The sequence below is a fragment of the Panthera pardus genome, unplaced genomic scaffold (assembly GCF_024362965.1).
Source record: "Panthera pardus isolate Hobbes unplaced genomic scaffold, ASM2436296v1 HiC_scaffold_12, whole genome shotgun sequence".
Classification (NCBI taxonomy): domain Eukaryota; kingdom Metazoa; phylum Chordata; class Mammalia; order Carnivora; family Felidae; genus Panthera; species Panthera pardus.
In genome coordinates, this window is record NW_026526677.1 from 59,822,968 (window position 1) to 59,964,834 (window position 141,867).

Below are 141,867 nucleotides of genomic sequence, written 5' to 3' on the forward strand. Positions count from 1 at the left end.
GGGGGGAGGGGGAGGGTAATGCCAGATGCCCAGCGCATGGGCACCATAAGCAGCCACAGGCAGAGGAGCAGGGCCACTGGAAATCGGGTCCTACTCCTACCTGCACAGGCCTGAAGTCAGGGTCCAGACCCCTTCAGTGACCTTCTCAAGGTCACCGGCACCTGGGCAATAGACCAAAAACCCTGAGTTTGAATCCAGGCTCTGTTCCCAGGAATAAGTTGTTTCCCCTTTGCCGAGTCTTTCTCTGGAGCCAGACTGCTTGGGTTCCAGGCCCAGCTTCATTCACCTCTTCCTGAGCCTCTCAGTGTCTTTTCCTGTAAGTCAGAAGTAATAGTAGCCACATCAGCCGAAAAGGCTGATGGGAGGGTTTATGAGTTAATATGCATAAAGTATTCACGCAGGGCTTGGTCAGAATGACAATTCAATCAAATGATAAATAAACAGTACAAAATAATAATAATTAATAATTATTATTAATCTTCCTAAGGCACAGCTCAGCCCAAACCACTGCCGCTCAGAAACTTGCTACACCCCCCAGTGTCTATGGAATAAAGTCCAAGAGAGCTACAGCCATCAATCTGCCCTCATCTTGCTCACCTTAGCAGTTGCTGCCACTTAGATATGGAGGCCCTTTGTTCATGTTTACTCTCCCTCCGTGCTGGGGACTCCTGACCGTCACTGATCACCCCTTTCGTGTAGCCAGGACCCGGGGTTCTTTCCACACACCCCACACCCTTGGCCATCTCAGGCTGCAGCGGCTCTCAGGGTCGTCAGAGAGCAAAGATACCAACACCCTGATCTGCAGACTGGCCCTTCGCCCTTCGCCCTGGCTCCTCAGCCATTCCAAACCAGTGTCTCATTGACCTTCACACTTGACTTGTCTAAACCACAACTTATGATTTTCTCTCCCGACCCTTCTTCCGCTCTGTCCCTCCACCTTCCCATTGCCCAGGCAGGCCAGGAGCCTCACGGTCATTCCTGAGTCCCTCTCACACCTCACATCCCACATGTCAGCAGGTCCCTCTGCTCAGCCTTCAGAAATACACCCCGAAGGCACCCGAGCCACCACCCCACTCTGGGCTATTTCCAATGCTCTCCCCGGTCCCACTGAGGCTTGACCTCAGGCTTGACCCTCCCGGCTTGTCTCCACTCAGCAGCTTGTGTGACCCCTTTCAAAAGCAAAACGTGAGGTTTATATGACCGCACACATTTGTCAAAACTCACGGAGCTCTACACTACAAAGGAGATAGTTTACTGCATGTAAATTACATGTTAATTTAAAAAATGGAACAAAAAGGAAAACAGACCACAGCCCTCTTCTGCACAAACCTGTCCACTGGCTTCCAGCTCACTCTTTACAATGGTCTACAAGCCTCTATGCCAGTGTTTTTCAAACCGTGAGCCATGACCCTTTGATCAATCGAAGGATTGTAACCAGCATTATTTTTAAGCTTAGATAAGATGATATATAATATAATATAAAATACATAATATAAAATAAAATATATACAAGTGCATACATATAGTAGAGGTACGATTTGTGAAATGTTTTCTTCGGTGTTATTTTTGCATATGCATGTTTTTACTGGATTGTACTGTAAAATTTATATCTTCCTGTAATATAAAACTTATATACTCAACAAAAACGAAAAGATGCCGTTCAGCTTAGTCTGCGTCGCAGCCTCCGTTCTCCCTGTACTTCTAAAGTGTTTCCAAATTGTTTTTAATTTAATTTATTTATTTTGAGAGAGAGAGAGAGACAGAGCGCGAGTGCAAGTGAGGGAGGGGCAGAGAGAGAGGGAGAGAGAGAGGCCGTGGGGCCCGTGGGGCTTGATCTCATGAAACTGTGAGATCAGGACGGGAGCCAAAATCAAGAGTCAGACGCTTAACCGACTTAGACACCCAGGCACCCCCACCCCTACCGCGTACTTCTTTTCTTCCCTTTCTCCCTCGCCCACTCTGCTACCGCCTCACTTTCAGGTCCTGCCCCCACTTGTGGCACACTCCCGCCTCAGGACCTTTGCACTGGCTGTTTTGCCTGGAACGTGCCTCCTGTAGATATCCCCACAGCTCCTTCTCTCACTTCTTCCAGGTCTTGACCCAAATGTCAACCTCTAGAGGGAAACTGTCAGCTTTCCAGTCTGGCTTGTTTAAAATAGGCCCTCTTCCTGGCCTGCCTGTAGTCCTCTTGCCTTACTTTATTTTCCTTCAGGCACTTATGTCTCCCTGGGATATTATATATTTATTTGTCCACCTCCCTTCCTAGAATGTCAGTTCCAGGAGGGCAAGGCCTATGACAATTTCCCCCCGCCCTCCCCCCCCCCCCCCCCCCCGTATCCCAGTGCCTAGAATGGTGCCTCTTGTAGGGTGGACAGTTATTGAATAAATTGCCATGGAATAATTACCATCCTTGCCCTAATGGAACATGTCTGGTTTAGATGGTAAAGTTCCCGGAAGCTCCCTCCAACCCGTCCTGAAAGGAGAAAGGGCACACCTGAGAATCCAGTGGGTTTCGTCAACCTGGAGACACTTGACCATCCTCTGGAAGCTTCATTGCCTCCCTGGAATGCGGCGAGAGCTGGCTCGCTCTCCAAGTTCCAGAGCACCTCTGCTGGGATTTCTCATCATCCTGCTGAGATCCCGGTGATGTGTGCCGAACCCCTGGGCCTGTGCCCTGTCGCAGTAAACAGCGTGGAAATACCGCGGTTGAGATCTCATTCCAGTTGACAAGACTTGTCGGCTGAGTGCCTCAGCTGAGACAGAGCAGAGAAACCTGAACCAGATGGCTGGTGAGGGGGAGGCCTTGCATGGGAGGCTGCCTCACTGGTTTGGAAGCCAGCCTCACCACAGCGCCCCATCCTACTGGCAGCAGCCAGAGAACCCCCCCTCAGGAGCCCGCACCTGCCTCAGGGCCAACTGGCTTTGTGGGGTGAGGTGGGGAAAGGAGGAGGGGACCACACCTCCAGGAGCCGGAGGGTCTGAGTGAGTTCTGTCTGCCAAAATGACCTTATTTCCCCAGATGGTGATGAATCGCAGGTTTAGACCACTGGGCGGGCCCATGGAAGTCATGTAATACAGCTTCTCTGTTCCATGGGGGGAGAAACTGAGGGCCAGACAGGGAGGGGGACAACCTCCCCCCCCCCCCCCAGAGTCTCCAACCATCCTCCACCCATCAGTCTGGGCATTTCGAACCAAGCAGAAGTTCTAGGGGGCGCAGGCCTGGGGGACCAGGGACTGAAGGCACTGAAGCATAGCTGATTCCCTTGAGCCCGTGGTATAAGAGAGCCTCGGTGGGTCAGATAGGATTGGAACTGATTCTTTACAGACTGGCCAGGTTTCAACAGAGAACAAAGACATTCCTGGGGTGCGGGTAAGGGGCTGGGTTAAGTTTGGCAGATGGGTATTTCTTTGGGGCCCTTCGTAGAACAGTGTGGCTAGTGTGGGGTCGGTACGGTGGGGAGGCGGTGGAAAGTGAGGTGCAAGGCCTTATTCTGGCAGTGAGGAGTCAGCCTCGTGCACAGCAGAAGCATTAAGGGCCAAGGACTTCATGCTTGGGAAGGATCAGGGAACACAGGAGTGTGCTAGCTGGGAGGTTTCTTTCCAGGTGTCCCCCGCCCCCATCCCGGGCAGCTCTGTCCCTACAGGTGGCCATCTCTCCTTGCCAAGTGCGGATGCTATTTTGGGATACGGAACCTGCCAGTGGAGGGGGGTCCGGGCTTGGGGGCCCCACCTCCTGCAGGGATGCCGAGGGTCTGGGAAACAGGAGCGGGGCCTGGGAAAACAGGCCATCAAAGCTGCCTGGGCAATTCCCTCCGGCCATGGGCAGGAGAGGGCTGCAAGGTCACAGCACACAGCTAAATATAGGGACACTCGGAGGTGGAAGTGGTTCCTGCCGGCCACAGGGGGCTGTCCAGTTCCTTCTCACAGGAGCAGGCATGAGGCTCTTGGGAACAGTGTTTGTGAGATGGAGCTCCAAGAGCCGGACCCGGTGGCGGGCTCAGGCATCTGGAAGCCTTGGTCTGGATTTGGCCTCCCATCCCCATCTACAGCTGGCGTCATGGCATGGGTTACCCTTGCATTAGTCATTAATTCCAGCCGTATCTATCAGCCCTCTGATCTGGGCTAGGACCTGGGCTTGATCTCGGGCTCAGAGGTCCCTACTGTTAGGAACAAATGCTTTCCTGGGGGAGACCAACTTGTAAATGGCCAACCGGCTGTGAGTAAGTGGAATAAGGACTGACCTTAGAACATCAGTACCTACCCCACTAGGATGTGAGCTCCCAGAGCGAGGGATTTTTGTCTGTTCGGTTCACTGTTATATACCCAGCAGCCTATAGATCAGTATCTGGCACATAGTAGGTGTTTAATAAGCATTTGTTGAATAGTTGAATAAACAACTCTGGCCTGGGAATCTGACTCTATGGATGGGTAGCCTGGGGGTGGCTCTTGAAGAATGGATAGACTTTTAAGCCAGTCCCTTGGGGATGGGCATATGAGATAAAACGCCTTGTATGAGAAAGACACAAAAATGTGCTGCGTACTCACGAATATTGAATCAAGATGTGAGGAAGACTGAAACAGCTCCTGAGGTGCTGTGAACATGGCCAAGGGCCCTATTGTACAGCCATAGAGGTCCAAAATGGGGTGCACAAGGTGCTCCATTCATGTAGAAAGAACATTCTAGAGCTTTTCTGTAAACTTATTTTTACCTTTTTTGTAAAAAGGAAAAAAAAGTTTAAGTTCTACTAATAATAAATAGCCTGGCATCTGTGCCCTCGTGTTGCCTGCGGTGTGATAGGTCACGTGTTCCGTATCCCAGGTCTGCTGTGAAAAAGCAGCATGGAGTCCACTGTGTGGGCTTAGCTGACAATGGCACCCCCATCTCCAGTGATGGTTCTAGTCAACCTGCCACAGGAGTCATCCAGGCACTTAATATTATAAAGGCAAAGTCTTTACATTATAGAATCTTTTACAAAGCTTACTATTGACAAAGGCAGGGGTCACAAAAATCTTTTGTACCATACAGAAATTTCCTGGTTGTTTCATAGCAAAATACTTCATACCCCCTTAAAGATGGGTTTTACTTTTGCCTGTTAAGAAAAGACAAACGATCCAAATGTGCTGGGTCTTTCTGTGACAGCAAGGTATGTTATCCAGCAGATACTAAAAAAAATACGTAGTACCACAGGTAAAGATGTGGTTTTAAGACCGAGTGAGGTGACCCCTTTTGGAAAGAAATGTGCTGGAGAGGCAGCACTTTGCTGACAGGTATTCTGGAATGATGTTGTTGACGGAGTGGTTCTCAGAGTATCACCCGTCTATCGTATGTATGCATTTAAAAACGGGGGAATAAAACTTTTCAACTTGTTTTAAAATTTTCTAAATTCTGAATTCACTTGTCAAAAATACTGAAAAAAAAAAGATAACACCTTCTGACTGGTTTGCATTAAATGACATCGTTAAACCAAATTTCAGCAAAAAACTTCCGCACCGAATTGAAAACTGCACTTACAATTTAGCCAGTGCAGCCAACCACACACCTCTTCCCTGTGGAGCTCCCGCTCTTGGGAGGTGTTTTCTTCAGCCATAACAAGCATTGAACCAAGTGGACAAATGTGAGTTTAGTACCAGATTCTTACATGAATGGATCACAACATTAAACCAAGATTAAAAAAATTTTTTTTCATGTTTATTTATTTATTTCGTGTGTGAAACATAGAGATGGAACAGGGGAAGGGCAGAGAGAGAGAGAGAGAGAATCCCAAGCAGGCTCCACACTGTCATCACAGAGCCCGATGCAGGGCTCGAACCCACAAACAGTGAGATCATGACCTCAGCCGAAATCAAGAGTCAGACACACTTGACCCAACTGAGCCACCCAGGAATCCCTAACAAAGATTTTATTTAAAGATGAAATACATTTGGGGCACCCAGCTATCTTGGTGGAGCACGTGACTCTTGATCCTGGGGTCGTGAGTTCAAGCTCCACATTTGAGTGTAAAATCAAAATTTTTTTTAAGAATTAAAATTATTTTCATTTTATTTAAAAAAAAATTTTTTTTTAACGTTTATTTATTTTTGAGACAGAGAGAGACAGAGCATGAACGGGGGAGGGGCAGAGAGAGAGGGAGACACAGAATTGGAAACAGGCTCCAGGCTCTGAGCCATCTGCCCAGAGCCTGACGCGGGGCTCGAACTCACGGACCGCGAGATCGTGACCTGAGCCGAAGTCGGACGCTTAACCGACTGAGCCACCCAGGCGCCCCTTAAAATTATTTTTAAAAAAAACCTTAAAATAAATACATAAAAATAAGACACATGTAACCAGAATTTTTGGCAATAATATGATTAGAGCAAGAAGCTTTTTTAAAAAAATGTTTATTTATTTACTTTTGAGAGAGAGAGAGAGCATGTGAGCAGGGAAAGGGCAGAGAAAGAGGGAGAGAGAGAATCCCAAGAAGGATCCATGCTCAGCACAGAACCCGACGAGGGGCTTGATCTCACAACCGGGAAATCAGGACCCGAGCCAATATCAAGAGTCAGAAGCTCAACGGACTGAGCCACCCAGGTGCCCTAAGAAGCTTTCTTTTAAACCATTAAATAAAATGAAAACAAAGCATAAAACAGTATTATTTAATCTTGTTTTTTTAGTTTCTATTTTTTGGTAATGGGTTTTATAATTCATCCTCTATATTTGTATGTGGGCTATGCATATAATTTATAAATAAATATATGCATATGTTGGTTAGATTGCACGAACTTTGCTTTTCCTAGTGGGAGGCCGAGATTCAGCCGTGGCTGAGAATGACCAGGACGCTAGGGAGTGTTTCCAGAGGGAGGGACAGGATCCATTCGAGGCCACGTTGGAGTCTGGAGGCCTGGAGTCTCGAGGGAAGACTGAACTTTGGTCCTGACTGACTCAGGAGGGAGCCTGACCTGGGCCTGGGGCTGAGGGCAGGGAGGAGTAGGGAGGGGAGAATGCCAGAAGTTCTGGACAAGGCAGGAGTGCACACTTTGGTAATAGATGGGATGGGGTGGGGAGAGCTTGGGAGGAAACCATGCTGTTGCCCAGGACCTGGTCCCTGTGACGAGGTCCCGTCCAGGCTAGCTGGCCCCGAAGGCCCAGACACCGCGTCCTCCAGCCTTATTCTCCTGCACAGCCCTTCTGAGCCAAAGAGGGCTCACAATGTAAGTCCTCATGCCAGCAGCCAGTGGGGGGGTGGCCAAAGCCCCATGTCCCAGGCCGCTGGGTCTGGAGGTCGCCCTGGCAACAGGCTGTGTTGTGATGCTTCACAGAGCCAAGGGCTTGTTAGTCAGAGCCACACAGGAAGGTCCCCTCTGACCCTGGCAAGGCCGGCAGGCCAATCTGGACACTCCTGGGAATGGCCCAATGACAGACCATTGTCGGGCCTTGTTACCAGACCAGGAGAAGAGCAGCTGGCCAAAGGAGAGAGAGGTGGGTCCAGCAGGGATCGGGGTTCCGAAATCATTCAATTAACAAACTGTGCTCAGCCAGCAGGCAAATCAGGCCTCGCCTCGGGTGGGGAGGAGGGGTCCCTGTGTACCATGTGAGATGTGATATCAGAGGTGGGCACCAGTACAGCTAGGACATGTCCTTCCAAATAGGCCTCAGCCCCTGAAGCCGTCCCCTTGGGACGCTGCTGCCCTTACACCAGTGATGAAGCCGGGGTGCCTGCATTTCAGGACTCTGCATGAGGACGGCTTCAGATCGGGGCCGCTGTATTCTAGTCCTGCTGGAATAGACAGTTCCCCTTTTCCTGGGCCTCAGTCTCCCCATAGCCTGCCAGCAGGTTGCCCAGGAAGACCTGCCCCCATCACCCCCTCAGAGCCCATCTCTCTCATCCCGCCCCAGCAAGCCCCCACGTCACACTGAGCTTTGTCAGGGCCACCTGGGTCTCCTCACTTCCACATTACTGAGAATGCTGTTCCAGTCCGCCATTCCTGCTACAGGGCCTGTGATGAAGGCAATGAGCGAACCTGGGCCCAGTCACCCCTCCCAAGACTGGATTAATGTCCCCAGGCAGTGGCCCCTTCCTGCTGTGTCCAAACCTCCCCCCACAGCACACACACAGTTGCCCCTAGGGGCACAGTCTCCGAATGACTGGCCTCGGTGGAGCCACTTCCCTCCCTGAGTCTCAGTTTCCTCATCTGTGGAAGGAGGGTAGTGAGAGTGACCTCACAGGAAGGCATGCACGCAGAGTTAGCTCCCATGCTTCTGATCACATTTAAGGAATTATTTTTATTATTAACGTGGGCGTCTCTTGTTGGCCTTTTTAGGCTGTTTGAAGAATAATTTGGGCACGGGTCAAACCCCACTTCCCTTGATCCCCTGTGGGCTGAGGAGCTGCGGGGGTGGGCGGTGGGAAGCCACGCCCTCCAGGAACATGCCCCTCAACATGATGTCAGGAAGCGTGTCAACAGCAGCGCAGACCTGAATCACGAGGCCCTCCCCATCCCCTGGGAGCTCCCAGAATAGATCCAGGAGCCCTTCCCACAAGCGGCCCCCGAGCACTGGGAAAGCAGACAGGCCCCAGTTAGAATCCTGCCGATGACTCAGAGCAGGTCACCTGAGCTCCCCAACAACCCCCAGCCGCTCCTCACCCCTACCTTCTTCCTGGACTCCCCCTCCGTGAATCTCCCCGCCCCAAGGCTTCCATCTCAGCGGGCCCTGTGGTTTCCTGCTGCCACGCTCTTTCTACAGAAAGGTGCCCATTTTTTTTACCCCCTCTCACCCTCTGCCTCTGGCAACCACCGATCTGTTTTCTGTATCTATGACCTTGGATTTTTCTAATTATCATTTTTTTTAAAAGATTCCACATATAAGAGAGATTATACAGTATTTGTCCTTTCTCTCTCTGGCTTATTTTACTTAGCATAATACCCTCTAGATCCATCCATGTTGTCCTCGATGGTAAGATTTCATTCTTTTTTATCGCAGAATAATATTTCATTATAATATACATATATAATGAATATATATTATAATGAATATATAAGTATATATGTATATATATGTATATATGTATATATATGAGTATATATGTATATATGTATATGTATATATGTATACATAATGAATATATATGTGTATATATGTATATACACACATATATACATATATATGTATATACACACATATATGTATATATGTATATATATACATATATGTGTGTATATACATATACATATATGTATATATACATATGTATGTATGTACATATATGCATATGCACATATATATGTACATATATATGTATATATACATATATATACATATATACACATATATATGTATGTGTATATATATGTATATGTATAATGTGTATATATGTGTGTGTATATATACATGTATATGCACACACACATATGTACATATATGTATATATACATACATATATGTACATATATATGTACATACATATATATGTATATGTACATATATATGTGTATACATATATATATACATATATGTATGTATATGTACCAAACTTTTTTAATCCATTCATCCATTGATAGACACTTTGGTTGTTTTCCATATCTTAGCAATTGAAAATAATGCTGCAATGAACCACAGGATACATGTATTTTTTCAAGTTAGTGCTTTTGTTTTCATTGGGTAAGTACCCAGAGGCAGAATTGCTGGATCATATGGCAGTTCTATTTTCAACTTTTATTTTTAATTTTTTGAGGGCTCTCCGTCCTGTCTTCCACCGTGGCTGCACCAGGTGACATTCCCACCCACAGTGCACGAGGGCTCCCTTTTCTCCACATCCTCGCCAACACTTGTTATTTTTTGTCTTTTTGATGACAGCTATTCTGACAGGTGTGAGGTGGCATCTCATTGTGGCTTTGTGGCTTTGATTTGCATTTCCCTGATGATTAGTGATGCAGAACATCTTTTCACGTGCTTGTTGGCCATCTGTGCATCTTCTCTGGAAAAATATCTCTTCAGATCGGCCCATTTTTTAAACCAAATTGTTTGGGTTTTTTACTACTGAGCGGTATGAGTTCTTTATATATTTTGGATACTAGCCCTTTATCAGATATATGATTTGCAAATATTTTCTCCCATTCAATAGGTTTCCCTTTCTTTCTTTCTTTTTTTTTTTTTTTTAAGATTTTATTTTTAAGTAATCTCCACACCCAGTGTGGGGCTTGAACTCATAACCCTGAGATCAAGGGTTGCACGCTCCACTGATGGAGCCTGCCGCCAGGCTCAGGGTTTTCCTTTCATTTTGTTGATGGTTTCCTTTGCTGTGCAGAAGCTTTTTAGTTGGATGTAGTCCCACTTGTTTCTTTCTACTTTGGTTCCTAGTTGCTCGGGCTGTTTCCTCTGCTTGTCTTCTCGGGGCTGCTGAGCCCAGCCACTGCCACCAGGAAGCGTGCCCAGCCTCCCCCAACTGGAGGGGAGCTTTTCCTCAGCACCTTGTAGGTGGCACTTTAGCACATTTTTTCAAGTTGATTTATTTAAATTGAAAGAGAGAGAGAGAGAGCATGAGCAGGAGAGAGGCAGAGACAGAGGGAGAGAGCCCAAGCAGGCTCTGCGCAGTCAGCTCAGAGTCCGATGCAGGGCTCCGTCTCACGACCGCTGTGAGATCATGACCTGAGCCGATATCAAGAGTGGGACGCTTAACCCGCTGAGCCACCCAGGCATCCCTGTACGCATCCCTTTAAAAAACTTCAAATAGGAGCTCCAACTCGGCGCGTGCGGTGGGAGCAGTGCCCTTCAGATGCAGCGTCCCATCTTCTTCTGTGTGTTTTTTTTTTTTTTTTTTCAACGTTTTTTTATTATTTTGGGACAGAGAGAGACAGAGCATGAACGGGGGAGGGGCAGAGAGAGAAGGAGACAATCAGAAAGAGGCTCCAGCTCCGAGCTGTCAGCCCAGAGCCTGACGCGGGGCTCGAACTCACGGACCGCGAGATCGTGACCTGGCTGAAGTCAGACGCTTAACCGACTGCGCCACCCAGGCGCCCCCCATCTTCTTCTGTTTTACAGATGAGGAAACTGAGGCTCAGAAAGGTTGAATAACTTGCTCTGGATAGTCTGCCACCCTAGGACTTGAAGCACGCAGACACAGAAGTCCCTGTGCTTTTCTACACCCCCCCCCCCACCCCGCCCCCTGCGCATTCCCATTTCTGGGCTCTCCTGGTCTTAACCAGACAATTGAAGATAATGTCCGAAGGAAATCGGAGTTGTAAAAGATTAAAACTTAATCCAAATGACTCTCCAACTAGCCAGTGACTCTTCTAAGTTTGTTCCTCCACACACTGTTAGCATTATAAAACTCTCTCTCTTTTTTTTTTTTTCTGGTAGAAATAATAGTTCCTAAAACAAAATATCCTCAGTGAACTCAAAGGACCTGAGAGAAATACGGAAGTCCGTTGTCCCCTCTTCATGAGCCTGGACCTGCTCCACACAGGGACTAGGCAAGTCCTGTGGGGCCCAGCTGACAGCTTGCCCAGCGCTAGGGACAGTGTGTGACCGCTGTGTTCACACAGGGCTCGGAGGGTGAGGTCCTTGCTCATTTCACGCTTACAGCAACCCAGCTATGTGGGCCCCAGTACCCTTATGCTGTGGGGTGAGGGGGAGACCGAAGGTCAGAGAGGTTGGAGGTGACCCCACGGATCTTCCCAGCTCCATAACTCGCGTTCCCAGCCTAGCAAGTGGGGACCTTCCCTCCCACTGTGGCTCAGGACCTCTGCCTGGGAGAAGCATTAGGCCTCTTGCTAGGGGATCTGCCTTGGAGAGGCCTTTCTTGGGACTCTCCCTCCTCCCAAAGGCCACAGGGCTGGCCTAGCCCCCAGCAGCTCCCAGACTGGTCCCTCCCCTGTGGTCACATGGATGGTGGCGCCCCACTGGTACACTGGAGGCAGTTATCGAAGGGAGAGTCAGGAGCCTGCGGTTCGGATCTTTGCTCTGCCACCTATTTGCTGTGCCATGACTCTGGGCCTCCCGGGGATTGTCTCCCTGGTAAAATGAGGGTATGTAGGTGACTTGGGCAGGAGCACAGCGAGCCTCCCCTGGAAGAGAGCCGAGTCTGAGATCAGGGTGGAAAGGCAGACAAGAGAAGGTGGCCCCGGAAGCCAGGCCATTCCAGGTCTGGGTCAGGGAGCTGCATGAGAGCAAGGACGTGCTTATCGGTGCTAGGACAACCTCAGGGCACATGACTCCTCTCCTGTGGGTAGAAGGAAGAAAGAGCTTTCTCCTTTGGAATGTAGCCCTCCGCCTCCCCCAGGCCGCAAGACACAGACCTCCAGCATTTGGGCTGAATTAAGAGCCTCAGACATCAGCTGCCTCTGAATCACGGCTGCTCTGAGCCGAGCCGGGGAGGCACGTAGGAGCAACATCCTGGACGGTGATTTTCACACCGTGTCCTATAGGCTCTGGGGGACCTCGGGTGTGCAGTTCCCTTTATGTGTGTTATATATGAGCTTCCTCTTATTTCAAGCGAAGAGAAAGTGCTGCATGCCAACAGAGGAAGGAAAGGAATGAGCTGAGTTCCAGAGAAGTCACACGGCCAGAATGGCCTCTCTGGGCCAGGCTTGGTGCCGACCATGAGGATTCCGTGGAAGCCACAACAGACAGGGCTCCTGCCGTCGAGGTGTTTAAGGTCTGAGGAGATGACAGCGATCGATAAGAGCTCATACATGGGGGGCACATGGGTGGCTCAGTCGGTTGGGCATCCGGCTTCCGCTCAGGTCATGATCTCGCGGTCCGAGAGTTCGAGCCCCGCGTCGGGCTCTGTGCTGACCGCTCGGAGCCTGGAGCCTGCTTCGGATTCTGTGTCTCCTTCTCTCTCTGCCCCTCCCCCACTCATGCTCTGTCTGTCTCTCAAACATAAATAACACTTTAAAAAATAAATAAATAAATAAATAAATAAATAAAGAGCTCATACGTGTAACCTTATGTAGCCTGTCATGCAATCTACACATATCAACTCTCATGACAGCCTTCTGAGGTTAGTAAATCCCCCATTCACAGATGAGGAAATTGAGGTATGAGAGATAAAACGATACACCAGGCAGCTAGGACGTGACAGAGCTGGGATTTGAACCTTACCTATCTGTCTCCAGAGTTTGTGCTCAGGACTACTACGTTACGCGGGTATATAAATAACCTATATAAAAAACCTATGTGTTTCCCCTATAGACAGGGGAACCCAGCTAAGCTGAGGTTGGGTGGGGAGCATTGTCAACAGAAGCTTCCCTGAGGAAGTGATGCTTGAGTTAAGATGGAAGGATGACATTGAGAGACGATTGGGGTTTTTTTAAAGTTTATTTTGAGAGAAAGAGCACAAGCAAGGGAGGAACAGAGAGAGAAAGAGAATTCCAAGCAGGCTCCACACTGTCAGCACAGAGCCCAACGCGGGGCTCGAAGCCACAAACCGTGAGATCACGACCTGAGCCGAAACCAAGAGTTGGAGGCTTAACCGACTGAGCCACCCAGGAGCCCCAACAGACAATTGATTTTTCACAGTGATGCCAAGACCATTCCCTAAGAGGACGGCCTTTTCAACGAACGGTGCTGGGGCAGCTGGATATCCACGTGCGGAGGAATGAAGTTGATCCCCTATCTCACACCATACACAAAAATTACCTTAAAATGGATCGACAACCTCAATGTAAAGACTAAACTTCTTAGAAGAAAATAGTTGTAAATCTCTGTGACCTTAGATTAGGCAATAATTTCTTGGATATCACGTCAAAAGCATAAGCAACAGAAAGGAAATTAGAAACATTGGACGGGATCAAGATTAAATACCTTTATGCTTCGGAGAACACTATCAAGAATGGGGAAATCTTTTTGCAAATCATGTATCTGAAATATATATGAAATTCTCATAATTCAGTAATAAGACAAATGTGAACATAGGCAAAGGATCTGGATAGACATTTCTCCAAAAAAGGTACACACAGGGCCAACAAGCACATGAAAATATGCTCTGATGTCATTAGTCATCAGAGAAATGCACTCCAAGCCGCAGCGAGATGTTGCTTCACAGGCACTACAATGGCTGTATATATATTTACAAAAAGACGTAATAAAAAGCATTGATGAGTATGTGGAGAAATTGGAACCCTAATACACTGCTAGTTGTACTGGAAAACAAAGCAGCCTCTGTGCAAAACAATCCGGCTGTTCCTCAAACGATTAAACCTAGAGTTGCCATATGATCTAGGAATTCTACTCCTAGGAATACACGCAAGAGAAATAAAAACATATGTCCGCACGAAAATTTGCACATGGATGTTCATAGCAGCATTATTCATAATGGCTAAAATGTGGAAACAACCCAAATGTCCCTCAATTTATGAATGTATGAATAAAATGTGGTATCATCCATGTGAGGGAATATCATTCAGCCATAAAAAGAGGACAAGGTGCATCATCTACTACGATATAGACGAATCTTGAAAACCTCATGCCAAGTGAAAGAAGCCAGTCACCAAAATGTAAGACTCCATTTATAGGAAACGTCCAGAATAGGCAAATCTATAGACACAGAAAGTAGATTAGTGACTGGTAAATGAGTACAGGGTTTTAGACGGTGATGCAAATGTCCTAGAACTGATCGTGGTGATGATTACCCAGATCTGTGGACATACTAAAAACCATTGAATCACATGTTTTAAATAGGTCAATTATATGACATATGAATTATATGTCAATAAAGCTGTTATTTTAAAAAGAAGGAAGGATGAAGAGGCATTAACTGTGGACATGGAAGGGGCTGGGGCTTGGGGCACGTCTTCTAAAGTAAGGGGACTGTATGTGCAAAGGCCCTGTGGCTGGAAGCCTGGTATGTTGAAGAAAGCAAGAAAGACCAAGTGACAGGAGCTCATAGGGCAGAGGGGGAAGAGGGAGGAGAAAAGGCCGGAGGGCCAGCTGGGCTAGGTTGCCCAGGGTCTTGGGGACTATGGCATGACCTCAGGTCCACGTAGAGACAGAGGAATGCAGCTCCCACAATGGTGCAGGTGATGGCATTATGGCATGTAGTTCATCAGGCTCAGGCTATCCTGCACTTCCCTCCTCCTGACATCTTCCGTCTGCCTGGGGGACCCTAGGATAGGATGTGCATTCTGGAGGAAGTGTGGGAATCATCCGAGTCAGAAGTCTCTGCAGATGATGGGCTTTGTGGCAGAGCCAAGGTTTATGTCCCAGCTCTGCGACTGCTGTGGGGCTTTGGGCTACTTTTTCCTCTTCTTTCCTCTTCCTTCCTCTCTCTCAGAGCCCCAGTTTCTGCATCTGCATAGTAACAGCTCTTCCCGGTCTAGCCTCTTGAGAGGGCTGTGGCCAGGGGGGTCCATGTGATGGCGTCCAGTGCTTTGCAAAAAAAAAAAAAAAAAAAAGGTTTAAAAACGCAGACAAAGGTCATTGTCTATCTGCCGCCAGCTGCCTTCTTTCTGAATTCCAGGGTCCGCAGACAGTCGGCAAGGCTGCCGCACCCCCGCTCTGGGGACCATGGGTTTTTCTGAGGAGCTGGCTCTCATCCTGAGATTGGAGAGAAAGTCTCCGGCCTGCACGCTGTTCCTCCCCAGCTCCAGGGCATCGGGGTTGGGGTGGGGGGGGTCAGGGAGTGGGAGAGCTGGGAGCGGACAGGCTGTGTCCACGTCCCAGGAGCTGACTAATTGAGGGCAGGGGGGAGGCCAACTGTCCTGCGAGGCAGAGCTGAGCGTGGACTCCCGGGGATGAGCAGAGTCTGGGGCTTCGGCAGCTGGAATCTGCTGGCTTGCTCTTTGAACAAACACTGAGGCCCTGTGTGCAACCTTAGAGATCATGCCTGTCTAATACAGGCTCTGGATTAGAGGCAGCTGGGGCCCGGCGTCGGGGAAGCCTTGCATAATGCCTCACAGTCAGTCAGGGGCAGAGGAAGACAAGCTGGAAAAAGTCAGAAGGGGAAGGGGCTTGGAGGCCTTCTAATCTAAACGTCACACTGCACGCACGGAACGGGAGCCCATAAAGCTGATCCGTGATTAGAGGGATGGGTCCCCCCGTGGATGGAAAGATGGGCCGAGTGACCCAGGCTGCTCCCAACGTTTCTGTTGTCCTGACCCCTGAGGCCTCCTCCCCAGACCCTGGAGAGGAAGACACCTGGGGCCTCTTCCCAGTGTCCCATTTCTAGTCCTAGTCACCCCACCTTACACTCCCCTACTATGGCCTTTCCCACCCTCTCCCCGACCCCTCCTCCCAGTTCGGTGCCTGATGCGGGGCCTGCATTCCTAGGGTCAGGCCCCGAGCCCAGGATCTGGCCACCATATAACAGCACTTTGTGCGTCCCAAACAGAACCTGTCTCTGGGCCCTGGCACCACTCCCCACTCTCTAGTCTCCGTTGGTGATGGACACCATCACCTGCACGGTGCCCAAGCCAGCCACACACCTGGGGCCACCTTCCCCTGACTCCCCTTCATCTCTGAAACAGCCCCTGCCCTCGACAGGGTTCTAGTCTCCTTCTCTCTTGCCTGTATCCCTAGTGCCCTCCGAGCCTCCCCCTCATCTGCCTGCTCTGGTCCAACCTCCTCCCGGGAGCAGAGACACATTTGGGACATACTGTTCTGATCATACTCCTCCTCTCCTCAAAACCATTCCATGACTCCCCAGCACCCTCAGGGGAAAGCCTAGGCTCCCTAGCCTAGTGTTCAAGGCCCTTCCTCATGTCCAGCTGGTTCCTGCTGACGTGGTGAGCCCCTGCACTCCAGCTGTCTATCCTCGTTGGAGACAGGCTCCCACCTGGACTCCCGCGTCCAGACCTTGGCCCCCAGCTCGCCCTACCCAAGGCTTTCTTCTCCGCTAGTCTGCCTGGCAAACACCCACCCATTCTTCAAGGATCATGTCCCCAAAGATTTCCCCACAAAGAGTCTTGACCCCTCCCTCACTCTAGGACCCTATCCCACTGTATCCTGTACAGACCTTGATCTGAGCCCCTGTGACACAAAGCTTATAGCCCTCTGCCCAGCCTGGGAGCCTCTCAGCCCAGGGACCAGATCTTATTGGGCTGGGGTGGGGAAGGGAAAGCAAGGGAGGCAGGCAGGAGGGAGGGGAGAGGAAAGGATTTATTTCAGGTTCCTGCTTAATGCCTCCTCCCCCAGGAAGACGGGCAGACGGCCTCTTGCTTGCATTTCTGCTGGTGCAGTCACTGTTACTCAGGTTCACACAGTCTAGAATGAGCCCGGGGCCCTGGAAGAGCATTTAGGCGGCACCTTGTTTTACAGATGGGGAAAATGAGGCACAGGGATGAGCAGCCCCCCTGAGTGTCATTCTACCAGATTGGAGCAGAGCCATCTGTCTGACCCCAAACCCCATGCCCATGCCCTTTCCCTGCTCCTGCTGCCTGATGTTGGCACCTCTGGGTCCTGGGAGCACATCATAAAGGGGACTCTTCAACCCCGGAGCCCCAAGCCACAGGTTCCAGCCCAATGGGGCCAGTGGGGGCCTGGGAGCAGGTGGTGGGGAAGGGGCCTGAGCCTTGCGATGCACGCACACTGGGCTGACCCCTTTCCATCTCACTCCATCTCAGCCAGCCGGGACTATTTGTGCTTGGACCCCCTGATCACAGCTTCCACCACACTCTACAGAGCGAGGCCTCTGGGGCTTGAATCCCAGCTCTGGCAAGTTGTGAAAATGCTGTCACCTCCCTGTGCCCCAGCTTCCTCCTCTTGGAAATGGATACTTCACAAGGTTACTTTAAGGGCTGTGTGATTTCAATGAGCTGATTGGAGCCAATCGCTCAGCACGGCACAGGGCATTAAAGGACCCCCAGGCTGGGATTCCCTTCTCCCCTGCAGGCAGAGTTGCAGGCAGGGAATGGGGGAGGGGGACAAGGGCTGCCCCCCCCTTCCCCCGTGCTTCTGCTTTGTGTCATCCCCGGGGCTGGCTCATCACAGGGCTGTGTGACAGGCATGTTTACATTCCTGAGTACCCCAGACGACAGCGGCTGATAAGGATGTCTCTGGTCTGGGAGCCTCCGCAATGACTTTATCTCCCTAGATAGAGCTGGCTGGCCCCGGTTGGGGGACGGAGGGTGACTTCGGTTTCTGAGAAGCCTCCGAAACCATGTTTGCGCAGATGTAACTGAGTCCACCTGGTTCTGGTGGCGTTTCCCGGTCTGTCCTCCTTGACCCGGATCCTGCCCCCTGTGCCCTCTGCTGCCGCCCCCCCCCCACCCCCTGTCAATCACCCTTGACCAGATTCTGGCAAGCCTGCCCAGCCTCACTTCTCTTCTTCCTGCCTCTGGGTCAATCTGGGAGCAACCTGAGGGCAGCGTCTCCTGGGGACCCATCCCTGCAGGAAGCCGGGCTTCTCACACTTGATGTCCAACCAGCACTGACCCCTTTTCAGCCTCCCTGAAGCACACTCCTCCCCTTCTCCCTTGACCAAGTCAGAGACTGGAGCCATGTCTTGGGTCTTGTCCTTTCTTCCCAGCCTCACACACCTGCACCCTTCTAAGGAACACTCCCTCTGTGCCAGGCACTTTCCTTAATCCCCGGGCTCCTGGGAGGTACTGTTTTAATTCCCATCACAGAGGCTGGTGACCCGCCCAGGGGCACGTAGTTGCAAGTGACAGAGCTGGGCTCAGTGGTGGGCAGAGGACTGACTCCAGGTTCCACTGAGACATCTCGGGGGTGGGAGTGGGGTGTGGGGAGGAGCTTACTTAAACCAGGCTGGGGTGGCTCACAGGTTGCCTGGGAAGTGGGAAGGCTGTTCTTTTTACTCAGTGCTGTGTATCAAAAACCTAAGTGCTTGAAACAAGACATTCATTTTGTTCTCAAATCTGCGTTTGGGCAGGGCATGGAGGGGATAGTTCATCTCTGCCCCACTTGACATTACCTGAAATGGTTGCAGTCAGGAGCAGGAATCATTTGGAGAGTCGTTTGTGCACATGTTGAGCACTGAAGCTGGCTTAAGGTGGAGACCTTAATGGAGGCTGTTGGCCCAGAGCACCTACAGTGGCCTCTCCGGGTGGCTTGGGCTTCCTCACAATATGGCTGCTGGGTTCCAGAAAGAGACAGAGACAGACAGATAGAAGCCTTATCACATTTTAAGATTTAGCCTGGGAAGTTAATGTAGTATCACTTTTGCTCTATTCTGTTCACTGAGGCAGTCACAAAGTTCTGCCCAGTCAGAAGAGGGGCAATAACCCACATCTCTTGGTGGAGAATGACAAGGCTCCAGTATGTAGAACTGGAAATCTTCCTGAGGCCACATGTTTTGGAAGGTATGCTCTGCCACAGGGACCTCCTCCTCTGACCTCTCATGACTAGTCCCAATTTCCTGACCTGAGAAGGCAACTCCAGAGGCTCAGTTGATTCTTCTCAACTTTGGAAGCATGGTCCTAAGTGGTGGGAGTGGGGGGAGACCATGAGCCACCATTTACTCACTGTATGCTGGGCCCTACCTGGGCACAGTGGTCCACACCCCACTATGATCCTACTTGATGGTCAATGAGGCCCCCATTCACCAGGTAAGGGAACAGAGGTTGAAAGAGGTGAGGTGACTACCCAGGCTACAAGGAGTCATCGGCAAGTCTGGAATAGAACCCAGGTCAGGTCAGTGTGGCTCCAAACGTCCTGGTCTTACCCTTGCACAGGCTGTCCCCAGGCTCAAGGTAAGGAAGGGGTGAGAGGGTGAGAGGGTGAGGGACTAATAACATGGACTTTGGGATCAGAACAACTTGGGTTCTCACGGAAGCCCTTTGACCCTGGGTCAAAGGTTACTTCACATCTCTGAGCCTCAATTTCCATATCTGTCCAATGGGGTCATAACCTCTATGTCACTGAATTTCAAAACAAACCAGTGAAATAAAGTAATTTCTGCCACCAGCTTGGCACAGCCTGTGGCATGTCATAAATGAACCCAGAGCCCTCCTTAGACAAGACCCGCGCATCTGTGGGCCAGAGTGGGTGGTGGCTGCCTGGGGAATGGGCATTCTGCCGCTCACCAAGGGGGAGCCCCCGGCGCCCGGTGGCTCTGTGCAGGCAACCACAGAACCACATGTGGGGTTTACCACGGTCTGGCCAAGGCCGGAAGAACAAGAAAACACATGTGATGACGGAGGGTGGGCACCTGAGGTCGGAATGGGCCTCTGTCCTTTCTGGCATCTCCAGGTCGATTCAAACAAAGTAGGAGGGCTGTGTTTCCTCATCTGGAAAATGGAGACGATCACAAGCACAAAAGCCCCCCTTTTGGGGCTGCTTACCATGGGCCTGATGCAGATAGAGCAGCTCACCTTGTGAGCTCAGGGGATCTCACCCGACCCCGGCTGAGAGGGACACTGTGGGGCAGGAGCAGCTCAGATAGAAGAGGCAGCAGGAGCGCGACCAGGCCGGTCCTTTTCACCACTCTGCTCCCAGCCTCCCCAAACACACTGCAACGAGTTTATAAGGACTAGCCGAATTATGGACGTGGGTATGATTTCAACATTGTAAGCTGGAATGCAAACAGAACGGGCCCAGGGACAACCTAGGCTTTGACTAGAACTGTGTTCTATGAGGCTCTCCCCACCTCCCTGACCCTGGCCTTCAGCCATGTGTCTCCACTTACCCATCTGTTTTCTGGACAGGGGGTCCTTGTGAGATGTTATGTTGGCTTTATGAAAGAGAGAAAGAGAGAGAGAGAGAAGGGAGGGAGGGAGGAAGGAAGGAAGAAGGAGCGTAGAAAACCACTGAGGGGTGGACTGAAGTCCTAGGGTGGCAGGAACACTCCCCAGGGCACACAGTGGGCGCTGAGGCCCCACGTGTCCCAACGCCCTCACCAGCCTGGTCCACAACAGTAGCCCCGGGAGCCTCCGCCCACTTCTCAGAGGCCAAGCCTCAGGCCATCTGCTTCTTCACTCACATGGGACCTCTGACATCGGTACTTCTCAGGTCCAGGAAACCATGCTCCTGAAAGAGCCACTCAGAAGCCCCGTAATCCCCCAAGAGGAAAGCAAAGCAAAGCAAAGGACAACAAGGGAATGTTTGTATGTGCTCATACCTGCAGTTACATGCACTCATGCACACTGTGCACATCACACACGTGCAAGGCACACATTACGCACGAATCCGCCTGTACACACACTTTTGTAGATCTACACACACACGTGTGCACAAAGACGCAAAACACTTATTCCCCCAGGCACCCACGCATACACGCCACACCTATCCGTATTCCTACATTAAGGTGCACCTCCAAAGTACACACACACCTTACACGAACATACACGCATGTCTCATACACTCATATGGATTACCATCAGGCACAGCATGTATTTATGCAAAAAAGCACAAATGTGCACAAACATACATACATATATATACATACATACATATATATATGTATATATACATATATATATAAATATATATATGTATATATACATATACATATATATAAATATATATATGTATATGTATATATATATACATATATACATATATATATATTTACACACACCCAATCAGCATACGCTTCCACGGGTAAACAGATACATATATTCAATATACTTGCACCACGAAAGCTTACATATCAATGGACGCTCATGCAAACACACCCATTCCCATACAAATGTAAGTGCACATTTATGCTTCATTTCTACACAGGCATACACGGCAACACACAACACAGATACACAAGCATCCGTAGCTACACATCCCCGCGGTCCACACGTGCGTGTGCAAGCACACGTGCACACACACTTGCATGCACACGTCTAAGCTCCACACTGCACGCCAAGCGTGCACCCTGCCTTTTCGGGCTCCACTGTCGCTGAGCGATCCTGCAAAGATGCAAACACCTAGTTCCACTTCACCTGAAAACCCCCAGCCCCTGGGTGTGTGGGAGGGTGAGCCAGACGCCCTCCCTGCAGGGGGCACAGTGGAAAGTATGACCCAAGTTGACTTTTGCAATAAGAGCTAGAGGTGAGGGTTTTTTCCACCCTGTTACCTCACTGTGTCGGGAGGTGACCAAGGCCACCACTGCTAACCCACCTCCCATCCCCTCAAACCTCACGGGCGTTCGGGCCCAACACCAGAATTCCATGTTTTTAGTTTTCTCAGCAATGAACTCACCAACTCCTGACTCCAATGTGCCAGGCCCTGGGCCAGGCATGTGGGGCTGAGGGAAGAGCTGGGTCTGGGCCCTCCTCGCAGGGCTCACAGTCGGGAGGAGGGGTGGGGAGGGCTCTAGGTCAAGTCCTTTAACGTGTATTCACTTGATGGCCAATTTGCCAAGTGATCGATCTTTCAAAAGACTGGTTTGCTGAACACATCACCTTATCAATTTAGCGTTACTTTTTTCTTTCTGTTCACAAGTACACAGCAATTTTATTCGATGCATTGAAACTTGTTTTCATTTTGTCTTTGGAACAGCATCTCAAGGAATATTCAGATGTTCAAAAGCTGAGGGTCAGGGAGCGGTTTGGGTTAATAAAGGCACTTACTAGTTATAACTGGAGCAGGGCGTTCTGGAAGCCCTGTGGCATGGCAGGCCTCACGGGACCCCCGGCCCCCAGATGCATGTGACCTGTACCTGGGTTCTCACCTGGCTTCCCTGTGATCCTGGCCAGGTCCCTTCTCCTCCCTGATTCTCAGCTGCTTCACATACAAAGAGCTCATCTTTAGGGCCTCGCCGACAGTTAATGAGACCCTGGGGCTCCCTGGGACCTCCATCTCCCAGTGTGGCCTGCGTCCGGGCCCACGGGATGCAGAGGGTGCTGACTCTGTTTGGGGTGGCCTAGCCCTGCTCAGAAGTCAAAACCGTAAGTCTGCACTCACCCATACTGTGTGAACCGTGACATTTCTGGGTCCTGTCCCCAGCTCCAGGCAGAAGGGCCTAGTGTGCTGTGGGGGGCAGTGGGGGAGGAGCATGGGGCTGCAAAGGGTGGGGCGCAACTAACTTTCCTTTCCTGGTAACACGCTCGCTCGCTAACCTCATTTCCTTTTTCTGAAAGGAAATGCCATTGACATCACACAACTGGATTTTCAGTGAGGCCCAATGAGAGCTCATGACCCCCTCTCGGGCAAGAAGGATGCACGCATAAGGCGGGGTGCAAATCTCTCCGGGGTGGACGATCTCCGTGAGCTTCCCCCACCTCCGTCTTCCCCTGATTTGCCCCCCTTTGCTCCTTCAGTGCTGAGATTACTTGCCCCCGCCCGGATGGTGGAACCTTCCTGCACTCGCTCACACTATTCCCTCTACTGAGAACTCTCCCTTTTACAGGCACATTCCTGCCTAAGTTCACCCCTAGGGAGTCAGCTCTCTGGCTCTGCCCCCATCTCCACCTTGGAGGCAACGGATCCAAGTCTCCCTCTCCACTTCCCCAGCAAGGACATCTCACTGTGGAAACCTCTAAGCATGCACAAAAATACTCACACACACAAAATGCCTCTTCTTCACTCAGCTTCAACCCTTAGCAACTCAAGGTCACTCTGGTTTCTCTGATAGCCCCCCAACTCCTCCCCTATTGGATTATTTAGAGCAATTCCAAAACATCAAACCATTTTATCCATAAATATTGCAGTGTGCGTTTCTGAAAGATAAAGGCGTGAACAGAACACCGTTATCATACTTAAGTTTCTACAACAATTTTTTATTTTCATCCAATATTCAGTAGTGTTTACACTTCCCCAACTGTCTTGTAAATGGCCTTTTAAAGCTGGTTTGTTCGAAATTCAGGATCCAAACGAGGTCTGTACATTTCACTTGGTTGCTGGGTCCCTTAAACTTCTTTCAATTTGTAGGTTTCTCCCCCCTCTCTTATTTTTTTCTCACGTTCATTTATTGAGTAAACCAGGTTGTTTGTCCCCTGTAGTTTTCCCCATCCTGGACTTTCCCCACCGCATCCCCCGTGGTGTTAACATAGTCTTCAATCCCTTCCCTTTCCTGCAAATTGGCAATTAGATCTAAAGGCTTGATTAGATTTGGATCCTACTTCATAGGAGGAGTGTGTACTTTCCCCCAAAGGCACGTAGTGTTTGGCTGTCTGTCTGTCTGTCCTTTCAGAAGACTTTGGTGATCATTGCTTAGACCCACTATTTGGTTAGAGATTTGCAAAACAAGGATACTGTAATTTTATGGATCCTTCTCATTTACTAGCTAGAATACTTCCATAGAAAGAAACTTTCCTCATCGGCTCTGGGTTCTCTGAGGTACAATTTATTTAGGAAAAGTAGGATAAATATTGGATGCTTGCACCATGTTTATCAATTTTCAGAATAACGAGTTGGTTCTCTAACATCTTCTCCAAAGATGTCCAACAAGGATTTTGTTTGTTTTTAGTTTAGTTTTTGTTTTTTTTGTACCATGGTTGTCTCATAGTTTCTAATACAGTTGCTATTTCAATCCATTTTGTCATTATCCTTGTTATCATTCAAAGTGTCCCACATCTGGCCAGTGGGGACCTCTTTAATGGGTGTCTGAGTCCTTCTGACCTGAGGAGTGTTTATTAACTCCCTGACTTTCTAGTATGACAAATGTTCAGGTTTGCCTTCTGCATTTTCTGCCCAGACATGGAATCAGCGAGTTCTCCAAGAGGCTGTGGTTCTTTTAGTGAGAAATGGTATTTACAGACCATGACTCTGGATGCTAGGAGTGTTCAGTGCTGTTTGGATGACCATCCAGACCAAGAGCTGGATGCTTAACCAACTAATCTAGGTCTCTTCAGTGTACAGAGCTAGGAAATACTTCTTTCTTTCTTTCTTTCTTTCTTTCTTTCTTTCTTTCTTTCTTTCTTTCTTTCTTTTTTTAAGTTTGTTTATTTATTCTAAGAGTGAGAGAGAGAGAAGGAGAGCACTTGGGACAGGGGTCAAGAGAGGGGGAGAGAATCCCAAGCAGGCTCCCAGCTGTCAGCACACAGCCCCGTGCGGGGCTTGATCTCACAAACCGCGAGATCACGACCTAGGCGGAAATCAAGAGTCGGATGCTCGTCCCACTGAGGCACCCAGGCACCCGGAAATATCTTTTTCTTAAGAAAATATACATCAAAAGTTCATACTGATACTTGAACGAAAACCTAAGGCTATAGATCTTTTAGTTTAGGTTTTTGGCTTTATATTCGTATGTCCTTGTTTCTAATGCCGAAAAGTTTCACTTCTGACAATATTCACAAGATTACTTATTTGTTTCCTCTTACTTTCTCTACGTACGATAAACACCTCAGAGCAAAAAATACCAGTAGTATGACTAACTATATGATGCGTGAACACACTTGATGATTTGTTTGTTCTTTTGTCCTTAGAATATATATGCTACTGATGCAGTCAGGGCACGGGGTTTCCAAATCACTCGAAAGAATTCAATTCTGCATGGTGAAGCCATCAACTCAATATGCAGATTCATTTATTTCATTTTGCTTTTGATTTGGGGAGATTGCTTTTGACTTGTTTTGATTTAATTTTGCCTTTTGTTTTGAGAGAGAGAACCTGTGTATGTATGTATGTGGGAGTGGTGGGGAGAGGGAGAGCAAGAGAGAGAGAGAGAGAGTTTTTTTTAGTTGAGAACCTCCCCTTTAATGTTGATTTATTTTTGAGAGAGAGAGAGAGCGTGAGAGAGAGGGGCAGAGCGGGTGCGGGACAGGACAGGGGATCCAAGGCGGGCTCCATCCTGACAGCAGAGAGCCCGATGCAGGGCTCCAACTCACAAACTTTGAGATGATGACCCGTGCCACCCAGGCACACCAGAGAGAGAGAATCTTAAGCTCGATCCCACAACCACCATGACATCATGACCTGAGCTGAAATCAAGGGTTGGATGCTTAGCCGACTGAGCCACCCAGGCACCCCAGTTTTGTCCTATTTTTATGTAAAGCATTCACCTGGTTCTAAAGTTAAGCTAGAAGATGAGGCCCATTCATAGAGGTCTAGCTTCTGCCCTAATTCCCTTTACCACCTTTCCTCTGTCATCCAATACAAGACAATTTTGACATTTTATGTTTTCTGTTTTAGCTGCTTGTTTTAATTAAAGAAAACATGAATGTTTGCGCATTCCCTTCCCTTTCTTTGATAAGGGACAATGTACTGTATGCATTTTATTCCACTTTGCTTTTTCACTTAGCATCATACCCCAGAGGTTACGTCATCATCTGAGTGATCCTCCCCTGCCCTTTTCTAGATGCAGAACCACCCATTGTGTGGTCAGCTCACCCCTAGTGATGGGCATTTGAGTGGCTCTTAGAGTTTTACTTTCATAATGGTGCTTTTATGAATAGATATACGTGTATATCTTGTTTAATTTTTTCAGCGTATCTTTTTTTTTTAGTTTTTTTTAATGTTTATTTATTTTTGACAAGGAGAGAGACAGAGCATGAGCAGAGGAGGGGCAGAGAGAGGAGACACAGAATCCAAAGCAGGCTCCAGGCCCTGAGCTGTTAGCACAGGGCCTGATGCAGGGCTCGAACCCACGAACCACGAGATCATGACCCGAGCTGAAGTCAGATGCTTAACCGACTGAGCCGCCCAGGCACCTCTCCAGTGTATCTTTGAGGATAGATTCTTAGAAGTGGATTTGCTGAGTCAAAGGGTAAACACACATATATTTTTGCTAGAAGTTACCAAATTCCTCTTCATGTAGGGCTTGCAGCTTTTTGAATTTATTTTAAACATTTATTCATTTTTTGAGAAAGCGAGCAGAAGCAGGGGAGGGGCAGAGAGAGAGGCGGAGACACAGAATCCGAAGCAGGTTCCAGGCTCTGAGCTGTCAGCACAGAGCCTGACGTGGGTCTCGAACCCACGAACTGTGAGATCATGACTTGAGCCAAAGTCAGACGCTTAACCGAGTAAGCCACCCAGGCACCCTGCTTGCACTATTTAGTATTCCCATCAGGTGATCTAAGAGAGAGCCTGTTTCCCCACAGTCTTGCCAGCGAAAGACGTTGTCCAATTTTTGAGTTTTTGCCAATTTGAGAGATAGGATTTGGTACTTCGGCTTAGTTTTATTTATTTATTTTTTAAAATTTTTTTTAACGTTTATTTTTGAGACAGAGAGAGACAGAGCATGAATGGGGGAGGGTCAGAGAGAGAGGGGGACACAGAATCTGAAACAGGCTCCAGGCTCCGAGCGGTCAGCACAGAGCCCGACGCGGGGCTCGAACTCACAGACCGCGAGATCATGACCTGAGCCGAAGTCCGATGCTTAACCGACCGAGCCACCCAGGCGCCCCTATCCTCGGCTTAGATTTAATTGGTGTTTTTCTGATTATGAACAAGGTTAAATGTATTTTTGATATGTTTAGATTCTGGTTCACTTGTGGGTCCCCGGTGCCCAGCTGGTGCAGGTGAGGTTCTCGAGAGAGATTTCTGGAAGGAAGGAGAGAACAAATGAACAAACCAATGAGGAAATCAAGTCATGAAGAGGGTGGTTGATTTGCTGAAGCTCTTGTGTCCAATTATCACCAGAACTGGGGCTAAAATTTATCTCTTCCTCCCCGCCTCCGCTAATTAATTTTTTCTAGTCATAAAATGAGTAAAAGTTTATAGCAAGTTTGTTTTCAGACAATAAAATGAAGAGAAGTTTATAGAAGTTTCGGAAAGTACAGGGAAGTAAAAACCTAGGAAAAATTTAACCTTTCTGCCCCAAGTCAACCATTTTTAACATTTTAGTCTATTTCTTCCCAGTCTGTATGCATTTTTTTTTCAGTTATGATCATACTACACATATGGTTTTGTATTCTGTTCTTTTTCACTTAGTGCTTTTCCATGTTAAGAACAACTTGCAAAGATCATCTTAATGGTTGTACAATATTTCACTGTCTGAACAGACATGAATGCACTTAACCTTTCCGTTAGTGCTAGTCTTCTAGATTGTTTCCAGACTTGCTATTGCAAATAAATTCTGCCATGTTCATCTTTGTTCACATTCTAGATGTTTCCCCTTAGGATTAATTCCTGGAAGTGGAGCTCCTAGAATCCCAGCACTGAGTTCCAAGTCCAGGGCTTTTCTTGGCTGCTCTCGAAGAGGACTGTTTGTTAAGCTTTGCCTCTGTAGTTTCCCAGAGCCCTGGGCCTGGCTTGGTTCTCAGTGCCTGTGATCTGGAGTAGGGACATACTCCCACCCAAGTCAGATCAGCAAATGGGCTGAACCTGGTGGAGGCTGCAGGTGGACGGTGAGGCCAAGTGGACGTGGTCTCTGTTTTGGAAGCAGTCACCATCCAGGGAGGCACGCAGCTGGAGTCAGACCCTCCCACCGCGAGAAGGGCTCCAGCGCAGCACTATTCAGAGATGGAAAGATCTGGGAAAGCTGCCTGGAGGGGGCATCAGTTGAGTTCAGTAGTAAGGAACATAGGTCTTATCTCACAGACGAGGTTGGGCAATGGCCAGTACTGAGAGGCTTATAAGCCAGGTTATGGACCCTGGATCTTGTCCTAAAGGCAGTGAAGCAGGGGGATGACAGAGTCAGGTCTGTGTTAAGGACAATCCCTCTGGCTTCTGGGGGAGGGGGCAGCAAGTTTGCAGGTGGGAACTGGACAGACTGTTGGAATGAGACCAATACTCAGGCAAGAGAGCGTGAAGCCTGAACAGGAGTGGTGGCCACAGGGATGGAAAAGGAGGATCAAGACAAGAGACACTGTGTATACAGTTGTCACTCAAAACGGATAAAGCTCCATCAGTGTGTGGCCTTTCTGTGGCCTATGGGAAAGACTTTTGGACTAGCAGCCAAGGTACTGGGGTTCCAGTCCCAGTTCCTTGGGACCCAGGTAAAATTTCTTGCTTGTACCTGGGCCTCAGTTTCTACTTTTGTACAGCAAGAATTTGCACTGGGTCGTCTCTGAGGGCTCTAGTTTCTGAAAACTCTATGATCTGAAGGCTGCAGAGTGGCCGAGGTCCCTGGAGGTGACAGGAAGGAAAAAAACAGAGGCTGAGTCTGTGGGGGCGGGAGTGGGGGAGGGAGCCGGGCCTGGGGTCTTGGGGTCCAGGCTCTCTGTCTCCCCACCCCATCAATCTCGCAGCATTAATGTCAGTGGGCTGGCCTGGGCCAAGGCCAGAGGCCAGCTGCGGGGAGGGAGGAATTGTCTCTGGCTCGAGGACCAGAGAGGAAAGAATGCAGAGCTTCCAAAAAGCCGTGAACCAGTCGTCAGCCCTGGCCGGGAGCCCAGAGATTTCACAACTGTACTCTGGGCTTAAGTACTAGAGTGAGCCAGCATGGGGAGGACTGCTAGTTTCTCCTCTGTGCATTAGAGACTGTCTGCGGATGAGGAGCCCTGCAGATGCCTTCGGCTGCAAGTAAGAAAGACCCTGCCTCCAACATCTCAATAAGGCAAGCACACAATCAGCTCCCTCCATTGCAAGTCCAGAGTGGCTCCAGCACCAGCGGCAGCTCCTGGGGGCACGAGGACACAGGCTTTTCTACTTCTCTCTTGTCCTTAGCTGGCACCCCTGTGTCCCCATGATGGCTGTCACTCCCCTCTGGGTTGAGAGACGGCTGCCAGTGACAACAGGGGCTTCCGTGTACGTGTCTGGCAGGAGAGTGCAAGAGGCTTCCCTCCCAACCCTGGGCTGTAAGTCCCTTTCTTTGGCTTGGATTGGACAGCTAGTTCATGTTTCCAATCAATAACAGTCTCTCGCGGGGACTGCTGTGTGCTGACCGGCTTAGATGAATTGGGATCTTGTGTTATATCCAGGTGGGGGGTGGAAATGAGCAATATTGGGGTCCTAGGAGGACGGAAAAGGAAAACAGGTGCTGGATGGGCACCTAACACATCCCCATGGTAACGAGCTTCCACTCCTCATCAGCTCCCCCGATCCCTACCCAGCTCGGAGCGCAGTAGGACAGGCATCGCATCCAAATGACCACTGAGGTCACGGAGGCACAGAGAAAGGGAAAGACTCCGCTTGGGTCACCCTGGGTAAGTGGCAGAGCCTGGACTGAGAAAAAGAAATGCACGGCAAACAAACCAAGCAGGCCTCAAGCTGCCAGGCCTTGGCTCAACCTCCTGACCCTGTCCCTTCAAGTACCGCGCCTGCTGCCTCCTCTAGGCCGCCACAGTGCCTGCCCACCAGCGACCCCTGACTCAGAGCTCACCTTGCAGCGCTGGGGGGCTACCTCCCTCCTTAGTCTGAGCGTGCACACTCCCACTCATGGCATGAGGCTTCCCAAGCGCTTCAGGATCCAAGGCCGGGGACATGGGTTCGAACCCTGGCTTTGAGCTTCCGTGTCCTCCTCTGTGCAATGGGCCCTTGAACCTCACCTATACCTCTTGGCCTAACTGTTGGGCGATGGAATGAAATGAGGAGATGATGCTTAACTAATGAAGTGCTGTGGGACCATCAGGTGTCCCTTCTCGCCGGGAAAGGGTCATTCCCTGGGCCTCATCTGCACTGGAAAATACCAAAAGACAGGCAGCCAGAGAGACCCATGAGACAGCCAGGTGTGGATCATTCGACCACAAATGCCTAGTTTGAATCTGTCATCTGATAGATGAGGAGATACGTCCAGAGAGGGGCGGTAATCCGCTCAAAGTCACACAGGACTAGAACCCCCCCCCCCATCCCTGCCCCCCCGGATCCCAGTCCTGCCCTCCTTGCACCAGGCCCCAAGGATCGGGTGAGGTCCACTAAGCAGTCCGAGGTGGGGTGCTGCGGCTGTAACATTGGTGCCTGCCCGCCAGCACGTCCCCAAGTTTCTCGGGGGCCATTCTTCAGGGGTTCACTGAGGCGAGGCCACATTTCCCCTTGGGCGGCTTCCTGTTTGGGCCAAACAATGACTTTTGCCCGGACATGATGCCAGCTGGCTGCAGCTGTTGCCAAGGCCTTGACTTCTCGCATGCAGAGAGAGGAGATCCTGGCCCGCGGGGATCTGCTGCTGGCCTCCCCCAGCCAGGAACGCCACACTCAAATGCGGCCTTTGGGCCTCACTGAACTCGGTAATCCTTTCATGTACCGATCACACACACGCGAGCACCTTCTGTTTGCCAAGCTCCGTCTGGATACCTAGGATACAGATACCTGAGAGTTGGACAATTGTACAAATATTTACCCTCTGCCCGTGAGGAGTAGGTCATCGTACTAGGCACCAGCGATGCAGACCTGAATAAGAAACACCCTACAAACTCACTGACTCACTCAACTGCTTGTCCTCCCTGTCCCTTGCAAGACCTCAGAATTGGTTGTCGGACATTTACGTGCTTGTGTGAATGAGTGAATGCAGCTCCTTCCTGAAATAGTATCTCAGGGCACGCGGGAAAGGGGTACTAAGGGGTGCGGATCAAAAGAACAAAATGTTTGTAATGCCTTTTTTTAAGGGGTGGGAAAAGCACGCTGCAGATATGTGAAGGGATGCACGAAGGTAGGGGATGGAGCTAGGACCTTGACCCAGGTCTTTAGACCCCAAGCCTTGCACATCCAGATGCTTCAGAGAGCTTCCAATCTAGTGTGAGGATTCGCGGGACTGGAGATGCTGTGGGGGTGGCCCTGTGTACAGAGGGGGGGATGCTTGCTGCTGAATAAAAGATGGGGGGGGGGACCTGAGAACAGAGGGAGACGTGGAGGGCTTGTAGGTGAAGGCAGCCGGCTACTTATGGTTATACCAGCTCCCCTGATGCGGAAAATCAAGAGGTGGAAAATCTCCCTGAGCATCTGGAAAACAGTGCGGCTGGCCCTTTCACCCAGGCTCCGCACTGGGCGGGCCGTTCTCCGTCTGCCCCAGTCCGCCTGCCATCCTGCTCTGTGTCCTAGGGGGCTGACTTTTGTGGCTGCTTTACCTTTCTGTTAGGTCCTGCCGGTGGGAGGCTGCGGCAGGACACGGATGGGAGCGAGGAAAGGGAGGTCCAGGCTTTGCGTCTCCCTGCTCCTCCCTGCCTGGCCACAGCCCTGGCAGCTCGTCGTCCTCCAGCTCCGGGCACTCTATTGGCTCTGGAACACCTGTTGACCCTGGAGGCGGTGGAGGGTAACCGCTTCCCGCTGTTGCTAGCCTGGGTGCCCCTTTCCCCGGGTTGGTTCCTGTCACCCTGCCCATCTGTTCATTCATCGCTCTCCAGCGCCTTGCTTTGAGTGCCCCCACTTCCTGCTGGGATCCCAGCCAGGCCTGCGCTGGGCGCTGCTCCCAACCCCCTGCCTTGTTCTGGGCCTCCATGGGGATGCCCCCCACCACCCATCCGCACCCGCCTGAGACAGGGCAGTGACTTGGCAAAGTCGGCTTCCCCCTGGGTCTCCTCAATTGTTTCTGGGCCGGGGCTGCTGTGGAAACAAGGAGAGGGAGGCTTCTAAGCCCCGGGACGGGGTCCCTCTGGGTCCCCCATCTCCTGGGACAGGCTGGATCTCCCCGGCCCCTGGCCAAGAAGAAGCAGAGTATCCTGCTGGTGGGGATGGGAGGGGGTCTTGGGAGAGGAGAGGTCTGGACTCAGGCTTGTCTGCCTCCATCCTCAAGTTGGTGGGGAGGAAGGTACGGGAGGCAGGGGGGCTGGGAGACTGTTAGGAGTCAGGCAAGGCAACCCCTCTTGGTTCAGTAGCGGGAACAGGCCCAGGAGTGACAGATGCCACCCAAGTCCCTAAGTAGACACCGCCAAGTCTACGTCAAGCCCAACTTCCCTCCTAGGGAGAAGGAGGGCTTTGTAACCCACGAGAACCTATACCTAGCATGTCCCCCTCCTCCCGGACTCCTGTTCCGTGTCCCCTCCAAGTTCTCACCAAGTGTGCCAGTTCGACTTTCCAAACCACTCTTGACTCTGACGTCGTCTCTCCAGGCCAGCGCCACCTCCCTCGTCTGGGTTTCGTCATCTACACTCGATACGACCATGGCCTCCTCGCTTGTCTCCCTGACCCCCGTCTTGTCCCCTCCAAGCTGTTCTCCGGGCAGCACCAGTGTGCTCTTTCAGAAATACAGGCCTGAGCATGGCTCCTCCCGGCTTACATGGAGCCAGACCCTTTAACCTGCGTGCACGGCAGGCCTTCCGCTCCAACTGTACCTCTGAAGTGAAACCCTATTTGCTGGTCCGTGATCCACTGGCCTTTCCCGGCTTCCTGCTGTGTGGCTCTGAGTCCGCCTCAGCGTGACCCCTTGGAACGGGTTCCTCCTCATTCCCAGCAGCGCCAGCACTGGGTCTTAATCTGGGTTCCTCCGCAAGCAGAGTATGATGCAAGGTCTCGGTGTGAGTAGTCTGTTTGAGGGTGGGGAGGGGGGTGATCCCAGGAAGCAGGAGGAGGGAAGCGGGAAGAGGGAAATGGGAAGGAAGAAAGGCCGCGCTAGGGCGTGTTATGTCCTTCTCCATGGTGGGGGACGGGGCTGCGTTCCACCCGGACCCCTGCAGAATGCCTCCCAGAACCTGCCAACTGCAGGATGGGAAGCTGGAAGCCTCTCTGCTGACCAATCCCCCCCTCCCCCCGTTCGGGTGAGGCCCTTCACACCTCTTGGCTGTGCTCACCTGCCCAAGCAAGCTCTTATGGCGCTGAGGAGCCTGTAACTGTGTGAAAACTCAACCCAAGCTTGGGGCAAGATGCTGGCCATGGGAGGAGAGCTTCAGCTGAAATCAAAGGTGAGCCGAGGGATGTGACGGCGGCTTCTGGGGTGGCTGTGCAGAAATGTACCTTCATCAGTCCATGTATCTGGGGCGTCTGGATGGCTCAGTCGGTTAAGCGTCCAACTCTTGGTTTCAGCTCAGGTCATGATCTCATGGTTCGTGAGTTCAAGCCCTGCCTCGGGCTCTGTGCTGTCAGCACAGATCCTGCTTGGGATCCTCTCTCTCCCTCTCTCTCTCTCTGCCCCTTCCCCACTCACGCATGCACTCTCTCTCTCTCTCTCAAAATAAATAAACAAACATTAAAAAAAAATCAGTCCCTACACCTGGCTTGTTGGAGCTCAGCCGCACACGAGGTGCCTTGAATGGCCGAAGGGGGACCGTGGTCAGAGTGCACCTGAGGAGCTCTGGAAGGAGCATGGGCTTTGTTGTCGGGCTTCCTGGGTTCGAACCCCGCTTCGGCTGGTATCTGCCGTGAGACGCCCAGCAGACGACATCATGCTGGAGCCACTGTGTCCTCAGCCCTAAGTTAGGGACAATAATATTTCTACCATACGAGGTGTTTATGAGAATCAAACGTACCCCCAGAAATGAATGCATATGGCAGAGTCTGATGCCAAATACAACTGGCTATGTCCATTTCTTTCTTCCCTCGGGAAGCTGCTGCCCTAGACACTTCCTCACTCCACTCCCTCTGTCAGGAGCGGCCTGTGTTCTCCATGCCATGGGTTTAACCTCCGTTCCCCACAAGCCCTGGCCTCCAGTAGGCAGCACTGGCTTGGCCCTGTCCTGGCTTTGGGGCCAGCACGTGTACAATCCCCAAGCCTGTACAGAGCAGACGTAGCTTTTGAGGAAAAGTTGACAGGGCAGGCCACACAGCAATCACATTGTTTTAACCCCCTGGAGCTATCTCCGTCTTTCTCCCAAACCTTCTTCTGGCCTGGCTGCCTTTCTCACTTGGGCAATTCCACCTTGAGCTAATGCCTCCCATTTTGCTCCTCCACACTCATCCCTGCCCTTGGGGCTCTGGCCTCTACTCACCTCTTTTGGGTTGAATGTCATGCCTCTGAAATTCATATGCTGAGGTCCTAACCCCTCTACCTCAGCGTGCGATCTTCTTTGGAAATAGGGTCTCTGCAGATGTTAATTAGTTAAGAGGAGATCCCTTTGGAGCAGGGTGGGACCCCGACCCAATATGACTGACGCCCTGGGAATTTGGGCACAGAGACGTGCACAAGGGGCGGACGCCCTGCGACTGGAATTGTGCCACACAAAGCAGGGAACAGCCAGAGCCAGGAGAGATGCTTGGCACACATCCTTCCTAAGCGCCTTCCGAGGCAGCACGGCCCCGCCCAGCCCTTGACCTCGGACTTGCAGCCTCCAGAACTGGGAGACCATATGCTTCTGTTGTTTTAAGCCATGTAGTTCATGGGACTTTGTTCTGGCAGCCCTGACAGACTCATATGCCACCTAAAAGGGCAACTTCCTTCTCTGCTACAAACACCATTTTCCAATCCTTCTCTTCTAATCTCTGTGTCTGTGTGTGTTTCCCTTTCTCAACTCCCTGGTAGACTGTGAACTCCCCGGAGGCAGGGCCCGTGTCATTCTCACTGCTGTGTTCTCACGGCCCAGCAAAGACGCTGGCCCACAGGAGCCACTCAGCAAAGTTCTTCTGGAAACTTCTTGAAAGAGGTAGCTTCGATGCTTGCCCTTGAAGCGCAGTCCCTTTGGACAGGCGGAGCGGTCAGTGGGAGGCATTCTAGCGGGAGAGCCGCAGGAAAGGGCGGTGTGGGAGGAGCGAGCAGCCCGGTTTTTGTGGGGGGTGGGGGTGGGAAAGGTGGGATGCTGGCAGGGGGCGGGGGCAGGGGAAGGGTGGGACCAGAAGGTGGGGGTTAAGGTATCAGGGTTTGAATAGGCGATGAGGTCACGCAGAGCAACATCAGGGCTCTGGGAAGAGTATTCAGCTGCAGAACTGAAGACAGGAGACCAGGGAGGTCAGGGGGCCCCAATCCAGTGGCCCAGTGATGCCAAAGGCCTGAACCCTCAGACGGAGAGAACATGAGAGACTTAAGAGACGTAAGGAGGATGAAATGTGGGCCTGATGACTGATTTGGAAATACTTCCCCTTTGAGGTGCTTGCCTCCAAGCTCCTCCTTCTTCTGAAGATGCCATACTGAGAATTTCCATGATGTCGGTAGTGACATATAAATCACCCCACCCCCGGTCCCTCTCTGACAGCTGTCAGTCTTGGTAAGGGAGCAAAGGAATGAGCCACCCCCGCCCCAGGCTGCTGAGGTTTCTTCTGGTCCACAATTCAAAATGTCAATTCATGGAAGCAAGTCATTTTTCACCTTTTTTTTTTTTTTCAACGTTTTTTATTTATTTTTGGGACAGAGAGAGACAGAGCATGAACGGGGGAGGGGCAGAGAGAGAGGGAGACACAGAATCGGAAACAGGCTCCAGGCTCCGAGCCATCAGCCCAGAGCCTGACGCGGGGCTCGAACTCACGAACCGCGAGATCGTGACCTGGCTGAAGTCGGACGCTTAACCGACTGCGCCACCCAGGCGCCCCAATTTTTCACCGTTTTTTTAATGGCAATTTTTTCTTATCGCTCCTGCGAAAGGTAAGTTAACTGTATAAAAAATCTGACTATACAATGGCATTGGATAAGGTGAAAACTGCATTCAGTAAAAATGACCCTGGATAATCCCTTAAGTGGAAGGACCTGGGGTATTAGAAATTCAAAAGACAAAGATTACATTGTGTAATTATCTTTACCTCTTGACTGTGACCTTCTTTTCCCTGGAGCTCCAAAGGGGTTTGGAGGTGGGGTGTGGCTGGATTCAGGGTTTTCTGGGTGTGAGTCCAATATACATGTAAGTCAAAGAATGTCAAAATCACCTGAATTCCTCTTCCTGCTCTTCTGTTTTGGCAAATATCCTCTTTCCAGTCTTTTCTCCCCCTAATGCATGTTAAAAGCCACACTGGGTGGATGGAGTATGAGGGGTCTCACGATGCGGTAACCTGAGAAAGAAAACATCGCTTCTGTGCTATTCAAGACCCGACAGGAAATGTCAGACAAGACCGAATTGAAAACCAGTCTACAAAATAATTGGCTCGGACTCATCAAAAGTGTCAGTGTCACAAATGACAATGAAAGAGGAGCTGTTCCAGATCAATGAGATGAAAGAGAGGTGGTAACCGAATAGAGTGCAGGATCCTGGATTAAATCCTGGATCAGAGGGGAAACTGTCAAGAGGACATAATGGGCGGCAATTAGCGAAATTTAGATCTGGCTGGAAGATTAGATGATAGGAGCATAGCAATGTTACATTTCCTGAGTTGATGACTGTACTGTAGCTATGTAAGAGAGTGTCTTTTTTCTTAGGAAATAACATGTTGAAATATTTGGAGTAGTGGTGTATATGCAACTTACTCTCGGATGGTTTGGGGAAAATGCATATATATAGAGAGAGAACGTGACAAAGCAGAATGTTGACATTGCTACCAGCTGGGGAATCTGGGTGAAGGCTCTCTGAGCATTCTTTGTACTATTCTTGCAATTCTTCTGCAAGTTCAAAATTGTTTCAAAACTACAAGTTAAAAAAGAAAAACAAAAAAACCCCACCACCAATTCCAGTCCAGTTCAACTGAAATTTCAGTGTCTGGGAGAAAATATTTGCAAAAGACCTATCTGATGAAAGACTGCTCTTAAAAAAAAGTCTGTTTGAAAACACACACACACACAAAAGAAACTTCAGTCTCCCACTACACTCGGATTAAATAGATTAACGCACAACAATATCAAGTGTTGCTGAGGATGAAGGAAAACTAGAAGTCTTACACGTTGCTGACGAGAACTAAACATTGAACGATCACTTTGGAAGACAACTTGGCATTGGCTTTGGGAGCTAAACAAACACCTGCCTTAGGACCCAACAGTCTGACTCCCAAGGTTTTGCCCAAGAGAAACGAAAACTTACGTTCCAACCCAAACCCGTATGTGGATGTTTATAGCAGCTTTGTTTATAATTCCAGCCCCAAACTGGAAACAACTCAAAAGTTCTTCGGCAGGTGAACAGTCACACACACTGTGGCGCATCTGTTTCATGGAGAACTGTCCAGTCATAGGAGGGAGCCTTGGTACTTTCAACAACATGGATGAACTTCAAATGCATTGTACAAACTGAAAGAGCCCAGACCCCAAAGGGTATCTACTGTGTGATTTCATCGATATGACATTCTGGGAAAGGCAAAAACCGTAGCAGAAAACAGACCAGTGATTACTAGGGCCTGGAGATGAAGAAGGGGGCTGACTATAGAGGGGCACAAGGGAACTTTCCGTGGTGATGGCGATGTTTTATGTCTTGACAGTGGTGGTGGTGACACGGCTGTGCGTATTCGTCGAAACTTCTGGAACTCCACGCCGAGGGTGAATTTTACCGTACGCGAATTATACCCCAGTCACACAAGCAAACATGGAGAAACAAACTTGAGTTTCTCAAAGCTTCGCTCCTACCCTACCGCTCTCAGCCCGAGTTCAGAAACCTGCGATAAGGAAAGGAAGGGTTGTCTGCCTCTCTTTCTGTTCCGCGTCTTCGAAGCAAGGCTCAGTGTGGAGGCCGGGGGGGGGGGGGGGGGGGGCGGGAGGGGGGGAGGGGGGGCAGTAAAGTGCCAGGTCTGCTCAGAATGGGGGTGTTGTAAACTGGCCTCAAGCTCCTCTGGGTGGCAGATGCCCAAATTCTAGCCCTTGCTTTCTTTTTTTTTTTTTTTTTTTTTTAATGTTTTTAATGTTTATTTTTGAGACAGAGAGAGGCAGAGCATGAATGGGAGAGGGTCACAGAGAGATGGAGACACAGAATCCAAAGCAGGCTCCAGGCTCCAGGCTGTCAGCACAGAGCCCGACGCAGGGCCTGAACCCATGGACCATGAGATCATGACCTGAGCTGAAGTCGGACGCTCAACCGACTGAGCCACCCAGGCGCCCCTCTGGCCCTTGCTTTCATGAGGCAAACACTTGCGGGTTGCGCAGAGCTCCTTTTGTGGTCTCTTCCCACTGGTCCCTGGGCTTAGGTGACATACACCTGCTGACCACCTGAGCCTGTTCTCTCCACTCCTGCTGGGGAATCCTTCTGGAGAGACAAGGCAGACATCTTGGGTAGAGATCTTTCGGGATGACTCATGCTCAGCTTTGGTACACCGTGTCCAGTAGGTCCCACAGCAAATATTCCTTTCTTTTGCTGGCAGGCTCTGGAAACACAAGCCGCTCCCGCAGCAGCCCCCTCCCACCTTGGGCCATCACCCTCTTAACTTCAGACTTATCCACGCGAGAGGTGGGCTCAGCTTCCGTGTCCTCTGAGCTCCGGGGAAGCCACCGTCTCTGGGCTTGAGCCGTGTGGGGTAATGCCAGGCACTTGGTCAACTCTCCCCACAAAAGCTTCAGCAACCACCCTCCTCTCCCGGGCCAGTGCCTGCTGCGAGGCTGGCGGCAGGGGCCGGGGGTGAGGACATCACCGTCTCTGCTCTAGTCCTGCTGGTCTGTGTCTGGTGCTGCTTTCAAGGCTCTGGGGGACAGCAGCAGTTCTGAGACGGAGAGGTCCCATTTAGCGTCCTGTTACATGTAACTAATAATGTTATTTTAGCCAAGTGGGATCTCACACATACTTTATAACCTGTTTATTTTTCACTTCATACTATGTTTTGAGCATCTTTCCATGTCAGTAAATACACCTCTACATTCAGATCATTTTATTTGTGTTTTAAATGTTTATTTTTGAGAGAGGCAGAGCAGGAGTGGGGGAGGGGCAGAGAGAGAAGACAGAAGCCGAAGCAGGCTCCAGGCTCTGAGCTGTCAGCACAGAGCCCGACGTGGAGCTCGAACCCACAAACCATGAGATCGTGACCTGAGCCCAAGTCAGATGCTTAACCGACTGAGCCACCTAGGCACCCCATACATTCGTATCATTTTAAATGACTGATCAGTATTTCCCCGTATGGATATACTATAACTTCCTATGTCAAACTCCAGTTGTTGGCTGTTTTAGGTTATTTCTAATTTCAGATTATCATTACTAACGCTATGGTTGCATCAATTTATGTGAAGCCGATGAAGCTTTAGTTGCAGGGTCCCTCTAAATGGTATAAATTCAGGCCCCACAAAAGCTGGATGTGCCCTTGGCTCTGATAAACATCCTCACACTCCACTTTCCTTTGGCTACATCTTTATTTCCTTAGGATAAACTCCTAGAAACAGAATTGCTAGGTTAAAACAGATGCACATTTTTAAGATTCTTGGAACATATTGCCTAAGAGGCCTCCAGAAAAAGTGATCTAATTTACACCCCAACCCCGCCCTAAACAAGAACACCCAAGACTCGGCTGGTTTCTATGGGATTATGTTTCTCTGTTATTGTGGCTCCGTTGTAACTGCCATTAACATCTTCTCCCCGAAACAGAGTCCTTGACCTGAGATCCACGGGACCCACGGGTAGAATTCTTGATGTCTGTGAACTTGGATGAGAAAAACAAATACATCTTTATTTTCAACATTACCTTTGAACTGAAACGTAATGGCTCTTTCCGTCATGGGTGTAGGCCTTTGACAAACCCCTGTAATAAATATTAGCAGTACCTGTTACGTTAGCAGTCCCTTCATCAACCAAAATCACAGATGTTTTCACGCCTTATTACAATTGTTGTTGCAGAGCTCCCAAAATCTTGTTCGTGCTCATCTGTGCTTTGAAAGTACAGTAGTTATTAGACCTCCCACTAGATCTCATCATTTACTATGTTAATAAAAACATATAGGACTCAATCACAATTATTACCTTAATATTTTGATAACTGCATTCAGTGCAATTCGCTCCTTTTATAATCGTGTATTTTTTGTCTTAAAAATTAAAAAAACTTGTTCTGAGAAGGGGTCCGTAGGCTTCAACAGATTGCCAAGGGGTCCACGGCACAATAAGTTGTCAGGGCCCTCACTGTAAGAGACTCCTACCTCGTGTGTTTCTGAAAGTTGTGCACGATACAGAAAGAAAGAAATTGAACTTTCATGACCGCTGCCTGGAGCCAGGCTTTGTGTCAGGTGCTGGGGGACAGAGGAGGCAAGATGACACCAAGCTTTTGAGAAGCGCAGAGTCTAGGTGGGAGATACCATTTCGCAGCTCCTGCCACTCATTGTCCTGTGGGCTGGGGACCAGGTTCTCAGATTTTCCAGGATTTTACGAAAAATCAGAAAGCCAGATTCTTACATGTTTTCACATAAAACAACTCTTCCAACTTTTAAATGTTGGCAATTAAACCGGACTTTAATAAACCACTGTGTGGGCCAAATCAAGCATGCCTGAGGGCTAAATCTGGCCCATAGGCCACCAGCTTTCAACCTTTGCTCTAGGAGGAGGACGGAATGAATTCCAGTTCGGGTGGAACAAAGCAGCAGAGCTTGAGTTCCCCTCACCCACCCCTCCACTCTGCTCCTGCAAATCAGGGAGACAGAGGATGAGAGCCCTGGTCTTGGGAAAAGAGGACATGGAAGAAGAAGCTCTGTGGTGGGCAGTTGAGGGGGGAGGGGGTCCCTGCAACCTGGCTGCAGGCCAGATGAGGAGGGGCCTGGCTGGAGGCAGATGCTGCTGTAGGGAGGGTAGCAAGGGAGTTGTGGGAAGGATGAGGTCATTAAGTGATCGTATACCTAGAAAACCCAAGAGGCTTTAGCAGACAAACAGAGAGCAAAAACACATGCAAAACAAAAGAAACAAACAAAAAACCTTATTTGAATGAAGACAAATTGATAAGGTTATTGGGTGCAAGATAAATATACAAAACCAAGCACCGCTCTCTGTTTGGACAATAAACACATCAAAATGCAAATAGAGAAAATACTCCATTTACAATAATGACAAAAGAGGAATAGATTTCACAGGAAAGACACAGGGCTCACATAAAGAAAGCAATACAATCTTGTAGGAAGGTTGAAAACAAGTTCTGAACAAATGGAAAGACACATCATGCTCTTGGACAGGAAGCTTTGATAATCACACAGATGTCAAAACTCCCCAGATCAATTCCAAACAGCATGAAATGTTTATTTGGAAGAATAAATGCTTAAAAATAGACAAAAATTTATGAAGATAATAGCAGTGCAGGACTTACCTTATACATGTCAGAGCGAACTCTAAAACCAATCACTAGAGTATTGGTACAGGGATAGAGACACAGATCAGTGAAATACACAGAGGAGGAAATCCACAAGTAGATACCAAACATATGTCAGAATTTGATATTTGACAGGGTGACCTTTCAATTATTTAGTAAATGATGCGGGCAAAATCACTGTCCATCTAGAAGCAAATTAAAATTTGCCCAATTATCCAACTTCATAATCAAAAAGACACTTCCGATTATTTAGAGATTGAAATGTAAAAAATAAAAGAAGAAAAAAATCAAGAGACTTTATGAGCAATCCGAGTGAAACAATCGAATCAAGAGCTGTAAGGGAAAAATGAGGCACCAAAGCGCTGTGGAGCAAAGATACAGAAGCAGAGTCGACAGACAAATGAAAGATTTGGAAAACATTTGTTTAAAAAGTGCTAGATGAATAACTACAGTGCACGATGAGGTTTTACAAATTGACAAGGAAAAGATAACACAGAAAAATGGGCAAAGGACAAAAATGAGTGATTCATGGAAGAGACCATCCAAATGGCAAACAAACATGAAAAGCTGCTCAGATCCAGCCTAGGGAAATGTGATTTAAAGTAACAATGAGAGGGGGGTGCCTGGGGGGCCCTGTCAGTTGAGCTTCTGATGTGAGTCTGACTTCCTCTCAGGCCACGATCTCAGTTTGTGGGCTCGAACCCTGCGTCGGGCTCTGTGCTGACAGCCTGGAGCCTGGAGCCTGCTTCGGATTCTGTGTTTCCCTCTCCCTCTGCTCCTCCCCAGCTTGTGCTCTCTCTCAAAAATAAATAAATAAGCATTAAAAAAATATATAAAGTAGCAATAAGAGACCATTCTATACCTGTAGCTACCACCTGCGTTGCTGGGAGGGAGGTGCAGAAAAAGATATTCTCATAAATTGTTGACGGAAAGGTGAAACATAACCGTCTTTTAAATGAAGCTTTATTAAAATTGACATAACTTGTATTTCATATCTATCTGTTTGATCTGGAATTTCACTTGTAAGAACTTATCTGACAGAACTACAACTCCCAGAGACCATGAGCATCTGAACAAGGATGTTTTTGCAGCAAGTTTATAGTTGCAAGAAAATATAAAAGAGTGAATGTCCCTCCATTGATAAACAGCTGAATAAATTATGAATATTCACACTACGGAATATTAGGTATTGTCAAAAATGAATCAGAGCTATATCAGTTGGTTTAGGGGGGGATTTCCTTGCAGTATTGTTGAGTAAAAACAAGATGTAGGAAAATGTATTTACTGTGATCCTATTTTTATATAACAATGTACATGCATATGTGTATTTGCATATAATTTACATGTATCTGTCAGTGATAATTATGGAGACAATACGCAGAAGGCTAAGAGATGAGAATGTTAATAAGTTACCTAGGACGAAAAAGGAGGGTCGGTGCAGGCTAATATAGGTGATACCGGAATGGAGGAGGGAGCCAAGCCCATTGTACCTGTCCTACCCCCGCATCAAAATTAAACAGCAAGAGCCTTTGGAATTGGACTCTTAGCCTGCATCTAGCCCCCCCTACCCTCCCAATGCTTGGCTCCTGGAACCCCTCCCTTGGTGATCCCTCCCACCAATCTATATGTGGCCTTCCCTATTTTTCTCCGTGATTCTAGAATAGGACAGTCAAGGCACTGAGAGGGAGAGAAGGCAGAGAGGGTCCCAGTGTCAGGGGCTCCTTTCAGTGCGTGAAAATTGGCCTCGGGGTCTAGAGTGCAGCTCTTACTTTCCTGGGCATTTTGGCAAATTCACGTGAGTGAGGGGAAGAGGCCAGAAGGAGTGTTATTAACTCACTCTCTCGATGTGAGTCTTCCTTTAGGCTCAGCTTACAGGTGGTTGTCCTCCGAGAGGACATCTCTGTCTGCCCGTCTCAATGACATCTCCCTGTGGTTGTCCTCTCACGGGACTCTTCACAGTTGGCCATTTTGTCCTCATTTGTGTGTGCCGGCCTGTGTGTGAACGCCCATTTCTCCCAATAAACAGCGAGCACCGCAAGGGGAGGGGTGGTATATGTATAGCACCTAGTACGGAATGTAGCCGGGGCTTAAGAAATGTCAGTTGAATTTAGTAACTTACTCACTTATTCTCTTTCTCATTGACTCACTCTTTTATTCATTCCCTTATTCGTTTATGCCCTTATTCATTCCAGAAACATGTGCTATTGGGGCCAATGACTTTTCCCCTGATCTGGGTCTTCCACTTTCTAGGGTGGTTGAGGGGGGGTGGGGGCGGCGTGGGGACATGACTGCAGAATTCCAGGAACATGTCCACAACTTGGGAGAGCTGGATGAGTCGGAAGCTCTCCAGGGAGGGAAGGAAGATTCTGGAAGGCTGCAAGGTTGGGGCGGAAGGTGCTGAAGGATCAGAGGAGACACGGTTGGGAGCATGGGGGGGAGGCTGGCATAGGCAGACTCCTCTCTGCCCCACCCAGACCCGGCTTTTGCCGGCTCCCGGTTGCTCTGCCTGGAGGAACCTCTCCCCGGGCTCCACATGTTGAAATCCTACCCTTCCCGGCCTGGCCAGCCCAGATGTCCTCGAAGTCTCCCCTCACTCCTCCAGCTGGAAGGGCCACTCCCTGCTGCAAACAATCTTCCCGAGTACAAAATCTGGACCTCCCTCATGGCGCTGACCACTTCCTGCCTGTGCTGTGGTGTGGCCCCTCCCTCCACCCAATAGACCGTGGCCCTGTCCGACTGTTCCCAGGAACCCTTCGGGGCCCAGCACAGAGTGGGTGCTCAAGCTACTCAGGCCTAACCTGTGAACCGCACCGTGTGTTCGGGCAGTGATTGTGACCCCATTTTAGGGATGGGGAAATGGAGGCACAGACAAGTGGCTTGACTTGCCCTTACTCCCAGAGCAGAGCCTAGACTTAGCCCTGTGTTTCTGGTCCCAGAGGCAGGGCTCTTTCCAGGGCAGCTTGGTGGGAGGTGGGAGGAGGGTGGGGTGGGGTGGGGTGGGAGCTGGGTCCTGAGAACCAGCAGGCCAGAGAGATTTGAAGTTCGAATGGCCAAGTTCAGGAAAAGCACAGCTGGGGAGGAGCCAAGGTATTTATTATGCTTGGTTTCCCGCTCCAAACAGAGCTGATGGATGGAGCTGCTCCCGTTCCTATAAACAGCTCGGGCCTCCCTCCCCTCTGCCCCTCCCCACTCTCAGCCACCACAGCCCCAACTGCTTCTAGGGAGAGAGGGGTTGGGGGAGAGATGACCAAGGGAGGGAAGGGAGAAGAGTGCGGGGAGGAGGAAGAGAAGGAGGAGATAAGACGGGGTCTCAGAGACAAGAAGAAAGTGGAGGGAAGTAGGGGGTGTTGAGAGAATATTCTTCCTTTGACTCTTCCTCTGCGTCTTCTGTGTCCCCTCCATCTGTCACCCCCTTCTCTTTCTGAGGACTGGTCTTAATCCCAAGTTTTTAAGTCCTGAAGGGTGGGGGCCATGCATTCAGGAAGAGCTTTCTGAGCTCTCCTTCTGTGCTAGCTCACGGGCCCTGGGGACACAGAAAGGATTCTGGGTAGAATCTCCCCCCAGGAGCTCTTAGTCTGGTGGCAGATCAGGCAGAGATTCCGCCCCTCCCCCCAGCCCCCTGTGGCCCACAGCAGCCTGGGGCTGTGGAGGGAAATCAGGGCAAACTCCCCGGAAGAGGTGGTGCAGGGAGGGGTTGAAACAAGAGTTTGGCAGGTGGGTCAGTGTAGGTGAGACACTGTAGGTGGAGGAGGTGGGAGAGAGCCTGGTGTTGGCAGGTGGACAGCCCCATGGTTAAGACGGCGGGCTCTGGAGCAGCACATACCTGCGTTCCATCTCGGCTCTGGAGGTTTACGGCTGCGGGAACTTGAGCCTCAGTTTCTTTAAAATGAGGCTGATAATAATAGAAGTCTCTTCAAAGATGCTAAGAATTGCACATAACAATGTACATTAAGTGCTCAGTGCAGGACTGACTTAGAAGTGCTCAATAATTATCAGCTCTGAGCACCGGGTTGGAGATGGCCAGAGAGAGACGGAGCACCGGGCCCTTGTGAGCTCCCTGAAAAACAGGGGCACAGAGAGCAGACTGTGGCTCCTGGGCCCTGGGCAGGGGTGACAGCACAGGGGACTGAGAAGGTGAGGCAGCTTGCGGGGCCGTGGGTGCTGCCTTCCTCCCCTCCTGCCCGGCCTGGCCTGTGAGCCTGGCTCCTGCGGGGCCCTGTGCCTTCGGGGAATGCCACAAGAGCTTACTGAATTGAATGGGCTGGGCGACCTGGCACGCAGGCTGTGACGTGGGCGGACAGGGGCCTCCCCTCTCCCTGGAACTTGCCGGATGCTCTGATGACCTAGTTGGCAGCTGTGTCCCTGTTTGGCCGAAAACAGGAATTTCTGCCTTGCTGGGGGTCTTGGCCAGGTGAGCAGACTCCCCTGTTTGCCAGGAAAAGGGGTCAGGGACCTGGTGGGTTCCAGCTGGATTGGAGGTCCGCAGAGCCCTGGGCCGAGCTCAGCCTATGCTATTGCCTTCCTTTACGCCTTCACTGAGCACGTGGTCTGTGCCAGGGCACTGAGTCACATGCCTTCTGACGCCACGAGCCCCATCTATGAAATAGGCATTTAAGATTTTCCTTTAGGGCCCCTGGGTGGCTCGGTGAAGCGTTTGACTTCGGCTCAGGTCATGATCTTGCAGTCCGTGGGTTGGAGCCTGCATTGGGCTCTGTGCTGACAGCTCAGAGCCTGGATCCTGCTTCGGATTCTGTCTCCCTCTGTCTGTGTCCCTCCCCCACTCTCTTTGTGCATGTGTGTCTCTCTCTCAAAAATAAAAAATAAATAAAAATAAACATAAAATGTTCTTTTGGAGGGGCGCCTGGGTGGCTCAGTCGGTTAAAGCGTCCTACTCTTGGTTTCGGCTAAAGTCATGATCTTGCGGTTTGGGAGTTCGAGCCCCACATTGGGCTCCACACTGACTGCTTGGGATTCTCGTTCTCCTCTCTCTCTGCCTCTCCCCTGCTCGCATACTCTGTGTCTCATTCTCTCAAAATAGATAAATAAACTTAAAAAAAATTTTTTTTTTTCCTTTGGAGTAGGAGCTCTGAGGTGAGAGGTCACAGCCCAGAGGAGCTACCGTGGAGAAATCTCCAGGGTGCTTGGAGGACAGAGGAAGTGGAGCGTCACTAAGCGGGAATTTGTGGGAGAGGAAGAAGGGAAGAGAAGGCACTTCTAAAGGGGATAGTGTCTGGGTGTCAGGCAGCTGAGAAGGGCTGATGGGTCCACATGAGGACAGGCACAGGGGTCTGGAAAGTGGAGGGTGGGGTAACTGCCTGCCCTCCGGACTCCACCTCAGAGCCCCTCACCTGTCCCCCACCTCCACCCCAGGTGAGGTGGCTCTTGTCCCCTCCCCCAGACCTCACAGCCCACACCCTCCAGCTCCCTTCCAGGGACCAGGAATGCTCTCCTCCTTGCCCCCCTTCCCACGGTCTTCTTTTAAGCTCGGTCTTGAACTGCAGCCATCCATTCAACTGACCACCGATTCAATTCCCTGGCCCCCGGGAGAACATTAGCTCTCCAGCTGCGGAGGCCTCTGGGTATCAGGGCCGGATGCTCAGGGCTGACTGGGGCTGGAGCTAGAGATGTGGGCATCAGAGCAACGGAGTGGCTACAATCATGAGGGTGATGGCATTCCTGAGGGAAGAGGGCCTGGAACAGCGTCCTGGCAATCACCACTCAGAAAGCTGGATGGAGATGAGCACATAGCAGAGTCTGAAAAGGAGCAGTCTCAAAGGAAGGCAGACACCATGTGTGGGGGCCTAGATACCAAGGCGAGTGTGCTGAGTGCCGGGCATGAGGGACGGAGACTATGGGGTGAGGGACCCCCGCAGCTGAGGGGTCGAGGAGGTACAGTCTGGAAAGTGCACTGAGTCTGGCAAAGGATACCCTAGATGACCTCGGTTCAAGGCAGTGCCGGGGGGGCGGGCAGAGGGGCAATGACACCTGGGGTGGGTGAGAAGGGAGGGGAGAGGGGGGCTACTTCACCAAGGAGTTACCTATGAGGTAGGAGAAGGAAAGGGAAAGCAGTTTAAGGGTCTTTTACTATCTTTCAGATAAGCCAGACTTGAACACAGCCAAGGTGTGAGAGGAATGTGCGAAGACAGAGGAGAGGCTGCACAGGGAGGAAAATGAAGGGCCCGTGAAAGGCCCCGGAGGGTGGGCGGGAGAGACAGCAGGGCTCTGCGATGAGGCAGGGCCGTGAGCACAGAGAGAGGGTAAGAACAGAAGCTGCCGAAGGAGGAAGGGTCAGGCCGGGTCAGGGCTTGTTGAGTGCAAGGGTCAGAGGTGTGGCAGGGGAATGAGGGCTGAGGCCCCAAGGTCCCGGGCGGTGAGGACCCAGAGCCTCAGTCTCCCCTCAACAGCCCTCAGCCCATCTCTCCATGGGTTAGCCATGAGGATCCAATGCCCGCAGTGGAAGCAGAGGGGGCAGGGCTCAAGCGGATGCCATGATGCCAATCACCCGCAGTGAGGAGGAGGCTGGCAGGCCACGCTGTTTCTCCCAAATTATTTTTTAATACATTCATGTGGGTTATACAAAGAGCTGGTCCCGAGGCCAGGGCTGTGGCCTGGCTCCTGGGAGGTGAGAGCAGCATTGCGTAGTGTTTTCGAAGATCAGGCACAAAGGGGCCCACGCCCCGCCCTCCAGGCCTGAGGAAGAGTGTTTATGTGCAGTGACCATCTGTGGTTGTGATCCCAACCAGGGCTGGATCCACCCGGCTGTCCCACATACCACCAGGGCCCCAGGCTGGGGCCAAGATACCAGCTTCTAGCCCCGGCTCTGCCACTGACTCCCTGAGTCCTTGGCCCTCTCTGGGCCTCAGTTTTCTTGTCTATAAAATGGGGCCGAGAGAGGGGTGTTTTCATTGTCTCACTCAAGCACCATCGTGAGCCAGACCACGGGCCAAGCTGGTGAAGACAGTAACACAGGGTCTTGGGCTGACCCCAGGGCTCCCTGGAAAGCCCATGATTCCATGGGTGTGAAGAATAGGGAGTTACACCTAGATGAGTATTTCTACTCATTTGTCTAAGAGGAAAAAGTCCCTGCCTGATGAGGACCCGAAAGAGTTTGGAGCCAGCATTATCTTGTGATATGACAGCTGAGAGAGAAGAGAATCACTCAGGTCCAAGCCCTAAACCCCCCTCACACCCCCAGGGAGGTCTGAATCCACTTTTTCTCACAGGCTTTGCCACCGACTTGTGAAGCTCTCAGCAAATTCCATTCTCTTCCCCAGCCTCAGTTTCCCTATCTGTGCAACGGGGAGGTTGGACTCAATAGTCTCAAACTCAGGACTTCGCTCAGTGGAGGAAGAGGGAACACAAGAGCAAAACAGAAAATGGTGAATACACACCAGTCTGCAAAGGAGGGAGTAAGGGAAACTGAGGCAGAGGAGGAGGGGAGGGCCTGTGTCTACCTGCCTAGGAGAGAGGCGGGAGAGGAGTGGGTGGGTATATGTGGCACAGGATGCCCCCAGGGCCTGTTCCCTCGATGTGGGTCCATTTCCTGTCCACCTAACGGCCTACAGCCCCCACAGTGGCAAAGGTCAGGCCCTGGAGACAGGAGGATTTGAGTCTGAATCTCAGCTATGTCGTTTTTTAGCTGGAGGACCCTGAAGGGAGAGTTTTGGAGTTTTGGTGAAATGGGATAAAAGACCCACCTCAGAGGGTTGTCGTAAAGAGGCAGACGTGTCACAGCTGCCGAGCCTGGTGCAAAACAGAACCAGATACCTAAGCTTCTAACTCCTGGCTCACCAGCCGGCGTAAGGCTGGGACTGAACAGCATGCCTGCATGTGCCTGCAGAGGAGCTGGGGGGCTGGAGCGGTGTTTGGGCTAGTGTGGGCACCACGAGGGTGCCAGGTAGGGAAAGAGCCTGTTTGGAGTGGGAAATGGGATGGTCTACCACCCGGCCGGAACCCAGGGCAACCGCCTCTTAAGCAGGAGCCGCTGCAGCCCGCCTAGTAGCCCGATCCATGTGGCTCCAGTTCTCTTCCGGTCACAAGCTCTTCATGTTCCAGAGAGGCTGAAAGTCATTATCAGAAGATGTGACAAACAGTCTGCTTGGAACCGGCTCAGACAAGTCTTCTGGGTCTCGCCCCTCCTTTGCTCTGGCCCTGCTGAGGCAGGGCTCGCCACTGAGCCCCAGGACTCAGCCAGCTGGGGCTGGAGAGCTTTGGGGCCCTGGATCTCCACACTCCGTGTGGTCACTGCCTGGCTTGGCGACCACCTCCCCACCAGGGCCGGGAGATGCCCGAGGGCAGGGATGTGTCTCAGTCACCGGGCGTCCCCAGTCCCCAGAGCAGGATGTGGTGCAAAACAGATGCCGGGCGAAGATTCGTTGACTGGATAGGTCGACCTTATTTTCTGTCGCTCTGAAACTGCTTGACTTCCGGCTTCCACAGCTGGACCACATGTGTGGCCTGGGAAGTGGGTCACCTGCCAGTACAGCGGGATACAGGGAAAGGAGCCCTGGGCTGGGATTTAGAGAGCAGAGTTCTCAGACCCTGTGTGACCTTGGGTCAGTCCCCGCCCTTGTCCGTGCCTCTGGCTCCCCAGCTGACCCGGCGGGGCTCCCGGCCGGGCCGTTCTACAGTCTCTGGCCTCTCTAGGCTTTGTACTGCTGGTTGAACTTCTGCCGGCGGACACAGCAACAGGTGGCCAGTGTGGTGAGGAGGACGGCAGAGACCAGTGCGAAGGTCAGGATGATGATGAGGTTGACATTCTTGAGCCCCCCCTTCTCACAGTCCTCAGGACGCACGTGGCTCAGGGATACCTCCTCCCGGGAGCCGAAGCGGCAGGTCAGGTCCTGGGTGGCATCCACGTCCACACGGCCCTGGTGCAGCTGGGCTGCCAGCCAGCCGTTGCCGCAGCAGCTCAGTGGATTCCCCTGCAGGTAGAGGCGCCGGAGGCTGGGCTCGAGGCCGCCCATGGCACTGCCTGGCAAGAGGCTGAAGCTGTTGTTCCTCAGGTCCAGTACCTCCAGTGACACAGCCTGCGTCCAGGCAGGCAGGCGGCTCAGGCGGTTCTCGGCAAGATTGAGTCGCTTCAGGCAGCTGAAGCAGGGCAGGTCTACTTGCAGGATGGCCAGCCCATTGCCCTGCAGGGCCAGGACCTCCAAGGAGGCCTCCAGGCCCGCCAAGGCCCCCGTGGCCACATCCAGCCCTGGGTTCGCAGAGAGGTCCAGCTCAGTAAGTGGCGTGTGGAGGAAGGCACCCGGCCGGAGCACCTCCATCTCATTGTCCGCCAGGTTCAGGATGCGGAGGGAAGAGATGTCAGAGAAGGCCACGCAGCCCGAGGGGCCAGACTCACCTGGCCCCCCGCAAGGCCTGATCTGGTTCCCCTGCAGGTTAAGCTTCTGCAGGCTGGCCAGGCTGGCAAAAGTGTAGGGGGGCAGGTCCTGCAGGGCATTGTCCTGTAGGAGCAGTGTCCGCAGAGACCCCAGGGCCCTGGGGCCCAGCTCCAGCGTCTCCAGCGCGTTGTGGCTGACGTCCAGGTGCACGAGGCAAGGCAGGAAGCCCGCACGCCGCACCTCAAAGGCTCGCAAGCAGTTTCGGCTGAGATTTAGGAGGCGAAGGGAGGTCAGGGGCTCAAGAAAGCCCTCAGGGACCAGCTCAATCTCATTGTAGCTCAAATCCAGATTCAAGAGCTGGGAGAGGGGGTGGGTGCTGGAGTTCCGGCTGGGGTTCGAGAAGGGCAAGGCTGACCAACCCTCGGAAGGTGCATGGATGCCCTCACCGCCCTGGGGTGGCTCTGCGGGGAGCCGGATGAGGTTGTTGGACACGTTCAGGTAGATGAGTCTCGGGAGCGCGGCCAGGTCAGGGAAGTGGAGCAGTCTGTTCTCCCGCAGGTCAAGCCAGGCGAGCTGATACTCAGCCTGGGGCTCTGGGGCTGTCTGGAAGGCCTCAATACTGTTGCAGCTCAGGTCAAGCACCCTCAGCTGTTGGAGGCTGAAGTCAGAGATGCAGGTGAGAGAATTCCTGGAGAGATTGAGGTGGGCCAGGTGCGGCAGGGCCTCGAAAGCGCCGTCCTCAATGTCCATGAGCACGTTGCTGTGGAGGTCCAGCCGCTCAAGCGCGGGTGTGCCCCAGAAGGTGTGGCGGGCCAGGCGGGTCAGGCTGTTCTCTGCCAGCGAGAGGGTGCGCAGGGCAGGTGCCTCCCCCAGCAGCCGCTCCACCAGGCCACTGTACAGACTGTTCCCAGACAGGTCCAGAGATGTCACATGCGGCAGGGGGCCCAGGCCAGGGGCGCTCAGCACGGTGCCCACTGCCAGGCGGTTATGGGCCAGGTTGAGGTGCTCCAGGTGGGGCAGGGCCTGGAAGACACCTGTCTGGAGGAAGCTGATCTCATTGGTGCTCAGGTCCAGGTGCCGAAGCTCTGTGTAGAAGCCCAGGGGCGAGGCCAGGATTCTCTGCAGCTGGTTTCCAGATAGGTCGAGGGCCTCGATGTCCAGCGGGAGCATTGAGGGGACCTGGAACAGGCCAAGACCCTGGCACAAGACCTCCTTGTCTACCTGGGGTGGGTCGGGGAGGGCAGGGAGAGCAGTGGGCATTAGTGGGTGCAGTGGGGGGTGGAACCAGACACAGCATCTGGAAAGGATGACTCAACCCCCTCTCCTACCCACCCCCACCCCAGCCAGACCTAGCGAGGGCTCCACATTCCCCCACCCCAGCCTAATCCTCCCATGTCTGGATGATCTCCATCTTGCCCCCTGCTCCCATTTCTGGCACTCAGTCCTGGGCTGGGCATCAGGGAGGGACTTAAGGAATTTTGATGGATACACACAGAAATAACAGACAGATATGAGGACAAATGAACTAACAAAACACCCTACATTGATTATTATCCCATTTTACAGGAAATGGAACCATATTTCACCTAGTGTGATCCCAAGCCAGTGGACAACAGGGCCAAGCTGATAGCCGGGACTCCTGGTTCATATCCTGGGTTCCTTCTTTGGTCCCAGAGAGTTAAATTTACCCAGCTGCTATTAGACTAGAAACCATGTGGGGAGAAATGTTTCCAAAATGCAATTTGTACTCCTCTCACTAGTTCTCATTTTGGCCTCCTACCCTCAGACCTCATTCCAGGGGGCAGAGCTCCGGGTCCTAGTGCCTGCCTTCCTCGCTGCCTATCCCCAGAGGAGACCTCCTTTCTGCTGCTGCTACCTGCCCCACCTCCATCCGTGGCCTTGCTTCCCAAGGCCCGATCCAGACTGGCCTCTGGAGATGGGAACAGGGGTAGGAAGCAGGGGGAAAGATGGCCGGGGTTCCAACCCACATTCTTTGGTGACAAGAATATGATTTTGCTGTGTGAGCCTTACCAAATCACATCATCGCTCTGGTTTCTTATCTAGAAACTTAACAGCCTTCCTCAGCACCAACTCAGCATTTTACATTTTATTTAGCACATTCAGGCCCCTCATCTCACTGGAGCCTCGCAGCAGCAAGCACGTCAGATATGATCACCCCTATTTACAGAAACCCAAGCTCAGAGAGGGTAGAGAGGCTCCAGGATCGCTCAGCCGATGAGGAGCAGAGCTGGGATTGGAGCCCGGGTCTCCTCACGATCAAAGGCCCAACTTTCGTCCTTCTAGTGCATGGGCCTTCTGGAGCCTGAATGCTTTCTGTGCAGATACAGTCTCCCCTTCTCATCCCTTCAAGGACCCCAGGAAGGCAGCCTTTCCCAGGAAACGGTCTGACTTCCACAACCACCCAGTTCAGGCCTATTCCTGCCCCGGGGTTCTCTGTATCCATTGACCCCTTCTGACCCCTCCACCAGTCAAATGCCTGGCAACTGCTAAACAAACAAACAAACTCTGTGCCACCCTCTGCTTAATCCCCTCCAGGGCAAAGTCCAGGACCCTCAGTGGGGTTCAAAACTGTTTGTAGCCCTTGCCAACTTGTCCCCTCTCCCCCCAGCCCACTCCTGCCCAGCCCACATGCAGTGACAACATCTGAGCAGTGCCCTTCATACCCTCCCACACCTACCTTTGGGCCTTCTCCTTGCTGTTCCCTGCATTGGTTAGGCCCACCCCCACCCAGATGTGCAGAGTGAGCCCAACATACTGAGCTGGGCAGGTTGGGTCTCCTCTGGGCTCTCCCCAGGCCAGAGAGCCCCCGGTGCTCCCTCTCTCAGAGCTTTGGCCCCAGATTGTGACTGTCTGTGTGGGACCGGCTGCGCAGAGAGCTCAGAGCTAACAGGGACTGGTGTGATTGATGGGGATGCCTTGGACCTGGCCCACAAAAGGTGCTCAATCAGTTTTTTTTAATGAATGAGTCACGGACATCTCTGGCTTAGTAAAGGTCTGAGGGACTGAATCAATCACCTTTCTGAAAGGAAAGAAAAAAGAGAGTCAATGTATTCAAACTGGACTCAAAGCCCATTAGAGTAAAAAGACTCTGGCCCACCCACTTCTCAGATGGGGAGACGGAACCTGAAGATGGCAGTGACCTATGCAAGGTCACAGTGAGTTAGTGGCTGAGCCCACACAGCAGAAACAGCAGCCTGGGTGTCCCCTGCCTGGCCCAGCTCTCAGCTTCCTCCCCAGAACCCCAAGGTGAGTGTGTGGTGGTGTGTGTGGGGGGGTCCTCATCAGGCATCTGTGTGACTCTTCCCCGTTCCAGGCAGCCCAGTGACCACTCCTACCACCTCCAGCGAAGCAGCTTCCTGGAGGCCTCAGAGACCCACAGATACACCCGCGGTTGGGCGCCCCCACGAACCAGAAACCCAGCCCTGTCACCTTGCCAGCCCTTCCCGTCTCTTGCCCCTTCCTCCCTCACACCCTCTCTGCCAGTTCGGGCCACTAGGCACGGCCTCACCTCCATCCTCAGCTCCCTGGACCATCCTGACTTAAGGAAGGAACAGCAAAAGGAACACAATGACCGCGGCTGTCACGGAGCGCCAGCTCTGTGGCAGGCCCCATGGCGGAGTGCACAGACTCCTTGCCTCATTTATTTACCCTGCTGTACTCCCTAAGGAAACTGAGGCTCAGGGCAGGGGGGTGAGCTTCCCCCAGCTCTGACGGTCAGAGGCTCCAGGGTACCAGTGTGAGTTCCTTTTCCTGTCGGTGCCAGCTGAGTTCTGATCACTGGGCCCTCAGCTGGCCCAGCACCCACATTGACTACTCCAGCACAGTAAATGGTACCATTTGCCGAGCATCTGCTGTATGGGGGGCACTGTACTGGGACCCATGTTATCCCACACCCCATCTCGCCTCTGGATACTCAAAGGCTCCCAAGACACCAGCCCCTGAGAGCTGAGCCAGGACACAAAGCTGGCCAAGCCCAGGGCCTAAGACTTGCTTTCCACCTTGGTGCCCACGAAGGCTGGCAGGGCGGCTCTGGGCTGCCAGTCCAGGAGGGAGCGTGAAGGCCAGGGTGGCTCTCAGAACTCTGTTTCTAAGGGTGTCCGCTGCGCCTTCGGCTCTGAGCCTCCAGCATGGCTGACTTGGCCAAGTTCAGAGCTGTCCCTGACAATCTGCTACCCGCTGTCTCTGGGATGCCAGCATGCCACTGCCCTGCTTTTTTTTTTTTTTAGGAGGGAAGAGGACTTTCCACCCAACTCCATTTTGCCACTTGCGCATAGAAGGGAAATGAGGTAGAAAGAGGCACCCGGCAGGGGACAGCACCAGCTCGGGAGACATGGGTTCAAGTCCTAGCTCTGTTGCTTCCTGTCTGTATGACCCTGGTGGGTCACATCTCTTCTCTCAGCCTCGGTGTCCTCAGCTGAAAAGAGTTCTTTGTAGGATAAAATGAGAGAAAGCCCTCAGCATGGTGCAGGCACCTCGCGAGCCCTTAGTATGTGGCAACTTCTTTTCACTATTTTGAAAGTCATCGTCACTCCTATATTGATCTTCCATGGTAGTTCAGAAAGTGCTTTCTGAATGCACTTTTACCCAGAATGCAAAGCTCACTCAGCTTCCCTCTGCCTGTTGGGTGGTCCAGCCCCTTCACTAGGACCCCGCCAACCCAGGGAAGGGCTGCCGGCCCTTCCAGCCCCCGAGGCAGCTGCCCCACCTGTATCATGAGCTTCCAGCCCCAGGTCCAGGTGGGGCTGCTGGAGGGCCTGTGCCTTCTCCAGCCTGACTCTGGCCTTCACCTGGGTGACTTATAAGTGGACCTAGGTGGTCCCTTTTCCCTGTATCCTGCGGGGTCCCAGTGACTTCAGGGCTAGTCTGCCTGGCTCAGGGCAAGAAAAAGGACCCAGAGTGAACCAAACCTTATCTCTGCCCTCAAGAAATTCTTGGTCTGGCAGGGGAACCAGGCTTGGACCCACTCACCCACTACCCCACGTGCTCAGTAGGAGGGTCCAGAAAGAGGAAGCAAACAGAACCAGAGCAGCCTGGGAGTGGTCAGGGGAGACTTTCTGGAGGAGGTAGCATTTGGCCTTGGCTGTACTGAGTGAGAGGCATCCCATCAGGGAGGGAAGCAGCAGACAGGCCCAAGTCAAGGACCCCAGTTAGGAAAGGAGATTTTCTGCATGAGGGACCCAGCTGGCCCACCCCCAATTCCCCACACATACACATACTCTGCATCACCCAGATGGGTCCACTGCCCTGCAGAGGCAGCTTGGGGAATAGAGTCCAATATCAGCCCCCTGGTCCTAGTTGAATGACCTTAGACAAGTAACCTAGCCTCTCTAAACAGCTGTTTCCAATTCTATACAATGGGAATAATGGTACTTACCCAATAGGATTAATAGTGCAGAAGGTATTTAAACATTCTAGTAGGTACTTATTAAATGTAAGATTTAAATGCATTAAATGCATTCCCTGGGGCACCTGGCTGGCTTGGTTGGCTAAGCATCCGACTTTGGCTCAGGTCACGATCTCCCTGAGATCTCCCTGAGTTCAAGCCCTGCCTGGGGCTCTATGCTGACAGCTCAGAGCCTGGAGCCTGCTTTGGATTCTGTGTCTCCTTCTCTCTCTGCCCCTCCCCCACTTGTTCTCTCCCTCTCTCTCTCTCTGAAATAATAAATGAATAAACTTTATAAAAAAATTAAAAAAACAAATGCATTCCCTTTCCTCTTCTAACTCCTCAGACTTCTGGCTTGTGGGGCTGGGACGGCAGGACACCCTAGGGGCCCTACCCTGCCTAGGTGGGGCTTCTTACCATCTTACAGGGCACCTTGTCTCGGTGTTGGGAGGTGGCCAGGCCCAGGGTCAGCACGGTCAGGAGCAGCAGGATCTGGTGGCTCATGGCTCTGTGTAGGGTGGGAAGGAAAGGGGAACACTGTAAGATCACTGGCTCCTTTCCACTGCCCCCATCCTGTCTGTGCCTGCCTTCAGGGAACCCCAGATCACAGTGGAGGTGGGTGAGAACTGGGTCCAAAGGCTACCACAAAGGATCCCTAGTGCCAGGCCATTGCCCCAGGCAGCAAGAGTTTTTAAGGAGTGGGTGACTTGGTCAGATTTGGGTTTCAAAAGACCCTACTTGCCAGAAGACTGCCTGGAGGAGGTGAGCAGGAGACAGAGGGACTCTAAGGGCTGCCCTGGGCCAAGCTCAGGGCTGGGGTGAGGTGAGGTGGGGAGCTAGGCCTCTGACTGCATTTCCACCCAGGTCATAAGCAGGTCCCCCATCCTGGTTCCTTAGACCCCAAACGGAATTCCTCAATTCCCCCCACCCCCGGACTTTTATTTTGCCCTTTTTCTTTTGATTTTCTGATTCTGGAGTCGCTGCCATTGTTTGAAGGCTGGGCCTGGAGCCCTGACAGGAAACCCCGCCAGGAGGCCTCTGCCCTGCCCCCAGCACTGTCGCTGTGGACTTCCCCAGGAGCGGGCTCCAGGCCCTTTACTTTCACTGAAGCTACTGCCTACTGCCAGTGCAGGGGGACTCTTAGGCCTGCTGGTGTCCTCTCCGTGTAGAGCTGAGGTGGCATTGAGGGGGGCCACAGAGGCCCTGAGCAGGGTTGCATCCCATTGCCGCTAGCAGCTCACTTGCTGAGGAGCTGGGCCAAGTGCTAGAAGTAGACAGATCAAGCCACTGATTTCATTCATTCATTCATTCATTCATTCACACCTAAACTGAATGCCTCCTCAAGTCTGGCTCTGTGCTGGGAACTGAGGCCACATATAAATGCACAGAAGTGATCATAATGCAAACAGAGTGTTAACAAGGAAGGGCACTTTGTAAAGCCCTCCAAGAGCACTGGACTCAGTCACCTGTAACTGACTGCTTTCTCTTTCCCCTCCACTTGCCTGTTGTGTGACCTTGCACAAGTCACTTCACCTCTGTGAGCCTCAGTTTCCTCTTTTTTTTTTTTTAAATGTTTGTGTTGTTTTTTTTTTTGAGAGAGAGAGAGAGAGAGAGAGAATGCATGCACGTGCACAAACGGGGGAGGGGCAGAGAGAAAGGGGGCAGGAGATCCAAAGCAGGCTCCGTGCTGACAAGAGTAAGCCCAACAGAGACCTCGGACTCATGAACCGTGAGATCATGACCTGAGCCGAAGTCGGACACTCAACCGACTGAGCCACCCAGACGCCCCTCAGTTTCCTCTTTTGAGGTTAATGCCAACTTTGCCAAGTTTTGTTAACGATCAAATGAGATGCATTCTATGAAAGTGCCCTTACAGAGCCCTTTATCATAAACCAGGCACTCTTCTCGATACTTTACGTGTATTAACTCACTTAATCCTCACAGCAGTTCACGCACTTGGTTCTATGATTACCATTCCCATTTTGCAGGTGGGGAAACTGAGGCTCGGAGAGGTTAAGTAACATGCCCAAGGTCACACAACTAACCAGTGGCTGGCACAGGCAATCTGTGCCCTAAACGTCTACACTAGAAGGTCACCCACGGGTGCTTAATAAACGAGCACTGAATCGCCACTCTGAAGGGTGCTTTAGAAGAGGAGGCATCTATGGGACCTTTGAGGGCTGGGTCTTTGTTGGAATCCACCAGTGTCCTTGTGATAAAGTTTAGATTAAGATGGCTGGTTCTGAGGCCACTTCTTGCCCAAACATTCAGGGGCATCTTTTAAACGCCATTGCCTAGGTTCCCCTCAGGGCCATGCCCTCCCCACCCCCCCCCCCCCCACAGCTGCTCTCCTCTCACCTGCTTTCACAGGAAATTTGGTTCTGCTGTCTAAAAAGCAGAACATCACTCCCCCCCCTTTGAAAGCTAGTATAGTCAGAATTGAGTGGAAACCTCTCAGGGGGGCCTTCAAGGCCCTTGGGGAGTGTGCCTGCACGGTTAGTTCTTCCCTCCAGCTTCATCTAGCACTGTCCCCTTTCCCACTCTGGGTTCTGGAAGCCTCCTATTGCCTTCAGTTCTCTGAGTGCCTTTTCACTGCCCCAAATCTTCACTTCCTCCCCTCTCTTGTGCTGAATGTCTCCTTATCCTTTGGATCTCAGCTTCAATACCACTTCCTCCAGGAAGCCTTCTCTGATTTCCCAAGTCTGGGCAATGTATAGCCCCTCCTCCAGGTTCCCACAGACCCTGAGCTTCCAGTGAGCACAGCACTGAGCACTCCGTGGCTTGTGCCTCCAACCCCTTTCCCACGGTCAGTGCCCCAGGGCACAGAGGACTCACTCTCCCCTGGGCTCCATTTCACACCAGCAGGCAGGCCAGGGAGGCACTGAGAATTGACACAGGGTGACGCTGGTGAGAGCAGCGTTCTCCTAGGCTCTCCCTTCATCTCCCTGCCGTACCTTCCCCCCCATCAGCGGGTGCTGCCTGTTCTGCCTGAAAAACAGACCCTGGGGCGGTCTGCTGCTTCCCTCCTCCATCACTGCCCCACAATGAGGCACCATCACAACCCTGGGCCTTGAAGCAACACCATACTTCCACCCTGACCCCTTTCAGGCTGCCCTCCACGCACAGCCAGAGTGAGGTCTCCAAATCATATATGAGATCATGAATCTCACAGCTTGAGAACCTCCAATAACATCCAGGCTTTACACAAGCTCTTCTCTGCCCGCATCTCCCATTTGCCCTGCCCTTACCAAATTCCACCATTCCTCAAACATAGCAAGTGCATTCCTGCCTCAGGGCCTTTGCCCTTGCTGCTCCCTCCACCTGGAATCCTAGTCCCCAGATTCTCACACATTTTATTGTTTCCTTGCATTGATCATTTTCTGCTCCTTTATTTCTGATTCTGTGAGAACAGGGGTCTCTTAAGTGGTGCTCACCAAAGATCTATTGAACGAATGGCAAAGTGAGGGGTAAAGGCTCTACTGCAGGGGCCTCCGAGGTCAGGACAAGGTCAGGACCTCTGGGTCCTGAACCTGAAGGCATTGTTGCCCAAAGGGGCCCTCACCACCCCTCCTCTGCCTGCCAAATTTTACCCTACCCCTGAGGCGGGCATCTGTGCATCCTTCCGCAGTGCCCAGGACTCGATGTGTGGCATTGGAGGGCTATTCACCCTCGAGGGAGCACTGCAGTCACTCAGACCCAGGCTTACTTCCAGACTCTACTGCCTACCGACCCTGCTCCCTGGGCAAGTCCCTTAACCTTTCAGTGCCTAAGTGTCCCATCAGTCCAGCAAGCAGCCTGGTTCCTGTTCTGCCACTGGCTTCCCCCAAGCACAGTGATGATCAAGCTGAGAATGGCTGTCAAAATATCTTGGACACATCTTTCCCAGCTGGGGCAAAGACCCACAAGGCTGAATGGCCCAGGTGAGGCATGTTGAGGAGCGAGGCCTCTGGCCTGCAGACCAGTAGCCTAGGCAAGAGAAGGCAGGAGACATTTTAGAACTCTAACTGGGAGGAGAAATGCCAGAGGATAACCGTGCGTGTGTGTGTGTGTGTGTGTGTGTGTGTGTGTGTGTGTGTGTGTGATAGAGACAGACAGACAGAGAAAGAGAGAGAGAGAGAAATAGTGGGGGCAATGTCTGCTATTATAATAAGCCCATCTCTACTATTTCAGGACATTAGACACTCTTCTGAGCATTTGACGTATATTATCTCTTTGAAATCACAACCCAATAAGGTGGTTACCATAATTTCCACTTTACAGATGAGAAAACTGAGGCTCAGAAAGGTGAAGCGACTTAGCCCACAGTTACTCAGCTTATTAGCATTTTGGGGGTTAGCCCAGGTCTCCATGACCCAAATGCTGTGTTTTCTCCAGGTGCTGAGCTGCCTGCTCATCCTCCCTTTGCCCATGAGGAAAACGAGGCTCAAAGAGGTGACTTACCCAAAGTCACACAGTAAACAGCAGAGACTGATTCAGAATCTGGTCTGTCTGCCTTCAGAGCAAATGTTTCCACTACACCAGGCCAAGTGCTCCCTCCCTAACCCCTTCCGACGACCCCCACCCCCACCCCTACCACACACAAACAAACAGGCTCACAGAACTGGGCTCTGGGGTGCTCCTCTCCCTCCTCTCAGCCCCAGTCTCCAGCAGAGTGGGGTCCTGGGAGAGCTGCTGTGGACGTTCATAGCAAGCAGTGAATCACTAAGGGCAAGCCCCATTCTGGAGACATGTGCATCCCACGGGGGAATTAGACCTTAACCCAAAGGAATGTAGCTGTGATGGTGGAATTTCAGGCAGCCTGGGGTGGGGGTGGGGGTCCCTCACATCTTACCACTCATGAAGAAGGCCGGCTTCAGAGCCCCCTGGGAGAGGTGCCCCCCCCACCCCCCGCCCCTACCAATCCCCACCCAGAGATGGGCAAGGAAGCTCTTTGGTGCGGTGGGATGGGAAGCCCCGGGGCGGCCTGAGTCAGAGGGTGGTGGGAGACTTGGATTCAAATCCCGATCTGCCCTAGCCTAGCTGTGAGTTCCCGGGCAAGTAAGTGCCGGCCTTTCCGCCCCTGTTTTCCCATCTGTCAAATAGGAACGCCGGGCTCTCCCTTCGCGGGAAAGATCAGCTGAGACAGGAGCCGTGGGGCCGAGGGAGGGTCAAGCTTGGCTCCACGCGCGAAGTGGGCGGCGGCCGGAGAGGACTACTGGGGGGCGCGGGAGGCGTCCCGACGGACTCGCCGCACCCCGCGCTCGCCAGGGGCGCGGGACAGCGGGCTCCCCGAGGGGCCGGCAGCCTCGCCCGCGGGGCGGCTCCTACCTGGCTCAGCGCGGCCGCCGCTCCTCTCCCGCGCAGCCCCGGCACATTTTGCGCAAATCTGCCCCCCACGGCCCCACCCCGCGCCAGACCCCGGGGTCACGGCCGGCGGAGGCCCACGGCTGCTCCACTGCCCCACGGGAACCCGACCCGCGAGGGGGCGGCTCGGGCTCCAATTTAAATACCTCTCCTGCCGACCCGCCCCACCACGCCCCCCCTCGGCCAAGCTGCGGGGTCCTAGCGCCCGGCCGGCGCGCCCCCGCGTGACTCGGTTTCTCCGGAACGCGCGAGAGGGTGAAGCATCTTTCCGCTGGAACCCGGGCTGGGAAGGGGCGGGGTGGCAGGGGGCGGGATGAAAGGGCCGGGGGTGGGAAGGAGGGTCGCTAAGGAAGCTCTGGGCGGGCGAGGCCGCCCCGGACCGCCGCACGTGCAGCTCGTGGCCCCGCGGGGTCCGGAGGGGCGGGAGGGGGCCCTCTAGGAGCCGCAGGTCCGCAGAGGAAATCCGGCCTGGCCCCGATTTCCCCGCTGCCGGCGCCGCCGCACTTAAGGGGGGACAAACAGGAGAGGTGACGGCGGGGCTGAACGCGGAAGGAAATGACCCTTCACTGGCCCTGGGGCGGCCGCAGAGGGGGTTCCCCACACCGCGGCCATCCCCTCTGACGAGTCCAGGCAGGTCACTTCCCCTCTCTGATTGTGCTCTTGTATCCAGACTCGCCTTCCTCCATCATCTCCCGGACCCTTAAGCCGTCCTGTGAAATGGTACCATCCGAGCCTCCAGTTTTCAGATGGAGAAAGCGAGGCTAGGGATGGGACAGCGAATATATAAATAGAAACCAGTTGTCTGGGACTAGTAAGGTCCCCATTTATGTTTGGGGAAACTGAGTCTCGTAAAGGTTAAATGGCACATCCAAAGTCACATTGCCTAACAGAGCAGGGATTGGAACGCAATCTGTCCATAAAGCTAAGTCCAGGTGCCTCTGGGTCCCCTTTTCCAGGCACCATCTTGCTCAGGTTGGTTTAAAGTGCTGTGAGCACAAGGAGCATGGTGGAATCGTTGTCTTTTACATTACGGGTTGAGGCACACCTTCCCCAAAGCCAACCCCTCTCCTAGATGCCTCGGCCCTACCTAATCATGGGTACTCTGTCCTGCAGGGTGTGGACCCAAAGATGGGGGAGAAGGGTCATGGCTGTCTCCTGGGCCTCAGTCCCAAGGATAGAATGTTTCTCTTCCCAGCCCTGAAAGTGACATGGGCTGCTCCATTTTACAGATGGTAAGTGACCACCCAAAGCCTTGTGTTAAATCAGGGCAAAGCTGGGCTTAGAAACTGGGTTCCCTGAATCCCTAGATGGCTGACATCTTTACTTCTTCCCATCTGGCTTACTGTGGGGACAGGTGTGGGCAGATGGGGATGGTCCAGAGAGAGGACAAACTGTGATAGCAGGTGGCCCAGGGCCTAACCTAATCTGGGAAGAGATCAGGGAAATCTTCCCCAAGGAGGGGCCTGAGCTGGAATGAAGGCATGGGTAGGAAAGGGTGCAGGAACAGGGAAGGGTGTCGAAGCCTCCCCCTTCCCTGTCAGCCGCTGGAGGCCTCCGAGCTATGCTCTTGGAGGTCCCAGCTGGTCATCCCAACCCTCTCTCTTGATTCTAATGCTCTTCTTGTCAAACAGAACCTCAGTTTTCCTGTCCGTGAAGTGAGGCAGATAGTAGCCACTTCTTGGGGTTAGTGCCAGAACGAAGCTTAGCGAACCCCTCCTGGGGCCTGGCCCCAGTGGGTGTTAGGGTAACTCCTTGCTGGCTTTATTGGTGATACCTTTGCTGTACCCTGAGGGCTTCCTTTTCCAGATCCTTGTCCAAGGGGCCAAATGTCCAGAAACTGCTTCGCAGCATCCTTGCAGCATGGGCAGAGCATGGCCAGGCAGGATTCAGGCATTTCCCGGGTTCCCCCACGTGACCTGCTCCTGCCACACCCAGGCCCAGGCCGGCTGAGCGCCAGCTCGTCTTTCCCTGGGCTGCTGCCAAGCAGAAACCACTGGGCTGGCACAGAGCTTTGGCCGGGGTTGGGTTAGGGCGGGGCCGGAGCTATGACGGGCTGGGGACAGCGGCCTGCCTCCCACACACCCCCAAAGGCTGTGGTTGTGGTTAGTTAGTTCATGGGGTTCCACCTCACCCAGTGCCCGGATGGGGCTCCCCGAGAGTCGGAGACAGATGGGCAACCAAGTGTGACCACCTACTGCAGGTGCCTCTTGGGACCAGGGGCTAAAGCCAAGAACCCTACGTGCTCAGTGCCCCTCCCTTCATCTCTTCACTTCTGCAGCAGTCATGGTGCTGTGTGACTTTCGGCAGGTTGCTTGATCTTTCTGACCGCGGTCTGTGGATCTGCAAGTGAGACTGATAATATCACCTGACCTCCTGGCTTGCTGTAAAGAGTCAAATGCAACAATGTATGTAAAGTACCTGGTCAGAGGCCTGCGGCCCATGGTACTTTCTCAGTAAATACGACCTCCCTTCCCTGGCGGGCCCCAGAAAGCTGATGAATAAAAATGTCCAAGCTCCAGTCTCGCATCACCAGATGCGAGGCAGATGAGGACAGAGGATGAATGAGTCCAGAGGCCTCGAAGGCCAAGTCCAGGAGTCTGAGCTTGATCTGAAGGAGGGGGAGAGGTTGGAACTGAGCAGGGTCAGAGTTGCCTAGCAGCCATGTGGAGGGTAGCTGTCTTTAAAAGGCCACCAAGGCCGGCTCTCCATCCAGTGTTGGCTAGTTCCAGCTCGCACACCTCCGGGAATAGGGAGTTCTCTGGTCAGTCCATCAGTGGGCAGCTCAGTCTTGACGGTGTTGGTATTTTTGTGAAAATACCTCCACTGCCTCATGCGTTCTATCAGTGAAGATAGGAGACGCATGTTTTCCTGTGTCCTCAGGACCACCATTCTGAGATGAGAAAACCCTTTCAGGCACCAAGTCAGGCTGAAGTCTCCCTGGGAGGGCTCCACCTCAGGCCAAAATGATACTCAGGGTCTCAAGTAGGAGCGAGTGGCCCAGGAAGGCAATGAGGTGCACATCCTGTGTGACCTTGGGCAAGTTGCCGAACCTCTGGGCCTGGCTGTCCTCATCTAACTGTAAAACTGGAGTGGAAAGGACCATGGCACCTTGGGCCCTCAATTTGGTTTCCACTGTTCTTTGCTAACTATCCACTGTGGACCAGTCTTTCATCTCATGTGCCAAATCAGGATAAAGCCACAGAGAAGACTTTCATTTAGGTGTCTTTATTTTCAATTACTGACTAGGAAAACAGGTTCAGAGGCGTTAAGCAACTGGCCCAAGTCACACAGCTTTGGAGTCAGGAATTGAACCCAGGTCTCTGTCCTCCAGGCCAGGTCTCAGTGCAAAGATATGGTTTGCCCCTGCCCCTTGCCTTGCACCCCTGTGGGCCCCTGGGAGTCAGGAAGTCCCTTATCAGTCCCTACTGGGGCCCTGCCTTCTGGGGCAGAACCCTGGGTTCCCCAGCTCTTTTACGGCCCACCCTCTTTTGCTCCCTAGGGAAACTGGGCCCAGACCATACCAGCTAGGGCCACCTCTTGGAGGGACAGTAGGAGAGGAAAGCAAATGTTGCTGGGTATCAGCTATAAGGAGTTTGTGAGTAAAAGCCAGTGTTGGGTGCTTGGGAAATAAACACATAAAGGACAAGTGGTATGTCCCTTGCTCTGATGTGTTAAATGGAAATAAGGAAGGCTTGCAAGGCCAGGCCCAGTGCCAGGCACTATATTCAAATTATCTCCTCCTCACGGCCATCTGATGAAGCGGGGAATATTGTTGCCCCCCTTTTGCAAAAGAGAGACCGAGGTTCAGGAGGATGACGGGACGGGGCACAGCAACCATTTCCATCTGAGCCCTCAGACTCCAAGGCCCTCACGCATGGCCAGAGACTCACCTGGCTAATTCTCTGCTCTTTGTAGGGACACGAGCACTGGGAGTGACCAAGGCAGGGGAGGGTGAGGCCCTGTGTACCCCTCGGCCGCCACCCAGAGTCTGGTCCTCAAGAACTGGCTGTGGGGAGTTTGGAGGCTCCGGGAGGCCCCAAGGGAGAGGGGGATGGTAGATGAGAAAATTCGAGACGGGGCCAGGCAGGCAGGCAGGCAGGATCAGAAGCGGCTCCACAGCTTGACTGTGCTGTGCCACGGACCATGAAACCACAGCTCTCTGCAGTACCCGGGCTGCTGGGAACTGAGGGTTTGTCCCTTCCAGCCACACAACTTTTTCCCCCATTTTAACCATTTGAAGGTTCAACCCAATGTAACTGTCCCTGAGGATCCCGGGTTATCAGTACGGGCTTTAGACAAGCCCAGGGGAGGGGGGTGGGGGGTAGGGGAGACAGCAAGCACGGGAGTAAAGTAGAGTCCAGGCTGCCTTGGGGACAGCCCGTCGCGGAGAGCTGGACAACCTGGGCCAAGTCTTTTCTCCCTGGTAGTCTCAGTTTCTCATCTGTGTGCTGGGGACTCATTCCGCCAGCTTCAAGGCGGCGTTGAGATGACACTGAAAAGCTGAGTGGAGCAGGGCTTGGATCGGTATGATTACTGATATTGTCTTCCTCATGTGAAAGGCTGTGACTCTGTGGTTGACCTGAACAGGAAGGGACCTGTTTGTTGGCAGGTGGAGCGAGTAGTGATAGGAGACAGCGACTGGGAGGGGCTGACAGTGACTGGGAGGGTCCCGGCACTGTAGGCTCAGTGGACCCAGGGCGGAGGGCCAGACTCCTCAGGCAAGGCGCGGCGCCCGTGAGGGGAAGGGCCATGGCCCAGGCAGGGCAACCCATGGTGGGTGTACCCTGCGTCCAGGGGCTCCCCAACTTGAGGTTCCCCACGGTGCCGAGCTCCCGGCGGGCTCTTGGCTCCTGTCTTCCTCCTGGGTGAGGGCGGTGAGGGTGGGTGGGTCAAAGCCCCAAGGTCTGGCAGAGCTTCTGGAAACCGACTCACGAGTACCCAGGTGATCCCCACAGACAAAGGCCACCCCGCTGAAGTTTCAGAGAATCCTGCTTGCCTCCCCTACTTCCGCTCCAAGAAAGACAGCAGATTCTAGGCCCCGAGAGCGTGCTGAGGGGGTGGCTCCCCTCCCCCCCCTACTTTTTTTGACCTGCCCCACGTGAGGTGCTCCTGGGTTCACACCACAGACGCCTCGCCCAGCTCCTCTCAAACTGTGGAGACTATCAGAATCCCCGAGGGCTCGTTAAAACAGACTGCCAGGCCCTACCCCAGAGACTCTAGTTCTGGAGGTCCGAGGTGGGGCCCAGAAGCTGCATCTCATGCAAACCCCCAGTGGCGCCGGTGCTGCCCGGCCACAGGCCACCCTTGGAGAAGCGCCATGCCTGTGAGGGTGAGGGGCAGCCTTCATCCTCCGTGAGATGGAGGTGACCACAGCCTCTCCTCACGAGCTGCCCAAATGAGGGCGTGAAATGGGAAGCTCTGGTTAACAGGAGTATGAGTCTTTCTTACCATGAGTAAAATTCTGAGACCAGTGTGAGGCCTCTGTGTACTCAGAGGTGGGAAGGGGACGGGCTGGCCCAGGAGATTGCTTTCTTTCTTTTTTTTTTCTTTTTTCTTTAAAAAAAAAAATTTTTTTTTTAACATTTATTTATTTTTGAGACAGAGACAGAGCATGAACGGGGGAGGGTCAGAGAGAGGGAGACACAGAATCTGCAACAGGCTCCAGGCTCTGAGCGGTCAGCACAGAGCCCGACGTGGGGTTCGAACTCACGGACCACGAGATCATGACCTGAGCCGAAGTTGGCCGCTTAACCAACTTAACTGAGCCACCCAGGAGCCCCTCTTTTTTCTTTTTTTAATTTTAGGGTGGGGACGGGCAGAGGGCAAGAGAGAGAGAGAGAGAGAGAGAGAGAGCGAGCATGGGGTGGGGGAAGGGCAGAAGGAGAGAGAGAGAGAGAGAGAAAGAGAAAATCTTAAGCAGGTTCCACACTCAGCGCAGAACCTGATGCAGGGATCGATCCCATGACCCTGGGATCGTGACCTGAGCCAAAATTAAGAGTCAGACTCTCAACTGACTGAGCCCCCCAGGTGCCCCCCAGGCGGTTTCTAATGCAGCTTTCGTGTTGTGACCCATTCACTGCTATAACACCCAATGAGGTAAATATTTTATTATTATTATTATTGCTATTATTATCTCCACTTTATACAGATGACATACGAGGAAACTCAGAGAGGTTTAAGTGATTAACTCAAGCTTGCACAGCCAGTACAAATCAGTCCAGGCATCAGGGTTCCAGCGCCTATATTGTCCCTTGATGGAACGTTAATTAGCCAAAAGAGTAAATGATCTAAAAGTTTAAATTTACATGACGCCCCTTGTGCGTGGCATTGTATTTTCTCCCCTCTTGGGTGGGATGAGGAGTGGCCTGAGGAGGGCAAAGCTGAGGGAGAGAAGCAGCCTAGATTTCAGAGAGGGACCCACCCGGGTTCCCATCCTCACTGTGCTGCCCATTGCTGTGTGACTTTGGGCCCGTGGCCTCACCTCTCTGAACCCATTCTGTCTCTGTAAAGTAGAGCAGTGATGGAAAGCTAGGGCTGTTTGAAGAGCTCCTTTGTGTCAGCGCCTGCCTGCCTGCCTGCCTGTGGCATTCATCCATTCAGTGGTACTGCCTGTGATTTCTGGCTGGTTATTGTTTGCCTTTTTTTTTTTTTTTTTTGGATAGCAGCTCTATCTTCCCATTTGGGGAAGGAATGGAGAGGTCTGTGAAGCTTCCCCTGGCTGTGCTTAGAGAACGTGGGGAGGGGACCTGTCTAAAAGGTAGCTGTGGCTGCCCCAGGGACAATGAGAGTGAACAGCCTTCCCATTCTGCAGAGGGACAGGTGGGGCCTCCAGGGAAGGGCTCGGGGCAAAGGACTGGGCACACCCAGCTCCTATTGTAACCATCTTTGGCACAGGCCACTGTGACCCCTTCTTGTCCTCTCGCGTTGTCTTCCTCATGACCAGAGGCCCTTCCTAGAACACTTTAAGTACTGGTCTTTGGGGGAAATCTGAGGCTTGAGGGGGACAGTATTAGCTCACGTCACAGAGTCAGGACATGTGATGTTGGGCTGTCTCACTTCCCCCCATGACATCCCTTCACACATTCACACACACACGCTCTCCCCCCGCAGACACAGTGCACCTGCAAAAGCACACCCCAGGCCCCTTTAACACACACACACACACACACACACACACACACACACACTCCCTTTATATATCCCCTCAAAGACCGTACAGGACACACAGGGCCACGACTCATGAACACAAGCATCAACCTTACACAAACGTGTCGCACAGGTACACACTGGCTACAAACATTGCAAACGTTCCACAGAGACGCCCTCGCAAGTTGCATAATCACAACTCACAGACACACACGTTCAACTCTCCTGTTAACACTACGCACGCAGCATCCATCACAAGCATACACGTGAAGCATACGTGATGTGCACGTGATATATATCCCATGCAAGTGACAGTCACAGACACAACACACACATTGTCCACAAACACACTTTGTATCCCCTATACACAGCAAAGACTTAAAATAGCCGGGCTCCCGCGCCCAGGGCACATACACAGACACATGGGCACGTGCTTGTAGGCAATGGGCTGTGATCTCACATTGCTTGTAACTCCGATGTTCTCCAAAGCAGATCATACAGGAGTCGGGTGGCTGATTTGCCGGGGTGTCAAAGGGAAGAAGGGAAAAGACAGTTTGACAGATTCCTGTGGCCTCCCAGGGAGCCTGTGATTCATCCCGATGGGGTACTGTGAGCTTAGGACGCCAAGAGCTTCGAGGCTGGGCTGGGGCTGCAGGATGCAGAGGGCTGGATCCCATCTCCTAAGGAGTGGATGCTGGCCCTGACCCCAAAGCCAGCCCCTCTCTCTAGGTCTGGAAGCTGGGGAATGGGTATTCAGCCTTCCAGACTGCTGTTCTCTGGGTTCTTCTGGGCTGTGACTTCTGCCTGCTTGCCTTCCCTCTCTTCTGTGTGCTGGGGGCAGCAGACCTGGGTTTGAGGCCTGATCCAGACCCCTGAAACCAACCTCACCTCGGCCTGCATCAGGGCCCGCCTGGCCTCCTGGGGGCCGGGCTATGCTTCCTGCTGGCAGAGGCCATCTTTCAGGAGAACAACGCAGCCCCTCTCCCTGCAGGCTCTGCCATCAGCGTGAATGCTCTCCTATTTAACAAATTCCTTCCAGGCCAACCCATGTCCCCTCCAGCTACTGCCCTGTCCTCTTGTCTCCTAGCCGGACCTGCCAGGGCTGCTGCCTACCCTTGCTGTGTCCATTTCCAACCTCCGCCACATGCCTCCCTTCTCCCTCCACTTGTCTCCGGCCTCATCGTTCCAACCAGCTCATCCCCAGCTTCCACATCTAGAACTGCTACAGACGGAAACTCTTCCGTCCCCAGCTCCCTCGGTCGCTTGGTCACTTGGCTGCCCACTCCCTCCTTCCTGAATCGCCCTCTTCCCTTAGCACCTTGTGATGCCCTCTCCTGGCTCTCCTGCCACCTCTCCAGTATCTCCTCCTGGATCCTTCTCTGGCCCCTCCTCTTCTTCCTCCTTCTCCACCTGATCTTTAAATGTGGAAGCTCCCGGGCCTCCCTGGCTTGTTTCTCTCCTTGCCCTCCCTCCAGGAGACCTTCCTGCCCCAGGATCCCCCTTTCCTGTTCACCCATCCAGCCATTCATCTTCCACGTGGCGGCCAGATGGAGTCTCTCCAAAACACAGATTTGACCAGGTCACTCCCTGCTTAAAACCCTTTGATGGCCCTGGGGGGTCCAACCACAAGTCACATTTCCCATTTTCCTGTCTCTTTCACTGCTCACAGGGACCAGAGTCCATATCATGCACCGACACACATCCTCCACCAGCTCCTTTCCTGCTCTCTCCCAACTGTGCTCAGTTATCTCTGCCATACTCCCGCTCTCCCTGCCCCCACTCTCTCCCACTCTTCCCCACCCCCATCTCTTCCCTCTGTCTCTGTCCCTCTCTCCATTTAGAGTTGCCAGACCACCACCCTCCCTTGGGCTGCCTGCCTTGAAGACATCCTTCCCAGTGCCTGGAAGGCTCTTCGAAGGCTTCTGGATGGCCACAGTTCAGGGGCATCCTTGCTATTTCATTCTCCCACTGCCCCACTTACACTGCAGACACAGACCTTGACCCCTGTCTATAGCACACTCTGATGTCTGCCCATTCAGCTCCTCCATCCGCCGTCCGGACACATGGCTGTTGGCCTTGGCCTCACCCGGGGCCCAGCCTCACCTGCCTGTTCCTCTGGACCTCACCCCAGAACTCACCCCATTTCCTTTGGCTGCTCCCACCCTGCAGCTGGGGACTGAGGCTGTCACCGTATCCACGTCAGCTCTTTCTGTGTAGTATGTAGCTCTGGGGGGACAAGGCAGGCAGGATGGCACACGTGGTGGGGGCTTTGGAGTCAAGGTCTAGGAGTCTCAGTAGCATCATTGAAAGATATGGGGAGAATAACATCTACCCTGCATGATCGTAGTGAGGGTTGAAGGGCAGGTATCCTACCCATATCAGTTCCTTCTTTTCAGTGGAATAAAGACCCTCCTATGGGCTGCCCACAGGTGAGCCGTATGTACATACTGCCCAGTGCCCGGGAAGGCCTGATTCAGCCCTTTTAAAGACTCCTGGGCCTTTGATCAATCTTATAAATTGCTCTTTGGCTATTTATAAGGCAGCAGCCCTGGCAGGTCCAGCTAGGAGACAAGAGGACAGAGCGGTAGCTGGAGGGGACATTGCTCTACCAATGAAGCAGGAAGCAGAGGCCGGGTGCTGGTTGGCTCGGGACGACAGTGGGTTCTGGAAGCAAGGTGGAAATGTCTGTCAGGGAGCAGACTGGCAGGAGAACCAAGAGGCTGGTGTGGGGGGTTCACGAAGCCCTGCTGTATGATGTGCGGTGATGTGCTTTCTTCTTGACTCCCAGGAATTCTCCAGCAAACTCCCCATTTCTTATGATGCACGGGGAAGTTGCACTGGTTTTAGGGCTATATCAAAGTGCTAAGTGCAGGTTCAAGGTGGACACTCAGGGAAAACAAAGACTGCCCTCCCCCCAGCCTAGCTTTCCCCAGGCCATGCACTCAGTGACAATCCCGGAAGTGGGCCAAGTGGATATTGTGATCTTCCTCAAGCAAGGATTTGGGACTTGGGCACAATGGTCGCACTGTCTCCAGGCCACTGAGTCCAGGTCTTGGGTTATTAAAAGTACTAATAGGAATGCCTCACAATAAACATCCTCTAGGTTGAAACTGGAGGGTCTGAGCACTTTGAGAGGACAAGGTGGGGCTGGGCATGGGGGTGGGAAGGTGCTGGGCATCAGAGGAGATGGTGGGGGAGGGTCCACTGGCAGGAGCCCCCTGGCGAAGAGCCCTGGCCTTCAGCAGTGGGGAGCACGCTATGTAGGAAGGTGGCATGGCGAGCCCTGTGCTGCAGGTAGGCTGAGGATGTCACAGGCCAATGGGGAATGGAGGCAGGAGAGTGGCCCGGAGGTTGATGCCATCACTGAGTATGCTGATGGTGGGGCTTGGGTAAAGGCAGAGCCCAGTGTGGTGGGCGGGACAGGCTTGGGGAGAGGGTCACGGGAAGGACGGGGAAGAGAGGGTGATCATTCCTGGTTCTGACCAGGTGACTGGGCAGAGCACAGTCACGATGGTCTGTGGCTCACTGGGGAGATGCCCAGTGGGGCATCACTACACCTGCCGCTCAGGAGAGGGTCTGGAAGGCCAGGTGAGCATCACCCAGGTGTTATTTAATAGGAGTTTCAATGACTGAGACTGGACAGAACTCTGACAGAAGCCAACTTGGGCCAGGCCTCTCGGATGGGGATGGGACCCGGATCTGCTGTCCTCTGCTGTCCTTCGTTCATCAGAGGGGAGTCCCCCAGCAAGATTCCTCTGTGGGGTGGACCCCCGCCTATGGCTCTGTGTGGTCCCATCCTCCCTTCCGGCAGCAGCCCCTGGAGCCTGCTGGCTGGGGAAGGCCCCGGAATCTTGGGGTTGCCAGCGGGCTCCCGGTTCTCTCTGGAACAGCTTGCCTGCCCCCTAGTGGACTTCTGAAGAGTCTCAGGTACTCACGGAAACTGGAAAGGGGCCTTGAAGATTCAGTCCACCCTGTCCACGTCCTGATGGGGAGACCGAACCTCCCAGCAGGGATGGCTAGTGCAAGTCCAGGGACGGAGCTGGGACAAGAGGTGGCATGGCTGGCACTTGGGAAAGAACCCCAGGCTTTGGCGTCCCACAGCCTCAGGGGAGCTCAGCAGCAGTGGGGGTGATGACGCCTCCCCTTCCATTGCCCGCCCCCGCCTAGGGCTACAAGGACCGCTGTCTGAGACAACACACACACAACATGCTCAGTAATATGTGGCTCCTTCCTCCTGCTCTACGTTACTTCTCCTCCCCCTGTAAGAGTGGAGGCTCAGCTCTAACAGCCTTTGAGTAAATCAAACCTCGATCTTCGTGCAGGTAGATTTCCTTAAAGTGGGGTTCACCTGCCACCACAGTGGCCTCCTCCACCTCCCCTGCCCTGTTATATTTGTTCTCCTTCTGGGGTCACAGAAAGAGGGTTTAGACCCAGTCCTGCCCCCAGTCTGCAGCGACAGAGCTGGACAAGGTGGCTGGGGGTCCCAAGGGGCAGAGGAGATGCCCCTCCTGCAGTATGCGGGGGTGAGGGGATGGTTTCCAGGAAGGCTTCCTGGAGGAGGCAGCAAGGGAACAGAGGTGTGGAGGGTGAGGAGGAGCTGGCCAGAAGGAGTAGGAAGCAGAGGGACTAGGGAAGATCATTCAGGCTAGTGTAGGGGTGGAGGTAAGAGCATCTGTAGCAGTAGGAGGGGTGGTGGTGAGGAGAGACAGGGCAGACAGGAGAGCCACGGACTGACACACTGCCCACACATGGCACGCAGGATCCTAACTCAGCAGTAGACTACACGAGCCCTGTGCAGAGAACATCCGAGGAGGAGAGCTTGCAGGGGAGGGCAGGAGAGCTCAGGAGCTAGCATTGCAGGAGGGGAGATTGCTCGCTGACAGCCTGTGGGCTAACTAGTTCTTTAGTTTGTTAGCTCATCGGTTCACCATCCCGCTGCACACCTCCATCTGGGCTTTGGGCTAAAGGAATGAACCTGATATGGTTCCTGCCGTCAAGTGAGGGTCGGGCATGGCAACTAATAATTGCCTATCGAGGGTGCCTTGGGAAAGGGTTTCAGGAGGAGGTGGCTTTTAGGTGGGCTTTGAAGGATGTTTGGGAGTCTGCCAGATATTGAAAAAAGGGTAGGGTCATGTAGGTGGAGAAAACAGCAAGAGCAGGATGTGGCATCACTCTGGGTTTGGGGAAGGGTAAGCAGTCTGTCATGACCAGAGAGTTGAGTGGGAGGGGCAGGGGAGGTGAAGCCAGCACAAGTAGACGAACACCAGGCTAAAGCATTTGGCTTTTCCAAGGAGTCTGTCCTAAATCGTGCCTGCCTGAAGAACACTGCACCCAGCAGTTCCAGACCACCGGAGCCTGCAAAGACCTTCTGGAGCCCCGTGGTTGTGCCTGCCACCATGAGAACTCCTCTCCCTAGAGGAACCAGGAGCGTTCCGTTGCTGGAAACCGACCAAGGGACAGGAACATGGCCCCAGGCTGATGGCGAAGGTGGAGGACTTCATGGGGACCAGCCGGCACTGGCTCGTCATAAGACGAGGGGGAGCTCCTGAAAGCCTCCTGAGCCTCATCAGGAAGGTTTTGTCCTCACCCCCCACTCACAGAAAAGCCATGCCCTCTGGAGCCCCCTCTGGGAGCTTTTCAGGGACGATCGCTATTTCCCGGGGCTTTTGTAGCACTGTGTAATCGCCTCAGATCAGAAGACACATAGAGGCTGGCGTGGACAAGTCACTTCACCCCTCTGAGCCTCTGTTTCCTCATCTAGAAAGTGGGCACATAACTCCTGTCTTGGTGAGTGTTGTGGCTGAGACAACGTACATGGAAGCTCCGGGCACAGGGCCTGGCCCACAGCAGGAAGCAGTGAGTGTAGAATAAATCAGCACTAACATCTCCCAGCACCAAAGAAACTGGCCCAGGCCTGGGCACAGGCACGATGTAGGAGCCAGGCAGGCACTGGCCTTCTGCCTCGGTGACCTTGTCCCCAGCTGCTGAGGGAAGGGTGGGGAGAGGTGAGGACCACAGTGTGGGGGCCTCTATTCATCTGCAATGTATCAGCTTTGGAGACAGTATTCCCTCCCCGGGGCCCCAGGCCTGCCTCGCAGGGTCTGAGCAGGGGCCTCGGGGACCAGAGCTGCCTCAGCCCTTCTCAGCCTGGGCAGCTCAAGGGTGGGCAGCAGGACAAGGGCTACTCTCCCCACATCACCATTCTGGGGGACCCAAGAGCAAGGAGACCCAGGGCCGGATCCAGGCACAGTCTGACATATACCCCACACGTGTACAAGGCATGCACTTGGACACACCCCCCAAATGCGGGCGCACGTCGTGTGCGCAGACACAAATATGTGGAGATCTGCCGCTGCTCCCAGACTTTGGTGACCAGCCACACACGCTTGGACACATAACATACACAGCTAAAGCAGGGTACGTGCTGACACAGCAAGGCCCACGTATACACAGATGCACACACACAGACCCATACGTGCGTATACATGCGCACTGACAACATGCACAGGGACATCCATAGACAAGCACACACATGTGGACGCAGACGCACGCACAGGAACGGGGTCAGTCGCCTGCCCAGAGCCCTTTTAACTCCAACATCCACATAATGCACATGAAGCCATGCGGGGCTGTTCACACACATGTGCACGCTTTCACAGCTGTTGTCCCCTCTGACCCAACAGCATCTCTATAAGGCAGGCACGGCAGGGGCCTGGTCTCTGCTGTGCAGTGAGCAGCTAAGGGTACAGAGAGACCCCCTGCCTGGGTCATGGTAGGAAACCAGAATCTTGGTTTGAATTCTGGTCTCCTGGGTCTGCCCTGCACACCGGGCCTCCACGGACCCACACGTGTGCTCATGGAAACTGTGTTCGCAAAGCCTCAGACCCGGCGGGACCTCGCGGTCACCTAAAGATGGAAGAAAATTCATAGGCTGAACGTGAGCCACAGAGTTCAGTAGGGGACCCAGGGCCGAGCTTCTGTCCCGCCACCAACACGGCTGTGTGCAGGTGCAGACGCGGTCGTGCACAAAGCCGTGGGCTTGTCCCACAGCTGGTGTGTGCAGGTCCTCCTTCCTGCACACCGCTGCAGCCTCGTTTGGCTGAACGCACTGTCCCCAGGAGCTCAGGGTGACTGGCCGGGTTCTGCATTTCAGGAAGCTGAGGTGTAAAAAGGTTAGGCCCAAAGCCACGTAGGTCAGGAGTTCAGGAGTGGCATCTCCCAAAGCTGAGTCTAGCACTTTCCACACAGCAGCTAATGGCCCCATTCGCACCTCATCCATGGGCCTCTCACATCTCCTCTCTTGCTCCTGTGTGGGCATGTGAGTGCGCGCGCGTGCTCGAGCACACACACACACACACACACACACACAGCCTCTGTGGCCTCTGTGAGCACAGCCTCCACCAGAGTATTTTTCCAATGACCCCCAGTTCCGTGTAGTGCCAGCTCTGCCTCCCGAGGGGTCTTTTGAAGAAGGACAAGTTTGTTTAGGGCTGAACCTGCTCCCTGGCCCCTGGCCCTCTCCCCTCAGTCAGGGAAATGAATTCCACCTGCACCAGTCCGCCTGCTCTGAAATCAGCCTCAGGGGTTTGGTGAGCAACTCTTTGATGTTAGAAGCCGCTTTAATGAGTTGGTTGTGGGTTTGTTTGCTTTTTTTCCTGTAAGACAGAAGTCTCATTTTCCTAAGAACTAAGGAATTATCACTCCGCTCCCCTTCTTTCCCCTGAGATTCTGGGAGCCCAAGACCTAGACTCCCAACGCAGTGCTCTCAGATACCCAAAGGGTTAGGCAGGCTAGGGCAGGAGAGGAAGGGAAGGGGGCGGCATACTTACAGTGTTTGCTGTGGTCGAGCCCTGTCTTGGGAACAAGTCTTACGTGGGCCTCATCGACACCCATTTTAGGGATGACAAAAGTCTCCGTCCTCGGAGACGACAGACCGCCCGGCTGAGTTTGGGGCCCTCCTCTGCCTGGCTCCAGCTCCTGGTCCCCGTCTTTCCCTGTGGCAGCTGTGCCACTTGGGGCACATGACCTCCTCCCTCTGGGCCCAGGCACTTGGGCTATACAGTGGGAACTGTGTTCTCCATGTGAGGAATAATAAGCCCTATGATAACAAGATCTCAGAGTCCCAACGATTTGTTAAGAACAAAGCACGGCGTGAAAGGGAGGGAATAATTCTATTTTTATTGTTTTTGTATCAAGAGGCAAGTTTGCCCGTAGGATTCATAGTGGAATGCATCAGTTAATATCGCTCTAGGGCACTTCTTAACGAGCACTCTGTTGGCTTTCAGGTTGCTGGGCAAGAGCATTCTCTGCGGGGATTGGAGTAGAAGGAGGGTTTGGGGGTACGTAGGCACAAGAGTTTCTGGGCAGGGGCCACTGTTTTCATCCTCAGGGCCCAGCGAAGGCCTGACCCGAGCTCCTGGGCCTGGCCATACCCTGGCGCGCTTTGGCAAAGGCCACCTTGATTTCTTGGTTTATGAGGTCCTGCCAGGGATCCCTAGGGGGAAAGAAGAAACAAGAAGAATAAAACTACCATCCAGAACAACAGTGGTGGGCGTTGAGAGCCCCCAGCTGCTTACGGGGAGCCGCTTCTGCTTCTGCGCCTTCCCCTGATCCTGGCAGCAGCCCTGCCACAGGCGTACCCGGTCCAGGCTCAGGGAGGTGAAGAGTTGTAGAGACTCATTTGCATGTGGGGCTCCGTGTCCAGCCTCCCAGGAGATTGGGAGCCAGCCCCAGGTCTGTCCCCTCCTCCAGATGTGAGCTTGGGAAGCCAGAATGCCAAGGGCCGAGGGGCTCTGTGGATCTTGAGGTACGAGGCAAATCTGGGTTAGGGACACTGGGCCCCCACCATGCACACTCTTTCGTTTTCTCATTTGCTTCCCATACGTGCCTGGAGAACGGTAGGTTAGGGTTATGACCTTTGCATGGAGAAGAGAACAAGGCTCTCAGTGACAGCCAGGGCCTCACATCAACCTGGCAGAGGACACTTTTGAGCCTGTAGAGGGAAGAGAAGCGACCATTCTGTGGAGCGTCTCTGTGACATGTGACAGGAGGCACTTCCGTGGGCACTGCTGCTGTGGCCATACCAACACATGGAAGAGGGCTTTGTCCCCTTCCCCTCATCTTCACTGGCTCCCAAATACACGAAGGTAAAAGGTATCCCAAACACCCCCAAATACACGAAGGTAAATGACTTCTGTAGATACGGCAAATACAGAGAGTAAGGATAAAAGCATCTTTAGAAAACTTGGCTTTAAAAAAAAAATCAAGTTACAGTATATCGCTGAAGTAAGAATTTGGAAACTGCCTTTCCCCCTTTTTTAAAGTTATTTATGTATTTATTTTTAGAGAGACAGAGAGAAGGAGAGAATCCCGTGTCTGTATATCTGTTGGTCTGTCTGTGATCTCATCTCCAGCCACGCAGAGGGGCACGTAGTGGCATTTCCATGTGTGCATGTACCAGAGGCCCACGACAGGTGTGTGCCCGCTTATGTGCGTGGGCCCCATGTGTCCGCGTGCTGGGTCTGATTCAGGGGGCCTAGGTGGGTGCCGATTCTCCCCTGCCTGCCCGAAGGCCTCGGAGGCTCCCAAGTCAGGTGGAGTTCACGGGGACTAATCTCAGCTCTCTTCCCTCCCTGAGCCAAGAAGATGAAAATGTTTCTGGCGCTTTCTAAAGTTTCCATCAAGGAGTGGGAAAGTCATCAGTTGAGCGAGCTCAGCATGACAGATGTTTGCCAGACCTGCCATTCCACTCCCAGGATGGGGTGGGCCAGGGCCCAGATGGAAGCCGGCAGGAGCTTGAGAGCTCACCTTCCCGGGGTCCCGGCACTGGGAGACCCGTGGGTGCATCAGACGGCCAGATCTCTTGGGGTTTGTGTAAGCAGGGGAACGTTCCATAAATGAATCGAAAAAACAAGAGTCAGGAAGCAGCAAGTGCTATGGGGAGGCAGTGCCGGGAGATGGGAAGGGGGTGACAGCAGGGCTTTCTTCAGCATGTGTGATCAGAGCCGCCTCGTGAAGGAGCGGCATCAGAGCTGAGGCCTGCAGGATGGGAAGGGACCACGCCAGGGCATTTCGTTACAGGGGATAGCAAGAGCAAAGGCCCTGAGGTTAGAGAGCAGCTTAGTGTGTTTTGCGGCAATGGCAAGGAGGCCCTGAGGAGCAGGTGGTGTGCCGTGGAAGGTGGCCAGGGAGCCAAGGCCAGGGGCAGGGGCAGGCCCAAAGGAGTGGGCCTCCAGGATAGCATGAAAGAGTTCGGGCCTGAGCCTCAGAGCAGTAGAAAGACCTAGAGGGTCTGTTCAGTAAACAGGGGGCTTTCCTATTGATCATGTTGGTGTTCGTCTTAAGAGCTCCCTCTGGCTGCCAGGTGGGGGGTGGAGGGGCACAGCGGATGGGGGGCGGCCCCTGCCCGGGCCAGGAGAAAGGTGCCAAAGCCAAGCCCCCGGGTGGAGCTGTGATGGAGGCAGGGCTGCTGGGAAGCGTCCTCCACCTTTCTGACTGAGGATGGAGAGGCCACCCACCACGAGAGAGCCCTGGAGGAGGGCCAGGCTGCCAGGTGAAGCTCCAGAAGGATCTTGCTGAGGGACAGCAAGAGTTGTACAACCCAGAGCTCGGAGGGGAGGCGGGGCCAAGGCCCATGATGGATGTCATCAGCATCTGGATGGGAAGGGAACCCCTGCATTTCAGAGTCCGGGGCTGGCCAGCTGGCGGGGAGCCTGTGAAGGGTCAGTTGGAGAGGAAGGAGCACAGCTGGGGAGCCAGGGAGGCCTGGGGCATATTTCCGGGAAGAGGGAAATATTTCTGGCAAAGGGGAAATGCTGTCGAGCAGTCAAGTTGAGAACTAAAACTGCCCACGGATCTAGTGACATGGATGGAGGTCACTGGTGACCACAGAGTCTTCTGGGCGCGTGGGAGTGGAAGTCAGACCGCGGGGGCTGGGCAGGGAGTGGTGGGTGAGGAAGTGAAGTCAGCGTCAGCAGACAGGCCTTCTGAGAAGTACTGCTCCCCACGGGGGCGGGAGTGGGGGGCACCTGGAAGGCTGTGAGGCAGAGGAGGCTTGCTCTTTGAGGGGCAAGAGAGGTGGGCTGGAGCAGGGGACCCTCATGGACGAGAAAAGGCCACAAAGGGCCACGGCTGTCCTCCTGGGGATGGGTGAGCCAGGGAGCTATGGCACATGGGAAGGCCCCAGGCCATACCCTGTTCCTGTCCCCACACTGTTGCCCCAGCACACTGTCTGCACAGAAACCGGGCTGCATGGAGACGTTTATGTGAGCATAAGCTGGTTCTGCACCCAGGAGCTGGGGTGTCCTTGGAAAAAGGGTGCACCTGTGTGTCCTGTATGCTGGCCAGTATCCCAGTGTGTGCCTACCCACCCCCTCCCCTGTCCTACAATGCTGGACCCCGCTCTGTGTATGTCCCGCGCATTTCTTGTCTTTGAGAGATGGAAGGGGGGCAGCCTTGGGTGGGGGGCCATCCCGGAGGAGGTGAGAGGAGCCAGTTGGAAGTTCTGGTGATGGAAAACCCTGGGCAGGAAGCTCCAACATGCTGGTGCTGCTTAGTGGGGCTCAGCTTCCACACCTGTGGTCCCCAGGACGTTTCCAGTTCTAGGAAACTGTCATTTTCAGCCACCGGTAACACCCGTGCGCCCTGCCCTCGGCCCCCTGTGGTCCCTTCTACTGCTTGAATGGAAGGGAGTGAGAAGAGCACATTGCAGTGGAGCCCTATTGCTTTCCTCACCACCCCACCCCCATTGCCCTCTGGGAAGGACGCAGGGTCATGGAGGACAGGGGACAAAGGGAAGGGCCAAACTGCCAGGCAGGCACAAGCTCTCTGAGGATCTTACTCACTTGGCCCCTAAAGTGTGAGTGTCCTTTCATCTATAGATTCCTCATCTGCAGAAACAGTCCGAATTGACATCAAATGCCCAGTAACTCTTTACCAAGGCTCCAAATGGGGAGACGGTCACGCGCCCAGCACCGAGGGAAAGGCCGACCTAACCATCGCACGCCCGCATGTTGCGATCCCGATGCCGTCACTACAAATATGTGTTTATAAAGGGCTCTGAACCATATGGACAGCACAGACCAGAATGAGAAATTATCCAGGCACCATGACCTCATCCACAACAAACGCATCAGCAACAGGCTAGCAGCAGCAGTCTCTCGGGACTGGAAAGAGGTAACTATTTAATCGTGAAAGAATTCTGTATTTTCCAAGTTTTCCGCATTGGGCAGGTAATAATACTCTTATGATCAGAAAAATAACAAATATCAAATTTCAAACAAAAGACGCTGAGCTCTGCGGGCAATTCCTCTTACTCACCCAGGTTTGATGTTCAGCGGTGTGGGGAGGGGCCTGGGGAAGCCTGCCTTCCCCACCAGCCAGTAGGTCTCCTCTTTGCCCTTCCCCTGGAGGAGAGAGGAAAAGGGACTGAGCACCCCTCGGGCAGGGAGTGAGGCCGGAGGAAAGGGCGCAGAACCAGACAGCTCTGGAGAAGCGACTTCTCCATCCTGGCCCTTCTTCTTATGAGGAGTCAAAGAGGGAGTGGCTCCCGGGAAGAAATATATTTTTTTTTAGAATTTGGGGAGTGATTAAGACACGTAAAGGCGATCGACTCCATCCTTGACTCCAGGCAGGCATTTTCTTCTCTATCAGATGAGTGAGAATCTGTCCCCTGCCCCCAAACACTGGATTTTCCATCAATGCCAGGAAAGAGAGTCCCCTCACCTTTAGCTCAGTCTGGCCTCTGATGTCAACTGTGTAGCCTTCATCCAGGCTGAGCAGCGTCTGGACTGTGCTTCTGTTGACATGAATCCTGTATGCTAGCCAGAAAGGTAGTAATCTAGTCACCACCAGGTGGCAGCATACCTAGTGTTTCGTACTATCAAGACCCTTAACAGCCCCCAGTTCCAGCCAGTAATACACCCAGTTCTGATTCATACGGCACCCTTCACCTAACCTTCCTGTCCCTCTGGTAGACCAGAGGCCTCACTAGGGGCCTCAAGGAAAAGCGGATTCCATAGATTGAGTGTTAAGAGGGACTCACGATGAAGTCAGAATGTCTAGGAATGTGATTTTTAGTGATAGGGAAGTCAATGAAGACGGAGTCAGAGGGACAAGCAGTCATTTTCTTTCAAGAGCAGGACTTCCCGGTAGGGCCACTGCATCTAGTCACGCAGGACGTGTCGAAATGACGTTAGGGAGCAGACAACTCATGCAGCCAGAAGCACATGTCCCAGGACGTCAGATTTGACAGCTGCTCTAACCAAGCCATCAGTGTGGCCTCTGATGCCAGCAAGGGCCTAAAATGACATTGAAAAATCGAGAGGGGTCTCCTCATTGTAAAGGTGCGGAAACCCAGGCCTAGAGGAAGAATATTTTCAAGGACAAGCCGGTGGCAGAAGGGGCTAGGACCCAGGTTTCCTGCCTCCCAAGTCATTGTTTCCTCTCGGCTAATTCTCTCACGAGATCATCCCAAAAGCCCCATGGAAAGTTACAAGAACCAGCGACCTACGCGATCTCCTTACAGTTGTTTCATTGACAACTAAGGTACACTGCCACCAGGTGGTGATTTGGTTACTAAGCACCCTTTCAAACAGCCAGGCTGCAGGGGTCACTGAGAGTCCTTACCCACGCAAGATAGAAATATAACACTCACGCAGTCCTGTGGACTCCATCCGGGATGCGGTGTTCACAGTATCACCAAAGAGGCAGTACCGAGGCATGGTGAGACCAACGACCCCTGCCACACAGGGCCCTGAAACTCAAATGTGTCCGGTGAGCGCCAGGAGGTCCTGGACCCAAGGGAAGTTCCCATGACAGTTTGCCCTTGCCCACCCCCTCTGCTGTCAACACATCCTGGGCTCCAGCTGGGGGGTGAAGATGAAGCTATATGGAGTCTCCAGTTATACCCAGAGAAGAGAGGATATTGGTGGCAGTCTCTGTGCCAGGGGTGGGGGTGGGCACACAGATAAATCAGAGCCAGCGTTTGCTCTTGGGGAACTCCCAGCCTGGTGGGGGAGACGTGTAAACTGTGATCGATGTTGTCAAATGGAGGCACCAGAGCTGTGCTGGCCCCAGAAGGGAGTCTGACCCAGCCCAGAGGACTTCCTGGAGGAGGCAGTGCATGAGCTATGTCTTGAAGGATGAGAGAATGAGTGGGCAGGGCATGGCAGGTGCCAAGGAACAGAGGCAGAGAGCCCACAGGTCTGAGGGAAGCGGCAAGCAGCTGAGTCTGGATAGGACGGCAAGTAGGAAGTTGTGGGAGATGATGTTGGAGGGAATAACAAGGGCCTGGGAGGCTGGGGAGGGGGTGGGGAGGGGGGTGTGGGGACAGGAATTTGGACTTTATCCTGCAGGTGAAACCATGGAGGTAGGAAGGGGTGGGGACCTGAGAAAGATGCCCCAAGGTCTCTCCTAGACCCATCCCAGCAAACATTTAGTTGTTTGCAGAACCACAGAAGGTCTCTGTCCTGCCTCTCCTATCAGACTATCAGCTCCTCAATATAAACTCAAAATAGCTTTGACAGATGCTGAGACAAAATGTGTGTGTGTGTGTGTGTGTGTGTGTATGAAACCGAACATCACAGATTCTTTAACTTATAACATCTTAGAACCTTCAAATAATAGAAGAAAAAAAGGAATGTAAAATTTTCTATCCTAGAGTTTTAGGATCTCAGAATTCTAGAAGCACACCATTGGGGTTGCCCCAGCCAATGCCCCCAGAATGATTGGGAGGTTGACGTGGCCCGTCGCCCCCACAGCCCCCAGTTTGTACCTGAGTGCAGACCAGCCCGGATGTAAATGGGTACATCGGGCGCGTGCCTCATCCGGAAGCCTCTCACAGAGCTGAGGATGTCCAGGGCCATGTTGGCGATCTCGGCCGCATGCCGGCTCCCGTTGCGCCGGGGCAGCCCTGAGGCCACCATGTAGGCATCCCCGATGGTCTCCACCTAGAAGTCACAGCCTTCACGCTCCAGTGCAAGAACACACCCTCCTTGGACCGTCCCAGCTCACACAAGGCCCTTCTGGGGAGCCCTGACCCACCCCTCAAGTCTCTGGCCCACAGCGTCGTCTCTACCAGGCCTCCCGTCCCAGGTGCCTCTGGCAACACTTAGATCTGCACGCTTCACATCGCCTTGGTCTGAATTGCAGTTGACCGTGGCTATCTGGGCTTCTCTGGCCCCGGGCCATGAGCCCGTTGGCATCGGACCTGGGCGCCCCGTCTGCACAAGGCCACAGCAGCAGATCAGGACTTCATCTGGAGAGGAATACATGTATATTCGATGCATATACACCCCAGGGGGTTGGAAAATAAGTATATCTAGTATGCCTTCCAAGGTGTACTAGGAACAAATGTAGGTGTTGGAATCCTACAGATGCGGGTTCAATCCCTGGCTCTGCCATTTACCTTGGGCAGACCACTTCACTTGTGCGAGCCTGTTTCCTCTTAGGTGGAATGCATATGAAAGATAAAGTGTTGAAAGCACTAGGCTCCGGGTACCAGAGGGGAGGTGGGCAGGGGGATGGGTGAAACAGGTGACGGGGATGAAGGAGGGCACTTGTGATGAGCACCGGGTGATGTATGAAGTGCCGAATCACTAACTTCTACACCCGGAACTGATATTTCACTGCATGTTACCCCAAAAAATTTTTTAAAAAGAACTAGGCTCATCATAGATGCTCAGTGGATGGAAACTTCCATCACCATCGCCATCATCAGCATCCTTTTCCTTGGCTGATGGTTGTGGGGATGAAAGAATCCCACAGTCTCAGAAGGGCTTTGAAGGCCACCCACCTGCCTCTTCAGTGGCTGGCCTGGCCTGGTTACACCTCTTGATACGAAGGCCCCCCCCTTCTAGAGGTGGCTGCTTTTTCTTCTAGGCAACTCTGACTTTCAAAAGTTGAGTGGAATAGAAACCTGCCTTTCACCCGCTGCTCTCAGCTCTAGCTCCTGAACTCTAGCCACAAAGCGTTCCCAGGCACCTTCTTTCTTCCGAAGGCCCTGTTCCAACTACTGGGGATACAGATGTGCGCCGTGGCCCTCCTCCCTGCCACAGGCCAGGCCAGCCAAGGTGAAGATGGTGACTCTACTCTCCAAGTCTTCCCCTCTCCAGGATGAAGAGCCCAGCTCCTGCACTGCCTCTCCCAAAGCCAGCAAATGCTGGCACCTCCCGGACCTGGGGAGCAGGTCCTGGCTGGCTCTCAATATCTGCTCTCCCTTGGCACCTGGTGTGCAAATAATCATAATCATAATCATAATCATAATCATAATCAATACTTCCCCTGACCATAGGGAGCACTGCAACTCAATAAATCTCTTACACAACATTTGCTGTAGACTGTGCCTTACTCCCCATGTTCCCCAAACCTCTCTGTCACCCTCCCAGGCGATCTCTACCCCACCGCCAGGAAGTGATCTGCCCTAATCATGCCACATTCTGTTTAGATACTTAAATTTGCTCCCTGTGGCCTGGCAGTCAGGGACTCCTGTGATCTGCAGAATTTCCTGACAAAACGCTAACAGTCACTCCTCGTTCCCCATGCTTCCACCAATGGGAAACTTTCTGCTGTCCGCAGAGACACTCAGGGCTTGCTCGATGGCCTGGTCCCCCTGCCCGAAATGCTCTCTCTCAGTCCCTGTTTGTTGAGATCCAAGCCCTCCATCAGCCCAGCTCACACTTCGTGGAGTCCCTAAAATCTTCCTGGTCACCAGATGTTTCCCTCCTCTGGGCCATGAGCCCCGTCTGCCTCCCCATCACCTGCGGTTGTCCACCCTGCACTTGGGGGCTGGCAGTGAACTTGGCAGGGGTCGGGCACATGGCTACGCCTCACTGTGTACATTTTCACAAAGGAGAAAGACCTCCCACCCCATGCGCCAGGAGGGAAAAATATGAGCGAGCCCTGGCTTTCCCTCTGCCCACCCACCTCTTCCCACAGGAGGAAGAACCCATTATCTGATTGGCAAGATTGAAAGGACGAAGCGCTTACATACTGGTATAGCAGTTACCACATGCCAGACGTCGTTCCAAGTCCTTTACAAACATCAATTCGTTAGACCTTCACAAGAATTCTGTGAGGTAGGTACCATTACCGTTGCCATTCTGCAGGTGGACATCGGGCCGGAGGATTGAGCCACTTGCCCATGTCACACAGTGCAGATGTGACCTTGATCAGTCCAGCCCCAGAGCCCGTAGGCTGTGCTGCCTCTTGATACGCATGGCTTGCGCCCCTTCTCTCTCTCTTTTGGGGACAGTGCCTGCTGTGTGGGGTTTTCCTCAGCGACTGCCTTGTGCAGTCAGCACCTGTGCGTAGGTCAGTCTGGCCTCCCAGAGGCAGCCCCGGAGAACTACAGCTCGCTGGCCTGACTTTGAGTCAGCGGCCGAGCGTACAGCTGAAATTCAGGGACGGTACATGTGCTTTGGAGACCCAGCGTTGCCTCAGTCAGGTGACCCCAGGTCCGGACTGGGGAGGAGAAGCACATGGTAGTGTCTCTAAGCTGTTAGACTGCCCTCCACCTGCCTGTAGTGTCATTAATAATCACCCCTACAAATCCAGTGACAGCAAGATGACCAGGCACAGGCCCCACTCTCTAGGAGCTCAGACCCATGAAGATGATCACTCAGAGACTCCTATCATAGTCGGCACTCAGCTGCACGCAAGGGTATACGCAGGTGTGGCCCTTCTGTGGATGAGAGAACACAGCCAGAGAAGCGAGGGCAAACGTTTCCATACTGGCAAAATACAGATGTGAACTCCAACTCCGCCACTGACTAGCCGTGTGACCTTGGGCTAGTCACTTACCCCTCTGAACCTGTGTTGCATCTGAAGGAATAATGGTCTGTTCCTCTGAGGGCCATTGCGAGGGTTGAATGAAATACCCTGTGATAGTCCCTTGGCTGGGCGAGTCCTCTGTAGATGCCTCACTAATGCTGGGGCCCACCCCAGACCTCTGCCCCATCTGTGCTTTCAGGGCAAGGCCTCGGCATCTGCTCGTGGTGGTGGTCGTCATGGCATTGGTGAACGAATGATCCGTAGCCCTTCCTCTCACGCTGCTCGCTCTGTAAAACGATCCTAAGCCATAATAGGCAATTTCACCTCTTTTTACAAATGGGTGCTTGGAACTCGGAGAGGTAAAGTGATTTGCCCAGGGTCGTTTGGCAGTATGGCTAAGGCCGGTCTCTCCCGCTGGGGCTGAGGGGCTAGGGTAAGTCCCCTCCACCCCTGTAGCCCACACGGACTCTGCTGGAACTATGTGCATAAAGTGCTCATTCAGTGCGTGCTGGGAGGGAATCACAAACCCCTGCAGAACCAGGAAATGATTGCCTGGCTGCCTCCCAATCCAGACTGGATTAAAGAGCAGTAACCAGATCCTGCTGGGGACGAAGGGGAAACCGAGGCGGATGGCGTGAGTGATGAGAGACGCGCTCACACATCGTCAGGAACAGGCCGCCTGTTTCCCCACATCTGGAGGGGTGTGCGGGCCTTGTTTTATTCCATTTCATCCTGCCAGAAAGATGCAGACCTCTTGGCCAGAGTTCAGAGCAGATCAGAAAGTATGATTCAGAGCGGGGAGGGGCACATGTGTGAGAAAAGATTAACAGGAGAGGAAAAGGCAAGGCCAGGGGTGACTCAGGGCACATCAAAGCTGCGGGGTTCAGCAAGATGAGATGAGGAATCTTTTCCTGGGGCCCACAGGGCCAGGGCGGCTCTGGAAGCAAGAGGGAAACTCAGCCAGCATGAGAGACAACATCTCAGAACCAGGAGCTGAGGCAGGAGTATAGGCTCCAGAATGGGGAGCAGGAGGGAAGCTGTGTCCTTGGCATGTCGGTGGCTCAGGTCTCTGAGGCTCAGTGTGCGGCAGGGTGGTATAGTGGACAGAGCCAGGCCGTGGTGGGAGACATTGTGGGTTCTAGTCCTGGCTCTGCCACCTACGGGCTGGGTGACCTTGGGCAAGTCACTTTCCCCTCTGGGCCTCAGTGAGCTCTTCACTCAGTCAATATGTATTTCCAGACAACCTACCATGTGTTGGACTTTGCCAGGCACTGGGGACAGAGGGGTTTAGGTTAGAACCATATGGTGTGGCTGTGCTTTCCAGGGGGAGTTATGAGAGCACCACACAGGAGCTCCTAACCATGTCTGGGAGGGGAAGGAGGCTAACTTGAGGCCAGAAGGATGACTAGGAGGGGGCCGGGTGACATGGAGGGAGACCAGTGTCCCTAGAGGAGGCAACCGCATGTGTAAAGGCCTAGTAGCCCCGTCAGCAAAGCATGTGTGAGGAATACGAGGTCTGCAGAGATGCAGCGGCCAGAGATACAGGTAAAGAGGTAGGTGAGGCCAGCTTCTGGAGGGTCTTGTGGGCCACTATGAACCTTTGGTTTAACCTGAGGATGTTCATCTCTTAGGGATGGTGAGCCCCAGAGAAGGGAGGTCTTGGGATCAGAATGCCCAAGTTCAAATCTCAGCTTCACATGCCACTGGAAATATGTAATTAGATGAGCCCATTAATCACTTGTTTCCTCATATATACAGTAGGGGTACCATTACCTACCTTACAGACTGCAATGATGATTAAGTGAATTAGTACATATAAAGCACTTAGACTACTGTCCAGTATACAGTAAGCACTCAATAAGTACTGGCAATTATTATTGTTGGGATACTGTACATAATGCTATCAGCAGACTGCCTGGCACCTCAAAGAGGTGCCTCTGTCCAGGCATCCTGTCCACTCTGGCTTCTGCCACAGGGCCTGGCCTTCCCCTGTCCCTGCCTCCCTGGAGGGCTATGGCTGGAAGGGGACTGGTGGTTCACAAAAGGAGGTTAAGGCCAGTGGAGTCTGAGTGTGGCAGTTTCTGGGGAGCTCCCCCTCCCCACCTCCTCCACTGTGTCTGAAGTGACCCAAGACCTCTAGCAACTGGACAAGAACAAGGGGCAGGACTAGGGTGGGGTCCCCACAGCAGGTACAGAGGTACAATTTGCTTACACAGCACTTTTTCAAGGGGGTTAGGAACTACCCATCATCTGCCAACCCCCAAGGTGGAGGTCACCATTCCTCATGTTTTATACATAAGGAAACAGAAGTCCAGAGAGGGAAACCATTTGCCCAAAGCTACACAGAAGCTGGTGGCCAAGCTGGGACTGAAACCCAGGTCGAGAGATGCACAGGGACTAGATCGTGGAAGGTCTTGACAGCTCTGCCCCTGCTCCCCTCTCCAGTGTCCCTCAGCCGCCACCCACTCCACCACCAGCCCACTTCACGTCCAGCCATTACAACCCGTTCAGCACTCTTCATACTCACCAGGCCCATCCCCTCAAGGCTCAGGCTTTGGCACATTATTCCCCCATGGCTTGCCTGGAAGAACCACACCCAGACTGGACAGCGCTAGGAAGATAGCACCTCCTCCAGGAAGACTTTCTTGCTTTTTACTCCACACGTCTAACCCTAGCTGGATTGGGGGACCTCTCAGCCTCCTTTGCCTGCCCTGACCATCGCTTTTACTGTGGGCTGTCTTCATCTTTTATCTATAGCAGTGAGCTCTCCCTGAGGACAGGCACAGGAGATGACTCATCTGTTGGCCCTTGCCCAGCACGGGTGGAGTTAATTTCCCCACCTCTTGAATCTGGGTTGGCCCCTTTCTAAGTAAACTTTAATGCCCAACATGGGGCTCAAACTCAAGAGCCCAAGAACAAGAGTTGCATGCTCTTCCGACTGAGCCAGCCAGGCACCCATGGGTTGGCTTTTTGACTTGCTTTGACCAATAGAATATGTCAGAAATAGCCATGTGCCCAATCCCAGCTTAGACCTCAAGAGGCTTCTGTCTTCTTTCCCAGAACCCTGCCATACCATGTGAATGATACCAGCCAACCTACTTGGGGTTAACAGACCATGTGGGCCACAGCTGTCCCAGTCAAGGTTCCAGACACATGAGATGTCCCAGCCAAGATCGGCAGAACTTCCTAGCTCCCTTGCAACTGACCACAGATGCATGAGTGGTCCAGCTGAGTCCAGAGAACTTTTCAATTTCCCTATAGGTTTGTGAGCAATAATAAATGCTTATCATTTTACATTACTGGGTTTTGGTGTTATTTGTTACACGGCAATAGCTAACTGATAAAGCCACACAGGTAAATGACTAGAAGTGAATGTATGACACAAACACAGCAGTGCAGGAAGGAGAGCTGGAATGCCAGCCTTCTGGTGTTCTCACCTTATACACATCATGGCTGCCCAGAACAGCATCAAACAGTGTGTAGAGGTCGTTGAGCAAGCCTACCACCTCAATGGGCTCGCTCAGGGCTGAGATGATGGTGAAACCCACAATGTCACTGAAGTATATGGTAACCTGGTCAAAGTACTCTGGCTCCACAGTTGCCCCCATTTTCAGAGCTCCAGCCACAGACCTGAAGAATGAGAAGGACCAGAGTCACAAGGTAGGAGGACCCCCTTCCCATAGTTTGGAGGGAGGGATTTCGGGGGGAAAATTCTTGGGTTAAGCACTGGGGAATCTGGATCAGGCCTGCTTGTATCCTGGCTGCCCTCCAGCACATACCTGTCCCTCTCTGGACATCACTTCCTCTGAAGTCAGATGGGGGACACTGTGCCCTCTCCTTGCCCCCGAGGAAGTGAGGTAGCAGAGTTAATAGAAGGGCCCAACATAGTGCCTAACACAAATAGGGGTTCTGTGAAAATATGTTAGATAAATAAACAATGACTAAATTAAATGAATTCATGGAACCCAGACTTACTAAGCACCTACTATGTCCCAGGTCCCATGCTCAGAGCCACAGAGGCTAGAGACATAATCAAGTCCTAAGGGGCCACTCACGGAGGGAGCATCTGAGAGAGTAGCCTCTCTGTCTTCTGCCTCTCCAGCTCCAGTTCCTCAGTCCGCTCCTGGATCAGGTCCTCCAGGTTCTGGGAATACTTCTCCAGCATCCACAGCATAGAGTCAGCAACACTGGTCTTCTTGCCTTGATTGAGGCTTTTGAACTGAAAATGGAACAAAAGTCCCAATTCATCCATGAAGGTCAGCACACTTGCTCTTGGGTTGGCAATCTGGGCCACGAGAATGAAGCAGACATAGTCCCTGCCTGGAGGAGCTCCATTGGTGAGGAGCAGATATGTAATAGACAAGGGACGGCAGCTGGAGGGAAGCACAGGGGAAGCACAGACAGCTGGAAGGAAAAGTGAGTTAGTTCTATATGAGGCGGGCCAGCAGGGAGAGGACTTTACAAAAGAGCCAGCTCATGGCCAGCATAGCATTACCATTATCAAACACTAACCCTACTGCTCTGGTTCTTACAACAACACTGTGGAGTGGACATTTGTTGTTCTTCTCAAAGGTGGATGGATGGATGGACAGATGGACAGATGGATGGATGGATAGATGGATGGATGAATGGATAGATGGATACAAAGATGATAGACAATAGATGGATGGATGGATGGATGGATGGATGGATGATAGCTAGACAGACAGACAGATGGGTGGATATGATGGATAGAAGGATGAATGGGTGGGTGAATAGACAGGTAGATAGAAAAGATACATGTAGATTAGTTATGTATATAATCATTTCTACCTCTATTTCTCTCCTTGTTCAAAAAAATGTTTTACAAAATAAGATAATAAATACGTAAGGCCACTGGGACCAAAGGAGGGAAAATGCCTGCTATTTTGGTCTAGCAAAATGCATGTTAGAATTTGGTCACAATTTTGAATATAAGCTTCCTAGCAACAAAGCAAAGAGGGAAATATAGATTATATGATCCAGAGTCCATGAGACAGTGGAGCATTAAATTGGTTGCTCCAAAGAAACAAAACTGCTGGCTGCTGAGCAGAGAGAAATGCCTGTCTTAGGTCTTCATATGAGGACATTCATATGTGGTCATAAATCACATCTTCAATGAGAAACTTACAGGAAATACGGCAGTGCGTTCCCTAAGGAGATTTACTAGAACCTTCCCCAGTCTGGTTTGTACCTTCCCAAAGTGCAGTCAGTGGGAGAAGCAAATTAATGATGGTCAAAGTGAAGGAATCCAACCCTGTCTAAACCCAGAAGCTTAGTGTGTGGGCATGTGCGTGTGTGTAGGTGCGCATATCCAACCTCCATGAATACCACTTAGCTCAACCCAACATCTGTAAGGTGGGGAGTGGCTGCAGCCCCTCACGTGCACCTATTTTATACCGCCCATTAAAAGCAGAGGCGCAAGCTTAAAGGGCAGTCGAGGTGGGCATGACAGCTCCTGACCCTGAGGCACCAAGAACCTAATGCTGACCAGAAGCTCACCTCTGCAAGGAAGGCCCTCGTTATACAAATGAGAAAACAAAGGATCTGAGAGGTGAGATAACTTGCCAAGGACTTCATAATGGTGGAACTGAGTTTCAAACTGAGATCTTTCACGTATTAATTTTATCATTGGCCAACCCACTGAATTAGTTTAAAAACTGGAATGCGCTTTCCATTGTTTCCCCCGGTTGCCCAGGAACGCAATCATAGGATCTGCAAATAGCAATTAATTTCTTCTTCCTTTCCAGTATTCATTTTCCTGTCTAATTGCATTAGCCGATACTCCCAGAACAATGTTAAATGAACATAAACCCAAGCCTTTTGATTTCCAGGTCCATGTTCTTTCCCTAATGCCTCACTCACTCTCTCTTTCTCAGAGAACCACCTTTTTTCTTAACTTAGTTATCTCACCTGATGGTCACTCAAGTGTGGGGAGTCAGACCACAGTTAGTCTTGCCAGGCAACTTTTAAGGAGGTTGAAGCTCAGCAGAGCAATCAACGTGCCCAAGGTCAAGGAGGTAAACTGCAATGTACATGTGAAGGAAGGCATTCTGGCCTTTAGCCTCCCCACGGCGTGGTCCAGTCCCTGCCTTTGTGCCAAATGAATCACATGCCCATCTCTGCTTTCTCCACCCCAGAGCCTTGGGCGGGATCTTTCCCCACAGTCACCCATCGCTGGCCATGGCAATCTCTGATCCCTGGATGGATTCCAGGCTTGTGTTTTAAGAATTGCTGGTCCTAGCTCTGCAACCCACCCCCACGGTGGCCACTGAGAGCTCATTTACTCTAGATCCAGATTTCTCATCTGTGCAATGGCGACGCCACGCCTGATACCTGAGCTGAGGTGAGGAAAGGAGGTGGGAAGTCAGGGGATGTGGAAAGGATTCTCAGGGGACACCTGTGTGCTCCTTTTGTGTGTCTTCCTCGCTCCCGCTCCCTCATCACCTGTCTGGACGCCCCTCTTGCTCGCTGAGCCTCTCCTTGGCAACGTTTGCTGTGGCTGGGAGTAGAGGGCAGAAAGGGAGGCACAAAGATGTCACCTCAGGCTTGATGGGTTAGTCTTGTGGGAGCCATTAGCCAGCTCAGTCAGGCCCACACTCTCCACCACCACCCTGCAAACTCGTACAGACTTGCCTCACCCCTCCTGTTATAGATCCCAAGGCAGGCCTGGGGGTGGGGGTGCACCCGAGCTCCTCACTAATTCCACTCACGGACAAGAGGAAACAGCATTGATTGTCTCCACAGCCACAAACGACCTCTTTGCTCTGGGGCCAGGAGGCCGAGATTTCCAGCACCAGCTCTGCAGACAGACAAACCTGAGTTTGGATTCCAGCTGCACCTTTCACTCCCTCAGTTACCTTGGGCGAGTCCCTCACCAATCTGTGCCTCAGTTTCTCTCCCGTAAAGCCAAGATAATAACAGTGCTTTTTGGGAGGGCTAGCCTAAGGATTAAATGAAGTAAGCACAACATAGCATGGGCCTCGGCACTTAGGAAGGCACTCAACACACATCCCCGGATCCCAGGGATCTGAGAAAGTTTTCCTCAAAGGGTGGACCTCGGCCATCCCCCCTTCTCCCCCGCAGGAGTGATGGTGCTGGCCTGTTGCCCCTTTGCTACATAAGGTTTCTAGGCCCCATAGGTAGTATCTGGCTGTCACTGAGCAAAGTGAAGTGAACCGATCTGCTAGGTCTTGGGAGCACTGGCCTGGGGTGCACTGACCTGGGTGTAGATCTGGTCTAGACTGGGTCTGTCCTCTGGAGCCTCCTCCCAGCACTGCTCCATCAGCTGGATACACTCGGGCGGCCCATGGTCAGGGGACACCAGGGGCCGGCACAGGGGAGGGGGCGACGCCACCTTCCTGATGATTTCTGCAATAAACACCATGTGGACGATAGGTCAGACGGGCCCAGGAGGACTCGTGGCAAGGGGTTGGCCTGGGGTCCTGAGAAGGAGGGCAGGGTAGGCCCGTGGGGGTGTAGGGATCAGGTCCTGAGGGTACTTCTTGTCTCCCCTGGGCATGCTGGCCAGTGGACCCAGGATTGCCCAGGGTGTGGCCTGGGAAGGGGTCTCACGCTAGGAGCCGAAAAGTGGGTTTTGACTTCTGGATCTGCCCCCCCCCCCCCACCTCTCTAGGAGATGGTGGACAAGACAGTGACCTTTCTGAGCCTCAGTCTTCCCATCTGTGAAATGAGCTTAATAAACTGCCTTCTTGAGAGGAGTGCAGAGGGAAGAGATGATAGATGTTAGGCACCTGGCCCCTAGAAAGCACCCCCCCCCCCAACCCACAAACCCAGCTGCTGCCACTTGCCAGCGATGCCCCACCCATGCGCTTGAAACCTTGACGCTGTGGCTCTTGCCTCCAGTCCTGCCACCTGGAGACTTTCCGGTGCCAACTCCCCATGTGGGAAACAAGATTGTATGCTTTCATTATCATCATCATTATCATTATTTTCCCAAGACAGCCCCTGCCATGATCTTCCTGTCCCCACTCCCTGTGATAAAGACCATCAGACTAAGTTGAGGTCCGATAGATCGGCGTTCTAGTTCTGGCTCTTGCTATTTGCCATCACTCTGTGCCTCAGCCTCCTCATCGGACAACTGGCCGGGAAAAGCTCCCCCTCAGGAAGCTGTTGGGGGCACTGGGGGAGCTGAGAGATTCACAAGGGCATTGGGAGGAAGTGGGGCTCAGATTTTCAGTGGATCAGGAGGGGACTTCTATATCACCCTCTTACGGTATCACCTCTCTGAGCCTCAGTTTCCTCCCATATAACAAGTACAGTTATAAATAGTACAGACCTCCTAGGGCTACAGGTTACTCCCTCAGGAGGGCTGGGATCCTCCTCTCTTGACCGAGGAGGTGGGGGCCCTTGGTGCCACCGAGGAGAAGTTTCCTTCTGGATTTCAGTTCCCTCCACATTCTTTGTCGGCCCCCTTTTTGGGGGGTAGTGCATGAGTCCCTGTCTAATTTTACATATAGGGAAACTGAGGCTCCTGGGAGTGAAGGAGTTCACCCACAGCTGCAGGGCTGGTAAAAAGCAAACTGTAGAACTGAGCCCGATCTCCTCCAGGCCTACATGATTTTCTTTGCCCAGAGGCTTCCAGCCTGCAGGCATCAGACCCTGAGGGCCTCTGAGTAAAGGACCTGAAAAGCTGTGTGTGCTTACAAAGGAGGGTATGCAGATGGAATCAATAACACATCACACACACACACACACACACACACACACACACACACACATACGACTCTTTTTCAAAAGTATTCAGATGGGGTTGTGATGAATAAAATACAAATCCATTTCAAAGCATTGCTGACTTCAGAGCCGATTCTGTCTTTGGGGATTGTCTCAGTCAGCGGATATTAAAAATCACATAGCATGTGAGGCTCCAAACGTTTTTGACATTAAAACGGAGTCCTCATATGTGAATGTGCTGAAAACGGCTGTCCCAGGCCAGGCCAGCCGCGGTCTCACGTTCCCTCCCCCTGCCCGGCCCGCTGTCCACACCCAACGCATCACGGTGACGGACTGGCCGTGTCAGCGGTTGAGGGAGGAGGCCACATACCCAGGTCTATGGGAGTATGCTCCATGGATGACTCCAGGAGATTTTAGGGCAAGGACACTGAGCTTGTCCAAGTCCCAGACCCACTGCTTCCCCACCGAGAAGCCCCTTCCCCTCTCCGGGCCTCACTCAGCTATCTCTAACGAGTGCACCTACCGCCTCCCAGGGTTGTCCAGTGGAATAAAGCATATGACAGAGAGAGCTCTGGAAGCTGCAATTCCACCCCTCACCCCCACTGCGCACACACACACACACACACACAGGATCTTGAAAAGATGTTACTTCTAAGATCAAGGAGCGTTTGCGTCCAAGTTGGGAATTCAGGAGAGAATGTGGGATCCCCCATTAGCACCTCCGTAAAACCGCCCAGGCAAATACTTGAGTGCCCACCATGTGTCAGGCACTTGGTCTAAAGAAGTTCACTGACTCCTCACAACCACTCTAGGAGGCAGGCAACATAGTCCCCATTTTACAGACAAGGAAACTGAGGCTCGGAGCCTGAAAGGGATTTACTCAAAGTTATGAAGTGAATTGGCGTGGAGCTGGGCTTAGGTTGGTGTCCCCCAGTACCTGGGCTCTTAGTGTTTTACTCCCCGAGACCAGGGACAGCGTGCCCTGGGACGTAGCAGGCCCTGGACTGACAGCCTGATCCAATGGCGGCCATCAGGTTCCAGGCCTGATCCCTGCACCTAAAGCCTCATGGAGCCCAGGCCTGAGGGCCATACACTTCTGGACCCCATCTGGCTGGTCTTTCCTCACCCAGCGGGTAGATGTGGGGGGTCGGGCCACTGAGGATGTTGAACAAATGGCCTGACAAAGATCCCCCTCCTTCCCACTCCTCCACCTCATAAATTTGGAGCTTGGAATGCTCATTACTCACTGAGCAGTGCTTTAGTGGAGAAAGGAAGCAAGCCAGGCCTCCCATGAGTTAATGATTTTCCTTTGGGGGTGGGACGGAGTAGTGGGTTCAGCTCCATCACTGCTCTGGACTGTGGGCTGAGATGCCGGGGTGTCTGTGAGGACAGGTCCCTGGGACTGGACACAGACAGGAGGGGGACAGCTAGAAGAACAGCCCAGGGTCTGGGAAACCCTGATGAGAAACACAGAAAGGGAGGAAAGGTTTCTGAAGTTGGTCCTCCGCGCTGGGGTCAGAAAAGAAAACATCTAAGACTGAGTGATGATGGGGAAGGTGTGAGTGACCATCCCACACACCTAAAGTATAAGGACAGAGATGTTCTTGAAGGAATCCTGTCTGGGCAGAGAAGCAAGCCCCTAAATACTGAGCAGCCTGGCCACATCAGACGAGGGCCAGATGTCTGGCCCATTTTTATTTCATCCCCATTCTAAAGATGAGAAAACTAAGGCTCAGAGAGGGTAAGCGATCTGTGTAAGGTCATGTAGTAAGTTAAGTGATACAGCTGGGGAAAACTGGGGTCTATATGCACACAAAGTCTATGCAAATCAAGGAGGGGTGGTTAGGGCATGAGCATCCACAGACATGGCAGTGACCTTAGAAGAGGCAGAGGGGGTTGAGGTTTTCACCCAGAAATCAATATCTTTACCTGGAGCTGGTCAGCTGCCATTTTGGTGGAGCTGATAAGGCTGCCTGGCTTGAGCCAAAGAAACTTAATTCTCATGGTCACACCAGACAAGTGTGTCTGTAAGGTTATTTCCACCAGGATTTCCTGGTGGCCACAGAGCTCCCCAACTACACGGGGACTCCAGCCAGCGAACGGCCAAGGAAGGAGGACAAGGGCACTGTACCTTCTGCGGAGAGCCCTGAGGAGCAGTAGGGTGGGCCTCGAGTCAGCACCTCCTGCAGGATGATGCCGATGCTGAAGATGTCTGCTTTGAGGGTGCCCCGTCCCGGCGCCCCGGGCCCCCGCAACAGCTCTGGAGCCGTCCACAACAGCTCTGCAGTCACAAGGCAAGGCCACACTGTCCTCACCCACTGACCACCAAACTGGGCCAAGATGGGCAGGCACTTCACATATGTGGCGTCATCGCCCTCTACCTACAGCCCCCAGGAGGACATAGGTGTTTCTGTTCTCCCCCATTCATAGGTAGGGGGCCTGAGGCAGCTCAAGGTCACACCACAGGAAGTGCTAAAAGATTGGACATCTCCCCTGTCCCCCTGCCTCACAAGCATCCAATTTAAATAGAGGCCTCAAAACCCACTGGCAGCGCCTGCCCATCCCTGAGCTGACCTTCTGGGGCTGGCCGGGGGCGGGGAGCCCGCTGAACATCCAGGAGCTCTGCATAACCGTGGTCAGTGACCTTGAGAACAAAGCGCCCATCCACCACACAGTTTCGGGACTTGAGGCGTCCGTGAGGGAAATGTCGATGGTGCAGATACCGCATGCCCTGGAAAGGACATAATGGTAACCCATTATGTGATGAATCAAAGGGACCCCTAGTCCTCTCAGCATCTCACAGACCCCAGAAACACTTCCTGCCTCCTCTCACCTTCTCCCATACTGTTCAGATTTTTCTTAGACAAAGTAGGAGACCAGGTCTTGGAAATCTGAGCATCTCTTTTCTCCCTGCCCTCCCCATGGCCCCCATAGCTCTAGGCCCAGGGACGGTTCTCACACGGATCAAATCCAGCAGCAGAGAGGCCTTGAAAGTCCAGTCCAGCCTCAGAGCTTCATTCCGCAGCAGGTCCTCCAGGCTGCCCCGGGAACAGTGCTCCAGCACTAGAGCACTGACCCCAGGGGCCACAAAGAAGCCCAGGCAGGCAGCAACGTTCTCATGCCGCATCTCCCGCATCTATTGGGGCAATAGGCATCTTAGCAGCCCCTAGGGGCACATTGAAGGCTGAACCAGATACAATCCACATCTGGGTCTCCAGTATTTAGCACCCAGTACAGGGAAGAGCACAGAGAGGCACCAGAAATGTTGGGTGGATGGATGGATGATGGATGGATGGAGATGGATGGATATGTGCATGGATGGGTAGATGGATGATGGATGGTTGGGTGAATGGATGGATGGATGGATGGATAGATGGATGAATGGATGATGGATGATGAATGGATGCCTGGATAGATGGATGGATGATGAATGGATAGATGGATATGTGGATGGATGGGTGGATGGTTGGATGATGGATGGATGAATGGATGGATGAGTGGGTGAACAAGTGAATGGAAGTGTCATGGGAGAATAAATGAATAAGCTGTAGCGAACTCCACAGTATAGGGATCTAGGCCTGTTTCCCAACCTAAGTGGAACCATGGACCTGAAAACTGTAAAGTTTCTCCCCTAAGACTTAGAGACTGATAAGGAGAGGAAGAAGAGCAGAAGGGACCAGGCTCAACCAGAAAATAGCCTCTGTCATGGCTGCCCAGCAGGTCAGAGAGCTTGAACCCAAGCAGTGATGCTAGCATTTATCAAAGGCTCACTTCTGGCCAGAGACAATTCTAGGTTATTTCATATGTTCTCTCCAATCTTCCTAATTCCCCAGAGGGTAGATTTCATTAGCTCCATCTTACAGGAAAGCTAAGCGTTTCATGGAGGCAGAATTCTACCTGGGACCTTCCTGGTTCCAATCCTGTGCTCTGTGCTCCAGCCACAGTGCTTCTCAGGATACTGACAACCTCGGGGGTGAAGGGGCTTATGTGGTTAGTGATGACAAGTGACCGGAAGCTCCTTGAGAGAAGGAACCCTGTCCCTCTTCTCCACAGCTGTACCCCCAAACCCAGAACATGGCCTGGCTCATAGGTGATGCTCAAAATACAGTGACTAAATGAGTGGATGGGTGGAGGGATGGTGGGTACAGGAGGAGGTCCTTCGAGGGTGTTGCTGATACTGATGGAAGGGACTGTGCCCCTGAGGGTCGTGGTGATGGTCACGTTGAGGTGGTGACGTGACTTGAGGAATGCTCGTGAGTAAAGATGAGTGTGTAACTGTGGTTGAGGTGTCGGCCATGGGGCAGCAATTGTGATGATAGAAAGGACTCCTTTCTGAGGCTAGAAGCTTCCACGTTGAGCGGGGACCACTCCATACCAGTAGGAGTCCCTTGCCAGCGTCCCCTCCCCTCCTTGGCCCTACCTTTCTCAGGAGGCTGAGGCAGCTGGGCCGAAGCTCAGGGGCTGTGCCTGCTTCAAACCTCTTCAGCCACACCCACTCCCCCTGTTGGAGGAAGAACGAGAAAGTTCGCTGCTGCTGGTCTCCCGCTGTGCGACCTTGGGTTAATCCCTCTGTGCCTCTCAGCCCCAGTTCCGTCCCCATAAATGTATCTTTTCTGTGTGCTGCAAGCCAGGCAGGGCCTGGCCGGCAGAAACCGAAGTTAGACTTTCACCTTGGTGGGGCAAAGCCAGGGCCTTTGGCTGACAGACCCGAGTTCAGTCCTAACCCCGCCACTGTCTAGCTCCGTCTGTGAGCTTGAACAAGTGACTTTGGTTCTCTCAGCCTCTTGTTCCAGTTCTGTAAAGCGAAGATGATACCCCCCTCGCCCTGCAAGAGCTAACACTTGTTGCATATAAAGCATGTCAACATGCTCCCAGTGTCAAGGTCAACTTTACTCTGCAGGCCTCAGGCACCCACAACACCCCAAAGCCTGTGAAGTGACGGGGGCTCTGTGACCCAGAGACTGTAGGAGAGGGGACGGCGGGAGAGAAGGAAGCCTCAGGCTGGGGCTCGGTCCTCGCCCCGGCCTGGCCCAGAGCTAGCTGCAATCTTAGCCCTCTCTCCCCTGTCATGGATGGATTTCTGCCTTGTCAGCCTCACCCACAGACTGTCAGCTAACTTAGAGAAGCAGACAGAACATGCTTTGTACAGCATTAAAGCCTCCTTTCAGCATAAAAGAAGAAAAGATGGGATTCCCCTGGGGAGGAAGTGGAAAAGAAGGATCATAAGCCTCATGTCCCTTCCTGTACAATTAGCCTGGCTCATCAGCTGTGAGTCGCAGAATTTGAGAATCGGAACATCAGTGAATTGTCGAGTTGGAGAACACAGCACCTGAAAAGCCACAGTGTCCTCAACAACTTTAGAATCCTGTCGGTCTAATCTCTGACTTTGTGGCCTCCCTATCGGCTGACGGTCTGGGGCTGTGTGCTTCCCTCACCTCTGGGCCTCAGGGACCTGGGATCTCACTGTCCCTTGCCGAAACAGGCAAGAGGGTGACCTAGACTGGCCCCCGTGCTGAGAGAAACCCTGGGTGGACCCACGTTGGGAGAGCCCAGGCCCAAGTAGCCAGCAACTTGTTGTCCCAAGGTCAGATCACAAACCATGCTGAGCTGGGAATTGAGAGTCCTTCTCCACTCCTACTATGCCACTGATTTGCTGTGGGGCCCAGGAAAGTCACTGGCCCTCTTCAAGCCTCGGTTTCCCATTCTGTAACAGGAGTAGGGCATACAGAAGCCCAAGAGGCTGTGGGCTCCCTCAGCTTCTCCCAAACTCACTGCAGCTTCTCAGGCCCAAACATGTGGTGGCAGAGGCCCTCACCTGGTACAGGGCCACATTGGTGGGCTCCTGGGGGGCCTGCAGGCTCCTTGCTGACCCCTGGGCCACCGACCTCAGGCTCCCGCCATCTGCCACACTTCTTGATTCACTCACGCTGTCCACGTGCAGCCTCTGGAGGGGGCAGGTGCGGTCAAGAGCCTGGACCAGGCCTCAGTCAGCGGCTTGCCCACCCAGCCCAGTGCCTGTCCCCCTACCCGTCTGCTTGGCGGCCGATGGATGAAGGTGAGCTCCTGGGCTGTCAGCAGGATCCGGTGGGGGCCCCGCACCAGCTGTAGCTGTTGGATGCCCAATCTGGAGGCAAGAGAAAGGGCAGGGCAGAGGGAGGGCACACGTATCACTCCCACCTCGATCTGGCCTATTGGGCCTGCGCTGACCCAGAGCCCTCAACCTGTTTCTCTCCCTTCTCCCCAGCAGTCCCAGCACCGAGGGGTCACTGCTGAGCACTGCCCCCTACCCAGGCCCTTGGCCTGGCTCAGGTCTGATAAGCCTACTGGTCCCTAGCCTGGGAGTTCCCAAACTGCCCGGAGGCTTCCTGAGGTGAGGGCCGGGGGGCAGGCTCAGGGAACACAGAGGATTTCAGACCCAGGAAGAATTGCTTTCAAAACTGAAGGGCCCTGGGAGTTGTCCTGGTCAAGCCATCATTGTGCATGTTCATAGCCTGAAGCTCAGGGATGGACAGTCTTACATAAGGTCCCAGGCTTCTTCCCCGACTTTTAAGTGGACCTTTTCGCAAGGCCCCCCAGCCTCAGCAGGGCCATGACTGAGGCTCTAAGATGGACAGGAGTGCTGGACTGTCCTGAGGTCCTGGGATGGGAAAGCCTCCTGAAGATTGCCAGGACTGTGCACACACAAGAGAGGCCCTGTGGGTGGGGGGCACAGAGGGGCAGAAAAAGGCTTGGGTGCAGACAGAGTCTCACCTGATGAGGCAAGTGAGGGTCCCGCCAGCCAGCAAAAGGACACATGCCAGGACAAAAGCGAGGAAGCTCCCAGGGAGCTGTGCATCTGCGGGCGGAGCAGGATGGACGTGAGTCCTAACAGTAACAACCACACAAGGAGGGCAGCCCCCTTCACCCAGCTCCTGTACCTCCTCCTGGGCCTTCCTCTGGGAAATGGAAACACAAACCCCAATCCAGATCGACCCCAGGGATGAGGCTCAGAATGACACTCATGTAGGAAAGTCCTATCTGTGGACTGGTCATCACACGCAGGTATTGAGTCCCAGTGTTTCAGCCTGGGTTCTTGGGCTCCCTGTCCCTGGATCTCCATGGTCCCTGCTCAGATCTCATTACAGTCCTGGTCAGACTATGGTCTTTTGTCTGATGGCATATCAAGTCCCTTCCCAATAGACAGAGTGGCTGGATAGCAGGGCCTGTGTCTTATTCATCTCACTGTCCCTGGCACCTAACACAGAGCCTGGGCATAGTGGGTGCTGAATAAAAATTTTGTATCCCTGTCGATTATTGTCCTACTTCTTGCATATCCCCTCTGATGGGCCCCTCGCTATCTGTTTGGACAGCCAGTTTCATTGTCCTTCACTCTGACCATTAAGAGAGCCTTCCTGACACCAAATCCAAATCTCCAGGCCTCATGTCAGGAGTTGGATGTAAAGACGCTATTCAAGTTCACTGGCAAGGTTGGGAGGGCACCCCTACTTTGCTTGGGCAACCCTAGCATCAGCTTAGGCTGGCAAGGACGCTGAATGCCCAGCCCCAATCTGGAGAGAGGACATTGACCTCTGCTGCCACAGAAATGGGGCCATCCCTTCTGCCTTCCATGCCTCCTCTCCCTTCTTCCTTTCGCTGGAGGATGAGCTCTGCTGTCTGCCCCCTGCTGAAGCCCTCCAGTCTGAGTCCATCATAATAATAGCAGCAAATACCTTGCAGTCCCTATTATACTATTGCACATTGTATTGCATTAAGCACCTATTCTGACAATGTTATGTATTTCAATTCACCTTATTCTGCACAATGACCCCTGGAAGTAGGTATGGTCATGGTCACAATTTTGTAGAGGAGGAAACAGTGAGAAGTAACTGTCTGTGAGTGGCAGAGCCTGGGTTCAAACCCTGGCACTTTCGCTCTGGCATCTGGGCTCCTAACCACCGCATCATCCTGCCTCTCGCCCAGGCTCCGAAAGGGTAAGCTTTGAGTCTTAATCTGGAGGAGACAAGGGAGCAAACGCACAGGGTGCGGCAGAAAGCACAGTGTGCCCCAGGCCTAGGGGGCAGCGAGTGCCAAGGTTCTGAAGCAGGAGCGGTCTGCGATCCAGGGAAGGACAGAAGAGAGCAGGAGGAAGACAGACCAAGATGCTGAGCGGGACAGGGTGCTGTGAAGTCAGAGGCCAGGACTCTGGCTTGGCTCCGGGTGAGGCCAAGCCTCTACAGGTCCTGGTGGGGGAGTGATTATGTTTCCAAAGGATCCTCCAACCTGCCAGGTTGCATGAGGACGAGGCGGAGGCAAGGCAGTGACCCAGTGAGAGATGACGAGGGCCTGGCCCAGGATGGAGGCAGTGACTGGTGAACAGCTCTGCTGCCGGGCAAATTCTAAAGATGGCGCCCCCAGGGTGTGCTGACCAACTGGATGGGGGGTGTGAGGAGACAGAGCGTTCCTGTGCCTGTGGGAGGTTGGGGGTTCCATGACCTGCAACGGAGAACATCATGGGAGGCAGATTGGGGGACAGATCAGGAGTTGAGCTTCAGACAACATCAAGTTTCAGATGCCGACTAGATATCCAGGTGTCAGTAGAATCTTATTGGACATGTCAAGTAAGAGGTTGGGCAGATATGGAGTTTAGGAGACAACAATGTCCATCTGGGGGCCACGAGAATGGATAAGACACTGTGGGGCTAAGTGCTGAGAGAAAACGGCTCAAAGCACCAAGCCCACAGGAGTGGTGTTAATAGGTTAGAACTCTATAGAACAGAAAAGGTGACTGAGAAGGTGACGAGTGAGGGGGCCCTGGAGAGGGATGGAGCAGCAGGGAGGACGGGATTTCGGCTCTCTTGGCTGAGCAAAGCCAAGACTAGCGGCTGGCTCTGGGCCTCAGCACATGGAGGCTACTGGGGGCCTTGATAGGACTGCTCGTGTTAAGAGAGTAATGGAGAGAGTCAGCAACGAGGACTCCAGAGAAGAGGGGAAGGGACATTTAATCCAGTTAGCACCCACACCCTTTCGACGGATCTTGCTGCCAAAGGGAGTCAAGGAATAAAGCTTAGGCTGAAAGGAGTGTGAATGAATGGCTCTCTAGGGCTAACATTCCAAGACACAATCAGAGGAAACAAAGAACACGGCACATTGTCTTGCTGACAAGACCCTGAGACCCAGGGAGGAGAGAAGCCAGCCCTGGACAGGAAAAGTCCAGCCGGTCCCAGCGCTCCTAGGTGCCACTTGAGGAGTGCTTCTCACTGAGAGCACGTGACCGCGTAGCTCCTTCCCATCTCCTTGGAAGTACAAGCCCTGCTCCTGAGGTCTGCCCCACCCCCACCTCACGCAAGGACAAGCAGTTGAAGGTGTCAGGTCTTTGTTCCTATTTCTACATGAGAAATGGAGACCCAGAGAGGGTATGCAACTTGCCCAAGGTCACACACCTAGTCAGGGGCAGCACTGAACTGCAGCCCTAAGTACATTTGCCCCAAAGTCCCCGCTGTCTGGTCTCTCAATCCATGGTGGTGATCAGTTGTATTGGTGATAATCATGACAACACAGGCCAGAGTGTGAACTGTCACTTTTAGATCCCCAAGAGAAGATACATCCTGAGGCCGCTGCTCAGGCTCCCACAACCCCCTAGTGTCCCCTCTCAGAGCCCCCTCTCAGAGCACCTGCCCTTACCCCGTCCCCCTTTACCCAGGGAGCTCCATCCCACGTGCGGGCAGTGACCACAGGTCTTATCTGCCATTGTATCCCCAGTTCTCAGCACTGAGCATGGGACACAGTGGATGCTCAATAAATGTTTGCTGATTGATTTGTTGAATGAATTAATTAAAAACCTGTTGGATGGTGAAATCTGTGAGCCAGGGCTGATGGAGAAGGATCTCCTCTGAGCTCCATCAGCCCCTGGCTGCCCCCTTCATGGCTCTGATCACACTGTCTTGTATTGTTTTCAGCTGTCCCTGTCTCTGTCACCAGACAGAAGCCCCTGGAAAGCAGGCCCTGGGGTTGGTCTTTGAGTACATCAGCTCAGTGAGGGCAGGGACATCATTTCATTCACTCCTATATCCCTGGGGCTGAGCATAGTGCCTGACACGTGGGAGGTCCTCCAGCAAATTTTTGTGGAAAAAGGGGCAGAGAAACAATTGGGTGAAGGCTTCTTCTCATGAGCTACCTTCTAGTCTGGGGAACAGATGGCACTGGTTCTTCCCAGCACGGGACACACACCCTTATGAACATGAAGCAATTCACTCAGGGCCTGTGGGGATCATGGTGGCCAGGGTGGAGGGGCAGCCCTGATTGGTAAGACAGGTAAGATTTAACCAGGCAAGGTGGGGAGCTCTCCAGGAAGAGGAAAACGCATTGGGTGATTGGATGGATGGATAGGTGAATGGATGGAGGGATGATGAATTACCTCTCATGCATAGCATATTGGGGTCAAACCAGCAGCTGGAGTCACGTGCTGGAGGGGCCCCTCCTGGAAAGTGTATGGCCCTGTCCAGGGGCTGCACTTGCCACGTGCCTGTGTCCAGAATGTGGGTGGGGACCAGCTGGCTTCCCTGACCATCTGTGTCCAAGATGACGTACTGAGCCAATCTCCTGCCCTTCTCATCCGTCCGGATCCTCTGGCTAAAGCCAGCCACATTCAGAGCCCCTGTATGGTCTCCCAAGTGGGCCCCCGAGAGTCCTGCCCCATGGCTCTCAGAGCGGTTCAGGGCATGGGCCAGCAGGACAACAGCATCATAGATGGTCCCAAAGAGCGGGGACACCTGTGGAAGAGAAGGTCCCTCAACCCCATAACCCCGTGGCACAGGCTCCCACACATCTCTGAGCCCTGCCAGCAGCAGGTTGTATGGATTATCACCCCCACCCCGCCCCCAACACAGCCCTCTCTCTGGTCCCACCATGACCTCAGTCCCCACTCAGTGGAATCACAGTCTCCGTGGCCACCGCCAACTCCGACGTCTCACAGGCATGTCAAACCTGCCTGACATGTCCAAAACAGAACTCCTGGTTCTTCAAGGTTCCGTCTGGTTCTCCCACGCTAACCCCACTCCTCCTGAACCTTAGGAAATGGAGCTACCACCTGCCCGGCTTCTCGAATCTAGGTTTGATTCCTGACGCCGCTCTTTCTCTCTTCCAGTTTGTCGTTGAATCTTTTTGGTTTTATTTCAGAACCTATTCCCAACTCAATTGACCCCTCACCCCTCTACTCCTGCCATCTGGATCTGAGCCCCTCACTGCTCACCTGGCCTGCAGAGGAGCCCCCTAAAGGTCTCCTTGCTTCACCTGGGTCTCTTCAGACCCTTCAGGCAGCCCAAACGATATTTTGTAAGAACATGAATCAAATTATTTCTTACTTAAAACCTGCTGATAGTTTCCCATTTCACTTATGATCATGAGCTGAGACTCCTTTTGCCCTGGCATAAAATGCCTCACATGGTCTGGCCCCCGCTTATCTTGGACCCCTGTCCCGACCTGTCATGACAGTCCAGCCTCTCCACGCCCTCTGCCTGTTCCTCTAGCCTCCGAAGTTCACTCTGCCTCTTGCTCCTTGCCCCTGACCTTTCATCTACCTGGTCACTCTTCACCCAGACCTGCACCTGGCTGCCTCCTTCCTGTTCCGGATGCAGCTCACGTGCCATCTCCCCGTAGTGGGCTTCCCTGCCTATCTTAGCTCCTGTTACCCACTACTTTATCCCAGCTGCTCTCTGTCACTTTATCCTGTTTAGTTTTCTTGGCGACATCGTCACAATTTGGATTTGGCCATATGGTTGCTTGGGTGTTACCTGTCTTGCCCTAACATAATGGAAGCTCCCTGAAGGCCAGGTCTGTCTTACCCATCACTGTGTCCCTGACACCTGGCCCATGGCACGTGAGAGGGACTCAAGTCACATTTGTCAGACGAATGACCGGTTGCAAGGCCCTTCATCCGCATCTGCATTCCTGTCATCACATGCAGACACTATTGTCTTCTTGTCACCAAGAAACAGACGTCCCAACAGGGACCCGAGCAGCCGAGTCCTCTCCGCCCAAACTGAGCTGGCAGCCACACCCCCACCGCTAACACTCCTCAGATTCACAGCAGTGACTCCAGAAAACCTTCCCATTCCCCCACGCCCCGGCATCTCTCCTACTGATCTGCACACTTTGTTAGACAGACGCAGAGGAAGGGGAGGGAGAGAGTCTGCACGAGGAAGAAGAGCTGGGCCAGAGATGAGAATCACAGGCACTAAGCTGGAGATAGAAAAATAGGAGGCAAAAAGTCACAGGAGAAGGTGAATTGACAAAGCAGGCCAAGAGTGAGTAACACACACGAGAGAGAGAGAGAGAGAGAGAGAGAGAGAGAGATGGAGACAGTGTACCGAGGGAGAGGCAGAGACACTGTCAAATAAGGGACAGGTCACGTGCCCACCAGGAGGCGGGACTGGTCGGCCAGGTGGGTAGGGGGCCCGGGCCGGGAAGGCCTAGAATGCACGCACACCTGCCCACGACCCAGGGCTCCGGGCCCTGCTCGGGCCTGTATCGACCTACCTGCTCTGGCTCCAGGTGGGCAGCCACCTCTCCAATGGCCCTGGCAGCTTCCAAGGCCTCGTCCACAGGGCCGGACTCCAGGCTGACGGTGAGCACTGCGTCATAGACCTCCTGCAGGGGCCCGCGGTCGCCAAGGGCCGCGTAGGAGCGGTTGCGGTAGGGCAAGGCAAAGAGCAGGGTATCGTAGGGCAGGAAGACCAGCCTCCCATCTGCCAGGCCCTGGGCCCACGCTCGGCTCAGCAGGGCCGTCTGCTCCAGTCCCCCCAGGAGCGCCGAATGCATGCAGAGCACCACCACTGGGGGTAGGAGAGGCGTGCTTACCTTTGCAGGCCTCCCCTGAAGCCCAGAGTCTGTGGCCCTGGAGAGCTGCTCGTAACTCTCAGGTCCACGCCCCTACCATGAATAGATTCCTCTTTGCCTTAGCGAAAGAAATAGGCCCTTGGTGATAAGCAGCCAATTCCATCCCCAGGCACCCAGGACAGAAGAGAGCCCTTGCCCAAGATAAGGGTCCTTCCTCTCTTCTCCACTTGGGTCCCTGACCAGGGGGACGGCCTCAGTCAACAAAGGGCTACCACTTACTCTGGCTGTGGTCTAGGTTCCCTACTGCAATCCCTTTCTCTAGGAAATCTGGGAAAACAGAGCCACCAGGGAAAGCTGAGAGTTCCCTTGCTGGGGCCCGAGGACCCCGGTCATGTGGAAGTCAGAGCCTGGAGCCCTGATCTCTGCTGAGCCTGGAGGGCCATGCTGTATGGGCCACGGGCCACAAGCCAGCTGCTCCCTGCCCCAGTATAATTGGGGGGGGTGGGCAGCTCGGAGACTCACTCACTACAACTGGGGGTAAATAGGACCCGAGCTTCCTTTTTCCCATCTCTTCCACCTGGGGGTTATTCTGGACGCTAACCAAAGGACCCATTTGTTTTGTAAGTGGGGGGTGCCATTCTGCATTTTCCCTGCTTTCCCTGCACAAGGGAAAGCCGATCCCCACAGCGTGGGAGGAAGCAGTGGACTGGGAAAAACCCACACTGATGGCAAGCCGTGCTCGCTGTGTGCTGGGAACTGTTCTACGCCCCTTATCTGCAGTAGTCCTCGTCCTCACAACCCTGTGATGGAGGGGGGTCATTAGCCTCATGTCACCGATGAGGAAACTCTAGCACAGAGAGGTTTAGTGAGTTGCCTGAGGGCACACAGCTGGCAGGAGGTGGGGTCAGGAGTGAGACTCTGGCAATCTGACTCCAGAGAATATGCCCTGAACCACTCTGCCCCCCTGGCTCCTGAAAGCCACCAATGTGGTTGGAACTCAATATCCAGCAAAAGGGTTGGAGGAGTCTGATGACGCGTCCCCCACCCACTGCCACCATGCTCCAGTCATGCAGAACTGAGCCAATCCTTCTAATCCCAACATGTTACCTCCATTCCTCTGCCCTAGCGGGTTCCTCTGCCTGGAACCCCTTCCTCCTCATCACCGCCTGCAATCAACTTCTCATGCTCAGGCCCTGCCCTGGTATCACCTCCTCCATGAAGCCCTCCCCACCCCTAAGCAAAGGAGCTCCTACCAGACTGGAGCTCCTCACTGCCGGGACCTGGGTGCTTCCTCCCCACCCCCTCCCCAGAGCCCAGCCAGGGTCAGGCACAGAGCAGTGCCCAGTGACTCTTGGCTGAAGGAAGTGTTTACAAAGCACTCAGCCACAAATATCTGCTCCTTGTGACCCTGTGAAGTGGGTTTCAACTATCCCCATTTCACCTGCTGGAGAACTGGGGCTCAGGGAAGTGGGCTACTGGTCCTAATGGGCAGCAGGCTAACCTGGGCCGGGTCTCACTCCCTACTTGGGGCTGACTCACTAACCAGCAGCCACATCAGCTTGGGGGTCCGCCCACCCCGCCCTCCCCCAGGGCGGCACTGGCTCCGGTTCCCTCAAATGAGAAACATGGTGGTTGTGAGTTTCACAGAACAACACTTTCCCCTGCTACCTGCAATACATTCTCGCATTCACCACTTTTATTCCATTCTATTTTATCTATTCTGTTTCATTCTTCTCTTTCTCTCCTGTTTTCTTTCTTCTTTCTTTCTTTCTTTCTTTCTTTCTTTCTTTCTTTCTTTCTTTCCTTCTTTTGTAATGTTAGTCTTGATTCACTAAACTGGTTTGTTGATCACAACCCATAGTTTGAAATCATCCCAGTCTAGATTAACTTTAAGGTCCCTCCGGGCACGCCTGAGCGGCTCCGTGGGTTGAGTGTCCAACTCTTGATTTCAGCTCAGGTCATGATCCCAGGGTTGTGGGATCGAGCCCGTGCTGAGTGTGGAGCCTGCTTAAGATTCTCTCTCTCTCTCTCTCTCTCTCTCTCTCTCTCTCTCTCTGCTCTTTTCCCAAGCTTGTGCTCTCTTAAAAAAAAAAAAAAATCCCTTCTGTTTTCCAGGTGCTACCTCTCCTCTACAGTCTACCCACCATGCCTCACCTTAGCTAACAACTTCCTTCAAGACAGGCAAATGTCACCTCCTCCAAGAAGCCTCCTCTGATCCCCAGGGCCCCAGCCTTGTACTTCCTCTCATTCTCCAGGCCTCTGTTCCCTCTGATGGCCTTGAGCTCTCTGTCGTAACCACCTGTCTCTTATTACTTATATAGCTGTCTCTCCATTACCTAGTCAGCCCCTGGAGACCCACCACCTGATCTGTCCGGTTCACCTGTGTGTCCCAGCACTCAGCACAGCAGGGTTCCATAAATGCAAGAAACGATTAATCGGGGGAAAAAAAGTGATTCTGACTCTAACTACCTTCCCGGGCTCAAGTACCCCTACACTCTCGTTTCCTTCAATATACCAGACATGAGGCAAGAAAGCCCTTTGACTCCCACTCCACAACCAACACTTGAATCAGAGCTCAAAACCCGACTGCCCTGCCTGCCAGCTGTGTGACTTGGGCAAGTTACCTACCTTCACTGAGCTGTGAAGCGCAGACCTCAACGGGACTAGCTTAGGGGGCTGCTGTGAGATGAAATGCAGGGCCGTTGTCCCGAGCTCAGCCCACTGTCTGATGCTGAGGAAACTCCCCACCAGCAGCCATATGAAGTCCATGCTGCCCACACGAGGAAGGCACCCGTGGACACTTACTTTTCAGACCGTCCACGCGGCAGAGCTGCTCCAGGACCTCCGTGGCCCCCTGCTCCCCAGGTCCTAGAGAGGTCACCAGCCCCACAGGCAGCCCATGCGTCCTCAGAGTCACGGCCACCTGCCGGGCTGTGGCCACCCAGATGTCCTGGTGGGAGGACACGATGGCCACGCGAGCCCAGCCAAAGTGTCTCATGATAGACAGCAGCACGTGGGCAGCCGAAGGCAAGGTGGCCACCAGCTCACCTCCTCCTTCTGGAGCTCCGCAAGCCCAGGAGAAGAGGGTCTTGCCCCAGCCTTGGGCCAGCAGGGCTGCTGCTTGACAGTAACCGGGATTGACAGGGCCCACAAAGGCAGCCACGGTATTCTTGTGGGCCAGGAACGTGGCCAGAGCATGAGGGGTGTCACAGCCTGTGGCAAGGACCACGGAAGCCAGCCTCGAGCCCAGCACCAGTGAGGAGTCCTGGTTGGCTCGGTCCACAGCCAGCTGGGCTGCTACACTGGGGAGGGCCCTGGCAAAGATGGGGTCACAGTCCCAAGGACCCAGCACCCCCAAGGTGAAGGTCCCTGACCCGAGGGCCGGATCGGGGAGGAAGCCAGCCCACAGGATGGCACCCCAAAGCACCACAGACAGAAGAGGTGGGAAAAAGGCTGTCCTTGGATGACTGAGAGTGGACCCCCACGGACCCTGGCAGGACAGGCACGTCTTCCCGTGTGGCAGCATCCGATACCAACCTTCAGGGGACAATCCCCCCCGTAGTCCTGGGAAAAGGGGACAAAAATAAAGTTTGCTTTCTAGCATTTTCTGCCACTACTTTCTGTATGATTTTGAGGCACACAGTACCTTCCCCCAGAACCTCAGCCTCCTCATTGATAAAACGAGGGATTTGGACCCATCATGTCCGAAGACTCCCAGCTTTGGGGTCTAACGTCCTCCCCAAGACTGACTCACAGCCTGGGCAGAAGCCCAGTCATTCGGTGTGGGCTCCAGAGTCAGAGCTGGTGAGACCTGGCTCGCTGCTTTCCATCCTCGTGGGCCTAGCCCAGTCTCTGAGGTTTCTGAGCCCCACTTCCCTCTTCTGTGAGGATGCGGAAAACAAAGCCTACTTTATGGAGTGGCCATGATGGTTGTGTGCCATAACGTGCAGCACTCAGTGCAGTCCCTTGTCCTTCCTTAGGTGTTCAATAAATCCTGCTTCTTTCAACCTACTATTACTGTTGTTTCCTGCACTCATCATCCTAGGTGGACTGGTGCTCGGGGCCGCTGTGAGCCTCCCCTGCCCCTTATCCTCAAGCCCAGCACCATCCCCTGGCACTTGACTCCACTGGACTCCAGGGCCCTATGGCGTAAGCAAAGCCTGGGTATGGTGAGCACAGGCACAGTCCCATCTCGAATCCCCTCGGGCCTGTTCTCTCTCCACTGTTCAGATGAGGAAACTAAGGGAGACTGGGAATGGGGTTGGCAGAGAGACAGGATGAGGACAAGTCTCTCCAACTCATCCTCTACCCTACACAGGACCTCCTTGACCAGGACATTTGGACTAGAGGACCCCCCACTCCACCCTTCTGTCCCAGGACTTTGACGTCCAGCCTACAGTCCTGCCACCCCGGCTCAGTCTCTGCCCACAGCCTTGACATGGTCGTTCCCCATCCGGGGCACCCAGCCAAGTCCTCCCACCTCCTTCATGCAGCCGGCAGCCTTGCACTCTGGGGGCCACAGGAAGGCATAAGATCTCATCTTACCCTTAAGAAAATGCCAGGCTGGGGGGTGCCTGGGTGGCTCAGTCGGTTGAGCATCCAACTTAGGCTCATGTTATGATCTCGTGGTTTGTGGGTTCAAGCCCGGCATCAGGCTCTCTGCTATCACCCTGTTAGTGTGGAGCCCACTTTGGATCCTCTGTTCCTCTCTCTCTCTCTCTCTCTCTCTCTCTCTCTCTCTCTCTCTCAAAAAAAAAATATTAAAAAAGAAAGAAAGAAAAAAAATAAAATGCCAGGCTGGTAAGAAGGTAGGTTCCAGCCAAGAGAAGAGTTGACCACAAGTGCAGGCAGTAGGCAGAACCAATAGGGAGGTACTGTGAGCTCATGGAGGGCTTCCCAGAGGAGGCAAGCTGGAAGCAGCCTACACTTGGAAGTGCTTGTCAGGAGAGATCTTGCCTGGGTGGCTCAGTCAGTTAAGTGTCTGACTTTGGCTCAGGTCATGATCTCACCGTTCATGAGTTCGAGCCCTACGTCCAGATCTGTGCTGACTGCTCAAAGCCTGGAGCCAGGGACCTGCTTTGGATTCTTTGTCTCTCTTTCTCTGCCCTCCCCTGCTCTCACTTTATCTCTCTCTCTCTCTCTCAAAAATGAATAAAACAGTTAACAAATTTTTTTCAAAAAGCAAGTCTATGTCAGGAGAGTAAGGGGGTGCCCTCTCAATGCCAACAGCCGTGGTCTGTGCAGGGAAGCACATTAGAAATTATGTTCAGTTCAGAGGAATAATAAGGTCCTTGGAATTACACAGAAGAATAAACCCTGATTTTATCCCTCATTTGTCCCTAACTCTGGATGAGACGTTTAACTTCTCTGAGCCTCTGTTTTCTTGTCTGTAAAATGGAGATGATGACAGCTATCTGGCAGAGTTGTGGCAAGAGCTAAATGCATAAAGTCTCTACAGTGAGGATATCACTGTGGCAAGCAGGTAAGGAAGCAGTAAGCGGTACTGGCCAAGCGGAAGTAAGTAGGTACAGTACTTACTATGTGGAATAGTTATCATCCCCAGCGCCATCGCAGTCACCATCATCACCATCTTGGGATCTTGGAAGAGCGGCAGGTGTACTTTGGTGTAGAAAGCGCTAGACAGGGAGGTGGAGGCCTGAGTTTCAGCCCCCGCTGCCCTTGAGGCCTCAGTCTCCCTATCTGTAACAGTAGCCAGTTTTTGCAGGGCGGGCCAAGCTGAGCCCTTCAGGCCTGTGATGCTACGGTTCTCCCAGCTCAGGGCTCGGCGACTCGGGGAGGGCCCTCTCCTGCCAGCCTCTGAGGAGCGCTCTGTGCCCTCCCTCCACTTCTGCCATGATGCGCCAAGTGGTCTCTTCGCTCCCTCAGGGCTCAGGATGAACCCCTCTGAACAGCTGGGCTTGTTCTGGGCTCACAGAGAGCTGATCATTTCTGGTTGGAAACATAAGCGTACGTGCGCCTCTCCCCCTCATTTGTGCTTTCCAAATCACCTGTGATCCACTGCTTTGCCTTGTCTTCCCAGAGGTCCCAAGAAGAGAGCTTTTACCCTCTTTTTCAGAGAAGCACACTGACTCCGGGGGGAACAGCAACGTGTCTGAGTTCTCACCAAAAGTTAAGGCTGAGTTGGGACTGGAGCTTGGCTTCCTACCTCCCAGCCAAAGACAAAAATCACCCTTTTATCAAACACCTAGACCACCACAGCTGAAGGATCCTTAAAGATGGAACATCTAAACCAACTCCCCTGTGTACAGATGGGGAAACTGAGGTACAGAAAGGCATATGGACTTCCTTCAGTCCCACAAAGCAGCAGCAGGGTCCCCGACCCCTGCAGTCCTGCTGGCCACACTCAGTGTCCCAGGACCCCTCCAGCTGATGGCATACAGGGACTTAAGGAAGACTCCGGCAGAGCTGCTTTTAGCTCCAGCTCTCCTGCTGACTTGTGGAACAGGGTCCACACCCCTTTCTCTGCCCTGGTTTTCCCATCTGTACAGGGAAGGCTTAGTTTAGCTGCGCAGGTCTCCAAAGATCCGTCAGCTCTGATGTTCTGTCAGTAAAAATCAGGAAATGGGTGGTGTTTGTCTCTGAAGCTGGCCACGTCCCCTCTCCCAGCCCTTCCCCCAGGAGCGTGTGAACAGTGCCGGCACTGTGGGTTAATTCAACCCCATCCTGGGGGAAACCGTTTGTATTTTTAGGCTCTAGGAGATGGATGCCGATGATTAGGCACAGGGTGCTTGGCTCATAGAGCCAGGCTCATGGAATTAGTCAACTCATAGTATCCTGACCCAAAAAGATGAAGATGCCTGTGGTTACGTTAACAGACAAATGAGCAAAATTAAAACGGTAATAGGAACCCAAGGAAGGAGAGTGGAGGATTTCTGTTAGAGCTGGGACCTCTTCAGCTCCTGTAGCCAAAGGTCATCCTGCTGACCTCCCAACCCGATTTCTTGCCTTCGTTCAGGACAAGCTCCCCGATGACCCACCTGCCATGCTGTCTCATTGGGGCTGACTCTTTGCAGGTCCTAAGGTTGCTGCACCAGTGTCCTCAGATGTCAAGCCCTCCAAGAAGACTCTAGCCTGGAGATTCCTCATTCCCACCACAGCCCCTACAGTTAACACTCCTACTGCCTGTCAGCTTCCTGGGACTCCTGCCCAGGGAGTGCTTCATATATGGCTCATTCCCTTCCTATCCCCAACAGGGGCTTGAAGAAGCCACTTGGAAAATTCGATCTGTTCACTTGGAAAATTCGATCTGTTCAGATGGTAGGGCTCTGGGGAGCCAAGCAGGGAAAGGAAGGAGAGAAGGAAGGAGAAAGGAGCTGAGGGAGGGAGGATGTCTTCAGCACTCCGGACAGCTCCAGGCCAGGCTTGTTCTCCCTGGAGGAAGGAAGGATGGGCAAACACTAAAGAAACCAGCATTACTGAAAATCCAGTATTATTGTTATTCCAATTTTATCGATAAGGAAAGTACACTACCCAGAGAGGTTAGGTCATCTGACCAAGGGCACAGAGCTAGTAAGTGGCAGGGCCAACTATTTCTGCTCATCGCGCCACATTGATTCTTTGGGATTCTAATGGTGGTTTTTCTATCTTCCTTTTTGGGATGAAACCTTTTGTGGAGATAGATACCACAGTCCCCTGGATATTCAGCTCTTCCTTCTCTGTCTGCTTTCTCCAACCTGGGTGAAATTAACCGTTACTAAGTACAGTAAGTATTTACTATGTGCTATTAACTATATATCTCAACTAATTTAACCCTTGCAACAACCTTGCAAAATGCGTGTTGTATTTTGCTTTCTTCACATCACTTTATTCATGCTAACATGAATAAAGGCACTGCCCACTTAAGACACATCAACAAACAAAAAAAGCAAAATTGCTTTCCCCTTCAAGAGCGAACTTTCTAGCATGGGTAGAGATTCAACCAAAAAGAAACATAATAAATAATTAGGTTTATTTTTTATTTTAGAAAGTGATAGGTGATATAAAAAAAGAAAGGTAAAGGGGGGTAATAATGTATTATAATTCAGTATAAGTATTTTCTATACTGCTGCACAATCTTCATGTTTATAATTTCAATGGTCAAGGAACACACCGGGTGGATGTGTCACAAGTTAGTAATTATCTTTTTTTGGATATTTTTATTTTGTTTTGTTTTGTTTTATGTTTATTTACTTTTGAGAGAGAGAGGCAGAGCATGGGCAAGGGAGGGGCAGAGAGAGTGAGAGGGACACAGAATCTGACACAGGCTCCAGGCTCTGAGCTGTCAGGACAGAGCCTGACGCAGGGCTCAAGCTCATGAACTGCCAGATCATGACCTGAGCTGAAGTCAGACGTTTAACCAATTGAGCCACCCAGGAGCCCCTTTTTTGGGGATATTTTTGGCCTTAATCTTGTCCTGGATGGATTTTAGGGCCTTTGTTTTTGTGTCAGACTTATGCCTGTTTGCTCTCTCAGCTCCATTCCCTGACCTTCCCAAACCTGACTGGGCTCCTAATTGGGAGACTAGGGAGGGACCTCTGTCCCAAGAAGGGCAGATCCTGAAAACTTCATTCCCAGCATCCCTTGCCACCGTTTTCTGGCTGGATTTAGCCAATAGGAGACCCTGACAGGAGACTGGAGGCAAGGAGAAAAATAGAAGCCAGGAGACATGTCCCCCCCGCCCCACCGCCCACATGTGGAAGGTGTCCCAATGATAGCTGTGTCTCCTCTCTGGTCCTAGCCTCATCAAACACCCCTCCTGATGTGGCTCCAATGTCTGGGCTTAAGTACTACCACCTCCTTCTTCTTTTTGTCCCTCCCCGACCAGGGGTGGAAGAGACTTCCTGCTGTTGCCAATCTCTGAACTGCTTCATATCCCAACACCTTTGTAATCACTCTCCCACTCCAACTTCCCACTACTGAAAGTACTGATGAGGACTCTATTTTCCAGGGGATATCCTGATCTATATACTATATATCTGAGTTGCTTGCAATTTCCCACCATTATGAATAATTCTTTAATAGATATCACACTTTTATCATCTTTTAAATTTTTTCTTTATGATAAACTCTCAGGAATAGCCATACTAGATCAAAGAATAACAAAACCTTTAAGGTACGTTACATATTGCTTCATATTGTAATGTATTAATGCCAAGATATTCTTTAGATAATTGGAGATATTTGCATATTGCCTGAGCATTAGCTGATACATGGTTATTCTTAAGATTTTTAGGTGAAATAATGGCAAGGTGGTTATGTAAAGAAATTTGTCATTTGTTTTCAACTCTGCATACTTGAATTATGTAGAGGGAAATGACATGATGTCTGGGATCTATTTTGAAATTATTATACAAAAGGCGAGTGATGAATGAAATATGAAAAGATCTTAATTTTTGAATCTAGGCTATGGTTGTACTTGGGTTCATTGTAACTTTTCTTCCTACTTTTGCTTGTGTTTAAGAACTTTCATAATAAGAGAAAATAGTGTTCATACCAATTAACAATGTAGGTATACAACTTTCACCAAATCATTTTTAGCATTCAGTATAATAATTTTTAAAAATATAACCAGCATTTTGAAAAATCATGCATTGTGTTAGTTTTCTGTGTTGTATGATAAATTACCACAAACTTAGTGACTTAAAACAACACATGTGTATTATCTCAGTTTCTGTGGGTCATAGGTGTGAGTGCAGCTTAGCAGGACTCCAGGTTAGGGTCTCACAGGCCACAATCAGGACATTGGTCAAGGCTGAGTTCTCATCTGGAGGCTCAACTAGGGAAGGATCTGCTTCCAAAATCATTCAGATTGTTGGCTGTCGGATTCATGAGAGCTTGCCGCTTCAAAGCCAGTAACGAGTCTGCTAGCAAGTCTTAGAAAACATAACATAATCTAATACAACCTAATCAACAGAGTAACACCATACCGTATTCTTTACTATATTCTATAGGTTCAAAGGAAGTCACGGGTCCAGTCACATTCACAGGGAGACATTATACAAGGGCACAAATACAGGGAGGTAGGAGCTGTGAAGGCTACCTTAGAACTATACCTTAAGCATATAATAGTGAAAGAAACTGACAGCCTTGGAGAGTTCATTCCGCAGCAAGCTGGGTCAGGGCTAGAACCAGAACCCAAGCTTCCCTATGAAAATTGTAATCATCTGCTTTATGACTTTGCTAAGGGGAGAGCCAGAACCATCTTCTTTCCTTCCCTCCACACTCCATCCCTAATTTCTATCATCTCCCTCTTACTCCCTGCCATACTCCAGGCAGGACATTGTTCTGTAGTCTAAAATCTCTTAGGAAGGTCACATGAAGGTCATTCTCATACTAAAGGTCTGATGGTAGATACAGACTTGCTAGGATTTTCCAACGCGGGGTATCTGCTATGTAACAAAGACAACAAGATGATTTGCTCCAAGAGAACGAAGGTTTACTTTTAGACACGTGGGGACATAAACAATCACTGGGGACAGTATTTGGATGGAAGGAACAAACAGTTCCTATCTTAGAGTGGATAAACCCGTCCTGGCAACAGTAACCAGGAGGGAACTCTGAGCTCCACAGACTTCAGTTAAAATCCTCAACCATAATACTCTCTGAGTGACCCTAAGCAAGTCACTTAGCTTCTCTGAGCTTCAATTTCCTTATCAATAAACAGTGATACTATTATAATATCTACCTCACTAGGAAGCTATGAGTGAGTGTTAAAGCATTCGGTAAATGATGAGCATTACTAATAATAATCACTATCATCACCATTACTGAGCACTGACTAGATGCAGATACAGATCACATGATTCAAAACAGAATGTGTTCAGTGCCCTTGAGACAGGAAAGGGGGATGTTTAAAGAAAGAAGATTATGGCAGTCAGGATCTCAGCTAGAAGCAGAGGCACATGCAAATTAGGATAATCCTGGGAGGATTTATTTACCAAAGAATTATTAACAGAAGGATGTAGAGCTTGTGCTATAAACTGGGGTTAGCAGCAGCAGAGCTGCTACCATTCTTGGCCCCAAAGGGAAGGGAGGGCACAGTTACCAGACCTGGGAAGGGTAAAGTTATGAGAGAAGGCTGCCTTGATGGGGGCAATGACCTTTGGTTGAGGGATACAGCCAACCCAAGACAATCCTGCATGGAAGCAGCAATGGAAACAAATATCTTGATCTCACTCTTCTTGATCCTCCAGTTCTCTCCTTGGTCAAATCCAAGCAGAAGCCGGCAGGCATAGAGGTTTGATGGTGTTTCCCACGCAAGCCAGCCTCCCAGGTCAGAGTAGGCGAGGGGAGGAGATCACCTGGCAGGCAAGGAGAAGGTATGTGGCACAGTCCACCCCTTTGCCTCTCAGCATTCACTCCTGTCTTTCATCCAGTGAAGTCTTGTCCCTAAGATAGACATGCGAAGTCTCATCGGCTACCATATTAACAAGGTACTGTCAATTCACCTTGCAACCACTTGAGACTAACACATTAGTCATGGGGCACCTGGGGGGCTCAGTTTTTGAGCATCCAACACTTGACTTCAGCTCAGGTCATGATCTCAGGGTGCATGAGTTTGACCCCACATTAGGCTCTGTGCTGATTGTGCGGGGCCCACTTGGGATTCTCTGTCTCCCCCTCTCTCTCTCTCTCTCTGCCCCTCCCCTGCTCATGCTCTCTCTCTCTCTCTCTCTCTCTCTCTCTCTCTCTCTCTCTCCTCTCTTAAAAATAAATAAATAAACAGTAAAAAAAAAAAACATTAGTCACTACTAGTGTCCTTTATATAACAAAGTGGGCACAAAAGAAGCAATTTACATAACACGTGGCTGCTATAGTCCCCATCTCCATAGCTGATTGGTCATCTAAAGTGCTTAATCAGGGGCACTTGGGTGGCTCAGTCTGTTTAGCGTCTGACTCTTGATTTTGGCTCATGTCATGATCTCAGTGTTGTGAAATTGAGCCCCACATCAGGCTTGTGCTGGGTGTGCAGCCTGCTTGAGATTCTCTCTTTCTCTTTTTCTCTGCCCCTCTCCCACTCACATGCGGGAGCACGCATGCTCTCTCTTCTTCTCTCTAAAAAAATAATAAAATAAAACACAAAAATACAGTGCTTATCAGAGCTGTCTCCATTTGCCATTATTCTATGTCCCCCTCATCCTCTTACAGCACCTCACGTGGGGCTTCTCCACCTGGTATAGGGATCCAAACCCTCATTCCTAAAAAATCTTGAGTCCTCAGTGGTCTGCTCTTTACTGGGTTGCTCCGTGGATTATTGACCGGGACTTCTGGGCAAGGGAGGACTGACAGGCTCATCCGTTAATGTCCTGGGTGCCAGTCACAGTCCTCCCTGCAACAATGACATTTCCTCATAGCAATGGGGACCCATCGCTTTGGCTTATATAGTGTGACTTCCTTCTCTGCCTATTGATTCAGGGTCATGAAGATCTCGAAATGGTCAAGGGGCAGTTTCAAATTCCAATTCCTAAGATGAATTACTGCATTCTCTGGTGGAGCTGTTCCTCTCCTAGACACAGGGAGCTCCAAACTGCCAAGTCCAAAATCGGGCACAGGTGACAGCAAACACTCTTCCAGCGAGAGGCCACTCCTCTTCATTTTTTGGTTCCCAACCTGCTCATTCTGTCTACAGGAAGACCACACACTTGGCCATTAATATAAAGCGTATATTGCATCCTGTGAGTACGAGCTAGTGTCTCCCAGCTCGTTCTATAGCTGAACCTTCAGCAGACCAGTCCACAGGTCCATCAAGCCAGATGCTTCTGGATGATGGGAGATGAAGCCAAACCAGTGAGCCACCTGCTACAGCTCCTCTGCAGTCATCTGTGCCCCTAGTCAGATCATTGTTGTAGAACACACTATGGTAATATAGGGCACTCCTGCAAATGCAGGAATAACAATTCTGGCAAAAGCACTGGGCAAGGAAAGCAAATCTATGCATAGTTCTATTCCTATCTCTGCGAGTAGAAAAAAGGGTTGCCTCCTCTGTGAGGGGAGAGATCTGATATAACAGGTAGCTGGCTGATCCCTCCCCCCAAGGAAATGGTGCCAGTCTGTGCATTTGGTGTGGTCTCTGCTGTTGGCAGGCTGGGCACTAAGCTGTGGCAATAGTCAGATGAACCATGGAAGTCCATGTTATGGAACCCACACGCAGCCTCCATTCTGGTTCTTGTGGCCATTCTGGATGTAGGCCCATTGAACAAGCATTTGGGGTGGCTGGAAAGCAGCTGACTGATAGCCACAGCTCATCTTGTTCACCTAAGTATTGAAGACTTCCTCTGTCATAGATACCCCTCTGGTGGGGCATTCACACCCCGTGCCTATTCTGAGAGATGCATCCACATACCTCATTCACACCAATTTTCCTATCCTTAGGATGGCCTAAGACCTTGGCCATCCAGATGACCCATTATCAACTACCCATGAGTCAAAGTGAACTAAGACCTCAGGCCATCTCTCCTTCTGCACAAAATGGACAACCGGAGGGATCCTCTGAAGTTCTGCCCACTGGGGAGATTTCCCTTCACCACTTGTATTTCAAAGCCAGCTTCGGTTGGGGATTGTAATGTAGCTTCCACTCCTGGCCAATGCCAGAGTATCATGATATCCACCCTTGAACAAGGCCCACTTTTTCCTCCTCCACTAACTGGTAATAAGGAATTCCCAATAAGGTCATGGGTGTGGGTTGAGGGAGAAGTGGCAGAAACAGGAGTAGGTACCATGGGAGCCTCAGCCACCTGCTTGGTCATGTCTGCCACCTCCATTTTATCAAGGAGTGGTTCTGTGCATGTCAATATTATGGTTCAGTGCATCAGATAACACCCAGTTCACTTGTAATTCTGGTAGCACAGTCACTGAGTGTCTGTAATGTGTCTGTTTCCATCTCTACCAGGGCCAGGAGCAAGTCATTAACTGCTTCTTAAATGGATAGAAGTTGTTCACAGAAAAGAATATGAGTTCACTCTGCCACCACCACCTGCTGCCATGAGTGAATTCCTCATACTTTAGTGAAGGGAGCGTGCTCCAGCTTCTCCTAGGGGTATGAGCAGCTTGTGTATAATAGATCTGTTTCAACATGTTTACTTTCCTGAGACTTTAGACTCTTTCCTACACAGAATTCTAAGGAAGTTCTGGCATTTCCACCTCAACCAGTGAGATCATCATCGTGTTCAAATTTCAGTTAGGCAAACTAGAGACAATTAAAACCACTCCTAGGTGATCAAATGAAAAAATGAAACCCCAAATCCCAGGCTAGGGCATTTGGTCCTGTCAAGCCTTATAATTCTTCCCCTGGGTCTAATGTCCTTGTAATCCACTCCCACAGGTTCCTGCCAATATAGATTGACAAAGTCTTCTTTTTATATAATGTTTATTTATCTATTTTTGAGAGAGAGAGGGACAGAGACAGCAGGGGAGGGGCAGAGAGAAAGAGAGACAGAGAATCTAAAGCAGGCTCCAGGCTTGAGCTGTCAGTGCAGAGCCCAATGTGGAGCTCAAACTCACAAACCGTGAGATCATGACCTGAGCCAAAGTTGGACACTTAACCGACTGAGCCACCCAGGCACTCCTTGACAAAGTCTCCTAAGAATTTCACTGTATAGACAATCTTCTTGTAGTACAGGCTTTGTATTTCTCCTCCATGCCATGCTGGGATTAAGCCCCAGTTATGGGCCATGAAGAACAATGAGGGTGTGTTCTCAGGAGCGTAAGGATCACCTTCCAGAAGGACTCCTCCTGGTTCAACCTCCGAAAGGCTTTTGTGCAGAGAAGTGGGTGCATTCTGACATGGAGGGAGGGGCTGGCAAAGGAGGTTTGGGGGAATTTGCAGGTCAAAAATTCTCAGCCCCAACCATGTCTCCCCAATGGCCATTCCTTCCTTGTTAGTGCCCCACGTGCAATGTAAGACACCTGGGCTGGGGATCCTGTCACTCTGCAGGCTTTACCTCCAGAACTTGGGTTTGGTCCTGCTCTATCTCTCTGGTAGTCACAGGACCTAAGAGGCTCGTTCCTTCAAGCTCTCATGGAAGCCTCCCGTGGCTCATGCATCTTCTCAATTATGTGATCGTAAGTTTTCATTTATTTCCTATGTATTTTCTCTTGGGCTGTAGGAAGAAACCGGGTGTCTCCCCCGTCTTTATGACTAGTATTGTTGCCACTGGGCCAAGTGCCAAGGACACTTGATGTGCCGACTGATCTTCCAACCTGCACTGCAACCCGTGCTGCCACTAATGTTCATCTGAGCCACAGTGACACTACCAGAGGCCGTGAACTCATCCTGTTTGCCTCAGCAAGGAGATTATCCCTATTGTAAAGCTGAGGATAGGGGTGCCTTAAAGAGTGTTGCAGTAACTCGAGGCTAATGGTAGAACTGTTGCCTCCCCAGGCCCAAAGAAGAGGGAGGAGAGAGTTTTCTGGAGCCCAGAAGACAGCTAGCTGCCTCGAAAGGTGAAAGGGCACAGCCAGACTGCAGCATCCTACAGGGAGGAATCTAGAGGGTAAGAGACCCTGCTGACATTGTGCATACAGGCCAGCCCCCTGGAGCCCAAAGAGGTGGATAGGGGTAAGGACTTGATCTGGGCGGGCAGATGAAAGACACCGGTGCAGCCATTTTTCCCCAAAGGGAGTCAGGAGCAGACAGCTTTAGTCCTTCCAGGCCTTGAAGAAGGAGAGGTTTGCCCAGGAGCAGATCACAGGGGGCACCTCAGGAGAAAGGAGTGACACAAGCAGATGTGCAGAGACCAGAGTGCGGCAGGTACATCCAGATGTTGGCTGCGTGCCTAGAAAGAAGGTCAGGGTCAACACACACCGCTCATGCGCTGGCCTGGGCCCAAATCTCCACTCATCTGGAAGACGCTATTTCTGGAGTCTGTCCATCTTTCTGGCTTGGGACCTCCCGCACTGGGCATCCAGAGACCTCAGGAAACACTGCTCACTGTGGCCCACACAGTGAGGGCCCCACACATTCTACCCCGCTGTCTGCCAGGATCCACAGCCTTCCGGCCCTGCTGTCACCAGGGCTCATCTGACCAACTCTGTCTTTAACTAGTTTGTCCTTAGTGCCCAGCCCTGCGATCAGAAATGGCCTCCATGCCTGATGGGGCCGTGGTCTGCTGTCTGCTTCCAGAGAGAAAGTCCCGCGGCAACAACAGCCCTGATAGAAGAAAGTGCAAGGTGCACACAGAGCTTAGAAGAGGGGACCACCTTCCTGGGCAGAGGCAAGGAGGGCTCCAGGAGGAGGTGTCACCGGCCAGGTCTTGGGTGTCCACAGCAGTCCTCCAGGCGGGTAGGAGAGGAAGGCATTGGAAGCAGTGGGACCAGCATAGACAAGTGTCTGGAGACGTGGGAGCGTGAGAACAGCAGACTTCCTGTGGCTGGGGACACGGCAGGGGATGAGGCTGGAGGGACAGAATGAAAAAGGGTCTCAAATACCAGGTTCAGTAGTTTAAATCTTACCCTGAAGACAAGGGGCTGGTATGGGGGTGGGGGAGGCACACAGAATACATTTTCAAGACCTTACCGTTGAAAGTACGTTTGCACTTTCAAGATGTTACTATCGTTGTGCCCATTTTACAGGATTCGGGAAAGGTATATCACTTGTACAAAGTGACCTGGCTTATGCAAGACGCATCCATACATGCTATAAGCATATGACCTCTGAATTCTTGGGGAGACCAGCACAGTGCGGTGTGATGCTCTAATTATCTACTGCTGGGAAACACCCTCACACTTAAAGTCTTACCATGACAACAGCCACTTATGTTGCTCGTGAATCTGCAATTCGGGCAGAGGCCGGCAGGGAGGGTTTGTGTCTGTGGCACGCGGCATCAGCCAGGCAGCTTGCCTGAAGCAAGTTATAAGGGTGGCGGCATGTCTAGGACCAGGAGGCAGTTCCCGGGAAGGCTGGCAAGGTCTTCACTGGTCTCCCAGGGTCTGGTGGAGACTGAGTCACAAGCAGAGGGCTTGTCGCCTGGCATCAGGGTTGCTAGCAGGAGGTGGCCTGGTGCTTCTTCATCCTGGGAGGGAGTGCTCTCTACAGGAGCGTTAGGGTCCACTCCATCTGTTCCCCCTGGAGAAATGGAAGCCTTCAGCTGAGGAAGAAGCTGTAAGTGGTCTCTGTGCCTCTCACACAGGGAAGGAACGCCCTGTGGTATCTCTACCCCTGCTTGCACACGTCCACTGGTGAACCACTCACTGTCCCTGGGCCAGCTGCCCTGATGTGGGGCTGCTTGGCTGTTAAGGCTTCTGTCCAGCCTCCCTCCAGCCTCAATACCTGCGTCCCTGTTCTCCACTCTGCCCACAGAACAATGCTGCCCCCCATCGTCTTCATCAGCCCTGGAGAGTCAAGAAGCATCACCAAACGTAAAGTACCAATAAATAGCCAACAGTCAGGATAATGACAATAGCCAACACCCAGTGCACGTTATGTTTAGAACTGTTCTAGGTGCTTGGCATGTGATAATCTATTTAGCCATTACACTCCTGTGAGATAGGACAGACCTCCCTTGTCTTGTTCATTCCTGGGTCCCCAAGACCCTGCCTGGCACTTACCAGCTAGATAATATGTGTGTGTCGTATTGTTGTATGTTGTGTTGTATTGTATCCTCGGAATCCTTAGGGTTGTCGTGAGGACGAAGTATACAATGGATGTGACAAGCAAGAAAGAGGCACACGGTGTGGGGCTTCCTCGTCTCCTGCTCTTCGTCACTGAGGCCCACGCAAAGCCAGGTGTAAAGCCCGAGCTGGGGGTGCTTCAGGGGGCCCCTGGGAGTGAGGGTGATGCTGCAGGACGTCAGAAAAAAACGGGTGGGCGGGTGAATGGAAGGATGGACGCAGAGGGATGGATGAAGAAATAAGGGCTCTTTCAAAAGACAATGTACCGGTGTGGCCTCAGGCTGGTATTTCAGTCTTTATCCAGCAGAGGGCACCAAGGCTCCAACAATTGGCAGAGGAGCCTTTCTTGGCCCTGCAGGAGGGCACTGTAGCCCACAGAGGGCCTGGCCCGCATATTGTCGGCAGCCCTGGCAGGGTGGCGAGGGAGGGAAAGACATCAGGGTCCATAGGGGTGCAGGGCGAGGAGCAAAGAGCACAGGCTAGAGTCAGACCCAGGAGTCCACCTCCCGTAAGGGGGACCTTGGGGAGTACCTCACACCCCGGAGGGGTTCCCTTTTGTAACATGATACCCAAATACGTGTACCTTCTAGGCTGGCCCTGGGGACTAAACGAGATGCACTCTAGGGGATGTGCAAACCTCAGAGAGGTTTGTCTGCCCTCCCTGAGGCCACCCAGCAAGTACGAGGTGGTCTCTAAGGATCCTAAGGAGATTTCTATGAAAATAGAGAGTTGTATTAGGATAAAAGCCGTTCTGGGGAATAGAGACAGTTCTAGGTGAGTGTGGAAGACTTGGGGGAGGGAAGCTGCTCAGAGGCTAGGGAGATTCTTGGAGACACTGAGGTAAGGAAGCCCACCCTGTCATGATGAGTAGATACCTGATCCCCCCTCACAGCCAGCCTAGGAGCTCCAGGTGCACTTCATTAATGTGGGAAATTAAGATTTTGTTTTAAATGTTTTTGGGGGGAGAGTGCAAGTGGGGGAGGAGCAGAGAGAGGAGGACAAGGGATCTGATATGGGCTCCATGCTGACAGCAGCAAGCCCAGCCGGACGTGGGTCTCGAACCCACGAGCCACAAGATAATGACCTGAGCCAAAGGCAGATGCTCAACTGACTGAGCCACCAAGGTGCCCTGGGAAATTAAGACTTTCATGTGGAACTTGACTTGCCCGTCTTCTGGCAGCTGGGTGTGCATTTGCCATCTCGGCGGGTATTTCAGGAGTGTTTCCTTTGGCATTTATTTTATGTATTGTGGTCACTCCTGCTCCCTGCCAGGGATTTATCGCAGGGACCAGGCCTGGCTCACCCTGCCTCAGACTGGGCTTGTGTCAACAGGCCGTCCCCTGCAGAAAGCCACGCCCGGTTCTATACGGCTTCAAAGACATAGACAGCAAACCAATGCCATGTTTCCCTGGAGCCAGCGGCCTTGCCAGGCTGAGGAAGTGTCCAGCCAGAACACAACAGCAAGGGGGCTCCCAGTGGTAAGCCGGTGCCCTAGCCTGGGCCGTGGCCTTGGTCTTGAGCAAGAAGGTGGTCCACACTTGCCGTGCTGCTATTTCTGAAAGCGGCTTGCGCAGGATAGGCCTCCCTTTTTGGGACAGGACCCCAAGGCAGAGCAGGGATGCTTTGTTTTGCCCTTCTTCTTCTCATAAGGCAGCATCTAGAAGCCGCCAAGGTGCTGCGGGCCAGGGTAGAGCTGGGTGGGACCACACCGGGCCCAGGACCCACTCGGGTTTCAGGAGCCCCCAGTGCTGCTCGTCAGGGAGAGCCGCCAGCCTCCACCACCTGGAGGGTCTGCGTCTTCCCGGGTGGCAGAACTCCCCGGGCTCGAGCAGGATCTTTGCATTCATTTCTGATAAAGCTCCTCTGGGCACATCCTATTCGCGAATCCAGCTTGTTGAGACTCGCGTCTTCATTCGCCCGTGACATCAACACTTTCTGATGTCCCACTCAGTGCCAGCTCCATCTTTGATACTAGGAGACGGGACCACTAAGCCAGGGCCCCTGTTCTAAGCTCGTGGGGAAGGCGGAGGATTGCAGCCTAGTGGAGGGCGGAAGCCCCTGAGGAGGTGGGAACAACGCTTTGGAGTGGACCCTGTGGCCTGGGCAACCTCGGCCCCTCCCTCCTCACGCGCGTGCGGGACATCGAGCCTGCGGACCACTGTTTCACCCAGATCTCCAGCAAACTGATTGAGCAGCACGGAAGCAACAGAGGGCAGCTTGGTGGAGACCCGCCTGTGGACGAAGAGCCAGCAGCGAATGGTGAGGAGCAGATGGGAGAACCGAGAAGACCAAAACCCACAATGTGATGAGAAAGTGAGCCACGTTTGTCACATGGGCCCCTGCCAGCGCCCTGGAGGGCGTGAGGCTGAGATTTTGCAGCCTGAATTGCTATCAAGTTATTGTCCATGGGCTCAGGACCCTAGACGAGGCAGGTCTGGCACGGTGTCTGTAGAACTAACCATGTGCTGGGAACAGAACTGAATGCACAAAGCAGACACTAGGCCACGGAGGCCTAAGGAGCCCCCTGTGGCTACATATCAAGGGGTCCTGGGCAGCCAGTCGGGAGGGAGGCCACTCTTCCCTGTGCTAGAAGACCACCAGCAGCTGCCTCCAAACAGGCAGCCTGCTGCTTCCCACCTTGACATCTCAGCCCACCCACCTCTTGGGCGCTTTTTGCTTCCTTTAAGGACACACTACATGTGATGTGGCTTGTCCCCAGCCCTGACGGTCACACTCCTTCCCCCCTAAAATGCAGATCTCCAGCCTTTGGGGTCAGAAATCCAACAATACCATGGCAGCTTCTGGGATAGCAGATCTGACTTTATTTCTGTTGTGTCTTCTCCAGGACTAGAACCATCCGTCCAGGTCTGCTTCGAAGGGTCTCTTGGCTTCTCTTCCCACTGCCACATTCGCATCCTCGGGTTGTCACAGTGGGTGGAGGACAGAGTGAGCAGGCTAGACTTGTACGGGGTTGAAAACTCTTCCTGATGGGCCTGTGACCTTGGGAGCCTAAGCCTCCTCACCCGTGAAACGGAGGACATTTGCACCTGCCTCCCGAGACTGCCGTGAGGCTTGTGTGGGGTGGCAGGTGCCCCTGGCACGGGTAGGGAGATGCTCAGTAAACGTCTGTGAGGTCTGGATTCTGGAAAGCACAGGTCCGGACTGCAAGGTGAAATCCCTGCGGGTTTGATGGTAATCAAGCCAGATCCTAACCCTCGGATAAGTCAGAATTCTCTCTCCCTACTGAGTCTTGCTCCATGCCTACAAGGAGAACATTCCAAGGACTGGAAACTTGCAATTAAGGCCAGAGTAGACTTCAAAGAGAGGAAACACTGTTTACAAGAACCTGAGTGCCAGCAGCAGTTCCTGATGAGAAATGACTGCCAGTGCTCATGCCCAGCCGTGCTTGTGTGTGTGTGTGTGTGTGTGTGTGTGTGTATGTGCGTGCATGCATATAGTTGGGGATTGCTTGTGCAGTCGATGCCCACTATCTGGGTCTGGGCTGTGACAGGATTGGACGTCCTCTCTGAGTGCTGTGTGAGACTTTATGAGCCTTCTTTGAGACAAAGGCAGCCAACAGGGCCCAACATGCCCGCTGGGGCCAGCCTCACAGCTGCTGTTTCCATTACAGGGAGGAGCCTGGCTCTGGTAGGGGCCGCGTGGCAGTGGCACCTAGCTCCCAGCCCCAGGCCAGGGCATGGATGGGAAAGGGGACTCTGGGCAGGGACAAGGAAGGAGGGGGGACCCAGAAACACTGGTTCAGAAATAGGCTGAGAAAACAAAGCGGGGCAGGGAACTGGAGATCAGTGATCAGAAAGAGAAACAGAATTCAGAGCAACGTTGTCACAGACAAGGAAGAGGTAGAAAGCCAGAGAGCAGGGCAGAGAGGGACAGAGTCTATAGTTCTAACTGTAGAGTTGGAAGCACTAGAAACAGAGAAAGGAAGAAGGAGAAAGAAATGGATTCAAGAGGGTGCCTGGGTGGCTGAGTCAGTTGAGCATCTGACTCGGTTTCAGCTCAGGTTGTGATCTCACAGTTTCACGGGTTCGAGTCCCACGTTGGGCTCTGTGCTGACAGTGTGGAGCCTGCTTGGAATTCTCTCCCTCTCCCTCCCTCTCTCTGCCCCTCCCCACTCATGCTGTCTCTGTCTCTCTCAAAAATAAATAAATAAAATTTTAAAACATTAAAAAAAAAAAAGAAATAGATTCAAGGAAGAAAAATTAAGATAGGAGGTAGATATTCAGAGTCACAGCAAAGACTAAAGTCACAGAAAGAGAAAGAGAAATTCTAAGAGAATCAGAGGCAGAAGGGAAAGAGTATATGCTAAGTAGACAGGGAGCAAAAAGAGAGAGAGCAGAGATGGGAGGTAGGAGAAGGCAAAGCCAGGAGGGCCTTAAAATCTACATTCGACCCTCCCTCTATTTTCCTGAGGAGAAAATTGAGGCCCAGCAAGCCAGTGGCAGAATCAAGCTTAATATACAGGGGACAAAGATGGTGAAAAGAGAAAGAAACCTGCAGAAAAGATGAGAAGCTAATGTGCTTCGCCACAATTCATAGTTATCAAGAACGGGTGACCCACCGTAGTGCACGCTGCTCACCAAGATATGGAAGAATAGCATGCAGCTGAGGAAAAGGGTCTCAAATCAGGAGTCCAGCAATGTTTCTGAGGGTATGAGATTTCTAAGGGGAGTTTTAACTGTGTGTTTTCCCCATTTGACATTATTTTTAAAATTCTCCTCCCGGTTGATCAAGAATACACTTATCACGGGGTGCCTGGGTGGCTCAGTCAGTGGAGCGTCTGACTTTGGTTCCGGTCATGATCTCACAGTTTGTGCATTTGCGCCCGCATCAGGTTCTGTGCTGACGGTTCAGAGCCTGGAGCCTGCTTCGGATTCTGCGTCTCCCTCCCTTTCTCGCTTTGCCCCTCCCCCACTCAGGCTCGCGCTCTCTCTCGCTCTCTCTCTCTCTCAAAAATAAATAAACATTAAAAAGAAATGTTTTTTAAAAAAGAATACACTTATTGTGATGAGCCCCGAGTAATATATAGCACTGTTGAATCACTAAATTGCATACCTGAAACTAATATAACCCTGCACATTAACTATACTGGAATAAAACAGAAAGCAAAAAGAAAAAATTATCTTCCCAGGTATGAAAACAAATGGTCTCTTTTTCATTGACAATTCAAAATTAAAGGAGATTTTGGTAGAATAAGCCTTGAATTTCTTGGTGAGGGTTACTAAAGAAAGACTGAGCATTGCATGAATCAGTTCAACAAATGTTAACCTTTACTTCCCATTGCCAGGCCTCTGGACCCATATGAGGGACTAGCCCTGGATGGGGTAGCAGAACACAGAAAGGGTGAGAAGGGTGTCCACACAAAGGAAGGCGCAGTGGCTATAGAGATCGGTTCTATATCTCAAATAAATAAACATACTCAGTATCATGGAAGCCATGTTTCTCACTGTTGGAGGAGAAGGTCATAAATATGGAAAGAAAAATATAGAATTAGCTGTGTGGTGTTGGAGTGGAACTGGAGGGAGTGGAGTGAACTCACAGTTTTCCAGATAGATAGGCTTTTTAAAAAATGTTTATTTTGAGAGAGAGAGAGTGCATGTGTGGACGCAAGTGGGGCAGAGAGACAGGAGAGAATCCCAAGCTAACAGACTCCGCTGTTAGCTCGGAGTCTGATGCGGGGCTCAGTCTCATGGTTCGTAAGATCATGACCCGAGCAGAAATCGAGTTGGATGCTTAACTGACTGAGCCATCCAGGCACCCCCAGATGGATATGCTTTTAGCTCTCTCCACTGAGAAGACCTGGGAGAATTAAACCCCAATAGCGATGAGCACCCCTAGTATCTAGATCTTGGCTTCTAAAAAGATCCAGGGCTCCTTTTAGAAATGGCTTATTCCCGGGGCAGGAAAAGAACAAGATGAGCCTTCTGTTCTGGAAAGTGAGGAAGTACTTAAGGATGGGGATATATCAAAAAGACACAGAAGTCACTGTCTAATCTGGAACACTTTGTACATGAAAATAAATAATGATAGTAACGTTATAATTCACTGAATAAAATAAGAAACATGCGTCCAAATTGTCAGGGAGGAAGGAAGGAGAGGAGGAGGGAGGGAGAATTTGACGGGGAACAGGATATTTATATCATTTCAAAATACCCACAAAAATACGTTTTCATTACAAATGGAAAAGGAATAATTTTCTGCAGTAATCTTCCTGTGCAGAAGCTTGGCAAACACAATCAAGGTGATCAAACAGCACCAGTAATGAGACAAATTGAAATCACGTGCAGCCTGATAGGATGCACTGAGAACACAGCGTCACTTCTGTGATATTCCTGCTAAAGATTCAAAACCTGAATCTAATCATGAGAGAACATCAGACCAACCAAAACTGAAGGGCATTCTACGAGGGCAAGGCAAGAATAACTGGCCTATAATCTTCAAAATACCAAGATGCTGAAAGTCAAGGAAGGACTGAGAAACTGTTTCAATGTGAAGGAGACTAAGAAACACAACATAACAGGAGATTTTGACCTGGATCCTTCGGCCACAAAGGCCATTATTGGGACAACTGGAGAAAGTTGAATGGGGCCTGAGGGCTAGATTATGGTAATGTACACATGTTCATTTCCTGATTTTGATGGTCCTATTGTGGTTACGTAGGAAGATGCCCTTGTGTGTAGGAAACACTAAAATATTCATTCGGGAAAAAAATAAATTCTGTGTACTCTAGTTGCAACTTCGCTATAAATGTGAAATCGTTTTAAAATTTTTCATTAAGACTCTCAAGATGAAGAATTTTTCACATGTACAACACCAAACCTTCAAGGAACTAAGAACCTGGATTCATAAAACATCTCTATAGCAAAATCAAAGTCAGTGTGGTAAGGGAAAATTGTAGGCCTACAGGACCTGTGAACGCGTTTGTGAAAACCCCAAAGAAAACACAAGCAAAATCTAGGGCATCACACTCCAGGAGCCTTTCCCGAGAACCGGGGGGCCGGCCCCTTGCTCCCGCGCAGGAGCCTGTGTGGCTGGGGCGCCGCCTTGGGTCATGAGGTCCAGCCTGGTTGACCTCTGAATGCCTACCCCTGAATGCCTACTCCAGACTTGTCTGCGAGAAAGGCATAGACCCCTCTTATGTTTAAGCTAGTATTATCTTGGCCAAATTTTATCTTACCTAATATTCAGCACTAACAGTTTAAAGGAGAAAAGCCGCATTTTCATCTCATAGATGGGGAAAGAAAGGATTCAACACAATTCAATGTTCATTCATGATGAAACAAACAAAAATCTCCTAGACTCGGAAGAGAGAGAAGCTTCCTAAACCTCACAAAGAATACCTATAAAACCTCCACCAGCAAATAGATTCAATAGTGAGTTGTTTTTTAAAAATCCTCTTTAAAATCAGGAACAAGATAAGTGTTCCTGCTGCATAGCTCCTGTGAAACTCTGTTCTGGCGTCCTTGGCCAGCACAATAAAACAAGAAGAAATGGGAAGTATAAAGCTAGGAAAGGAAAAAGCCAAACAAAACTCTCATTGTTTGCAGATACTATTGTCTACAAAGAATCCACAAACAGCCCTCAAACAAATAATTTAAATAATAGAGTTTAGCAAGATGAGTGAGTATAAGATAAATACATAAAAAGAAGCTGCATTTTTTTTATACTGGCAACATAAAGTTCAAAAATGTAATTTTTAAAAAGATGCCTTTATAATAGCAACAAAAATTAAAATGTACCTTGAAATCAACTTAAAAAGACAGCACAAGAGGGGTCTATACCTCTTTTTCAGACAAGTCTGGAGTAGGCATTCAGGGGTAGGCATTCAGAGGTCAACCAGGCTGGACCTCATGACCCAAGGCGGCGCCCCAGCCACACAGGCTCCTGCGCGGGAGCAAGGGGCCGGCCCCCCCGGTTCTTGGGAAAGGCTCCTGGAGTGTGATGCCCTAGATTTTGCTTGTGTTTTCTTTGGGGTTTTCACAAAGGCGTTCACAGGTCCTGTAGGCCTACAATTTTCCCTTACCACACTGACTTTGATTTTGCTATGGAGATGTTTTATGAATCTAGGTTCTTAGTTTCTTGAAGGTTTGGCATTGTACATATGAAAGTTGTTTTTTTTTTTTTTATGGAGAAAGATTTTAAGCTTTCTTGAAAAACATTGAAGAAGACCTTTCAAAAATGGGGACATATTTAAGATGCATGAATAAAAAGTGATCAATTATCCATGTCAATGTTCTCCAAATCAATTTGTAGATTCCATATCATCCCAATAAAAATTCCAACAACTTTTGGAGAATTTTGCAAATTGATTTTAACTTCTTAAAAAAAATTTTTTTTAACGTTTATTCATTTTTGAGACAGAGACAAGACAGAGCATGAGCAGGGAAGGGGCAGAGAGAGGGAGACACAGAATCTGAAGCAGGCTTCAGGCTCTGAGCTGTCAGCACAGAGCCGACGTGGGGCTCGAACTCACGAACCGTGAGATCATGACCTGAGTCGATGTCGGACGCTCAACCAACTGAGCCACCCAGGCGCCCTTAACTTTCTTTTTTTTTTAATTGACGAGCAAAAAGGCCAAGATACTCCCGAAAAAGAAAAATAAGGTGAGCGGCCTGCCTGACCAGCTGTTGAGGCTTATAAAACCCCAGAAATTAAGAAAGTGTGGGTGTCGGCACAAGCAATAAACAACTAAAGCAATGGGACACAGCAAAGACCCTAGAAATGGGCCCGTGCGCGTGTGGAGATATGACAGCTGACAGCAGCACTGCAGATGAACAAAGGACCATTGACTGATTGGCGTTGACGCTTCTGGTTATCCTTCAACAAAACACGAAATGCGACCTGCACCTCACACCAAACACAAAAATCGATTCCAGATGGGTTAAGAGTTCAAATGCAAGAGCCAACTTTTCTGTTGTTAATTTTTGGAGAACGCGTAGGAACGCTCCCTTACGAACTTCCTTTATGGAATAAGATACTTAAAAATGCAAAAACGCCAACCGAAAGGGAAACGGGCAGTAAGTTGGACCGCTCTCGACCTCAGAACTTCTGTTCGCCGAAAGATACCCTGAGGTCCCAACAGGAGTTGCAAAAGTGGTTGTGGCACGTTTTATTTTCCAAAGATTGCAGCTACAGTATCTCCCATCTCACCTGCTCTTGCGGAATCTTGCCACTCCCCTTCAGGAAGTAGAGTTTAGGCGTGCCTACACCTCAGTCGGTTAAGGAGCCGACTCTAGCTTTCAGCTCAGGTCATGATCTCACCAATCGTGAGATTGAGCCCTGCGTCACACTCTGCACTGACATTGCAGAGCCTGCTTGGGATTCTCTCTCTCCCCCTCTGTCTGCCCCTCCCCTGCTCATTCTCTCTTTCTCTAAATAAATATATATTAAAAAAAAAAAAAAAAGTAGAGTTTATACCCTGTCCCCTTGGACCAGACAGGTGCTCATAACTGCCTTGACTAAAAAGGTACAGCCAGAGTGATGCCATGTGACTTCTGGGGTTAGGTCATGAAAATGCCAGACTCGTGGGGCACCTGGGTGGCTCAGTCGGTTGAGCATCCAACTCCGGCTCAGGCCATGATCTCGAGGTTCGTGAGTTCAAGCCCCACACCGGGCTTGCTGCTATCAGGGAAGAGCCCATTTCAGATCCTCTGTCCCCCTCTCTCTGCCCCTCCCCTGCTTGTGTGCTCTCAAAAATAAATAAACCTTAAACAAAAAATTGCCATACACATTAACCTCCATGTCCTGCTTCTGGCCTTCTCTCCCTTCCCCTTACACTTTGTAGGCGACACAGAGCTGTTTTTTGGCTCAGACCCCGACTTCATCACAGCTGTTAGTGCTAATGTTTGCTTGGGTTTGGCCTCTCCAGCTATCTCTGCAAGACCCTCCCACAGGACCATCTGGCCTGGAGACCTGCCTCGGCCTTACTTGGGACATATATTTTCGCAGTCTCCAACGTGAGAGGTGGAGAAAGGCATGGAAATCAAAGGCATATCCAACATCCATTTGTGTGAGATGTTGGGGAGAGAGGGGTGACCTGGAGTGAGCATGCTGGGGTACACTTAGAATGGGGAGCTATGTCCCCACCAGCTGCCTATTGCTGTCCACCAGAGTCGTGCCCAGTAAGGGTGGGAAAAGGTTGGGACTTGGAGAATTCCGAGTCCTTGCTTTGCCCCTCATATGCTGTGTGACTCGCGGGATGTCACTTTGCCTCTCTGAGTCTGGGCTTCCTTAAAACCAGGGTTCTTGTGTTCATCATTTTCATCCATTTAATACCTAGCAGGGGGTCTGATAATATGGAGCAGGAGCTCCATAAATGGAGTTGAAGGAATACTCTCTTGCCCTGCCCCCCACATCATTCCTACCCAGTAAACTTCTACTCATTCGTCAAGGCCCTCTCATATATCATCCCTGCCTTAAGTTCCCCTTGACCCAGCCAGCCACCTGGGGGTCTCCATGCTTCCCCCATCACAGTACTCAGCTCTGTCTCCCATCTTAGCCACTCCTAACTGTGAGCCCTCTGAGAGCAGAAATCCTATCTGAACCCCCTCTGTGTCCCAGGACCCGGCCCAGGAAATTGGCTGCTAAACTAATTATTTAATTAGCACATAAAGAAACCTGTTCCTGGGGCGCCTGGGTGGCGCAGTCGGTTAAGCGTCCGACTTCAGCCAGGTCACGATCTCGCGGTCCGTGAGGTCCGTGAGTTCGAGCCCCGCGTCAGGCTCTGGGCTGATGGCTCGGAGCCTGGAGCCTGTTTCCGATTCTGTGTCTCCCTCTCTCTCTGACCCTCCCCCGTTCATGCTCTGTCTCTCTCTGTCCCAAAAATAAATAAAAAACGTTGAAAAAAAAATTTAAAAAAAAAAAAAAAAAAGAAACCTGTTCCTTACCCTCTTGCACTGTTGGTGGGAATGCAAATTGGTGCAGCCGCTCTGGAAAGCAGTGTGGAGGTTCCTCAGAAAATTAAAAATAGACCTACCCTATGACCCAGCAATAGCACTGCTAGGAATTTATCCAAGGGATACAGGAGTACTGATGCATAGGGGCACCTGTACCCCAATGTTTATAGCGGCACTCTCAACAATAGCCAAATTATGGAAAGAGCCTAAATGTCCATCAACTGATGAATGGATAAAGAAATTGTGGTTTATATACACAATGGAATACTACGTGGCAATGAGAAAAAATGAAATATGGCCTTTTGTAGCAACATGGATGGAACTGGAGAGTGTGATGCTAAGTGAAATAAGCCATACAGAGAAAGACAGATACCATATGGTTTCACTCTTATGTGGATCCTGAGAAACATAACAGAAACCCATGGGGGAGGGGAAGGAAAAAAAAAAAAAAAAGAGGTTAGAGTGGGAGAGAGCCAAAGCATTAGAGACTGTTAAAAACTGAGAACAAACTGAGGGTTGATGGGGGGGGGGGAGGGAGGGCAGGGTGGGTGATGGGTATTGAGGAGGGCACCTTTTGGGATGAGCACTGGGTGTTGTATGGAAACCAATTTGACAGTAAATTTCATATATAAAAAAAAAAAAAAAAAAAAAAAAAAGAAACCTGTTCCTTTAAGAGGACCCAGAAGGGTCTGCTTTGGCTGATGGCCACTCTGGCTGAAGGCCACACAATAGCCAGACGGGGAACCGAGTCCCAGGCTTCTTTGAGATTCCCATCAGCAAGGCCAGTCACGGGGCTGTTGGGGAAAGTCACCGGCTTCCAGACAGCTGCTTTCTCAGCTGATCTCATGACACACATGAGTCTCTCATTTATTCATTTATTTTCCAATAGTGGCAATATTCCAAGAATGGCATACTTTTTTTTCTGGTAAGATCTACAGATATATATATATATATATATATATAGAGAGAGAGAGAGAGAGATATATACACACACACACACACACACACGCACACATATATAGTCATTATTGCTGTCATTATATATAGTCATTAGTGCTGATTTAAATAATATATATCGTCATTAGTGCTGATTTAAATACATTGTTATACCTTTTGTGCCGTAGTCAAAAGGCACAGGGTAAGCTCTCCATTATCTGCATGTGGACCGTCTGTGGCCAATGCAGACGCCCTGGTGGCTTCCCTGGGCCTCCTCCTGGGTCACCTCTTCCTCTCACCTGATGCTGAAGACTCGACCTTTCCAATTTGACCTGAACCAAATAAAATCGGGTGTCTTGAGGACTGCTCGCACACCATGGCCTCCTCCTGTCTAGAACAACCCAGCCTAGCTCAGCTTGGCCTGAACTCACACAAAGGGCGGTCCCTCAGGGAGCCCCACTCTGGTTGCCAATCTGTCCCACCGCCCCTCCACCTGCTTCCTCATTTTCATACAGTTCAGCCTGGAGCACCATGTCTCTGAAAGACCCCCCACCGTGGATGCAGAGTGGAGACCAGAGTCACAGATGCTAGAATGTCCCGCCCTGGGTCACCTTAAACCACCTGGAGTTCGCAGGCAGCCTCAGGAAACAGTTCCAGCCATGCTGATAGCTTCTGGCCCCAAGCACCTTCCTCCCTCTACTCTCTGTGTTTGTTCTCCTCACTTTCTGTGCTGCTTGATTTACTTCTAGGGTCACCCCCAAAATAAACTATGTGCACCCAAGTCCTTGTCTCAGAGGCTGCTTTGGGGGGAACCCAAGCAAAGACCGCCAAGGAGATTGATGTAACAGTGCAGGGACAGGTGATAGGGCCTGACCCCGAGGAGGGTGGTGAGGAGCCAGAGAGCCCGCAGATCCCAGAGGAGTTTCAAAGGCAGAACAGATAAGATCTGGCAGCTGGCTGGATATGCGGGCACGGTCAGAAAGTGGGAGGCCCGAGTGACACTCAGGTTTCTAATTCGAGTGACACCTTTACTGCCATAAGAAACGGTCAAGTAAATTTGGCAAAAACAAAACAAAACAAAACAAAACAAAACAAAAAACTGTGACCAGCTTTGAATGGATCACAATTTCAAATTTTACATACAGTAGAGTTAATCCTCATAACAATCTTGCAAGATATTCCTAAGTCTATTGATTTCCCATAATGTCGAAAAGAAAAAAGGGATTTAAAGTGGCTTTATAAGATTTTATAAAAGTACGAGATGGTGTATATATAGGATTGTGTATCAGTCAATGGAGTGTTAAAGGCAGTTGTGAAAATGATGATGTAGAAGAATATTTAATGACATGGAAAACTGTTTAGGGAGTTTTATAAAGTTAAGAAAAATTAGCCTACAAGAAAACAGATGAGCCCCAATTGCGGAGGTATGTATATACATGGGTACATGTAATGGGTTCCAAATGCAAATGACTCAGATGTACACAAAAAAGCAGTAAATGCTTTTTTTCTAACCAAATTTCCATTGTTTTACAAACCCCCATTCTGTGAGCTAGAAACTTACCCTCAGTCCCTTCTGAGTCCCCACGTACACAACCAACTCCACCTCCTTTTCCCCGTTCCTATAGGTAGGTCCTTAAGTGCCATCTACCCACAGTGGTGTCCCCTGAGACACCCCATCAGCCTGGCTGAGCCCCGGTTGTCAGCCCTCACGGGGCGCTGCCGGATCAAAGCCTGTTCCCATCCACCAGACCCCTCAGTCGAGGCAGGTTTCTGGGCCCCTGTGGTAGGCGGAGAAAAACTCCCCCCACCCTTCAAGAGATATTCACTTCCTAATCCCAGAACCTGTGAATGTTAATTTATGTTTGCAAAAGAGGAACATTGCCTTATATGGGAAAATGTGCGATTAAGATAAATATCTTTTTTTAAAGTTTAAAAACTCCCATCCCATGATTTCAAAGAGGAAACTGAAGTCCAAAGAAATGATTTCCCTTACCCAAATCACCCCTAGAGGCTCTTGACTTTTCCCCTTCTCTTTCTCACATCAGAATAAAACACAACGGAAAAGAAAAAAGAATAAAACATAATGGGGCCTGATAATGTGCTATCAGTAGGCAAACTGAATTCATTCATAACTTCAGCATTTACTAAGAACCTATCTACCACATGTTCCGCTAAGTGCTGGGGCTCCTGGACCCCGACCATCTCTGAGCTTAGTTTCCAGTGACCAGAAGGAATCTTCCTCACCTTTGTTGAGTCAGTCTCTTTTTCTCTCAAAACTCTACATATGCACCTGCAACCCATCAGAGGCGAATAAAACGTTCTCAGTCCTTTATTCCGGACGCAGTTCATACACTCAGTTGGGTGCCTTAACTCAGGCAGAGACAAACCGAAAGAACAGCAGGGACTTGAGTCCACCTCATTCAGCTCTGCTTTGGTTCCTGTACGAGACGCAGACAGGTAAGGATAATGCACATGTATGCACACATGGATAGAGACAAATGAGGGACCCAAGACTGATATGTTTATTCTATTTTCACCTAGGAAATAAATTTATGGGTGTATTTAAATCATTACTTATTCACAATTTTTAATGATTTGCCTATTTTAAATTATTATTTTCTATTGGTTTATAGTTTTAATTTTACTTATTTTTAAAATTGTAGTTACAAAAATAAATGCAAAATGGATGAAAGACCTAAATGTGAGACAGGACACCATCAAAATCCTAGAAGAGAACACAGGCAGCAACCTCTCTGACCTCGGCCACAGCAACTTCCTACTAGACATGTCGCCAAAGGCAAGGGCAACAAAAGCAAACGTGAGCTATTGGGACTTTATCGAAATAAAAAGCTTCTGCACAGCGAGGGAAACAATCCACAAAACCAAAAGGCAGCCTACAGAATGGGAGAAGATATTTGCAAATGACATATCTGATAAAGGGTTAGTATCCAAAATCTGTAAAGAACTTATCAAACTCAACATCCAAAAAACAAATAACCCAGTAAAGAAATGGGCAAAAGTTATGAATAGACACTCTTCCAAAGAAGACATCAAGATGGCTAACAGACATGGGGCACCTGGGTGGCTCAGTCAGCTGAGTGTTGGACACTTAGTTTCGACTCAGGTCATGATCTCATGGGTTGTGAGTTGGAGCCCTCCATCAAGCTCTGTGCTGGCAGCATGGAGTCTGCTTGGGATTCTCTTGGTCTCCATCTGCCCCTTTCCCCACCGTCTCTGTCTCTCTCAAAATAAATAAATAAACTTAAAAAAATATGGCTAACAGACAAACGAAAAGGTTCTCAACATCACTCATCATCAGGGAAATACAAATCAAAACCAAGATGAGATACCACCTCACCCCTATTAAAATGGATAAAATTAACAACACAAGAAACAACAGGTGTTGGCAAGGGTGTGGAGAAAAAAGAACCCTCTTGCACTTTTGGTGGGAATGCAAACTGGCACAGCCACTCTGGAGAACAGTGTGGAGATTCTTCAAGAAACCAAAAATAGAGCTACCCTATGATCCAGCAATTTCACTATTAGGTATTCACCCAAAGGATACAAAAACACAGATTTGAAAGGGTACATGTGCTTCAATGTTTATAGCAGCATTATCAACAATAGCAAAACTATGGAGAGAGCCCAAATGCCCATCAACTGATGAAGGGATAAAGAAGATATGGTATATATATACATACATATACATATATATATATGTACATATATATGTATATGTATATATATACATATATATGTACATATATATACATATATACACATATATACATATACATATACATATATACATATATACATATATATATACATATATATACATATATACATATATATGTATATGTATGTATATATATATACATACATATACATATATATGTATATATAATATATATATATATTTACAATGGAATATTACTCAGCCATCAAAAAGAATGAAATCTTGCCATTTGTAATGATGTGGATGGAGCTAGAACGTATTATGCTAAGCGAAATAAGTTGATCAGAGAAAGACAAATACCACACGATTTCACTCATATGTGGAATTGAAGAAACAAAACAGATGAACATATGGGAAGACGAGGGAAGAGAAGAGAGAGAACAAACCACATGATAGATAACAAACTATGGGTTGATGGAGGAAGGTGGGAGGGAGATGGGCTAGATGGTGATGGGGATTAAGGAGGACACTTGTGATGAGCACTGGGTGTTGTATGTAAGTGATGAATCACTGAGTTCTACTCCTGAAACCAATATTGCACTGTATATTAACTAACTGAAATT

General features: G+C 51.6%; 2 protein-coding genes and 2 long non-coding RNA genes across 7 annotated transcripts; 1 reads left to right on the forward strand and 3 right to left on the reverse strand.

Annotated features, from left to right (window-relative positions):
- Positions 1 to 7,291: 7,291 nt before the first annotated feature.
- Positions 7,292 to 11,255, forward strand: LOC109267099 (uncharacterized). The gene is made up of 2 exons (XR_002079950.2): positions 7,292 to 7,456; positions 11,018 to 11,255. It is a non-coding gene; the product is annotated as an uncharacterized LOC109267099 (long non-coding RNA).
- A 3,288-nt stretch (positions 11,256 to 14,543) lies between these two features.
- LOC109267230 (uncharacterized) lies at positions 14,544 to 22,870 on the reverse strand. Its single transcript, XR_002079992.2, has 3 exons — positions 22,772 to 22,870; positions 18,849 to 19,009; positions 14,544 to 15,346 (listed from the first exon to the last, which is right to left on the reverse strand). It is a non-coding gene; the product is annotated as an uncharacterized LOC109267230 (long non-coding RNA).
- Positions 22,871 to 48,128: 25,258 nt separating this feature from the next.
- Positions 48,129 to 76,768, reverse strand: LRRC32 (leucine rich repeat containing 32). 4 transcript variants are annotated; one of them, XM_019449891.2, is made up of 3 exons: positions 76,645 to 76,768; positions 56,744 to 56,834; positions 48,129 to 52,143 (listed from the first exon to the last, which is right to left on the reverse strand). In XM_019449891.2, exons 2-3 carry the CDS (start codon positions 56,828 to 56,830, stop codon positions 50,239 to 50,241), a joined length of 1,992 nt encoding a protein of 663 aa, XP_019305436.2. In that variant the 5' UTR covers positions 56,831 to 56,834; positions 76,645 to 76,768; the 3' UTR covers positions 48,129 to 50,238. The 4 variants fall into 4 exon arrangements, with proteins under 4 accessions (XP_019305436.2, XP_019305435.2, XP_019305434.2 ...); XM_019449890.2 differs by lacking the exon at positions 76,645 to 76,768 and adding an exon at positions 61,634 to 61,934; XM_019449889.2 differs by lacking the exon at positions 76,645 to 76,768 and adding an exon at positions 60,923 to 61,121.
- Positions 76,769 to 77,191: 423 nt separating this feature from the next.
- Positions 77,192 to 113,699, reverse strand: LOC109267234 (guanylate cyclase D-like). The gene is made up of 21 exons (XM_053900629.1): positions 113,648 to 113,699; positions 110,915 to 111,646; positions 107,810 to 108,105; positions 105,690 to 106,044; positions 103,556 to 103,704; positions 103,229 to 103,285; positions 102,047 to 102,231; positions 101,324 to 101,420; positions 101,112 to 101,240; positions 99,717 to 99,797; positions 98,256 to 98,432; positions 97,871 to 98,027; positions 97,428 to 97,577; positions 93,825 to 93,973; positions 90,640 to 90,803; positions 90,022 to 90,214; positions 83,589 to 83,763; positions 82,470 to 82,568; positions 81,539 to 81,633; positions 81,134 to 81,219; positions 77,192 to 77,309 (listed from the first exon to the last, which is right to left on the reverse strand). The coding sequence occupies exons 1-21, from the start codon at positions 113,697 to 113,699 to the stop codon at positions 77,201 to 77,203; spliced, it is 3,687 nt and encodes a 1,228-aa protein (XP_053756604.1). The 3' UTR covers positions 77,192 to 77,200.
- Between the last annotated feature and the right edge of the window lie 28,168 nt (positions 113,700 to 141,867).

Excerpts from the sequence above, each read along its gene's own strand:
- LOC109267234 (XM_053900629.1), bottom strand. The coding sequence starts at position 113,699 with ATGGTGATGATGGTGACTGCGATGGCGCTGGGGATGATAACTATTCCA. Across the intron at positions 99,798-101,111 it reads CCAATGTGGCCCTGTACCAG|GGGGAGTGGGTGTGGCTGAA; the intron begins GTGAGGGCCTCT and ends TTCCTCCAACAG. Across the intron at positions 81,220-81,538 it reads GAGGCCAGACTGAGCTAAAG|GGGAAGGGCAAAGAGGAGAC; the intron begins GTGAGGGGACTC and ends TCTCTCCTCCAG.
- LRRC32 (XM_019449889.2), bottom strand. The coding sequence starts at position 61,044 with ATGGGGCTTGCCCTTAGTGATTCACTGCTTGCTATGAACGTCCACAGC. Across the intron at positions 56,835-60,922 it reads GCACCCCAGAGCCCAGTTCT|AGCCATGAGCCACCAGATCC; the intron begins GTGAGCCTGTTT and ends CACCCTACACAG. Across the intron at positions 52,144-56,743 it reads ACAAGGTGCCCTGTAAGATG|GTAGACAAGGAGGTCTTGTG; the intron begins GTAAGAAGCCCC and ends GACCCACCCCAG.